Source organism: Gorilla gorilla, chromosome 5 (assembly GCF_029281585.2).
Source record: "Gorilla gorilla gorilla isolate KB3781 chromosome 5, NHGRI_mGorGor1-v2.1_pri, whole genome shotgun sequence".
In the NCBI taxonomy this organism is placed as follows: Eukaryota; Metazoa; Chordata; class Mammalia; order Primates; family Hominidae; genus Gorilla; species Gorilla gorilla.
Window position 1 is genome coordinate 49,078,641 of NC_073229.2, and position 117,306 is coordinate 49,195,946.

The window sequence follows — 117,306 nt, forward strand, 5'->3', positions numbered from 1 at the left end:
TTAAGTGAAGGACACCTAGGGCAAACGGTGGCTGAAAGTGAGGAAGATCCACATTACTGTTGCTTGTACTGTATTAGGAAAAGAAAACAATTCTTTTCTTATTTGCCAATTTAATTCTTAATTGCTAATTTATAATTATGCTTATATACATTTCAACATTTTAATAAAGTATTTTTTATGGTTAGCTATAAAATTTTTAAAAAGATTCTGTTCCTCTAGAACCACTCTTCGTACCACAGTCTCTATCAGTCTAGATTCTTCAGAGAAGCAGAACCAATAGGGTGTGTGTGTGTGTGTGTGTGTGTGTGTGTGTGTGTGTGTATTTGTATTCATATTATGATATTTATTCATGTGATTAGTAGGGTGGTAAGTATGAAAATCTGCAGGATAAGCTAGCAGGCTGAAAACGCAGAAAGAAGATGTTCTAATTCTGAGGCAGGATTTCTTCTTCTCTGGGAAACCTCAGTTTCTGCTCTCAGAGTCTTCTACTGATCGGATGAGGCCCATCCACATTATTGATGGTAATTTTCTTTTTGTAAAGTCAGCTAATTCAGCATGGGGAAGGGGGTCATGGTAGACATGGGGGAGGGCTGGTCTCTCCACCTCCTCACATTAGGCTAACAGGGACACAGACACATTCAGATGCCTTTGCAGAAAGAGACACCAGAGGCTCTTGATGTCACAAAGGGGAGGCATGAAGAAATCCTACATCTCAGTCCCTCACAAGACAGCTGCCTCGGGCTACAGAAAACAATAGTCATGAACAAATTCAAGTCAGTGGCCATAAAGCGTAACACTCTGAACTCCCCACTACACACTCAAAGTGTCCCAAAGAATCACCGTAATCCAGTCTTGTCCCCTGTACCCCATCCCCCTTCCACAGAAGGCCCTCCAGGACGCCACCTTTACAAGCTGTGAGAGACACATCACAGCCCTGGTCACTGTCACTGCTGGGGTAGAACAAAAACAGGACCTGGTCAGAGCCTGCAGGAGATGTGGGAGAGGAGGGTTTATGGCATAGGTGAGCTCCTCCACATCCGTCTCCCATAGTTACACACAGCTTGAGCATCTCCTTTTCTACCTCTGGGAAGAAATCATCCTGTGAGGGACTAGGGAAGAGACACGGCCATGAGGTCCTAGAGGAACCCCCTAGTCTTGGACCCCAGAGAAGTTTCCAGAACTGTGACTGCAGACCCAAGGCAGGAAACATGAGGAAAGCAGGTGTGAGGACTGAACCAACTGCACGGTATGTAAAGACATACTTGGTACATAGTAGATACAAAGTTAGCTTTGGTCTTTGGTGAATTCATGAATATGATTGTATTAAAATGTAATTGCATTGCATAAAAATTATAAAATGAAGAATACCAAAAAATTAGGAAAGATTTTATCTTATACAAGGAGTGTACATTTCAATTCACTAACTTATTCCAATAGAGAAAATGTTATATGCTTATCTGTTGAGCCTGTGTATGAATTTTCTGTTACTGCATAACGTATTACCACTAACTCACTGGCTCTACACAGCACCCATTTATTTCTCTACATTTCCTTAATGAGAAATCCAGGCCTGGTGTGAATGATTCTCAGTTCAGGATTTCACGAAGCTGTGTCCTCATCTTGAGGCTGGGGTCTTCCTTCAAGCTTATACAGAGCTTGGTGGCAAGAATTCAGTTTCAGGCAGTTGTGGGATTGTAGTCCTTGTTCCTGGGCAGCTGTCAGGTGGAGGTGGGGTGGAGCTGCTCTCAATTCCTGGAGCCCACCATATCCTTTGCCACATGGCCCCTCCATTTGCAAAGCTCACAGTGGAGGAAGCCCCTCACATTGAATCTCGCTCACACTGTGAATCTCTTTGCTGAAGAAGAAATAAGTTGTTTTAAGAGCTCAGCTGATTAGGACAGTCCAAGGCAGGATAATCATGGCCTTAAAGTCAACTGATTTGGGACCTTGCTTATATCTGCAGAATCCCTTCACAGCGGCACCTACAGTAGTGTTGATTGAGTAACTGGGGGAAGGTGAATCACCAGGGGTGGTTATTTGGAGGCCATCATTGAATCATCCTCCCATAGTCAGGATCTTCCTTGTCTGTTTAATTGGGTCATAGTAGGAAACTGAAGTTCAAATAAATAGATTGTTGTGAATGTTAATAAAATACATCCTATTGATACATGTAAATACTGAAATCTTAAAACCAAATAACATTGAATCGCTTTTAGTTAATTTAGAGTAAATAAAAATTAAAGTGTAGTAATTCATTCTCTCTTTTGAAGCGCTATTGTCTATTGTTGTATAATAAATAACATAAAGTTTGACAACCCAAAACAACAAATACTTATCATCTCCCACAGCTTCCAGCGGTCAGGAATCTGGGAGAGATTTCCTTGAGTGCTTCTGGCTCAGGGCCTCTCACAAGGTTTACTGGGGGACACACCTGTCAAAGAATATGGGGAGGGAGCCACAGAACCCTGGGAAAAGTGGCAGGCCCAGAGGCAAGGCTGACTCCAGTGCTGGACAAAAGGAAAGAAGGGTTGTTGGACGCATCCTAGACCACAGGCAATCTAAGGAGAGTTGAGCAAGGCCATGGAGGAGTCCTCCAGCCACAGATGGCCAACAGAGGAGTCCCCTGTTGCCCAGGAATGGTCTGTCTTAGTGTCCCTGCTGTTACGTGTGAGTGGCTGGGAACAGCCCATGGGAAGCAGAGCCTCTGCACCAATGCTGCTGAGAATGACAGAGCACGGGAGTGAGGCCTTGGGAAATTTCCTGGAAATGCGGTTCAAACCTTCCTCCTGAGGGATCTGGGCCTTTGGAAATCAAACGCTGTCAGACTGGGTTGCTGGACGATTCTGTTCACATTTACAATGGGACAAGGGAAACAAGGAGGCCCCCAAGTGAATCTCTGGGTTCCACACAAACTCCTCCTGCCCTTACTGTGTATCAGCAGCCCTGCCTCGTCCTGGGGATCAGGATCCGTCACCCCTGCCTGGAGAGGAGGGGAGTGCTCTTCTTCCCTGCTTGTCTCTAGGCCCATACTGTCCTGGGGGCAACTGTAATGTGTAGCTCAGTGGGCTCTTGTTTGTCCCCTTGTCTGAGTGCCTCCGTGTGGAAAACCAGGACCTCCTATACTACAAAGCCCAGATTTGGGAGATGAGAAGTGCGAGTTCCACAGTGGGTGAATATAAGGGATGGGACATGGAGCCACACCCTCTTCCATCCCTTGGTTTCTGGACCCAAGTTTCTTCCTACTGAGAATACAGCACCGTAGTGATGTCTCTGATTCAATAAATGCACTGTGCTCTGAAAGATGGCACCCATTCCTCAGTGTTTCCTCCAAGCTGGTTCTGAGTTGTGCCTTTTGAAGGCCTGTCCAGTGTTCTGTGTGGCCAGCAGCCCCCGCATGGTGCAGATGGTGATAGGATCAGTAGATCCCCTGGTCGTGGCCCATGCTGCACCTACTTCCATTTCCCTGTGAGGTGGGTCCCCCAGGAAGATGCTGTGCTGAAAGTAATTCCAAACCTGTGGATCAGGAATGTCAGCAGCTCCTGGATAGTGGTGCTGGATGAGAGTCTAAGAATAGGGAAAATCAAGCCTACCCATGGAGGAAGTGTCTATCCCTGTGAGGATGAACCTCTGGCCCTTCTATGATGAGGGTCAATGTGGTCAATGTGTCACTTAGTGGCACTTTGATCACCTAAAGAAATAGTGCCTGAGCAGGGCTCATCAGGGCCTATCACGGCACTCTGGTCCTGACAAGTTGGATATTCAGAGGCGGCAGCAGCTAGTTCGGCCTTGGTGGGTGGGAGTCAGTGCTGCTGGACCCATAGGTAGTCTCACCTTTTGGAGGCTACCTATGGGTCCAGCAGCACTGACTCCCACTGACCAAGGCCATTGAGTGACCTGGCGAGATGGGCACGTGAAGGGAGATATTGTGATTCCAGCATGCATGTTCCCACCCTGCAAGGCCTGAGTTGGCCCACAGTGGAGGCTGGCTAACTTCCATTTGTCTGCTTAGTGTTCAGTGCCACCTCAGGGGGCAGGTATTTTCTGGGCAGATGGGGTGTTAACTTGGGGTTTGGGCTCATTCCACATGGACCATTTCCATCTCATGATGGACACTGTTGGGCCTGTCCAATCTATAACTCCGTAGGTCACACAGAAGCCAATTCATACAACCACTTGGAATTACATGGTTCTCAGTGTCCTGTGGTCAAGAATTCTATCTGATCAGGGCTGGCAACACTAAAAGTTGCTTCGAGAAGGGGGCATATGTCTCTGCTGTGGATGACATGATCTTACTCCAGAATCCCAGGCCCTCCATTGTGACTTTCCCACTGATGCTCGGTTTACTCCATCCTGCATCTTTCCCAGCCCTGCCACCTCCAGCACCAGGGCATCTGAGGGATGGTGGCTGCCTGCACCACAGCCTGGATCTGCTGCAGAGTCCTTTCCTGTGTAGGCTCCACTTGAAGCTGGTATCCTCCTATGTCACCCAAAATGTGGCCAAAATGATATACCTAGATATGGAATATGGTGCTCTCAGAACCCAAAGAGATTCACCAGACAGTCTGCTTCTCTCTCTTTTTTTTTTTTTTCAGTGAAGATGAAAGATGCAACGAGTTGTTTTTGTTTGTTTGTTTGTTTGTTTTTACTTGGAAGAAATATCCCTGCATGCCCCTAGCCACCGGACCCATAAAATTTCACTGCAGTCACCACTCTGTAAGATTTATCCTCCTCTTTCTGGGATGCATGTGTTTTACCAAGACCTCCATCATACTTTCCACCTTCTTTCTCATCCATCCCAATCTATGATGTTGCCAATGAAATGAACAGATTTAATATTCTGTAGAATGTCCGGGATCTCTTAAGACTATGTTATAGATGACAGGAGAGTTATAATAGCTCTCAGGGAAACTGTAAATAAATGTGGTATGAATGTGAATAACTCCATATCCACTTTCTAATTGGAAAGGAATGCACTCAGCAAATCTACGGCTGCACACCATTTGCCTGCAGCCTTGTTAACCTCCACTAGCTGTGATATCCAGCCAGCATGGCAGCTGCAATCAAGACTGCTACTTGGTCAAGTCTGAAGTAATCCTGTTCATTCTTTAGGCCCCATCAGGTTTCTGCAATGACAGAATACACGGAGATAATAGGCAACTCCAGCACCAACCCACCTCCTGCAGCTCTCTAATGGTGGTGCTACCGCCACAATACCTGCAATAACCTCCAAGACCTGCCCTGGGACGTAATATCGCTTCAGTTGGGATGGGGGCAGTTTCAGAGGTTTCCCTTTAGCCTTCAGCACAATAACAGCCATTAATCCACAGGCTAGGGACGCAGTGTGGGGGTCACTCCAGCTGCCAGTGCATCAATGCCATTATGCACTCATGGAATAGGGAACTAAACAGGGCTGGGACTATGGGATTGTGAGCTATAATGTGTCCTGGCCTCTGGAAGCCCCTCTGTGATGGGACATGATGGTGCTGTAGGAATCTGGGCATCAGTGTTAGCTCACACACAAAGTCAATACTCACCCAAATTCTGCCTGTTTCCCTTTCTCAGTGTACAGTCTCTCCTGTGTAAATGGCTGTAGGTTCCTTTGCAGAAGAGCTCAGGGAATTGACCCAGCATATACTCCCAGGGTGTTCCAGGGTTCTTCCTCCTAGGGATATAGACTCCTCCTCTGTCACTGGGATCTGAATCTGAAAGTTGGGTGAGGTCTAGGCATTGAGAATGGATTATAATTTTGTCTTGGGTCAAACACCCTCAGCCTCCTGCTCCTCAATTCTTGCTTTCTTTTCATAGATATCAAGCAGTGCCCTTGCTGGCTGTCCTTCTGTTCTGAACCTGGGACACTGCCCTCTGTTAACCTTCCCCACACTCCCCGCAGGTCAAGCACAACCTTGCCTGCTCTATTGGGGTTGTCATGGTAACTGTGACCTCTGACTTTTGCAGGTCACTGCCACCACTTGATCTAGCTGAAGTAGTTCTAGCTGGAAGAATAGAGAATTAAAAGAAATCTTTGTGAAGCCACTACCCAGGTTTGTCAATTTGTAACATTTTAATATTATTGGCTATATGTAGTATACATAGAAAATAATAGAAATATATGCAGATAGCCCTGATTTTCCACAGTTCTGTTAGGTATGTGTTTCAGTCGATACTGTACTGAGTAAAGCAAGGACTGCCAGTGGGGTGTGGTGGATGTCTTGAATTCGGTGAATGCGTTTATATTTTTACAAAGTTTTTAAAATCCCTTTGTTTGACATGATTTTAGACTTCGTATAAATTGTTTTTTGTTGAACGTATCATTCTGTGGCTTGCTTTATCATTTAACACGGTCTATGAGGTGAACCCACACACCCATAGAAACAGTTCATTTGTTTTCAGTGCTGGATAGTATTCATGGGAGGAATATCCCACAATTTATCTCTTCTCCTGTCTGTGACCTTTAGCTTGTTTCTGTTACAGACACTGCCACAATGAACATCCTGGGTCATCTCTCTCTGGTCCCCTGTGTGAGTTCCCCATGATACGGATGTAGGAATGGGATTACTGTGCTTTTACCATGTGATGTTATAGGATGTCAAATTGTTCTCCGAAGAGGTTGTATCAACTCCCCCCTTTAAAATCTTCTTTGACATTTTACAGGTCAAGTTCTCTTCCTCCCCAACTGGCTGTTCCTCCTCAGTCCCCCTTCTTTGGCTCCTTTTGTTGTAGATGCTGGAGCACTCTGGGGCGTTACTACCTTCCTAATCACTCCAGTGTCCTCCATTCCCAGGATTTTAAATATCGTCTAGACACAGATGGCTCCCAAATATATATCTCTACATACTTTTATAATCAAAAAAATAATGGTACCAAAACAGGTACTCTGGTATATTGCAGATGGGCCTGCAAACTGGAAATGTTTTCAGGAAAGGCAGTATGGCTATTTCTGTCCAAATTAAAAATGCATACACCCAGCAGTTCCACTTCTAACAATGTGTCCAAAAACACACCTGCATTCTTGAAAAATGACTGTATTCAGAATTATATGTTGCAACCCTGTTTGTAAAAGCAAAAAGAAAAGAAGAAAGAAAGAAAATGACACATAAAAGAAAAAATAATCCAAATGTCTGTCACTAGGGGACTGGTTAAAAAAGCACTGCAAGCTGGGCACAGTAGCATTCACCTGTGAATACACTCTACTCCACTCTGGGTAACATAAGGAGGCCTCCCTACCTTCCTAAGAAAACCTAAACAAGCGCTGCATATCTACACGGCGGAGTCTACAAACATTTAACACAAAAGAAGAAAGACATAGGAAACTCTTGATATTCCCTCATGGGATGGTCTCCATGATACATTGTTCAGAAGAAATAAAGCAAGGTGTAGAATAACATATAGAGTCTGCTAAAATTTGTGTGAAAAGGGACAAAGGATATATATACACATTTATATTTGCTTGCATATGCATAAAATATATTTGGAAGAATAAGCAAGAAGTTGATATCCTTGGTTGCCTGTTGGGGATGAGACAGGGTAAGAGAGAGACATTTTACCTTTTGAACATTTTGAATTTTGAATTTTGAACTATATCAAGAAATAAAAGATAATTCCTAGGGAGACCAAACAAACCCCAAAAAATTCAAAATGAAAAACATTTTAAAAACTAATCAAATTTTTTAACCTTTATCGAAATAAAATTTAATTTTCTAAATATTATGTTATTCCTTTAACAAGGAGGTTTACTGCCATTTTAATTCAGTACGTTGTTTTCTTTTTAATTGCATGATCTTTCTTTACATCTGTCTTTTTTCCATTACAAGGTAAAATAACAGCATGATTAATTAAATGCAATTTGTTGGTGAAGGAAATTTTGTTCAAATCTTGGTCTAAGTGGGAAAGGGATTCTAGGGGATCCAGTGCAGCAGTTATGGGTTTCAGTGTGCTCACGACGCCCTCCAGTGTTTGTGTGGGCTCATGGATGCCATGTCTAGAAAACACCGGAATTCTCAAGCACATGTGACTGAAGCCATTTGCCAAATGTTCAAGGTCCTATTAATGGCCCATCGGAGTACTTGTCATACGAGGTCACCCTATCTTTGGATCAGAAGGTACACTCAGAGCTCCTAGGGCCACATCCCAGGCCCAACCTGCTGAGAGCAGTCGAGGAAGGTCTGGAGGTCAGTGTGGTGAGGGGTGGGAAGACTGAGGGTGTGGAGGCCAGTTGTGGAGTGGCGGGAGCCCCAGGTGCTTTATGAAGCCGAGCCTCTGGATCACCCTGTGACCCCACATTTGGTCCCTTCCTGGGTGTCTTCCATTCCCAGGACTCCCAGGAAATAAAATGCTGCAAGATTGGGGTGGGGAGCTGTCCAGGGTGGGTCAGGTGTGGTCTCACTGATCCTACACCTCTGCCTCCCAGCCCACTCCCAGCCCTCTTCTGATATTAGAAATCAACACGGATTGCCTTAGGGTGGTGGTTCTCAAAGTGTGGTCCTGGGGGAAGCAGCATTGGCATCACCTGGGAACTTAGATATTCAATCTTCAGGGCCTGGCCTGGACCTACTGTATCAGAGACTCTGCATTTAACAAGCCCCCAGCAGAATTCTGCTTTTCAAATCAGATCTCTCTCTCTCTCTCTCTCTCTCTCTCTCTGTTTCAAGTCTCAATATTGAGTAGCTGTGACTTCTGGATAGTCAGGTGTCAGACACCCTTTCTTGCCAGGATGCACCAGGCTCCTCAATCAGCTTAGTCTCATTCTTGGCCTGGCCCAGGGAAAGATGTTCACTTCCTGGATTCTGAGCCAAGCTCTCCTATCCTGGGTGCCTGTGGGGCTCCCACTTACACCACAAAACAAACCTCAAATAATATTTTTTCTTTTATGAGATTTTTGGTATTCCTTCATTAGTCAGAGCTGAAGATCTACATATATGTCTACCAAGCAAGTGTTCATGTCCCACTAGCCAGTTTGTCAGTCTTGCCAATGCACCACAACGTAGCAGCCTCTCAGTCTCTTTGTGAGGTGTTACCTGGAGTTCTTTGTCTCACCACCAAGAGAATTAAGGAGCGTGGATACAAAGGGTGAGGTTGGAGCAAAAGTTTAATAAGCAAAAGAAGAAAGCTCTCCCCTGCAGAGAGGAGGCTTGGAAGACGGCTGCCATTTTTACAGCTGAATGCAAAGGCTTTTACAAGAAACTGATGAGGGCTGGGTGTCTCATTTGCATAAGGCACGAATTTCCGGTAGCTCCACCCCATCCTCCTAGTGCCCATGCAGGCCCTTAGCTTGAGTTACTCCATATTGCTTTGTTTCCCTTACTGCCCATGTATCGGGGGACAGAATTTTCCATTGCGGGCATGTCTGGGCAAGTCTCCTGTGTAGCCTTTCTTATTTGTGCAGCTGTGGGCATGTCTTAGGCAAGCCCCCCTGTGCAAGTTCCCTTCTCTGTGCCTGCAGGCTGTTCTTTTGTTTGAAATAATTCAACTGAGGACCCACCATAACTGCCCACCTGACCGGTTTCTTCCTTTTTCCTCTCTCAAATTGTGTTTTAATTTCCTTACTGATCTCTGCCTGAGCAAGACTGGGCACGCCTTGAGGGCAAGGAGGGTTTATTTCCTCTTACCTCAGTCCCAGCTCCTCTTAAAACAATGTCCCGCGCACAGTAGGTATTTGATAAACATTTACCAAACGAAGGGATTGCCTGCAATGGCTTGGCAGACAGGAAAGCAGAATGAAAACCCACAGGCCGAAAGCGGCTGGGAAAAGATTTTCCAAATCCTAGTGCTGGGCACAGGGCCCACTAAAGTTCACTTTTGGAACCTTCCCATCTGTCTTGTTCTCCTCTCATCAGGGACATCCATGCCCTTCAAAGCCCACCTAGTCACACACTACCTTTCAGGACCACCTTCCAGATCAGCCAGGTACAAATCCCACAGACTTCCTGCCTGTGGCTCCAAATGTTCAGCAGAAATTCTGAGGCTAATTTCAGTGGAGTTAGAGGCTTATCCCTTAGGAGTGGCAATGGCTGGCTTTAAGATTCGAGAAGTAGTGTTTACATCTCAAAAGAGAAGACCGCTCCACCAGAAATGCAGAGTTTTTGTATGTGCAGGTCCAGGGTCTTCAGGAGATAAAGAATGATAGCTCCAGGAGCACTGGGACTCCCGTGCAGCCACCAGTCACCACAGCCTAGGCAGGGGTTGGGCTCTCACCTCGGCCCCTCCTCTGCACGCCCTGGATGTGGATGGTCCCCGAGTGTGAACTCGCCTGGGCTCTGACCCTGGGTGCTCTTCCCGCCGTTGTGGAGCCTCTGCGGGTGTGGTGCATGCATAGGGGGCTTCACAGGAGACCCGGAGCCCTTTAGAGTCTCAGGGCCAACATTCTTGGAGAATCCATGTCAGGCATTCAGGCTCTCAGGGACTCAGATGCCCAAACTATGAAAATGAGAGAATCTATCCCACTCTCTCAGGTGTGGTGAGATTCATATTATATGACAATAGGTTGTCTACACATTGATCACACTCTCAGTATTGCCTTTATCAGTCGGCCAACGCCTAAAACCCAAAGATGGGTCAGGCATGGTGGAGGAAGAGTTCCTTTCTTACCTTCTGAAGGTGCCATCAACAGGAATTTCTACCCTGTGGAGTCTAGAGGAGACTTTCCTTGAAGCTGAGTTGGGAATGGACATTTGGACTTTTTTTTTTTTTTTTTTTTTGAGACAGAGTTTTGCTCTTATCACCCAGGCTGGAGTGTAGTGGCACGATTTTGGCTCACTGCAAGCTCTGCGTCTCGAGTTCCAGCGATTCTCCTGCCTCAGTCTCCTGAGTAGCTGGAATTACAGGCACCCACCACCACACCCAGCTAATTTTTTGTATTTTTAGTAGAGACAGGGTTTCGCTATGTTGGCCAGGCTGGTCTCGAACTCCTGACCTCGTGATCTGCCCGCCTCAGCTTTCCAAAGTGCAGGGATTACAGGCATGAGCCAATGCGCCTGGCCAGACATTTGGACTTCTTTAAAATTTTATTTCAAATTTTTAAAACTTTCTAATAGGTATTTTATCTTCTTAGGAAGTAAAATCTCAAGTACAGAAAATATAAAGAGGTATAAAGAAGCAGAAGGATGGAAACTGCCAGTGTCTCCACTGGGAGGATCGGGATGAACCTTTGCCTGGCAGAGCCTCAGACTTCAGAGGGAAGGGGCCTGGAGCTGTGCTTTGCAGCTGCCCCTGAGTTTCCACTCCTGGTTTCTGTGCATGCGGGTGACTGTGCAGGATGACTTAGTGTCGTCATGCTTATGAGTTATTTTGAATCTTGCTTTTCAAAACTTTATTATCAATACGCAACTTTCTATCATATTACAAAATCTTCTTACACACAGCTTTCACCAGCTGTAGGCTGTTTCCAAACAGAGGACCTAGCCACTCTTCTTTTGTATGTTTTTTTCATTATTGTAATTAATATCCTTATACCTAAAGATCTTTCTATATATTGGATTTTGTTTTAAAATCACAGATTTCTCAATAAAAGTTACTGGGTCAAAAGGCATGAACTTTTTTTTTTTTTTGAGACGGAATCTCGCTTTGTCACACAGGATGGAGTGCAGTGGCGAGATCTCAGCTCACTGCAACCTCCACCTCCTGGGTTCAAGAGATTCTCCTGCCTCAACCTCCTAAGTAGCTGGGATTACAGGCACACGTCACCACACCTGGCTACTTTTTGTATTTTTAGTAGAGACAGAGTTTCACCATATTGGCCAGGCTGATCTCGAACTCCTGACCTCATGATCCACCTGCCTTGGCCTCCCAAAGTGCTGGGATTACAGGCGTGAGCCATCATGCCCGGCCGCATGAACATTTTTAAGCCTTCTCATACATATTATCAAATTACTTCTCAAAAGCAGTGTACCGGCCGGGCGCAGAGGCTCACACCTGTAATCCCAGCACTTTGGGAGGCCCAGGCAGGCGGATCACGAGGTCAGGAGATCCAGACCATTCTGGCTAACACAGTGAAACCCCATCTCTACTAAAAATACGAAAAATTAGCCAAGCATGGTGGCGGGCGCCTGTAATCCCAGCTACTCGGGAGGCTGAGGCAGGAGAATGGCGTGAACCCAGGAGGCGGAGCTTGCAGTGAGCCAAGATTGTGCCACTGCACTCCAGCCTGGGTGACAGAGCAAGACTCTGTCTCAAAAAAAAAAAAAAAGCAGTGTACCAATTATATTTACCCATTTACTCAACCCATATTTATTGAGCCCCTTCTCTGTCCTTGGATTTCTAGATGCTGGAAATCCAAGTGGTGACTAGACAAGGTCCCTGCCTCGAAGAACATGACAACCAATGAAACAAATGAAAACAATTCTAATACCGGTGATAATTGTTATGGAGAAAATATGCTTGAGCTAGAAGGTTGATGGTGGTGAGGATGGTAGGAGATATAGTCTGTTGATCAAGATGTTCCTGGGAATTTGAACACTGGACGTCTGAGCAGAGACCTGAATGGTGTGAGGGGCCTTTGGATCCCTTTGGATCCCTGGGGAGTAGGTGCACTTGGGGAGTTCCAGTGGGAGGTGCCTGAGACAGGATTGAGCAGTGTTAGTGGAGATGAGTGAGCTGGGCCGAGAGGGGTGGGATGAGGCCAGAGTGGCCAGAGGGATCCTGTGATGAGGGATGAGGGGCTGTAAAACATAGTGAGAGACTGGGGTTTCACTGGGCTAAGAAGGGAAGAGGCTGGCGTGTCTGTGGGGCGCGGTGGCGAGGATGAGCTCTAATTCCCATTTGAAATGCTCACTCTGCCTATTGTGTGGGTGATGGACAGCGGGTGTGAGAGTCAGCAGGCAGCCCAGCTGGAAGGCCTTCTGGTTTACTATCTTGGAGAGGATGGCCCTGGGGAGGAGGCAGTAGAGGAGTGAGAAGTGATTGGATTTGGGGTTAATACATTTTTAAGATGGTGTTAGCAATAACTCCATGGAGAACCACACATTTATTTGCTTACTTTAATTCTACAACAACATTCGAGGTGGCTTACTGCAACAAACCCAGTGTAATAAATACATACGAATTATTTTAAAATCAACACCAAGGAAAATATACATTTTAAAAGATTAAGGCTGCGGTAAAGCTGGAACATTACTAGGCAGGAAGGAACATCTGAAACATTTGCTGAAATGGAGTTGACCCTTTACCTAGCCATAGATTTGTTGCCTCACGATTTCATTGCATCTGAGCACCACAGAGGGGGTGGCAGTTCAGGTCACCAGTCCCTTGTTTCCTGCTTCAGGAACAGTGTCCTGTTCTACACTTACAGTCAAAGCAAATTACATCATTATAAGATGTTTAATGATGAAGTCAAAGTCCACAGAGTCAGCAAGTAAGTGTAAAAACCTCAGGAGTCCAAGGACAGTCTACATTTCTCCCCAGAAATGGCCTCCCTATGTACTGTTCAAGGGAGAGGGTCCTTTCAAGGGGCCCCAAGATGCAGGAGCAATTGGGCTGCAGCTCTAAATAAAGATGCCCTTTCTACCTGCAGGTTCCACAAAACCTCACAGGCAACTTTGGTGATCTCACCTGAGCTAGGAATTCGGTTTTTTGATGTTGGTTCTCTTTGAGCCATTGTGTGAGCTTTAAAATGTGACGTGGAGATTTTGCTATACTGGTATTTCCTTGCTGGAATTTGACATCCATGGTGGTTCTGGCTTCCCTGTCTGGTCCCAGGAGGAAATGGAGTGTCCTGCACTTTTTTTCAGCGTCGCTTTGTGTAGGAAGGATCAGGAGACTTGGAGTCAGGGGCTCCTCCAATCTCACTCTCCTCCATAAAACAGTGTCTCTTAAGCTTTCTGGGGGTGAGGGCCTTGACACCGTGCTGTTCTGATGAATATAACTGTCCCAGCTCCCGAAATAAAAGCACAGGTGCACAAAATACCGACTGTTGCAAGCAATGCCTAGGTGGGGACGTTTCCTAGGTGCCAGGTTTAGCACTTTGACTTTCTATGTACACACACAGGGGCCAGACGTTGTGGTTTATGCCTGTAATCTCAGCACTTTGGGAGGCTGAGGCATGAGAATTGCTTGAAGCCAGAAGTTCAAGACCAGCATGGGTAACAAAGCAAGACCCAGTCTCTACAAAAAAAAAAAAAAAAAAGTATATATATACACAAACACACACACACACACACATACTGGGTGTGGTGGCTCCAGTCTGTAGTCCCAGCTACTCGAGAAGCTGAGGTGGGAGGATTGCCTGAATCCAGGAGTTGGAGTCTGCAGTAAGCTGTGATCAGGACACTGCAGACTGTCAGAGTGAGACCCTGTCTCAAAAACAAACAAACAAAACAAAAATACATACACACACACAGCCAGAGCCAGCGCTGAGGGAGAGGCTGGCCTCAGGGGCGGGGTCACAGGTGTTTCTCAGGTCCTTCTCAGTGGTCTTTGTCTCTTTTTCCCGGAGGTGGAGGAGTCTGTACTCCATGAGGAGAAGTTGTCTGAACAAGGTGGGAGATACTCAGGAGCAGGGTCCAGAGAGGGAAAAGGATGAGGAAGTGGAGACAAAGCAGAGGGAGCGGGACAAGGGGAGAGCATGCAAGGAATGGGGACGGGGAGGACCTTCCAGCTGTCAGAAAGGTCACACGCAGAATTTGGCTCTTGGTTTTTGTGCTTTATCAGGATGGATATGGGGACCGAGCCGGCGTGGGAGATAAGGAGTCTACTTTGCAAAGGACATGTGTGAGTCTCCTCCTAGTTTGAACTCATGAGTAGCAGCTAACAGCCAGGACCCTTGTGTCGGGCACGTGAGGCCCCTTTGCAACCAGGGCGTTTTCTGCACCCCACCGGCCACCCCTCCTGGGACCACGCTGGTTCCCTCTGACCCTAACAGGGAGAGAAGGAAGGAGAGGTCTGGAGGGTTTGGGTCCTCCCTTGTGCTCCTTCTTCTTCTGCCATTTATTCCCTGAGTGTCCTTGCCTTTCCTCCGCTACCTGGACCCCACTACAGTAATGCACACTGGCCTGGACTCCCTTTGTAACCACCAAGTGGGTTCATCTTGCCGGCTACCTAGACAAAGCCGATTTATCAAGACAGGAGAATTGCAATAGAGAAAGAGTAATTCATGCAGAGCCAGTTGCGCAGGAGACCAGAGTTTTATTACTCAAATCAGTCTCCCCAAAAACTCTGATCAGTTTTTAAGGATAATTTGGTGGATAGGGGGGCCAGTGAATCGGGAGTGCTGACTGGTTGGCTCCGGTATGAAATCATAGTGAGTGGAGGCTGTTCTCTTAGGCTGAGTCAGTTCCTGAGTGGGGGCCACAGGACTGGTTGGCAGGTCCAGATGGGGCCCTCCAGTTGTTAAAAATACAAAAACCTGAAAAGACATCTCAAAAGGCCACTCTGAGGTTCACAATAGTGATGTTACCTTCAAGAGTAACTGGAGAAGTTGCAAATCTTATGACCTCCGGAATAATGGCTGGTAATATTCAGAATTCCAGCCCCTCTCATCCTAACTTAATGGCCGGTGGCCTTTCTTCGTTTTACAAGAACAGTTTCCCTTTAAACTATAAACTAAATTCCTTCCCAAGGCTAGTTCAGCCTACGCCTAGAAATGAAGAAGGGCAGTTTAGCGGTTGGAAGCAAGATGGGGTCAGTTAGGTCTGATGTCTTTCGCTGTCATCATTTCCTTAGTTATAATTTTGCAAAGGCGGTTTCACCTTGGCTTCAGACCCACCCATGCAGTATCACTGTGCCCTGTCCTTCCAACCACTGCCACTAGGTGGAAGCAGAGCGTGCATCGCCCAGATGGGCTAGATTCTCACAGGCTCACTGCTAGAACGAATATTCTTGAGACTTTAGATCTGAAAGTCAGCCTGATTTCTGAAAGCCTTGGACCGTTTCCAAAATCAAATCAATACTCCAGGAACAAGATCTGCCTCGACTTTGCCTCTACCCAAGGACGCTATGGCAACGCAGTTTTCAAACGTGCTTTGAGAGTAAATGGAACAGGGTCCCCTGTGTCCCCACTCATTTGCGTTTTCCTTTTTATTACAGCCAACCCCTTTTGTAAATATTGTTACACATCTCTCTATTCCACTGAAAACATCTCTTTCAAAGGCACTTTAAGAAAGATTCAATGCCATGAAAATATGAAGGATCCTCTTGAAAGAGAGTTTCTGGTGGTGGGTTTTAATGAACATTTTGGTTTTTAAAACTCTGTAACTATTTCGTTGTGGGGCTTAGCTTCATGTTTTCAAACTGAAATATTCTCTTCCTTAACTTCCACATAAATCCAAGTTTATAGTTTTTATTATTTTAAAATTTTATTTATTTTTCTGTTTTGGGGACAGGGTCTCCTCCTGTCACTCAGGCTGGAGTGCAATGGCACAATCATAGCTCACTGCAGCCTGGAACTCCTGGGCTTAAGCAATCCTCCTGCCTTCGATTCCCAAAGAGCTGGGATTATAGTCATGAACCACTGCAATCCACCCAAATCCAAGTTTACACTAAAAGATAAAATTCCAACATTGTAGGGGATTGGTCAGGTGGTGGGAATAATTATAAAGTTATAGGAAATAGACACAAACCTTCTTGGAAGGTGGAAAGTTTTGCAAAAGCCTCAGGATAGGGTTATGGCTGAAAGCAGCCTAATCCCCTTACCTTGAGTTAATAGCTTCGAGTAAGTACAAAGACATGTAAGAGAGTTTATCTAAAGAGCATGTTTACCTTTGATCATTTGTAGGACTGCTCTCTCTGGGGGACTGCGACCAGATTAATCACCCACAGGTGTGTTGACTCAAAGCCTTTGTCATTAAATCTGTGCTGAATAAAGGCCCACAGGGCCAGATAGTCAGGGCACGCAGCTGCCACAACCCTTTCTGTGAATGGCCTGGCCCTCTGGTGCACTCTTTCACTGAATATCGGCGTCTGAGTACGTTATTCATCCATCGTGCAGCCTGGGTCTGCCAGTCAGACCCTGGCACAACATTTAAGAGGAAATGAAAGTCACAAAGTTATCCCAGTCTCTGGAGTCACTGTCAAAACTTTGGTGAGGAATCTTCCAGGTTTTCCCCTACTTAAAATATATATTAATATTATGTAAGTGATATTAGTGGCATTTTCGCCCAGGCTGGAATGCAGTGGCATGATCTCGGCTCACTCTAACCTCTATCTCCCAGATTCAAGCGATTCTCCTGCCTCAGCCTCCCGAACAGCTGGAACTACAGGCACCCACCACCACGCCTGGCTAATTTTTGTATTTTCAGTAGAGACAGGGTTTCACCATGTTGGCCAGGCTGATCTTGAACTTCCGACCTCAGGTTATCTGCCTGCCATAGCCTCCCAAAGTGCTGGGATTACAGGCACAAGCCACTGTGCCCAGCCTCCTTAACCTTTTAAAAAAGGTTAAAAGTATGCTGGGCACATCTTTTCATAGCAATACTTAAAATTGCTCTTACTCTTTTTAATGACAGCATAGAATTTTATCATGTAGCTGTTCTTTGGGAGACGATTGAAATGTTCTTTATCTTCACTGTGGTAGTGGAGATGTGGGTGTGTACAACAGCTAAAATTCAACAAGTTGAACACTTTAAATAGATGCAGTTTATTGCATGCAAAGTATGTCCCAATAAGATGATTTAAAAATATTATCCTCTTTGAGATTTGTACTTTGCTTATGTGAAACAAAACAAAACAAAAACCCTGTTCTTGTGCCCAGGAGACACACCCTGACTCATCTGGAGGTAGAGGGTCATGCTGTCTGCAGCTTACCCTCACAGGCTCTGAAATAACAATAATAGCAGCATATTTACAGATTTAGAGAGAGAGAAATTTGTGGTAAAAATGTTCATAAGTAAAACTAGATAAAGGGCAAAAATAAAAGAAATAATGAAACTACATCTTTTAAATTTTATCTCTCCGGCCGGGTGCGGTGGCTCACGCCTGTAATCCCAGCACTTTGAGAGGCCGAGGCAGGCAGATCACGAGGTCAGGAGATCGAGACCATCCTGGCTAACACAGTGAAACCCCGTCTCTACTAAAAATACAAAAAATTAGTCGGGCGTGGTGGCAGGAGCCTGTAGTCCCAGCTACTCCAGAGGCTGAGGCAGCAGAATGCCCTGAACCCGGGAGGCGGAGCTTGCAGTGAGCCAAGATCGCGCCACTGCACTCCAGCCTGGGCAACAGAGCAAGACTCCGTCTCAAAAAAAAAAAAAAAAAAAAAAACTCTCCTTTACTTTTTCTCTCCCCTTTTCTTCCTATCTCTTCCCTCATTTCTTCAACACGTCCCCCCATCCTTCCCTCTTTTCTCCATTCTCTGCATTTGATCCCCGGTATATTCCAGTCTCCAGGCCAACAAACTTGTCCGCGTCCGCCGGGAGCAGGTCAGGGAAGGGACGCGAGGCGGCGCTGTCACCGCATTCTGAGCGCCGCAGCTCCCTGAGCCCCTTGTATCATTTCAGTGAAGGTCACTCCAGTCTTTGATGGAGGCCAAACTAAGGGTGTAAATTAGGATCCTCACTGAAGTGGCGGGACCCTAAGAGGCTTTTTCCTGGCCCCTTAGTTGTGGGTTTTCCTGCGGGCGGCGCAGCCGGTTTCCATCAGAACCGCCCAGAGGCGGACGCTGCCTTCCTGGGGTGACTGAGCAGCAGGAAGCGTTTTCGGATCCTGGAATACGTGGGCGGCCCGTGGGAGGGGCTGAGGCGCAGTTTCCTACTCACCCGGATCCGAATCCTCCGCGGTGCTGTTTCAAGAGAGCCGGATTCCAGATCGCGCTCCAGCCCGGACTCGGAATTCCTGCCCCGCGGGTCTGCATTTTCATAGCGGGCAGGTGTGAGTGCCCTGCAGCTGGAGACCAGAAGCCTGAAGGCAGCTCGGCCCTCCCCAGCCCACAGCGCCGTTATTCCGTTTCTATATCAGTAAACACATTTCATTTTCCGTAGACCAGGGCGGGGTGAGGGGTGATCCCAGTCCTCGCAGTGAATTCCGGGCAGCAAAATTCAAAACACATGCGGGCAAGGCCGGGCACGGTGGTTCACGCCTGTAATCCCAGCACTTTGGGAGGTCGAGGCGGGCGATCACCTGAGGTCGGGAGCTCGAGACCAACCTGACCAACATGGGGAAATCCCGTCTCTACTAAAAATATAAAATTAGACGGGCTTGGTGGTGAATGCCTGTAATCCCAGCTAGTCGGGAGGCTGAGGCAGGAGAATCGCTTAAACCTTGGAGGCGGAGGTTGCGGTGAGCCGAGATCGCGCCATTGCACTTCAGCCTGGGCAACAAGAGGGAAAACTCCGTCGCAAAAACTTTCGGGGGCGGAGCGGAGCCCCGCCCTGGGTTATGTAAGCGACCGCGCTGGGCCGTTTCTCTTTCTTTTCCGGACCCTGCAGTGGCGCCTAAAGTCTGAGAGAGGGAAGTCGCCTCTGTGCTCGTGAGTGCATGGGGTATAAGGCAAGTGCTGAGGGAGAAAACGTAGTTGATGGGGTAGAGCAGACGGGGTTGGAGGTGGGGTGGAGGGGGAGGGCTTTGGACAGAAGACCTGGGAGGCTTGGTGGGGGAGGGGCGCCCAGGCCTGGGCACTAAGAAACAACTCCCCTGGAGCTCAAGACCATCTCGGCCTCCCCTAGCCCAGGAGAGGACTGGCTTCATGACTCCCTGAAACCATTTCTAAATGCCTTAGAACAAACCTTGCATATTCATTATTGTTATTGAACTATTAAAAGTCTTTTCTGGGGGCGAGCTGAATCAGATCCTTTGCTGGAGCTGGCACACGGAGGAAGTCCTGGAGGGAGGGTAGACACCGTGGAGGGAAGGGCTTGGGACCTGTGTCAGGAGAGCTGGGTCCATCTCCCTCTCTGTCTCTCACTAGGCTTATGATCTTTAGCAGTGAAAATAATCTCTCTAAGGTGGGGAAAGGACCCCGGTCCCTGCTGTGCTCAATAAATTATGAGGATCAAAATAAATTATCAGTGAATGTGAATGGGAAAACTAAGAAATTGTTAAAATTCTCAAATACATTACATTTTCATCCACAGAAAAGTGTAGGCTAGGGATCATGGGGGAATAGTTAGTAATGACAGGGATAGTTGAACTTAAAAAAAAAAGTTTGTGAGGCTGACAAAGAAGAAACGGACACATTTCCTGATCTTGGAGGGTTCATAGGGTAGAAGATGGTAGATGACAGCTGGGTGTGGTGGCACTCGCCTGTAGTCCCAGCTACTCAAGAGGCTGTGGTGGGAGGATTGCTTGAGCCCAGGCATTCGAGGCTGCAGTGAGCTATAATCATGCCACTGCATTCCAACTGAGTGACACAGCAAGACTCCTCTCTTAAAAAAAAAAAAAATTCATGGCAGGGCACAGTGAGTACTATCAGGAAGGTTCAAACCACGGGCTAAATCAGTAGTTCTAAAACTTGACTACACATCGGAATCACCTAGGGAACTTTAAAAGATACTAAGATTTAGGTCCAACCTGGGTTTACTGATTTAACAACCTAGGTTGTGGCTGTGGCCTGGGAACATGGATATTAAAAACTCTCCAGGTGGTTCTACGCAGTGGCTAGATTTGATGACCTCTGCCTAGATGTCCCAACGACTAAGAGATGTGCATTGGGGACAAGGCAATTCTCTTAGTAGAAAGAGGCTTTCGGGACAGCATTCTTATTATTGAGAATTGAGAATTCATATGCCACACAATTTATCCTTTTAAAGTGTGCAGCTCAGTGGCTTCTGGCATAATCACAAGGTTGTGCCACCGTCACCACTGTCTACCCTGGAAGATTTTTTTTCCTTTTTTTCTTTTTTCTTTTCTTTTTATTTTAAAGGCTAGTCAAGTGAAACAGTGGGAGTGAAGAAGAAACAAAGACATCTATAACTGGTTGTGATCAATTAGTTGTAAACACTGCACTCAGACCAGCCTAATTGGGAAGATTTTAAGGATATGGTGTGGTCTGATGGGTTCCAAGGCAGAGGTTACAATAGCCTGGAAGAGGGAGACTGCTTAGGCACTGGCATCCTGGTGGGATAGGGTGAGGAGATCCCAGAGCCCACGTTTACTGCAACCCTGGGGAGATGTCACCAGAGAAATGGGGGTGGTGCCAGACAGCAGATTGTGGCAGCTGAGGTTTTCCACGGTAGAGTAGAAGCATCCATCATGTGTGACATTCAGCAGATGGGGCGCTGTGGGTGGCTTGGAGCACTCTGGTTGTAACTGAGGCAGGCACAGTGTTTAGGAAGCCTGTGCAGTAATCTAGGCTGAAGGGAGGGGAAAGCCTAGACTAAGATTGTGGCTGTGGGATTGAAATAGGGTTGGAGGAGCTGACTTTGACTCCTGGAGATGAAGAGGAAAGAGGAAATCAGAAGGGACCAAGGATGGTGAAGTTCTTAAGAGAAACTGAGGAGGAAGAGAGGATGATGTGGTGGGAGACGTGTAGAGAGTCTTTGTAGATCTGTCACATTGGAGGGGACTATAGTCCGAGGTACAGATGTCCTAAGGCAGGCTGGAAAAGGGAGTCTGGAGAGAGCTTGGTGTTGTAGTGAACCATAGGGAGCCGCCTCCTTGGCCCTGTGATCACCCAGGGACTGAATAGAGAGGCGGCCCTGGGAGACCTCAGACACTTAGAGGATATAAGGGGGTGAAAGGGGGGCCTGGCTTTGAGTCAAAGGGAGGAGAAGGAGATTATAAAGCTGAAACGTCTAAGAGAGTTTGTGGTCTGAGCGGTTCCACTGCGGCAGGTGCTTCTGAGAGGCAGAGGTGGCTGAGATCTGGAAACAGGTCTGCAAATCTGGTCACTGGTCTCATTGCCAGTAACGCTGTGCGCGGTTGAGGGAGTGTGTTGGGAGAATAGCCACGCGTTGTCTGTCCTGGAAGGAACAAGCCAGTGAGAGCCGGTTTAATGGGGCGGCCGGCGAAAGGGGCTTGGTGAGGGCCGCGCTCCTCGGGGTGGGGGTGCGGGGATGGGTGGTCGCGATGCCGGGAGGGCAGGCAGGGCCCTGGCCGTGCTTATTAAGTTGGAGCTGTACTCTCAGCTACTCGAAGCTGGTCCCTGCTTTAGGCTGCGCTCCCGCGTGCTCCCCATTTTCTGGGCCCCAGGTCCCGCCTTCTAAATCTCCCCAGGTCTCCAGCCCAATGGAATTTTCTCTTCCAAGCGTGGCCCCGCCCTCTCCGCTCGTGATTGGCCCTAAGTTCCGGGCCCCAGTTTCATTGGATGAGCGGTCGGGGGACCGGGCCAGGTGACTAAGTTTCCGCGGCGCCTTCTCCCCGGCTTCGCTCAGTTAGCCACTGCTTGAGCCGCTGAGAGGGTGGCGACGTCGGGGCCATGGGGCTGGGCCCGGTCTTCCTGCTTCTGGCTGGCATCTTCCCTTTTGCACCTCCGGGAGCTGCTGCTGGTGAGTGGCGTTCCTGGCGGTCCTCGGCGGAGCGGGAGCAGCGGGACGTTTCCGGGGGTCGGGTGGGTAGCGGCGAGCCCTGGGCGGTCAGGGCGGGGCTCCTGTGCCCTGTCGGTGGCGCAGGGAGCTGGACGCGGCCCGTTACCGCCACACTTCAGCCCTGCTTCCCCGTCACTTTTCAGTCCTCCTCGGGATCGCGCATCACCTGCGCTTTCTGGTCTCCTCCTGCACTTGCTCTCCTCGAGTCTCCTCCGCTTCCTCTCACTTTTCGGACAAACCAGTCCTTCTGAGGTCCGTGGGTTCCCGGGCTGCCTCCGGGGCTGCTCATGTGAATGGCATTCGAGTGCCCTTCCAGCGCGGCCACTGAAGCAGCCACAACCCCCGGTGCTCGGGGCGGCTCTCAGGTCCCTGAAGTCCTGTCCTCTCCCGGAGCCGACGTGTTCTCAGCTCCTGGGCCGCGGCTCCTGGAGTAGGGGCCCTCCTTTCTCGGGACCCGGAGCTGGTGCTTCCTGCTGCTGTGGGGACTGTGGGGGGTCCTGACTCTCAAGCTGAGGGGTTGGAGTCTGCAGGCTCCGGGCAGAGGATTCTTCCTGCGACTTCTCTCATCCCCAGCTCATTCTCCCCTCGCCTCTGGCTCCGAGGGTCCTCTCCTCTCTCGCATCCCACCCCTACTAATGACCAGTGATCTAAGGACACCAGATTCCCTCTCACCTCCTCCCTGCCCATTTCAGGGCCCGCTGAGTCCTTTTGCCCTCCCAGCTCCCTGCTACCCCTTCCTGTGTGCTGTTCTCTGATCCATTTCTAGGGTGTCCTCTGCCCTCATCCCCTGTCCCCGCCACCGAAGGTCCCTCCTGCACCCCTTATGGGCCTTTCCTACAAGCAGCCTTCACCCAGTGCTGCCCCTATGCCTCCCCGTTCCCAAATGTCCCTGACTCTAACTTTCTGGTGCTGCCTTTTGTCCGGGGGGGTCTTCCCTCCATCCCACTCCCCTCCAGACCCCCAAGGGGAACCCTGATGCTAATGGCAGTTGGGCCTTAGGCAGGGCGCAGGGCAGTGCAGATGCCCTCTCCCCTCCAGTGCAGGTGCCTGCTCTGGGCCCTGCCTCATTGTGGCCCCTTCCCCACTCCTTCTTCCTCAGCCTCACCCTCTTGAGGACCCCACCCTCCAGCCCACAGGTGCTGGACCATCCCTCCCTGGTCCCTCCGCCCCTCTCCACCTTGGGACCTTGTGCTGCTCCTATCTCTTGCCCAGCTGCCTGGGGCCCTCAGCACGTTCTCATCTTTCAGTGGGAAAGTGGGAGTGCTGGAGCATATGACAGTGCTGAGCATCTTTCCCAAGCCCCACCCTCCCCCAGAGCACCCTCCCCTCCTGTCCTCACCCTACCCCAAGTTCTCCCACAGTCACTCCTGCCCCATGCTCATGCCGCCCTCCAGTTCTTGCTCTGCCCATCTCCCCTCCCCAACCCAGAACCTAAAACAGGCTGTTGGGCCAACTGTTCCTTGACCTTCGTTCTTTTCTTTTGGTTCCTTGACCGCAGTGGGCTCTCACTCCCCACACCGCATATCTAAAATCTGTTTTGCCTGCTCTTGGGGTGCCACTGCTCCCCCTCCAGCACTACTCCTTTTGGCAGGTCCTTCCTCAGGCTGAGAATCTCCCCCTCTACCTTGGTTTTCTCTCTCTGGCCAGCACCCCCACCCCTTGCTTTGTTTTTAATTTTTAACTTTTGTTTGGGTACGTAGTAGATATATATGTATATATTTATGGGGTACATGGGATATTTTCACACAGGCCTACAATATGTAATAATCACATCAGGGTAAATGGGTTATATCACAACAAGCATTTATCCTTTCTTTGTGCTACAAACAATCCCATTATGCTCTTTCAGTTATTTTTAAATGTACAATAAATTATTGTTGACTTTACTCACCCTGCTGTGCTATCTACTAGATCTTATTCATTCTAATTATATTTTTGTACCCATTAACCATCCGCACTCCCCCACTCCCCACTACCCTTCTCAGCCTCTGGTAATCGTCATTCTGTTGTCTCTCCCCATGAGGTCCATTGTTTTAATTTTTGGCTGCCACAAATAAGTGAGAACATGCAAAGTTTGTCTGTCTGGGCCTGGGGCTTATTTCACTTCACATGATGACCTCCAGTTCTTTGCAAATGACACGATGGCTGAATAGTTCTCCACATACACGTGTGCACCACATTTTCTTTCTCCATTCGTCTGTTGATGGACACTTAGGTTGCTTGCAGATCTTGGCTATTTTGAATAGTGCTGCAATAAACATGGAAAAGTAGATAGCTCTTTAATATACCGATTTCCTTTCTTTGGAGTATATGCCTAACAGTGGGAGTGCTGGAGCATATGAGAGCTCTATTATATTTTTAGTTTTTGGAAGAACCTCCACATTGTTTCCCATAGTGGTTGTACTAGTTTACATTCCCACCAACAGTGTACATCCTCGCCAGCATTCCTTATTTCTACATCCTCGCCAGCATTCCTTATTGCCTGTCTTCTGGATAAAAGTCAGTTTATCTGGGGTGGGATGATATCTCGTAGGAGTTTTGATTTGCCTTCATCTGATGACGAATGATGTTGAGCACCTTTTCATATACCTGTTTGCCATTTGTATGTCTTCTTTTGAGAAATGACTATTCAGATCTTTTCTCATTTTTAAATTGGATTATTAGATTTTTTTTTCCTATAGAGTTGTTCGAGCTCCTTATATGTTTCAGTTACTGATCCTTTGTCAGATGAATAGTTTGAAAATATTTTCTCCCACTCTTGGATGGTCTCTTCATTTTGTTTATTGTTTCCTTTGCTGTGCAGAAGCCTTTTTACTTGATATGATCCCATTTATGCAATTTTACTTTGGTTACCTGTGCTTGTGGGGTATTACTTTAAAAATCTTTGCCCAGTCCAATATCCTAGAGAGTTTCCCCAATGTTTTCTTGTATGGTTTCATAGTTTGAGGTCATAGATTTACATCTTTAATCCACTTTGATTTGATTTTTGTATATGGTGAAAGACAGGGTCTAGTTTCATTCTTCTGCATAAGGATATGTAGTTTCCCCAGCACCATTTATTGAAGAGACTCTCCTTTGCCAGTGTGTGTTCTTGGTACCTTTGTTGGAAATGAGTTTACTGTAGATGTATGGAATTGTTTCTGGGTTCTCTATTCTGTTTCATTGGTCTGTGTGTCTGTTTTTATGCCAGTATCATGCTGTGTTGGTTACTGTATCTCTGTAGTATAATTTGAAGTCAGATAATGTGATTCCTCTAGTTTTGTTCATTTTGCTCAGGATAGCTTTATCTATTCTGGTTTTTTTGTGGTTCCATATGCATTTTAGGATTATTTTTATTATTTCTGTGAAGAATGTCATTAGTGTTTTGATAGGGATTGCATTGAATCTGTAGATTACTTTGGGTAGTATGGATATTTCAACAAAACTGATTCTTCCAATCCATGAACGTGGACTATCTTTTCCATTTTTTTCTGTCCTTCAATTTTTTGCATCAGTGTTTTTTGTTTTTGGTTTTTGAGATGGAGTTTCACTCTTGTTGCCCAGGCTAGAATGCAAGGGTGTGATCTTGGCTCACCGCAACCTCCGCCTCCCAGGTTCAAGCGATTCTTCTGCCTCAGCCTCCCAAGTAGCTGGGATTACAGGCATGTGCCACTGTGCCTGGCTAATTTTCTATTTTTATTAGAGACGGGGTTTCTCTATGTTGGCCAGGCTGGTCTTGAACTCCCGACCTCAGGTGATCCACCTGCCTCGGCCTCCCAAAGTGCTGGGATTACAGGCATGAGCCACCACGCCCAGCCACATCACTGTTTTATAGTTTTTATTGGAGAGATCTTTCACTTCTTCAGTTAGGTTTATTCCTCAGTATTTTATTTTATTTGTAGCTATTGTAAATGGGATTCGTTTCTTGATTTCTTTTTCAGATTATTTGCTGTTAGCACTGATTTTTGCATGTTGATTTTTGTATCCTGCAACTTTACTGAGTTTGTTCTTCAGTTCTAATGGTTTTTTGGTGGAGTCTTTAGGTTTTTCCAAATATCAGACCACATGATCTGCAAACAAGGATAATTTGACTTCTTCTTTTCCAGTTTTAATGCCCTTTCTTTCTTTCTCCTGTCTGATTGCTCTAGTTAGGATCTGCAGTACTGTGTTGCATAACTGTGGTAAAATTAGTCATCCTTGTCTTTTTCCAGATCTTAGAGAAAAGGCTTTCAGTTTTCCCCCATTCAGTATGTTACTAGCTGTGAGTTTGTCATATATGGCTTTTATTATATTGAGGTCTGTTCCTTGTATACTTAGTTTTTTGAGAGTTTTTATCATGAAGGGATGTTGATTTTATCAAATGTTTTTCAGTATCAATTGAATGATACTGGCTTTTGTCCTGTATTCTGTTGATATGACGTATTACACTGATTGATTTGTGTATGTTAAATCATCCTTGCATACCTGGAATACATTCCACTTGCTCATAAAGAATGATCTTTTTTAATGTATTGTTGAATTTCGTTTGCTAGTATTTCCTTGACGATTTTTGCATCGGTGTTCATCAGGGATATAGGCCTGTAGTTTTCTTTTTTTGATGTGTCTTTGCCTGATTTTGATATCAGGATATTCCTGGCTTTGTAAAATGAGTTTGGAAGTATTCCCTCCTCTCTATTTTTCAGAACAGTTTGAATAGGACTGACATATGTTGTTCTTTAAATGTTTAATTGTGGTAAATTATACATTACATAAATTTTACTGTTTTAACCACTTTTAAGTGTATACTCAGTGGCATTAGATACATTCACATTTTTGTGCAACCCAAAACTCTGTGCCCATTAATCGGTAACTCCCCATTCCTCCCTACCTCTGGCCCCTGGTAACCACCATTCTACTTTTTGTTTCTATGAATTTGACCACTCTAGGTACCTCATTTAAGCAGAATCATGTAATGTTTGTCTTTTTGTTTCTGGCTTATTTCACTTATAATATTTTTGAGGTTCGGTGGGCACAGTGGCTCATGCCTGGATTTCCAGCACTTTGGGAGGCTGAAGCAGGTGGATCACCTGAGTTTCGGAGTTTGAAACCAGCCTGGCCAGCCTGGCCAACATGGTGAAACCCCATCTCTACTAAAAATAATAAAAGTTAGCTGGGCGTGATGGCGGGTGCCTGTAATCCCAACTACTTGGGAGGCTGAGGCAGGAGAATCGCTTGAATCTGGGAAGTGGAGGTTGCAGTGAGCTGAGATCAGGCCACTGCACTCCAGCCTGGGCAACAAGAGTGAAATTCCATCTCCAAAAAAAAAATAAAACAATAATAATAATAATATTTTTGAGGTTCATCGAAGTTGTAGTATGGGTCAGAATTTCATTCCTTTTAAGGATGGATAATACTCATTATATGTATGTACCACATCTTGGTTATCCATCCCTCAGACAACGGACACTTGGGTTACTTCTACCTTTTGGATATTGGCAAATATTTCATTTCCTTTGGGTATATATTTATTTCCTTTGGGTATTTCTTTTGGGTATATATCCAGAAATAGAAGCAGTACACAGGGGCTTCATTTTCTCTGTCTCTTTGCCAACCTTGCTGTGTGTGTGTGTGTGTGTTTGTGTGTGTAGGTGTGTGATAACAGCCATCCTGATTGGTTTCAGGTGGCATCTCACTGTGGTTTGGATTTCCATTTTCCTAATGAGTGCTGATATTGAGCATCTTTTCATGTGTTTGTTGATCATTTGTAATTTTCTTTGAAGAATTGGCCATTTAAGTCTTTTGCCCATTTTTTCCCCCACATAGCTTCTCGTGGCTACTTTGCCCATTTTTTAGTGGGTTGACTGTTTTTGTTGTTTTTGTCAGACTTTTTTATATATTCTGGAAACTAATCTCTTATCAGATATATGACTTGCAATATTTATTTCATTTCGGGGTTGATTGCTTTTTCACTCTGATTGTGCCCTTTGATGCATAGATGTTTTGAATTTTCATCAGTCTACTTTGTCAGTTCTTTCTATTCTATCTGTGCTTTGGTGTCATATCCATGAAAGCACTGTCAAATCCTATGTCATGAACATTATCCCCAATGTTTGCTTCTAAGAAATTTTTAGGTTTTAGTTCTTGAGTGTAGAGTTTAGGTCTTTGATTCATTTTGAGTTAATTTTTGTATATAGTGCAAATTAAGAGTCCAATTTTATTTTAACACCCCCTGCCCCCAGAACTATTTGCTGAAAAGATCAACTGACTCTTTGTCACCTGCTCACCCCAGTGGACACTAGCTGTTCCATCCAATTGCTGTCCTGGGGCCTTGTCATGCCACTCTTCCACTTTGAACCCAAGCCCACACCATTGCTCCCCTCTGGGATACTGACCCCACTATAAACTTCACTGGAGCTACAACCTTCCTACCCCTTGTGCCTCATGACCACCCCCTCCCTTGTCCCCACCATGCCCATGATGAGTCTCTTCTCGAGGCAGCTCCCCTTGCCTCCATCTCACCCTCACCTATGCACCACAGCCACACTGGACATGGGTCCCTCTGAGCCTGAGTCCCTTCCCATTCCCACCATCCCCTCTGGCAAGACCTTCCTTCCACCACCTTCATGCTCCTCCCTTGCCCCTGCAGGGCAGCCTCTCCCCTTGGCCCCTATTCCCTTAGGGGGCTTGTGGCCACCCAGTCCTTGCACCTGGCCTACAAGTTTGCCATCTTCATTCCCCCTTCTTCTGTTCATCAGCCCCCTCCTCTATCCTCCCACCCTCACAGTTTTCTTTGTATATGAAATCCTCGTTCTTGTCCCTTTGCCCGTGTGCATTTCCTGCCTCCTCAGGAAGGTTGGGACAGCAGACCTGTGTGTTAAACATCAATGTGAAGTTACTTCCAGGAAGAAGTTTCACCTGTGATTTCCTCTTCCCCAGAGCCCCACAGTCTTCGTTATAACCTCACGGTGCTGTCCTGGGATGGATCTGTGCAGTCAGGGTTTCTCGCTGAGGTACATCTGGATGGTCAGCCCTTCCTGCGCTGTGACAGGCAGAAATGCAGGGCAAAGCCCCAGGGACAGTGGGCAGAAGATGTCCTGGGAAATAAGACATGGGACAGAGAGACCAGGGACTTGACAGGGAAAGGAAAGGACCTCAGGATGACCCTGGCTCATATCAAGGACCAGAAAGAAGGTGAGAGTCAGCAGGGGCAAGAGTGACTGGAGAGGCCTTTTCCAGAAAAGTTAGGGGCAGAGAGCAGGGACCTGTCTCTTCCCACTGGATCTGGCTCAGACTGGGGGCGAGGAATGGGGGTCAGTGGAACTCAGCAGGGAGGTGAGCCGGCACTCAGCCCACACAGGGAGGCATGGAGGAGGGCCAGGGAGGCGTACCCCCTGGGCTGAGTTCCTCACTTGGGTGGAAAGGTGATGGGTTCGGGAATGGAGAAGTCACTGCTGGGTGGGGGCAGGCTTGCATTCCCTCCAGGAGATTAGGGTCTGTGAGATCCATGAAGACAACAGCACCAGGAGCTCCCAGCATTTCTACTACGATGGGGAGCTCTTCCTCTCCCAAAACCTGGAGACTGAGGAATGGACAATGCCCCAGTCCTCCAGAGCTCAGACCTTGGCCATGAAAGTCAGGAATTTCTTGAAGGAAGATGCAATGAAGACCAAGACACACTATTACGCTATGCATGCAGACTGCCTGCAGGAACTACGGCAATATGTAGAATCCGGCGTAGTCCTGAGGAGAACAGGTACCGACGCTGGCCAGGGGCTCTCCTCTCCCTCCAATTCTGCTAGAGTTGCCTCACCTCCCAGATGTGTCCAGGGAAACCCTCCCTGTGCTATGGATGAAGGCATTTCCTGTTGGCATATCGTGTCCTGATTTTCCTCTTTTGTTAGAGCCACTGGATAAAGACTGGACCATCCAGTGTTGTAATCAGGGCAAGTAGAGGACCCTCCGACAGAATCCTGAGCCTGTGGTGGGTGTCAGGCAGGAGAGGAAGCCTTCAGGGCCAGGGCTGCCCCCTCTGCCTCCCAGCCTGCCCATCCTGGAGAGTTCCCTCCTGGCCCCACAACCCAGGAGTCCACCCCTGACATCCCCCTCCTCAGCATCAATGTGGGGATCCCAGAGCCTGAGGCCACAGTCCCATGGCCCATCCTCCTGCCAGCCTGGAAGAACTGGGCCCCAGAGTGAGGACAGACTTGCAGGTCAGGGGTCCCGGAGGGCTTCAGCCAGAGTGAGAACAGTGAAGAGAAACAGCCCTGTTCCTCTCCCCTCCTTAGAGGGGAGCAGGGCTTCACTGGCTCTGCCCTTTCTTCTCCAGTGCCCCCCATGGTGAATGTCACCCGCAGCGAGGCCTCAGAGGGCAACATTACCGTGACATGCAGGGCTTCTGGCTTCTATCCCTGGAATATCACACTGAGCTGGCGTCAGGATGGGGTATCTTTGAGCCACGACACCCAGCAGTGGGGGGATGTCCTGCCTGATGGGAATGGAACCTACCAGACCTGGGTGGCCACCAGGATTTGCCAAGGAGAGGAGCAGAGGTTCACCTGCTACATGGAACACAGCGGGAATCACAGCACTCACCCTGTGCCCTCTGGTGAGCCTAGGGTGACCCTGGAGAGGGTCAGGCCAGGGTAGGGACAGCAGGGACGGCTGTGGCTCTCTGCCCAGTGTATAACAAGTCCCTTTTTTTCAGGGAAAGTGCTGGTGCTTCAGAGTCATTGGCAGACATTCCATGTTTCTGCTGTTGCTGCTGCTGCTGCTGCTGCTGCTATTTTTGTTATTATTATTTTCTATGTCCGTTGTTGTAAGAAGAAAACATCAGCTGCAGAGGGTCCAGGTGAGAAAAGCGGGCGGTTTCTGGAGATGGTAAGGCCCCTGTCTGGGCAGTAGGGTCCCCTCATTGCTCCTGCAAAGATAGGCATGTTGGTGACAAGGCTTCTGTAACAGGGGATGAAAGTTGGGGAATTTGGGAAGGGAATGGGGGCAGCATCTCCATCTACACCCATAAGTGCTGCCCAAGCGAGGGTCAAACGCCCAGCTGTGGCATCCTCCTGCTGCAGGTGAGGAGTGGGCAGCAGGGAAGGCTGCGGCTCCTGCTCTGTCCCCATCCCGGTCTCTGTGTCTCTTGGACTCACTAGGGCGCATCCAGGTGGGGTGAGCTGGGAATCACGTGCTGAATGCTGAGGGCCTGGATGATCACGGCCTCAGAGGGAGCAAATAGTAAAGGCAGCTGTGATCTGGGGAGGGCCAGAAACTGGAGAGGAATCTGAGGAGAGGCGGTGCCCCTATTCCCTTCCTCTCTGCATCCCTCTCCCCTGTTTCTCCAGCCATTGGGGCGGACACCAAGAAAAAGACCTATGAGGCCCAGCCTGGGGGCCCTGCCTGTGTAGCCCTTTGGAGACCCCTTGTAACAGGGAGGGTCCTGAGCACACATGGCCATCTCTGTCCACTTTTCAGCTCCCCATGCACCTCCTCCAGGAGCTTTCTTGGGGTTGTCGTGTCCTCTGCACCATTCGAGGCCCTACTCTTTCCAGGTTCCCACGGCCTGGCCTCCCTGAGTTTCTTGCAGATGACATGGATGAGTAGATAAGCAGATGTCCCTGGGCCATTTGAGGAGTGGGGCCCAGCCCCTCATCAGGGCAGCTGTGGTCCCTGTTTTCATCCTACCTCCAAGTGTTTTCTTCTCCAGTCCCTGAGGGACACAGTCCTCAGGGCCCATGTTTTTGAGGCTTTAATCTGTGCTCTGTGGCCTCACCTTGCCCTCCCTGAGCCAATTTCCCTTTCTAAAGGTGGTCACTGCCTGGTAAGTTTGGAGTAAGGGATGGTCAGAATCATTTCCCCTACAGTCAGGTTGTTTGATGGGGGATGAAAAGAGACAGCAGGAAGTTTTGTGTTTCTGCAAAGACAGAAGCAGTTCAGGGGACAGTAAGAGGCTGGGGTGTCCAGGAGGGTGTGTCTGGCAGTAGGGTCGCTGGTTTCTCATCCTTGAATCTAATTGCACTGTCAGTCGGCCCCTCAGGCCTGAGCAGATGGGAAGGTTTGTCCCCTGCCCTGCAGCAAGAGGGCCCCGTCCAGGAGGCACCCACAACAGGGGCAGTGCAGGTCTGTGGTTGCTCCTGCTCTCACCTGTGGCGTCTCCCGTAGAGGGATTGTCAGTTCTGGTTCCCTGTGGGCAGGAATGGTTTCCTCGTAGGTCACTGGGGTTTTGGCCAGGAAAAGAGTATGAAGTTCATGTGCCAGTTTCTCAAAATTCCTGCTTTCAATGTTGATGTCCAGTAAAGATGTTCGTAATTTCAGCTTTATAATCTTAATAGGATTTCCTCTAATATTGTAAAGCATATTATATGAAACAGGAACACAAATTTCTCAAAATTCCTGCGATGTCCAATAAAGATTTTCATAATTTCAGCTCTGCAATCTTAATAGGATTTCCTAATACTGTAAAGCATATTAAATGAAACAGGAACTCAAATTTGGAGCCCCCTCTCCAGGAGGTTCTGTGTGGAGATGGTGGCTGTGGCAGTGGCAGTTCCCAGGTGCAGAGGGTGGGCAGAGGCAGCCTCAGGCTAAGGGGTCTCCCCTACTCCACATGGAGAAAATCCCTTGTAGGTTGCAAGGGCAGTGGCCAGGTGGAATCCCTGCTAGGGACAGAGCAGGAAGGCCTCGCAGCCTCACCAAGCAGCAGCCCTGGGGTGGAGCTGCGTTTCCAGGGTTAAGCGGACCAGGCAGGAGTAGTGGTTACTCAAGAGCAGGTCACAGGCTTGGGTTGTGAGGGTCAGGAGAGGCCAGGCCTCCTCGAGCAAGGTGGGGGTCCCAGGGTCAGGTCAGGTGCAGATCCTGTGGCAGCCACGTCTTTCCATGCTGGGCCTGCTGGGCCCCCCAGGCTTCCTGATGGGGTCCCCAGTTAGGAGCTGCCTGCTCAGGGCTGGGAGGGGAGGAGCACTGAGCTGCAGATAGAGGGCAGAGCCCACAGTGGGCAGGGCCTGCCCTGGTGTGCAGGTGCCTCTGCAGGAGAGGAGGGCCTGGGGACTGAGAGCAAGGGTCAGGGCCTCTCTTTGGGGAGGCCTCTCACTGTAACAGGACTGGTCAGGCCTGAGAGGAGGGCACTGGGTTCCCTCTTGGGTCTTGTCCTTTTGTCTTGGGGCCCTTTCACTCCCTGCACGATGAGTGGTGGGCACAGGACAGGGGCTGATGTTGATGGAATGATGGGAGAGAACTGACAGGGGCTGGGAAAAGCAAGGAGGGAGGAAGAAAAAAGTGGGGGCCTCATCTTCCCTCAGAGAAAGGGTGAATCTGATTTTGGAGCAACTGAAGAGAGAAAAGTCCTTAGGGAATAAACACAACACTGCACCCAGTGGAGCATTTACCCGTTTCCCTCTTCTCCAGAGCTTGTGAGCCTGCAGGTCCTGGATCAACACCCGGTTGGGACAGGAGACCACAGGGATGCCACACAGCTGGGATTTCAGCCTCTGATGTCAGCTCCTGGGTCCACTGATTCCACTGAGGGCGCCTAGACTCTACAGCCAGGCGGCTGGGATTCAACTCCCTGCCTGGATATCACCAGCACTTTCCCTCTGTTTCCTGACCTATGAAACAGAGAAAATAACATCACTTATTTATTGTTGTTGGATGCTGCAAAGTGTTAGTAGGTATGAGGTGTTTGCTGCTCTGCCACGTAGAGAGCCAGCAAAGGGATCATGACCAACTCAACATTCCACTGGAGGCTATATGATCAAACAGCAAATTGTTTATCATGAATGCAGGATGTGGGCAAACTCACGACTGCTCCTGCCAACAGAAGGTTTGCTGAGGGCATTCACTCCATGGTGCTCATTGAAGTTATCTACTGGGTCATCTAGAGCCTATTGTTTGAGGAATGCAGTCTTACAAGCCTACTCTGGACCCAGCAGCTGACTCCTTCTTCCACCCCTCTTCTTGCTATCTCCTATACCAATAAATACGAAGGGCTGTGGAAGATCAGAGCCCTTGTTCACGAGAAGCAAGAAGCCCCCTGACCCCTTGTTCCAAATATACTCTTTTGTCTTTGTCTTTATTCCCACGTTCGTCCTTTGTTCAGTCCAATACAGGGTTGTGGGGCCCTTAACAGTGCCATATTAACTGGTATCATTATTTCTGTTGTTTTTGTATTTTTTTTTTTTTTGAGACAGAGTCTCACTCTGTCACCCAGGCTGCAGTTCACTGGCGTGATCTCAGCTCACTGCAACCTCTGCCTCCCAGGTTCAAGTACTTCTCGTACCTCAGACTCCCGAATAGCTGGGATTACAGACAGACACCACCACACCAAGCTAATTTTTGTATTTTTTGTAGAGATGGGGTTTTGCCAAGTTGGCCAGCCCAGTCTCAAACTCCTGACCTCAGGGGATCTGCCTGCCTTGGCATCCCAAAGTGCTGGGATTACAAGAATGAGGCACCGTGCCTGGCCTATTTTATTATATTGTAATATATTTTATTATATTAGCCACCATGCCTGTCCTATTTTCTTATGTTTTAATATATTTTAATATATTACGTGTGCAGTAATTAGATTATCATGGGTGAACTTTATGAGTGAGTATCTTGGTGATGACTCCTCCTGACCAGCCCAGGACCAGCTTTCTTGTCACCTTGAGGTCCCCTCACCCCATCACACCGTTATGCATTACTCTGTGTCTACTATTATGTGTGCATAATTTATACCGTAAATGTTTACTGTTTAAATAGACATTTCTGGTCTGTGTTTTATTTCATGCGTCTGGGAGCGGATAAAGTGTGAGGTTCAGGGAGAAGGAGAGGTCTGTCTCAATGTCTTGACCCAGCATCAAAGCAATCTCCCCACCTTGTTCCCTTTCCCTGCTAGTTCCCAATGACTGACAGATTCACAGCAGAACAGAAAGGACTGGGAAGGGATGGAGGTGGGACATCTGGCGCCAACATTCAGGGGCTGACCCTGTGGGGGAACATCTGCCCTGAAGAGCTGGAGCCTTCATGTGATGACACAGAGATCTCTGTCACTGTATTCAGAGAAAGGATCAAGCCTCACTCCCCATGCAGGGAGGAGGTTCTGGCTGTGATCCAGCCTGTGGGAGAGGTGAGGACCTGCTCCCTCTACAGTGACAGCCAAGAACCTGCAGGTGACAGAGAAGGCTTCCCCTCAACTGTGTCCTATCAGGTTCTTCCAGGCATCAAGGAATAGACCTGGGACATTGCCTCCAGTGACATGAACACACCCAGAAGTGAGGTGGCCCTGCCAGGGGGTCCTGGTGCTGCCACTTGTTTTGGGAGCTCAGTGTCTGGAGAGGGGTGTGGAGAGTAGGCTTTCTGTAAAACAGTAATCATGACCTAGAAATTATTTTATTCTTCATTAGCTTTTTGCCATAAAATAAAACAGGTACCCAAAAAGAAAAACTGTCTGAAAATGTTGCCCTTTAATAATAATAATAAAAGATAAACACCCTTTAACCACCAGATATATAGAAGTTTGTCAGCCAGCCCAGAAACCCCATCATTTGCCCCAGCTCAGTGATAAAGGCTTCCCTTCCCCACATAAAATCACAGCCTGACCTTTATGATCATCACTTCTTTGTTCTATTTTATATTTTCATCCTCTGAAATTGCAGTTTAGTTTTACCTTGGGATATATAATTTTTGTTCTCTTTTTTCTTTTTTTTTTTTAAGACGGAGTCTCACTCTGTCATCCAGGCTGGAGTGCAGTAGCGCCATCTCGGCTCACTGCAAGCTCCGCCTCACGGGTTCATGCGATTCTCCTGCCTCAGCCTCCCGAGTAGCTGGGACTACAGGCGCCTGCCACCACACCCAGCTAATTTTTTTGTATTTTTAGTAGAGACAGGGTTTCACCGTGTTAGCCAGGACGGTCTCAATCTCCTGACCTCATGATCTGCCTGCCTCGGCCTCCCAAAGTGCTGGGATTACAGGCGGGAGCCACCGCACCTGGCCTGTTCTCTTTTTTTCTCTATGCTCCTCCTTGAAATTTTATTGTCTGGCTGAGTTTTCCATAGTTTGCATTTTGCTGGCTCCACCCCAAGGCATAGTTTAATATGGACCTGTTTTATCTGTACTTTCTATAAATTGGTAGTTGGCTACAGAGATTTGCTTATAGACTGACTTGATTTTCTTCTTGAATACTTCATTTATGGCACTCCATTGTATTCTTCCATCAGGAGGAAGAACTTAGTACTGGTTATTTACTTTTACTCTACTTTTAATTGCCATTGCTTTTCAATGGCTAAATCTGTTAATTCATTATGGGTTGCAAAAGAATTATAGTCTCAGTCTCTCATTCCTTCCCCATTCACTAGCTGAATAATTTCTAAAATAAGAGATTTACCCTTGGCTGGATGCAGTGACTTACGCCTGTAATCCCAGCACTTTGGGAGGCCGAGGCTGGTGGATCACCTGAGGTCGGGAGTTCAAGACCATCCTGACCAACATGAAGAAACTGTGTCTCTATTAAAAACACAAAATTAGCCGGGAGTGGTGGCGCATGCCTGTAATCCCAGCTACTCGGGAGGCGGAAGTAGGAGAATTGCTTGAACCCGGGAGGCGGAGGTTGCAGTGAGCCGAGATGGCGCCATTGCACTCCAGCCTGGGCATCAAGAGTGAAACTCCATCTCAAAATAAATAAATAAATAAAGTGGAGCACTTGACGGCCATGGGAGAGAATCGGCTATGACCACACACAGCAAGATGATGAGCCCAACAAAGATGATGAGCCCGACTACATGAAAACAACTTCTAATTTCATTCAATCAGAACCAACAGAACTCATCTACAGTGTTAAAAATCAAGACAGTGGCTACTCTAGGGTGGGGGAGGCTGGTTTATGAGTGAATAGGACTCAATGGTGTTTCTTGGAGGGTGAAAATGATGTTGCTTGATGAAGGTGTTGTTTATCTGAGTTTTTACTTGGGGAAAACCCACTGCCCACCTGTGATTTGTCCACCTTTCTCCATGCATGTTGTCCTTCATTCAAGTTTACATTTCTGGTGTTTTGAAACAATTCTCTCTAAGCTAATATAGAATTTCTCCTACTCCAAGTCCTTAGAAATGCTGCATTGAAAATACCAGTGAATTTTTTTTTAATTCCAGGAAATAAATGCCCGTGACTCAGATATAAAAAGGAGAATCTACAAGAGCAGTAGGCTTGGGGGCTGACACCAGAACAGCTTTGGAAAGGGCTGTCGAGCCAGGAACTAGGAATCAAAACCCAAACAAGACCACAGGAGGTAGAGGGTAGAAATTATGCCCCAGTAGTGCATGAATGAATGAATCAAGGGCAGTGACTCATGGGTTGCCTGGCCAGTCTGGAACTTGGGGAAAATAAAGTTGGAAAATTGGGGGATGGAAGAGAGAAGTGTGCATTGACCACTTTCCATGGGAAGAGCATGTGAAGACAGAGGTTGCATATGGATGCCTGCCAGAGGGTCTCCAAGGGGCTGGGGCTCCCTGTAACCAGGTGGGCGAGATGGCTTGATGGATGATGCACTCAGCCGCACAAGGCTTGCTCATGAGTCCCTGCACAAAGTGGCCGTGGTGGCTGGGATGGACACTGCATGGACAGAGCAATTGAGTCACCACTCACCAAGGCTGACCTGGCAGCTGCCACTGCTGAGGACCCAGCCTGCCAAAAGCAGCTGTTTCTTTGAACAGAGAAAAAAAACAGACAATGTTAATTAAGAGCAAGACAGTGTTATGACAGATAAATATGCCACTGCAGCTATAGTAGAGATGTAAACAATCTTGAAATTATAAAAAAAAAAAATGTCGATGGAAAAGACTTACTGCAAGTAAGAAGTTAAAACAGTTGTAAAAATTCTATCTCTGCCCAACTATATACAGATTGTTTCACAGGGAAGTCCTACTAAACCTTCAAAGAGGTTATTGGACTTATTTAAAATATTCAAGAGAATGGAGCAAAATACAGAAAGCTAGGCAACTCACTTTATCAGCTATGAATAGTGTTAATTCTAAAGCCAGTTAGGGAACAAATAATAAAGAAACAAGATAGGAAAATCACTATTAGTAATTAGATGTAAAATAGATGAGAAAAATAGTAGACTGTGTCCATCAGTGTGCTATAAACAAATTAAATATCTTGACCAAGTTATGAATCCCAAGAATAAAAGAATACTTAAATTTTAAATTTTTTAATGCATTTTAACACTTAATTCAATAATTTTAAAAGAGACAATCATATTTCACTAGATGTAGAAATCACTGTAGATGAAATCTAACACTACACCTGACCTACATTTCTTCAGTTATCTCCACTTTTAAGAATCTGTGATCAGTGCAGCACTATTCACAATAGCAAAGGTAAGGAATCAACCCAGATGCCCATCAACAGTGGAATGGATAAAGAAAACTGCGGTACAGGGCCAGGCGCGATGGCTCACGCCTGTAATCCCAGCACTTTGGGAGGGTGAGGCGGGCAGATCACGAAGTCAGGAGTTCGAGACCATCCTGGCTAACACAGTGAAACCCCATCTCTACTAAAAATACAAAAAATTAGCCGGGTGTGGTGGCGGGCACCTGTAGTCCCAGCTACTCGGGAGGCTGAGGCAGGAGAATGGCTTGAACCCAGGAGGTGGAGTTTGCAGTGAGCCGAGATCACGCCACTGCACTCCAGCCTGGGTGACAGAATGAGACTCCGTCTCAAAAAAAAAAGAAAAGAAAAGAAAACTGCAGCACATATACACCATGGTACGCTACCCAGCCAAAAAAACAAGAACGAAATCATGTCCTTCACAGCAACATGGATGGAGGTGGAGACCATTATTCTAAGCAAAGTAATGTAGGAACAGAAAGCCAAATACCACATATTCTCACCTATAAGTGTCAGCTAAACATTGAGTACACAAGGACACAAAGAAGGGAACAATAGACACTGGGGCCTCCTTGAGGGTGGAGGGTGGGAGGAGGGGGAGGATTAAAAAACTACCTATTGGGTATTGTGCTGATTACCTGAGTGACAAAATTATCTGCACACCAAACACCCATGATACACAATTTACCCATGTAACAAACCTGAATATGTATCCCTTGAACCTAAAAAATCAAAAAGAAAAAAGTTAAAAAGAATTCCTGATCAGATTGAGCCAGGACAATGGCCGGGCGTGGTGGCTCACGCCTGTAATCCCAGCACTTTGGGAGGCCGAGGCAGGTGGTCAGGGTAGGCCTCTTGGAGGAGCCATGTGAGCAGACTTGAGAAGGAGAGAAACAGCCATGCAGATATTTGAAGGAAGAACCTTCCAGTATCCCGCTCTAAGCATACCCAGGACTCTGCTCTGGGGCAGACCCTAAAGCTGCGGTGGAAATGGAGGTGGCCACACTCACAGAGACTGTGGCAGAGAGTGATGGGGATTTGGGTCTCCCCTTCCTGCTGTGGCTGTTAGAAGTGCTGGAGTTGGGGAGGGAAAGGCACTGGCATGTGGAGGAAGACTAGGAGAGGAGGGGAGGCTGAAGTGTGTCCCACTCTCACTCCACCTCTCTGTTCTCTATCTCCTGCATCCGGTGCCTCCCCGACTTCCCCAAAGTTGTGGTCCCTGACAAGGAGGACCCTGAGGGCAACCACACCTTGCCATGTAGAGCACCTGGCTTCTCACTTGCCAACATCACTCTGACCTGGCTGCAGGAAGGGGAGGAGCCAACTCTGGACTCAAGACTCAAGGGGACCAGACCCAGGAAGATGAGACATATCAGGGCTGGGCAGCTGTGGGGGGCCCTCCCAGAGAAGGCCTGAGATACACCTGCCTGCAGGTGCTCCTGGGCCTGGAGAAGCCCCTCAGTGTGACTAGGTGAGGTGTTGTCAGAGGACCAGAGGCTGAGGGTGGGGCGTCCCATCCAGATCCTGCCCCCCTCTCTGCCCCAGCACCCAAGGCCCCTTCCTCCCTCCTCTATGGAGATGCTGGGGATGTCCTCATTCTCCTTCTGAGCACTCACATCTCACCCCTCATCTGTCTCTCTAACCTCCTTCCTTCCTGCTGCAGCTTCTGCCCCAGCCCCAGGCTCTGGCCTCTCTCTCCCCAGTTCCACCCTCCAGGGGGTGATGGTTCACTTCCCTCTGAGGAGCCAGCACTAGATGAGAGGCTAGGAGAAGGAAAAGCTCATGGGCCATGGGTTGGGAGGGAGAGTGGGCACTGAAATGGAAGGGTAGGGAGACAGAAGAGGCAGGTATTTCCAAATCACCATTTTTCTGTCATGGTCCAAGGGTGCCATCCTTCTCCCAGGCCCAGGGATGTGGAAAGAGCAGCAGGAATTGGGAAATACTCCACAGGAAAGAACAATGTGCCTCCTCCCTCCACCGGCTTCTTCCTCTTGCCTATTCTGGTCAATTCTCTAAGTGAATCATGTTACCAAAATGTGAAATGTTTATTTTAGGAAAGTCTCCAAATATTAGGGAATAAAATTACTAGTGCCTAAGCCCTGCATACTGAAAAACAGAAGCTTTAAGAAATAAAGACCTGCATGGAAAATTGCTCATCAAGTCGGGGAAGTCAAAGTCTGAGCTGAATCAGCTCTTTTTTTCTTTCTCTTTTTTTTTTCTTTTGAGACGGAGTCTTGCTCTGTCGCCCAGGCTGGAGTGCAGTGGCATGATCTCAGCTCACTGCAACCTCTGCCTCCCCGACTCAAGCAATTCTCCTGTCTCAGGCTCCCAAGTAGCTGGGATTACAGGCATGCGCCACCACGCCCAGCTAATTTTTGTATTTTTCAGCAGAGACGAGGTTTCGCCATGTTGGCCAGGCTGGTCTCAAACTCCTGACCTCAGGTGATCCGCCTGCCTCAGCCTGCCAAAGTTCTGGGATTACAGGCATGAGCCACCGTGCCCAGCTGAATCAGCTCCAAAGTGGTGCTGAAGTGAGAGCCATTTATGTGCCTGTGTGAGTTCACACAGGTCTTGAGACCTCTGTGTCCTCCTTAGAAGAGTGAAGTGAGCACCCAGTGCCTAGACCTTGGTTGTGATAAGTCATTCTCTGATAAAAGGATTCAGGGCTCCATAGAAAAACAGCTGATTCTAGGGCTGGCATAGGAAAAATATAAGGTGAGCCTGGAACATCTTGTAATGCCAGAAAGTAACCGCCACCCATCTCCCAACCCTCACCACCAAAAAATAAGGGCATGTCAGAGGGACACAGGAGTCAACCTGAAAGAGCTCCCTATGGACAAAGCCGGAATAATCTGAGCAACAAAGTTACAACAGTATTGGATTGTGACCCAAAATATAAATAAATATTCATTCCACACTGATTTATTTAATCAAAAATAATTAAATAAATAAATAGGGAAGAAGGGGTAAATCTTCCTTACAGAAGAATTTCAAAACATATATTACGAGAATCTCTTTTCCAGGAGATTGGAATTTTATTTCTCTCACCTTGAATATGGGCTGGACTTGCTGACTTGCTTCCAAAGACTAGAGTATGAAAAAGGAAAAATAATAACTTTACAGTGGAGAAATGTAGCAGACACTACCTTAACTAAGCAATCAGAGTCATGTTAACATCTTGCCCCCCAGAAATGATGTGATGAGGACACTCCCCTCTATGGTATTCTTCCCTTAAACACATAACCCCAATCTAATCATAAGGAAGCATCAGGCAAACCCAAAGTGAGGGACATCCTACAAATTATCTGTCCAGTATTCTTCAAAACTTTCAAGGTCATGAAAACAGGTAAAGACTGGGAAACTCATGATCAGAAAGACTAGGGAGACCCAAAAGCTAAATGCATTAATGGGCCCTGGAAAAACTGGTGAAGTCCAAATAAAGTCTACAGTTTAGCAAATAGTATTATAGCAATGTTAATTTCTTAGTTTCTTAGTCTTGACAGAATTTTGTTAGATGTTAACATTAAGGAAAGCTGGGGTTTATGGAAACTCTGTGTTCTAGCTTTGCAACTCTTTAAATCTATTATTGTTATTGTTATTGGGTTTTTTTGTTTGTTTTGTTTTTGTTTTTTTTTTTGAGATGGAGTCTCGCTCTGTCGCCCAGGCTGGAGTGCAATGGCGCGATCTCAGCTCACTGCAACCTCCACCTCCTGGGTTCAAGCAATTGCCCTGCCTCAGCCTCCCCAGTAGCTGGGATTCCAGGCACCCATCACCACGCTCGGCTAGTTTTTGTATTTTTAGTAGAGATGGGGTTTCGCCATGTTGGCCAGGGTGGTCTCGAACTCCCGACCTCAGGTGATCTGTCCGCCTTGGCCTCCCAAAGTTAAATCTATTATTATTCAAAACAAATTTAATTAAAAGTGAAATGAGGCTAGGTACAGTAGCTCATGCCTGTAATCCCAGTCCTTTGGGAGGCCAATTTAAGCCCAGGAGTTTGAGAGAAGCCTGGGCAACATAGTGAGACCTTGTCTTATAAAAAAAATTTAATTTAAAAAATGAAATGAATAGACATATATTAAATAAATAATTAAATCGATAATTAATAACATTCAGAAACAGAAAACATCAGCCCCAAATGGGTTTACTGATAAATTCTACCAAACATTTAAGGAAAAAATTATACCAATTTTCTATAATCTCTTCCAGAAGACATACTTTCTTTTGTTGATGTTGTTATTCAGTTTTAATTTCATAATCATAAACTTAATGCTGCAATCCAGCTAGGCATGGAAGGGAACAAGAAAACCATGAAACCCAAAGGGAACTGCAGTGAGAGCACAAAGATTCTAGGATACTGCGAGCAGATGGATGGAGGGTGCTCTCCTGAGCTACAGAAGCAATGGTCTAGTGGTTAAGATAAAACACAAGTCAGGCCGGGCGCGGTGGCTCACACCTGTAATTCCAGCACTTTGGGAGGCTGACGCAGGTGGGATCACCTGAGGTCAGGAGTTCAAGACCAGCCTGACCAACACGGAGAAACCCCATCTCTACTAAAAATACAGAATTAGCCAGGTGTGGTGGTGCATGCCTGTAATCCCAGCTACTCGGGAGGCTGAGGCAGGAGAATCGCCTGAACTCAGGAAGCAGAGGTTGCAGTGAGCCGAGATGGCGCCATTGCACTCCAGCCTGGCAACAAGAGCGAAACTCAGTCTCAAAAAAAAAACACAAGTCAAACTTAGTCGAGTTGTGTACAGTCAGCGATGGTGATCTTCTTGATGGTCTTGCCATTCCCAGACCCAAAGTGCTCCATGGCCTCCACAATATTCATGCCATCTTTCACCTTGCCAAAGACCATGTGCTTGCCATCCAACCACTCAGTCTTGGCAGTGCAGATGAAAAACTGGGAATTGCCCAGGCTTGGTGGCTTATGCCGTAATCCCAGCACTTTGGGAGGCCGAGATGGACAGATCACCTGAGGTCAGGAGTTCGAGACCAGCCTGACCAATATGGTGAAACCCCGTCTCTACTAAAAATACAAATATTAGTCAGGCATGGTGGTGCATGCCTGTAATCCCAGCTACTCAGGAGGCTGAGGCAGGAGAATTGCTTGAACCTGGGAGGCGGAAGTTGCAGTGAGCCAAGATCGCGCCACTGCACTCCAGCCTGGGCGACAGAATTAAGACTCCATCTCAAAAAAACGAGAAAAAAGAAAAACTGGGAATCATTTGTGTTGGGTCCAGCATTTGCCATGGACAAGATGCCAGGACCTGTATGCTTTAGGATGAAGTTCTCGTCATCAAATTTCTCCCCATAGATGGACTTGCCACCAGTGCCATTATGGCGTGTGAAGTCACCACCCTGACACATAAACCCTGGAATAATTCTGTGAAAGGAGGAACATTTATAATCAAATCCTTTCTCTCCAGTGCTCAGAGCACGGAAGTTTTCTGCTGTCTTTGGAAACTTGTCTGCAAACAGCTTGAAGGAGACACAGCCCGAGGGCTCGCCATTGACAGCGATGTTGAAGGACACGGTGGGGTTGACCATGGCTGATAGTACGGGGCTCCTGATGGTGGCGTCTGCAAAGCCAAGACAGACACTTTCTATCTCATTTCATGAGGCCGGGATTCCATGAGGGAATACTTTCTAACTAATTCCATGAGGCCAGCATTAGCCAAATACCAAAATCAGATGAAGACTTCACAAAAAAAGAAAACCACAGACCAATATCTCTCATGAACATAGGTGCAAAAATCCTCAGCAAAATGCTAGCAAATCAAATCCACAATGTATGAGAAGAACAATACACCATGCCTAAGTGAGATTTATCCCAGGTATGCAAAGTTACTTCAACATTTGAAAATCAGTTAATGTAATCCATTAAATCAACTGGCTAAAGAAGAAAATCACATGATCATATCAATAGAGGCAGAAAAAGCAATTGACAACATCCAACACCCATTCATGATGATTAAAAAAAAAATCTCTTAGCAAGCTAGAAATAGAGAAGACCTTACTCAACTTGATAAACAACATCCACAAAACATCCACAGCTAACATCACACTTAATGGTGAGAAACTAAAAGCTTGCCTGCTAAGATCAGAACAAGGCAGGAGTGACCCTCTCAACACAGCTTTTCAACGTTGTACTGGAAGTCCTAGCTAAAGTAGTAAGACAAGAAAAGGAACTAAAAGGTATACAAATTTGGAACAAGAAATAAAACTGTCTTTGTTTACAGATGATATGATTATCTATGTAGAAAATCAAAAAGAATCCACACATAAAAAACTCCTGGAACTAACAAGCAATTAATTATAGCAAGGTTGCAGGATATAAAGTTAATATGTAAAAGCCAATCACTTTTCTATGTATCAGCAATGAGCATGTAGAATTCGCCATTTAATTTTTTTTTTTTTCAAGACGGAGTCTTGTTCTGTCGCCCAGGCTAGAGTGCAGTGGCGCGATCTCAACTCACTGCAACCTCCTCCTCCCGGGTTCAAGCAATTCTCCTGCCTCAGCCTCCTGAGTAGCTGGGATTACAGGCGTGCCCCACCATGCCCAGCTAATTTTTGTATTTTTAGTACAGACGGGGTTTTACCATGTTGGCCAGGGTGATCTCGAACTTCTGACCTCATGTTCTGCCTGCCTCAGCCTCCCAAAGTGCTGGGATTACAGGCGTGAGCCACCGTGCCTGGTCCAGAATTTGCCATTTAAAACACAATACCACTTACATTAGCACCCCCAAAAATGAAACACTTAGGTACAAATCTAAGAAAATATGTACAAGATCTATATGAACAAAACTACAAAACTGACAAAAGAAATCAAAGAACTAAACAAATGGAGAGATATTCCATGTTCATAGTCAGGAAGGCTCAATACTGTTAATATATCTGTTCTTTCCAACTTGATCTGTGGAATGAATGCAATCTCAATTAAAAAAAACTCAGTAAGTTATTTTGTCGATATTAACAAACTGATTCGAACTTTATATGGTGGGGCAAAAGACCTAGCCAGCACAATATAGGAGAAAAATAAAGTCAAAGACCACCACTACCTGACTTAGACTTTCTATAAAGCCATAGTAATCAAGACAGAGTGGTGATTAGCATAGCCATTGTGGGAAACAGTATGGAGGTTCTGCAAAAATTTTAAAAATAGAAATACCACATGATCCAGCAATCCCACTAATGGGTATATATCCAAAGGATACGAAATCAGTATGTTGAGATATTTGCACTCCCATATTCATTGCATCATTATTCTTTTTTTTTTTTTCCTTTAGAGATAGAGTCTATGTTGCCCAGGGCAACTCCTGGCCTCAAGCGATCCTGCTGTCTCAGCTTCCCAATTAGCTGGGATTATAAGCACGAGACACTGCACCTGGCTGCAGCATTATTCTCAATAGCAAAGATATAGAATCCACCTAAGTGTCCATCAATGGATGAATGGATAAAGAAAATGTGGTATATATAAAAAATGGAATATTATTCAGCCTTAAAAAACAAAATCCTGTCATTTGTGACAACATGGATGAACCTGGAAGACATTATGTTAAGTGAAATAAGCCAGGCACAGAAAGACAAATACAATCTCACTTATATGTGGAGTATAGAAAAAGTCAGACTCATAAATAGAGAGTAAACTGGTGGTTATCAGAGGCTGGGAGGTGGGGGAATTGGGGAGATGTTAGTCAAAGAACACAAGATTTCAGATAGGAAGAATAAGTCAAGAGATCTATTGTACCTTATGGTGACTAAACTTAATAACAACATATTGTGTATTTCAAAATAGTATGAGAATAGCTTTAAGCATTCTCATCACATACACAAAATATGTATGTGAGGTAATGTACATATTATTGAATTGTTTGGTTTATCCATTCCACAATGTGTGTGTATGTATGTGCATATATATATATAAACATGATGTACACCATAAATGTATAAAATTAGTCAATCGAAAAATTAATTTTAGAAAGACAGAGTGGCATTGGCAAAGAATAGACAAATTGATCCACTTGAGCAGAACAGAAAGCCAAGAAATAGTCCCACATAAATACAAGGAGCAAAGACAATACAATAAAGATAGTCTTTTCAGCAAATGATGCTGGAACAACTGGACAGCCATGTACAAGAAAAATGAGAAGAGCTCTCTTAAAAGGTTACTGTGAAAGCCACCTGTGACAGTAACAGAAAGTGCCCAGCAGGGTCTCTGACACTTAGTAATGTAATCTCTCTCACTGTAATGTAATGGCTAAACTTCAACATCCCTCAGCCCCCATCTCCATAAGACTTTCCCATAGAGGCAACAATGATTCCTGTCAGTCACCCAGTCCTGCCAATCCACTGGGTAGGATACAATATTGAAGGGCCCATCAGCACACTGGCCTTAGGGGGCTCTGCAGCCCCTTGACCTTGTGGATGATGCTGGCCTTAATCTTCTCTTGTCCGTGGCTAAAGACAGGCCCCTTCTGCGGAGGCCAGGCCAGAATAGTCAGGAATAACAAAAACAACAATAAATAAATAAACACAGTAACATAATCTATGTGTCTTAGTCCGTTTCCTGCTGCTATAACAGAATACTACAGACTGGGTAATTTATTTTGTTGTTTTTTCAGACAGGGTCTCTCTCTGTCGCTCAGACTGGAGTGCAGCGGCACGATCTCGACTCACTGCAACCTCCACCTCCCAGACTCAAGTGATCCTCCCACCTCAGCCTCCTAAATAACTGGGACCACAGGCCCGCACGACCACACCAGCTAATTTTTGTGTTTTTTTGTAGAGATGGGTTTTGCCATGTTGCCCAGTCTGGTCTCAAACTCCTGGGCTCAAGCCTTCCAACCACCTTGGCCTCCCAAAGTGCTGGGATTACAGGCTTGAGCCACCACACCCAGCACAGACTGGGTAATTTATAAAGAAAATAAATGTATTTCCCACAGAGCTGGAGGCTGAGAAGTCCAAGAGCATGACACTGGCATCTTATGAGGGCCTGGCTGCAGTATCATCCCATGGTGAGAGGTGGAAGGGCAAAGAGGCTGAACTGATTTCTATCATGCCATACAATGGCATTAATCTATTCAATCTAATCAACCCTGAAAGGTCCCACATCGGCTGGGCACGGTGGCTCATGCCTGTAATCCCAGCACTTTGGGAGGCCAAGGCAGGTGGATCACCTGAGGTCAGGAGTTCGAGACCAGCCTGACCAATATGATGAAACCCCGTCTCTATTAAAAATACAAAAATTAGCTAAGCGTGTTGGCATGTGCCTGTAATTCCAGCTACTCAGGAGGCTGAGACAGGAGAATCACTTGAACATGGGAGGCGGAGGTTGCAGTGAGCTGAGATTGTGCCATTGCACTCCAGCCTGGGCAACAAGAGCGAAACTCCATCTCAAAAAAAGAAAAAAAAAAGTCTTGCATCTTAATACCATTAGGATAGCAATTAAATGTCAACATGAGTTTTGTTGGGGACATTCAACCTTAGCACTAGGTATTCTGGTTTATGTATTTTTTTAGCTTAATTCCTTCATTTCTACAATTATGAGATCCATGATTATCCACTATATTTGGTTTTCTTTCTTTTTGTTTTTTTGTTTTTTGTTTTTTGTTTTTTGAGACAGAGTCTCGCTCTGTCGCCAGGCTGGAGTGCAGTGGCATGATCTCAGCTCACTGCAACCTCTGGCTCCCGGGTTGAAGTGATTCTCCTGCCTCAGCCTCCCGAGTGGCTGGGACTACAGGCATGCACCACCATGCCCGGCTAATTTTTGTATTTTTAGTAGAGATGGGGTTTCACCATGTTGGCCAGGATGGTCTCGATCTCTTGACCTCATGATCCGCCCGCCTCGGCCTCCCAAAGTGCTGAGATTACAGGTGTGAGCCACTGCGCCTGGCCTCATCCACTATATTTGAACCGACCCAAAGGCCAGTGCTTGCTTAATTAAGTTCCCACAGGTGAACAAAGCCAAAATTCAGATTCTATTTTATTTATGGTTTAGAATTACCTACTGTGAAAAAAAAAAACTAGCTACTATAAATTATTGGGGGTTAGTCCATTTAGTCCATTTTGGAGTTCATAACCTAAAGCAGAAACTCACATGGTTGAAATGTCACTTTCCCAAAGGATTGTTATTAGTGTATCATTTAGATTGTCTTGCAAAAGTCTCATTTGTTGTTTTTTCTAAATGGCTGCTAATCTTTTAAATTAACAGATAGAGGGCCAGGCACGGTGGTTCACACCTGTAATCCCAGCACTCTGGGAGGCTGAGGCAGTCGGATCACTTGAGGCCAGGTGTTCAAGACGAGCCTGGCCAACATGGTGAAACCCTGTCTGTACTAAAAATACAAAAATTAGCTCGGCATAGTGGCACACGTCTGTAATCCCAGCTTCTTGGGAGGCTGAGGCATAAGAGGCATAAGAATTGCTTGAACCCGGCAAGCAGAGGTTCCAGCAAGCAGAGATTTTGCCATTGCACTCCAGCCTGGGTGACAGAGCATTGCTCTGTCCACCTCCCAAAAATGTAGTTAATTTTTTTCTTTTCTTTTTTTTCTTTTTTTTCTTTCTTTCTTTCTTTTTTTTTTTTTTTTGAGAGACGGAGTCTTGCTCTGTTGCCCAGGCTGGAGTGCAGTGGCACAATCTCAGCTCACTGCAACCTCCGCCTCCCAGGTTCAAGCAATTCTCCTGCCTCAGCCTCGCAAGTAGCTGGGATTACAGGTGGCTACCACCACGCTTAGCTAATTTTTTGTATTTTTAGTAGAGACGGGGTTTCATCATGTTCGCCAGGCTAGTCTTGAACTCCTGACCTTAAGTGATCCCCCTGCCTCGGCCTCCCAAAGTGCCGGGATTACAAGCGTGAGCCACTGCGCCCGGCCAACTTTCAATGTTAATTAGTTGTGGATTGTTTAACCATATACTGCATAGTTTCACTTATCTATAATAACAGTAGTTTGGGGCTCTTATATTCTAATAATTAAGACTTTAGCTGTGTACACATTGCAATTAAAGTATGAGCCATGCATAACCTTATCACCAAGATACAAGAGGGAAAGCCCTTCTCCCCTAAAACTTTTACAAAAGTTCTGGGTTCTTTTTCCACTTAAGTGGGAAAAAGTCAGCTAATGAGGAACGTAAAGTCTTTGGCCTCATCTAAAGGTGCTTTGGCCCGCAAGTGTGAGAAGCACTGACCGCTGGGAAGGCCTCACTGCCTGGTTCCTGGACTCTTACACCATGGCAGAGGCCATCTTCCCTCCCAATGCAGAGTGATATCCAGATAGCGAGCTGGCTAGCAGCTGTCCACTCTCCAGCAATCCTGCCTTCTGGGGCATGGTTTTCTAAGGACCTTCCTGTTCCTAGATGATCAAAATTGGGACCAGCCACTCCCTTCTGAGCCACTCCTGCCTCTGGGCCTGTGGCTATGTCACAGTCCAGTCACAACAGGACATCCCTTCAGAACACCCTGCAGGAAGCTGACATCTCTATGCAGACTCACACATGCACGGTGTGTGCACAGGCCTTTGGTTCTAGTTCAGGAGGTGTTGGGGGAGGCTCACTAGTCCAACAGAACTTGAGGCCAGTTGTACCAGTGTCATATCCCAGGAGCCAAGGTTACAAGGGATACAAAGTGCCCAGACCTACCAGAGAAGGCAAACCCCTACAGCATGCAGGGTTAGACAGGGGCAAGAAACAAGGTCATTCTGGGCCAGCAAGAAGAGGGAAAGGGAAATGACAGGCATACCTCGGAGATACTGAAGATTTGTTTCCAGACCATAGCAACAAAGTGAGTCACACAAACTTTTTAGTTCCCTATTGTGCATAAAAGTTATGTTTGTACTGTATTATAGTCTGTTAAGTGTACAGTAGCATTGTGTACAAAAAACTGTGTATATACTTAATGGAGTCTCGCTCTGTCACCCAGGCTGGAGTGCAGTGCCACGATTTTGGCTCACTGCAACCTCCACCTCCTGAGTTCAAGCCATTCTCCTGCTGAGGCTCCCAAGTACCTGGGACTACAGGTGCCCATCACCATGCCCAGCTAATTTTTGTATTTTTAGTAGAGATGAGGTTTCACCATGTTGGCCAGGCTAATCTTGAACTCCTGACCTCAAGTGATCCACCCGCCTCGGCCTCCCAAAGTGCTGGGATTACAGGCATGAGCCACTGTATCTGGCCATATACTTTAATTTTAAAATACTTAATTGCTAAACAAATGCTAACAATCATATGAGGCTTCAGCTAATCCTGATCTTTTTGCTGGGGGAGGGTCTTGCCTCCATGGATCAGGGGCATGGCTGCTGAAGGCTGCTTTGACAACTTCTTAAAATAAGACAATGATGTTTGCCATTTGCCGCATGGATTATTCCTTTCAATATTGTTGTGCCTCAGGGAATAGGGAGGCCTGGAAAGCAGAGTCGGGAGAATGGCCAGTTGGTGAAGCAGTCACAACACACACATTTTTCCATTAAGTTTGCTGTCTTACAGGAGCATCGCTCATGGTGTCCCAAAACAATCACTATAGTTAGCTTCAGTAACTGATTACAGGTCACTGTAACAAGTATAATAACGAAAATGCTTGAAACATTTTGAGAATTCCACAGTGTGACATGGAGACATGATGTCTGCCTGCTGTTGGAAAAATAGCACCAATAGACCTGTTTGATGTGCTTGACACAGGGTTGCCACAAGCCTCCAATCTCTAAATAAAAAACAGCATCTGCAAAGGGCAATAAAGGGAAGCACAATAAAAGGTACATCTGCAAAGGGGAATCAGCACTTAAGCAAGGTCAGGATGAGCTTTCAGGTCAGGTGGACCTAGACGTGAACCCTCCAGGCCCTACCAACAACCAGCTGTGGACCTTCGAGCACATCCAGCCTAGAGCTGCCCCCAACAGACACTTCCCCAGTGAATGCTGAATGAAACCATCTGAGCCAGTTTCCTCAGGTGCAAACCAGTGAGGTAATTCCTACCTTGCAGAGTGAAGTGAGAAAAGACTGTGTTAAGAAAAAGGTGTGCCGGGTGCGGTGGCTCACACCTGTAATCCCAGCACTTTGGGAGGCCAAGACGGGCGGATCACGAGGTCAGGAGATCGAGACCACCCTGGCTAACACGGTGAAACCCCATCTCCACTAAAAATACAAAAAATTAGCTGGGCGTGGTGGCGGGCACCTGTAGTCCCAGCTACTCGGGAGGCTGAGGCAGGAGAATGGCGTGAACCCGGGAGGCAGAGCTTGCAGTGAGCCCAGATTGCGCCACTGCAGTCCAGCCTGGGCGACAGAGCGAGACTCCGTCTCAAAAAAAAAAAAAAAAAAAAAAGACACATGACCTGTGGTAGCCTTTCCTTTCTGTCTGGCAGCAGCCACTGGGTAAACCAAGATGGTGCACACAAGTACATCCAGAAGCTATGGAAGAAGCAGTCTGATGTCATGAGCTTTCTTCTGAGGGTCCGCTACTGGCAGTACCCCCAGCTCTCTGCTCTCCACAGGGATCCCCGCGCCACCCAGCCCAATAAAGCACGCTACTGGGCTACAGCCAAGCAAGGTTATGTTATATATAAGCGCCATGGTGGCTGAAAATCTAGTTCCTAAGAAGGCAACTTAACAGCAAGCCTGTCTATCATGGTGTTAACCAGCTAGTTTGCTTAAAGCCTTCAGTCTGTTACAGAAGAGCAAGCTGGATGCCACTGTGGGGCTCTGAGTCCTGAATTCTCACTGGGCTGGTTAAAGATTCCACATACAAAGTTTTTGAGGCTATCCTAGTTGATCCATTCCATAACACTATCAGAAGGAAACCTGACACCCAGTGGTCCACAAGCATAGGGAGATGCGTAGGCTATCTGCAGGCCAAGAGAGCCACGGCCTTGGAAAGGGCTGTTAAGTTCTACCACACTATTGGTGGTTCTCGCCATGCAGCTTGAAGAAGGTGCAATACTCTCCAGCTCCACAGCTACTGCTAATATGTTTGTAAAATTCATACCTAATAAACACTAGATCAAAAAAAAAAAAATCACAGACCTGTGGTAGGCTGGGCACCAGTGCTCTAAAGCAAGTTCTGCCTAAACTGGCAGGGACATTTTTCACATCAGGAACAGGAGTTGTTCCTGGACTCTGTCTGGGGCCAGGCTGGGAGAGACGTGGGGCAGAGTGGGGCAGGGGCAGGGGCAGGGCTGGGGGCTGGGGCCTGGGCAGGGCCAGGCACTCAAGTGAGGCCAAGTCCTGGAGGGAACCAGTTCCTGGTGGCCGTTGGACAGCTCACACAGCTCCCTGCCAGGTCACCCGCCATGGTCCTCCCTCTGCCCTGGCTCTCTCGGTACCATTTCTTTCGCCTCCTTCTGCCCTCCTGGTCCTTGGCACCCCAGGGCTCCCATGGGTGCTGCTCCCAAAACCCCAAGGCAAGCATGGAAGAGCAGACCAGCTCCAGAGGAAATGGGAAGATGACGTCCCCTCCCAGGGTAAGTGGCACCACAGGTAGGAACAGAGGGTGTGAGAATTTACACTGGGGTGTGGGAAAAAAAAACCCTCAATCCCACCCTGCACCACCCCACACCATGCCTACCCCTGCAGCTCTTTTCTTAGTTCAGCTACCAACTCCTCTCCCCACCTCCCCCAGCCCAGACCTCAGGGTTCCCTTCCCTCACCCCACCCCCACCCACAACAGCACAGTCCACAAAGTCCTTGAACAGGATCTATTCCCCCTCACCTAGCAGTTAATTATTTCTTAGCAGGGAGGAGCGGCTGATCCTCTTTCCAGTGACCCCATATCCTTGTTCAAGGAAGCCAGTTACAGCCCCTGGGCCAGGGAACTCTATTTGCTCCCCCAACTACCACCCAGAGGCCTATGCCCAAGACAGGAAGCTACCTGGCCTTCTCAGTACAGGTGTCCTTAAACGACCGGTTCAAAAACGAATAGGGAAGGTGGAATTTCTCACTTCCAGCCACAGCCTGGGACAAAGCTTCCCAGGGCCTCGGCCCCCTGCCCTGGCTGATGCTCCCTCCCCTAATTCCCTTACCAGGGCCCTGGGACCCACCGCACAGCTGAGCTGGCCCGAGCTGAAGAGTTGTTGGAGCAGCAGCTGGAGCTGTACCAGGCCCTCCTTGAAGGGCAGGAGGGAGCCTGGGAGGCCCAAGCCCTGGTGCTCAAGATCCAGAAGCTGAAGGAACAGATGAGGAGGCACCGAGAGAGCCTTGGAGGAGGCGCCTAAGTTTCCCCCAGTGCCCACAGCACCCTCTGGCACTGAAAATACATGCACCACCCACCAGGAGCCTTGGGATCATAAACACCCCAGCGTCTTCCCAGGCCAGAGAAAGTGGAAGAGACCACAAAGCGCAGGCAATTGGCAGGCAGTGGGGGAGCCAGGGCTCTGCAGTCTTAGTCCCATTCCCCTTTGATCTCACAGCAGGCAGGGCACCCAGGCCTTATAGGAATTCACCCTGGACCATGCCCTAAAATAACCTCACCCCAAATACAATAAAGGGACGAAGCACTTATAGATACCACAGACACATGTGTTTCATTTTTAGTTTTGTTAAAAAAAAATTCTGACAAATCAGAAATGGGGGTTCAGGAGTGGTGGTGATGCAAAAGATGGAAGCCATGGGGTGGGGGCTGTCAGGGGTGGGGGCAGTAGTGTCTCCTTCACCCCCACCCTGGTGTCCTCTCCTGAAGGACAGACGGTCACATTCCAAAATGGGCGAGTCTTCTACCGTGTCTGTTCAACTGAGAAGAAAACGTAGCATGGTCAGAATAAGGCATGAAAAGGGGAAAGTGAGGCAGGAACACACGGCACACATGCAGACACTGGTGTACTGCCTGGGTTCAGAGGACGGACGTGGGGGTGAGGGAAGGGATGTAATATGATGAGAGAAGACAGAAACCCCACATAAAGGTCAGAAAAACATCCCAACACAGCATCAAAGACCAGTGAGCATGAACCAGTCAAGTGTCCATTATGCATCAGATGCCCATGACCTATGTGATGGGATTTAGGACAAACACACTAAGGAACAGGGAGGACCTAAAGGGTTTCATGAGGTCAGTACTCACTGTAGGAGGAGATGTCTATCTCATCAGGCAGCTCACTAATATTGACCTCAAAGCGATCCTGCACATCATTGAGGATCTTGGCATCATTCTCATCGGACACAAATGTGATAGCCAAGCCCTTGGTGCCAAACCGGCCTGCTCTGGCCACCTGGAGGGAGACAGAGGGTAGCACTGGAAGACCGAAGAGGAAAGAGACCCAGAGGCAGGAATGATGATGTACAAACAGAAAACAAGGGAATGGGAGAGTGGGATTTTTTTCAGCCTGTGAGGTTTACCCGATGCAGGTAGGTGTCAGAATCCTCAGGCATGTCATAATTAAAAGCAATGTTCACCCGCTCGATGTCCATGCCTCGGCCAAATAGGTTGGTAGCCACAAGAATTCGTCGTTGAAAATCTTTAAACTGCTGATACCGAGAAAGCCTTTGTGAGAAAGGAAATTTAAAACATGTTGAGATTCCCTTCTCTCAACCGTCTTTTTCTCCCAAGGACACAAAATATCTTTCCCATCTTCAGCTCACCTCTCCTCCTGGGGCATCCCCCGGTGGATGGCAATGGCTGGGAAGTTCTGCTCCACTAGTAGCTGGGCCAAGGCAATGCACCGCTGCACAGACTTCACAAAGATCACCACCTGTTGTGGGGTGGGGTGGGGGTCGCAAATTGGGGAAATAGGGGTCCATGGTGTGTGAGAGACATTATGTGGGAGAGGGGAGTTTCTAGTAATTACGTTCTCAGGAATTCCTCTTCATCTCTCTTATCCCCCCACTATATATTTAGAGCAGAAAAGGAAATATAACTTTATTTCAGCACTGATTTTTCCCTAAGAAAGCTGGCCTCTGAGGTAGCACAGAGTTCAGAAATCAAAATTGCCAGACATGGTAGGAGATGAGGATGAGATCACCTCATGAAAAAGTGATAAAAAACTAGAATTAAGATCTGGAGGGGTAACTGATATTCCTGCTCACCAAAACATTAAACCTAAGGGAGCTATCCTAATTCTAGAAAGTAGTTTTAAATGCAAATTAGACCACTCACAAGTATATTAATTAAACACTTTTTTGAGATGGGGTCTCACTCTGTCCCCCAGACTGGAGTGCAGTGGTGCAATCGCAAGTCACTGCAGCCTCCACCCTCCTGGGCTCAAGAGATCCTTCCACCTCAGCATCCCAAGCAGCTGGGACCACAGGTGCACACCACCACGCCCAGTTACTTTTTTTATTTTTATTTTTTATTTTTACTATTTGTAGAGACGGGCGTCTCCCTATGTTACCCAGGCTGGTCTTGAAGTCCTGGGCTCAAGCGATGCTCCTGCCTCAGCCTCCCAAAGTACTGGGATTACGGGCATGAGCCACTGCCCTGTACCCAGTCAGAAATGCTTCTCTTGAATAAGCAGTTATTAGAGGAATTAAACATTTAAGAACCCTAACATGCCCCCAAAAATTGTTTCAAGACTTTTAACAACTTCCTAAAACCCTTCAAGGACTTTTGGAGACAAGATCTCACTCTACTGCCCAAGCCGGAGCACAGTAGTGCAATCATAGTTCACTGCAGCCTCAATCTCCTGGGCTCAAGCTATCCTCTCACCTCAGCCACCAGAGTATCTGGGACTACAGGCATACACCACCACACCTGGCTAATTTTTTCTTCTTTGGTAGTGATGAAGTTTTGCCATGTTGCCCAGACTGGTCTCAAACTCCTGGACTCAAGTGATCCACCTCCCTCAGCCTCCCCAAGTGCTCGGATTACACACATAAGCCACCGTGCCTGGCCAAGGATCTTAATTTTTGAAGTTTATTTTCCTTGAGGTTATTGAGGACATACCCGTGCCAGCCATAGAATAGAAAAGCAGCTCCCACCTTACTCATGCTCAGCCCCTAAGATATTTATACCCTCATTATTCTCTCCCACATCACACATGTGATTTCCTCAATAAAAGTGTACTTAATATCCAGGTTTCTGCTACAGCTGGAGTGCTCCAATGCTCATCCCCCTACTGGACGTCTAACTGACCTGGTTGAACTCAAGGACATCCAGAAGGTCAAAGAGCTTCCGGTTCTTCTCGTTGTCCTTCAGTTTCACGTAGTACTGCTGCAACCCATGCAGCGTCAACTTCGTCTCATCATCCACGAAGATCTCCATTGGCTGGGGGGGAGGAAGGGGGTGGGGAACGGGAGGAGGGCAGAGTGGGGGGGTTAAACCTGGGGGGGTGGAGGAAGTTGATCTCCAATACACCCCATGGGGGGATGGGGAGGAAAGAGAAGATTGAAAACCCCACCCCACTCCCAAAAATACCCACATTTTACTGTGGTCTCTCTCACATTACATCTAATTTCCTTCCTATCAGATGAGTTTTAAGACTGCCCAACTAAAAACTATCATGGGAAAGAAACTGCAAATGAAGTCAAGGAGCAGTGAAACCACCCAATGGCACAGATGCCATTACCTCAAATAGAGGTGGGAGAGGAAAGAAAATGGGAGATGATTCTCAAAGGGAGAGCAAGGACCAAACATCTGGGAAATGATGGGAGGCAGTGACTCAAGGTCAGAATAACTCCATCAGAGTTGCTTGTAAGAACATGGGGTGGGGGGAGGACAACTGCTCCATTTGATTCTCCTACTTCAACTAAGAGAATCTCATGTGCATTAGGAAAGTGGATGTCTTTTAAGATCAGAATGCTGCAATGGACAGTCAAAATGCCACTTTAGGAGAAAAAAAAATTACTCAAGATGAGTTACTTGCCGTCAGACCACAAGAGGATAGTTTTAGATGAGACTGGTCTCTTGACTAAGAATTAAACCATCTACAGGTTTACAGGGAAGGTATCAGTAGGTGGTGTTAAAATACCAAATTCAGAGCAGCAGATACGCTTTTAAGGGACAGGATCTCACCATGTTGCCCAGGCTGGAGTGCAGTGGCTATTCACTGGCACAATCATAGCACACTATAGCCTCAAATTCCTGGGCTCAAGTGATCCTCCTGCTTCAGTCTCCTGAATAGCTGGGACTACAGGCACACACCATTATACCTCACTGCATGCATCTTTAAAATTAAAAAACCCCCTGAAGGGGAGGAAAGTAACAAAGACAGAAATTACCACAACTCCAAAGCCCAACTTTCCTAACACTTTTTATACTATCCTGGGGGAAGATAGTTAATATGAAGACCCAGAGGACAAAATAGGAAAGGATGCGTGTGTCATGGGAAAAAAACCAGAAGCCCAATCCCAGAAGGCAGGTTTTGTTTTTTGTTTTGTTTTGATACAGGGTCTCACTCTATCACCCAGGCTGGAGTACAGTGGCACAATTACAGCTTACTGCCGCCTCCACGTCCTGGGCTCAAGCAAACCCTCCTGCCTCAGCCTCCCAAGTAGCTGGGACTACAGGCATGCGCCACCACGCCCGGTTTTTCTGGTAGAGACAAAGTCTCACTACACTGCCCCAGCTAGTCTCAAATTCCTGGGCTCAAGCAATCCTCCCACCTTGGCCTCCCAAAGTGCTGGGATTAGAGGTGAGCCACCAGGCCCAGCCAAGGCAGGCTTTCTAAAGAGAAGTTCCATGGCCTCCTTCAAATCTCACTCTAGCCCCAAATACAGCTAAAGAGTGATCATCCCACGGGAAGGAACACTGCAGGGAGGGGAAGAACACACTCCACTGCTTATGCAATTGGCCCCACCTAGCCCCAAACCCTAACAACCACCCGATTACATCCACTTTACCTTTCCTATGTCCCTCTCCTCTGAGTATTAAAAAAAAACAAAAAAATTTTTTTAAGAAAAAAAATCTACCACCCCATTCAGGACACCCCTCCCCAACACACATTGGGGGAAACGGGGCACGGCACGCGTTGGGTTCAGGAAAAAAACCGGGAACGGAAAAAGAGGCTGGTTTGGTCCTCAGCTTCCTGGTCAGGTTTCCCCGCGGCCTCCGCTGCCGCCATCCACCGCTGGGTGCCGTCTGCATTCCCTCGCCGCGCCACGGTGCTTCTCTGTTGCCGGCTCACATCAACCGAGGTTCCAGATGGGTGCAAGGAGATGTGGGTGGGAAGGAGTAGGGTATCGGGGATTGAGGTGCCAAAGGCCCCCACCCCTGGAGGTGGGGAAGGGGAGGATTCATTTGTGCTGATGCTCTTCTTTTGGACATGCCCTGCCATCTGTCTGTCCCTCTCTTGCTCTCCTGCCACCGGGAAGTAGGAGTTTTGGTGAGCAGAAGGCTCCAGCTGTATGCTCGATGCCACCTTGAGGGTGCGTGGCTGTAGGGGGCATGTAAGAGACGATGGATGGGTGGGTGGTAGGGCAGAAAAATCCTGCCCTCCCCCGAAGGGAGAAGAGGTTCAAAAATGTTGTGATTTATGAAAAAGTCGAACACTACCCGCTCTCACATTAACCCGACCAAGTCTTCCGGAGTTTCCCTGGCACCCGCGCAGGCCCTAACACTAGCTGTCTCTGCTTCTGTATGTCTCTTCAAGGAGTCATTACTCCCAGTTGGGCACAAGCCGCCTTCTTGGCACTTGAATGACAAGGGAGTCTGAGGAAGAGGGCGAGGAAGGGGAGGAGGCAGCGGGCGGGGAGTGGAGGGAGAGAAGGTAGAAGGGTATTTACATCTTGCATGAACTTGCGGCAGACTGGACGGATCTCTTTGCTCAAGGTAGCACTGAACATCATGACCTGCTTCTCGTGGGGGGTCATGCGAAAAATTTCCTGGACATCCCGACGCATGTCTACAAGAACAAGGAAAAAAATTGTAGGAGAAAATAAGCAGGTATGATAAACAAAGATTAGAGGTAGACTTCCCAGTGAGGTGAAGATTGCTGGAAATAGTAACAACACAATGGAAAGAGCAATGGACTTGGAATCAAGAACTGGGATCAAATTCCAGCTGTTTGTTTTAACCAAGCAAGAAATAAGGTAAAACCCCAAAGTTCCCAACTATGAAATGGGGATAAAGCCCAGTGCAGAGGCTCTCAAGGCCTTCAAAACATGCTTTACGGGACCTTCTCCCAACCCTTTCCTGCCCAAGCCCCAGTCAGCCTTCAGCAGACTACAAATATCAAGCACATATTATATTCCAGATATCAGCGTCCATCTATGACTCTCTGGATTACTTTTCTATCAAGTCAGGCAAATATGACATCCCTACCTGGAGCCCACCTTTATAGCTCACCATATAGAATTGCCAAAGATCATTTGTAATGACTTATGGGGCCTATGTCCAACCCCACTCTTTCACCAAGATTCAATTCTTACAGAAAAATCTTCCATTAACCCCACCTGGCACACTAGAATACCACATCACACAAACTGCTACAAACACTCTCTACATTAATCCCAGACCTGAGTCTAGACACTTATTCAGCTATAAATTCTGACTGTAAATGCTGTGCTGGAGATGCCAGAAGGGTACTGTCTTCTCTTTCAGTTTAGAATCTCCCCTATGACTCCCAGTATATGAATCTATAATGAAAACAGTGGTGGTGGTGATGACTTATGCCTAAAATTATCAAAGTCCCCTATTCTCAAAGGTTAAAAACAAAAATCATAGAAAGATGATAGATGACACCCTTTACTGTGCTTAAAAGCATAATAAAGACCGACCAGGGAACCCAGAGCCATCAGTCATGGGTGATAGATAAAGAGTCGTCCTTGCACTGAGGTGCTCCTGTTTCAAATAAACATCATTTGGCTCCAAAGAACAACTCCCCAGCATTAGCCAAGCCCCAGCACTGCCACTCACCGAGCTGTTCAAGCATCTTATCACATTCATCCAAAATAAAGTGTTTAATGTGTTTGAGGTTGAGGCTCTTATTTCGAGCCAGGGCTAGGATACGGCCTGGAGTCCCCACGACGATATGCGGGCAGTTCTTCTTCAGCACCTCTTCATCCTTCTTGATAGACAGACCACCAAAAAAAACAGCAACCTGCCGAGCCAGAAGCAAAGAGTCTCAAAACAGAGGAAGGAAAGAGTCCAGTCCCCCCAGGGTTCCCACTCTGTTTGAGCTAAACCAATTTTTAGCATGTTTCCAAACTAAAACTAACTTTAGAGGTCACCTAATTTAAAAATTTTATGTCCCCCCACCAAACACTGAGGGTGATTGCCTAAAGTTACATGGCTAGTCGGAGCAGTCAGGACAATAATTCAGTTCTACTGACTTAATCTAACCAACTTCCTTCATTTATGAGGCCAGGCTTCATTTAAAAAATAAAGGAGCCAGGTGTGGTGGCACACGCCTATAATTCCAGCTACTCGGGAGGCTGAGGCACGAGAACCTGGGAGGCAGAGGTTGTGGTGAGCCAAGATCCCACCGTTGTACTCCAGCCTGGGCAACAAGAGTGATACTCCATCTCAAAAAATAAATAAATAAATAAAAATAAAATAAAGCCAGGCCCAGTGGCTCACACCTGTAATCCCAGCAGTTTGGGAGGTCAAGGCAAGTGGATCACTTGAAGCCAGGAGTTCAAGACCAGCCTGGCCAACATGGTGAAACCCCATCTCTACTAAAATACAAAATTTACAAATTTACTACTAAAATACAAAAAATACAAAAATTAGCCGGGAGGCTGAGGCAGGAGAATCGCTTGAACCCGGGAGGTGGAGATTGCAGTGAGGCGAGATTGAGCCACTGTACTCCAGCCTGGATGACAGAGCGAGACTCCATCTCAAAAAATAAAAAATAAATAAATAAAGGACGGCAAGAAATCACCAGATTAGTGTAAAGTACCACAAAAAAACACATGAAACATTAAGTTTTCCTAAATAAACCCAGAATCTCAAACTCTTTCACACAAACCCCATGAAATTACTGCTTCGGGCTAAATATTATCATTTCATGTTAAAACCATTAGGTGAATAGTTGTTTGGGGATCTGGGCCTTGGTACAGTATCAAATAACACCAGAAACTACTTTCTGGTTTCAAGGGGGAAAAGAACGACTGTGGAATCAGACTGTCACGACGCTAATCCTATGGTAAATCTAAAATCATTAATGAGGCCAGGTGCAGTGGCTCACACCTGTAATCCCAGCACTTTGGGAGGCCGAGGTGGGTGGATCACTTGAGGTCAGGAGTTCGAGACCAGCCTGGCCAACATGGCGAAACCCTGTCACTACTAAAAAAAACAAAAATTAGCCAGGCATGATGGCATACTGCAGTCCCAGCTACTTGGGGGGTTGAGGCGGGAGAATCGCTTGAACGTGGGAGGCGCAGGTTGCAGTGAGCTGAGATCGCGCCACTACACTCACAGCCTGAGGGACACAGCAAGACTCCATCTCAAAACAAATAAATAAAAATAAAATAAAATAACTAACATAAGTCGACCAGATTTGTGGCATAACAGGAGATACAGCATCACCTATGAAGGATTCTTGCCAAAAAATCTTAACTTCAATCAGATTTTTTCTTTTTTTTGAGATGGGAGTTTCACTCTGTCACCCAGGCTGGAGTGTAATGGCACAATCTCAGCTCACTACAACCTCTGCTTCCTGGGTTCAAGCGATTCTCCTGCCTCAGCCTCCCAAGCAGGTGGGACTATAGGTGTGTGCCACCAAGCACGCTAATTTTTGCATTTTTAGTAGAGAGAGGGTTTCATCGTGTTGGCCACATTGGTCTTGAACTCCTGCCCTCAAATGATCCACACGCCTTGGCCTCCCAAACTGCTGAGATTACAGGTGTAAGCCATTGTGCACTTGGCCGGAATCCTCAATATTCACACACCACTGGAGCTGTTTTAAAGTTTCCGGCTTTCTCTGCCACATACCCCAAAATTATTCAACTGATATGATTCAAAGTCAGTATAAAGTAGTAAGAAAAGGGTGGTCTTGTGTTAAGCATCATCCATAGCCCAATTACGAATCCTCCTGTTACACAGGAACTCAACACTCTGTTACACCACAGCAAACTAAAGCTTCTCCAAAATTAAAGAGACTATTGGCCTACAAGTTTCTTATCCCTCCAACTTGCCACACCCTCAATCTCAGGTCTCTTTACCTTGGCTTACCTTGACATTGGGCATGTATTTAGAGAAGCGCTCATATTCCTTGCTGATCTGAAAAGCCAACTCCCGAGTGTGACACATCACCAGCACAGACACCTTAGGCAGGAAGTAGACGGAGACATATGGTAAATGTAGCCCTTCATTATCCCCTCTAGGGAAGTGACTGTCACAAAAACACACCTGGGCCGATAATAAATGACTTCAATTCTGTGATCTAAATCATGAACCCCACGCTTGCGACAGAACATCCCCCACAGCTGTCAGGATGTCAAGGGTAACAGAGGTCATGTGCTCATGGCTCTGCAAGCATCATGTAGCTAGGACAAAAACACCCTTCCCTTATAGTCCTAACCAAAATCCCCTCCCCAGCACTCTCCCCAAATATACCTGCCCAGTAACTGGCTCCAGCTGTTGCAGTGTGGCCAAGACAAACACTGCTGTCTTTCCCATGCCCGACTTGGCCTGGCACAGGACATCCATTCCCAGAATGGCCTGAGGGATGCACTCATGCTGGACTAAAAGTGGGGGGGGGGGGGAGGAAGATAAATTAGACTTCAGTCTCCAGATAACTCTACCTTTTTCACCATGCCAAGCCCATTTCTTACCACTCAATTCTCAAAGTCTAGTATTTACCTGGTTCTTGCCAACTTCCAGACCCATTTTACCTCTCTCTGCTCAATTACATTCACCTCAAAATCAGACTCTCCTAATTCCTCCTAGCTTTAGCCTCCTCCAGATCTAGGCCTTCCCAGTCCTAGTAACAAACCCCTTGCATCTATCAACCACTCACCTTCAATGATCCTGGCTCTGTCCTTATTTTTCTTAATCTATAACAATTCATGACATTTGAATACCTGCCACAGACCACTTCTCCTACTTAGGTTGCTATACTTCGGGTCACATAACTACAACCCTGGACAAAATGAAGGACTTGGTACCTGACCCAGAAGCCAGTCATCTCTAAACCAGTCATAGAGGTTTCCAGAGACCACAGTTGGCCTGGCCCAACAGAGGGAGACTACAGGTCCAAGCAGGACCTTTCTGGAAATTTAAAATTAGAAGTCAAGTGACAAAATTAAAAATAAGCAGACAAGAAAAGCCAGTCACAAGAATGAATGGCAGACCTGGAAGTCACTTTTGAATCATTAGCACTTTGGTGCTGTCATGAAAGAAAGAATAAGCCTGTATAAGCCTCCTCTATCCAAAATCGTTTTTGATACTTATCCCCTGATTTTTTCTTCCTCACTGTTGCCCCGGCTGGTGTACAGTGGTGCAATCATGGCTCACTGAAGCCTCAACCTTCACCTGCTTAATTTCTGAACGTTTTGTAGAGACAGGAGTCTCCCTATGTTGCCCAGGCTTCTCTCGCACTTTTGAGCTCAAGTGACCACCCTCCTGCCTTGGCCTCCCAAAGTGCTGGGATTACAGGCGTGAGCCACTGCACCTGGCCCTGCTCTAGCCTTAAGTATAAACCCTTACCACCACCTGAACAACGACAAACACATCTTTGTATTGTACCCTTAAAGAGCCCAATGAGCACTACATGCCCAAGAGAAAATTTACCTTCTGACGGATGCTCAAAGCCACAGTCGACAATGGCCCGGAGCAACTCTGGCTTGAGCAGGAAGTCACGAAAGCCAGAGCTGTGGATGGAGACATAGGAGCCCTTGACATCCTTCTTGGCAGGGGCCTCAGCCCCATCTCCCCCAGCTGCTGTCTCCACCTCATCATCTTCATAGTCCAAGAGCTCATTGTCCACATCGTTCTCTGCCATAACTGGGCCGGCAGGGGAAGAAGGGAAGGGGGATCTGGATGGGTTCTCGCAAAATAGGTGAAAACAAGGGGTGAAGAGTAGGGGATTGAGGAACAGCAAAGGAAAACAAAGATACTATTTCTAACAGAAGAGCTGGGGGGGGGGGAAGCAAGACTTAATCACGAGCACAGCCTTCACCACCTCTTTTCCATCCCCAGTTCCCACTTTCCCTAAACTAGGAAACTTTTACCTGGAAAGAAAAACAGATACAAAACATAAAAACGAAAAGCAAATATAACAGAACAGAAAAAGCAGTACCAGGGAAAGTGGTTAGGACAGAGGTTCCCAACAAGATTAGCAATCACAGTAGCGGAAACCAGAAAAGTTGGAAGGGGAAGACCAACTTATAAATTCTTGATCTGAAAGTAACAGTGAGGAAACAGAATAGATAATAAAAGGTAAAATATGACTAATAACTTAGTAAAGTGGAAAATGGAGATGACAAGTAGAGTCCTGAAAAGTCCTCAAAGGAAGACTCCGCTTTCCCTATTATAATCCCACCGTTATGGATGCCTAACTCAGCAGCCATCAGTCAAGGGTGATAGATGAGGGTCATCACTGCGCAAAGCGCTCACCTTTCGAAAAGAAAACATCATATGGCCGCCGTCCACCTCCCATAGCTCTCAGCCTCCCACTTCTCAGTATCCTCCCTTCCGCTGTTTAAGAAAGCCTTGTGTAATTAGCATGGGGGGGAGGGGCGGTGCAAGACAAATGGCTCGGCCACAAAAAAAAAAAATTCATGTCTCCACCCTACAATAAGAAAGCTAACAGTTGACAGAGAAAGGCAATCCCCGCCCAGGCTTTAACAGGATCTTTACCAAGTGGTCTCACATCACTGTTACGCTACGAAGGTGAGACTCCTTTTGGAGAAACATACAATGACACCAATCGTATCGTAAACACTTGGAAGGCACTCCAAATTAAGTCGGGCAAGTCAAGGTGAGAAAAATCCCACTGGGCCCAGAAACCAGCTCCTCCTCCCAGTCCCACCGAGGGCCGAGAAAGAGCTCAAGAAAGGACAAGGAAGGTGAGAAGAGCCCCGCCCTCCGCAAATACCAAGACCAAGGGACGCCGAACGCCGCCTCTCATTGATGCTGAGGCCTCCAATATGAGAAGAATCCATTGGAAGAAGGGAGCAAAACGAACACAATAGCGCCGAGGACACCATCTTGGATTGGGTCCCCCCTTAGCTTCCCTTCCTTCCCCCAGGAGCTCTTTGCTCTCGAAAGGGATGCAAGCTACGGAAACAGCGAACCAACTAGGCCCCAGCGACCAGACCATCGCCTGTGAAAAAGGTATCAGGAACCCATGTGACGGGATGGGTGCGGAGAAGCGCAGATGGAAACGGATTGTAGCGAAGGCCAAAGCTTACCTAAACAGGGAGAGCGCGTATGGCGGCAGCAACAGCGACGAAGGAGGGAAATCTGCCTTCACTTCCGGTTGCAGGCTTCCCTCTACTCCAGCCTCCCGCCTTCTTGGCTGCAAGAGCGCAGGCGCAAGGGACCGGAAACAGGGCCTTCCGCGGTTATACAGATCCGTGCGCTCCAGGCTTGCCTTTGGAAAATGCCTGTCTGAAATTTGTTTTAAAACCGTTTCTAACTTCACTGCTACCGCCAGTAACAAAAGATATAAAGGAAACTAACGTCTCCCCCCCATTGTTATCTTTATTCTCTTATCCTACTCCTCTCCATGCCCCTCATCTCTTCGTTTAGGTTTTTGCCACGCAGGTCTTCTCTGTAGGCACCCCTCCATGGATGCGCGAGGAACGAGTGTGGCGAAGGCTGCGAGTTCCCACGGGGTCCTTGGCCCGGTAGTGAAGGTGACCTGAGGACTGCTGGGCATGCACTAGGAAACGGCGGGCCCTAGCTGAGGGGAGGGAGGAGGGAAGTCTCAGGGAACTGGATTGCTCGGGGGTGTTTCCCGACTCTTTCCCAGTCGTGGGGCTGGTGGGCGGTATTTTCCCAAAAGGATGCTGTCCGAGGTAGCTGATGCCCTAGGGCCAGTGAGTCAGGAAGGTGTTCTGAATCCGAGCGGGAAGACGGGGTCTGGATTCGGCCCCAAGTGTTAATAGTAGGGCTTGAGGGTTATACTACATTCCATTAATACTGTTTTTGTTTTTGTTTTGAGACAGAGTCTCGCCCTGTCGCCCAGGCGGGAGTGCAATGTCCTGATCTCGGCTCACTGCAACCGCTGCTTCCCGGATTCAAGCGATTCTCCTGCCTCAGCCTCCCAAGTAGCTAGGATTACAGGCGCCCGCCACCACGCCAGCAAATTTTTGTTTTTTTAGTAGAGACGGGGCTTCACCCATGTATGACCTCAGGTGATCCACCCACTTCGGCCTCCCAGAGTGCTGGGATTACAGGCGTGAGCCACCGCGCCCGGCCCATTAATACTGTTAATTCGAGCAGAATGTTCTTGGCCCCGCCCCAACAGCCCCATTGTTCAACCTGGATTTTTTTCCTGAATGAAACATTTGCTATCCCCGTCTTTGAGATGGGGAGCTACAAAAGTAAGACCTGATGTCCTGCTGTGTAATAAAACAACAAACGTTTGGCCCTCTCCCTGTTAACATACTTAATCATTTAATACTAAGGAGTAGGTACCGTTATTCTCATCTTATTGACAGAAGCGAAGCAAAGCAACATATCTCAAGCAGTACGGCTGGTGAGGTTACAGCCAGGATGCAAACATCTCTCATTCTCTATTGTATTCTGCCTCCCTGCTCAAAGAATCTGGTTAGTAAATACACTGCAGGTTACCTTATTGGTTCAAATTCTTGGTGAAGTAAGCTTGTCTTCAGTGACAAATGAAGTAACTAATTCAAGAATGGTGTCATAGAAGGTATTTTCCCAAGTATCATTTAATTTATTCAAAAGTATTTATCAACTGCCTCCCTTGTGCCACATGTTGTCCTAGGATCTGGGGACACAACGGTGAACAGCCCTGTTCTCACAGTGTTTACATTACAGGGAAGAAAACACATAAACACAAATATAATGTCAAGTATCGATAAGTGGTCAGGGTGCAGTGGCTCAGGCCTGTAACCCAACCCTTGAGGAAGCCGAGCCCGAAGGATTGCTTGAGCCCAGGAGTTTCGGACCAGCCTGGGCAAGTGAGATCCCATCTCTACAAAAAATTTTAAAATTAGCAAGGCATAGTGGCACTCGCCTGTAATCCCAGCTACTCAGGAGGCTGAAGTGGGAGGATCATTTGAGTCCAGGGGGTCAAGGCTGCGGTGAGCTGGAACTCCAGCCTGGGCAACACAGCAGGACCTTGTCTCAAAAAACCAGTAGCAGTAAGTGCTATGAAGAAAATGCAAGGTAAAGGGGCAAAGAGCACTTGCTCCTACACTCCAGCTTTTCTCTATAGTTGCGATCTATAGTCCTCAGATTCCCAAATGAGGAACCATGTTTCTCACTTTAGAGAAATAATAAAGTACTACTTGTTCTTGTTTCTCCAAGAAGTTTCAAAGGATAGCCATTTGGGCTGTTTAGGGAATATGTAAACAAAAAACAAGAAAGTGACTGAAGGCCAGGCACAGTGGCTCACACCTCTAATCTCAGCACTTTGGGAGGCCAAGGCAGGTGGATCACTTGAGGTCAGGAGTTTGAGACCAGCCTAACCAACATGGCGAAACCCCATCTCTACTAAAAATACAAAAAATAGCCAGGCGTGGTGGCACACACCCATAATTCCAGCAACTTGGGAGGCTGAGGCAGGAGAATCGCTTGAACCCGGGAGGCAGAGGTTGCAGTGAGCTGAGATCACGCCATTGTATTCCAGCCTGGGCAACAAGAGCAAAACTCCATCTCAAAAAAAAAAAAACAAAGTGACTGAAAATGAGAAATGATGAGGCAAAAGGAGGCTGCTTCAACTCACCAATTTATTTGCCGATAATTATTTTATTGATACTTTTTTGATTGTTACAATGGGAAAGTAAGGTGTCAAGGATATAGAAAGGAAGGGCATGCATATGAGGGAACACAGTATCATTTTAGATCTTAGAAAGCAATGAGCATCTGATAAGTCTTTGGGGAAATAGGAAAGGAGGAAAATCTAATAAAGACGAAGATCAGCAAAAGAAAAACAGAGGCTACAAAATGCAGTTATCTACCTGGAATTATAAGAGAGGGGCTAAATGTAGTCATCTCCTCTTTTTGGAGATCAGAAGGTCTCTGGGAAAAGAGAAGAACCAATTATTCAGAAAATAACTAGGGTCACAGAATGAACAAGTGGAATTAGAGAGCCAGTGATGGAAGTGAGGAAACAGCTGTGTAGGTTTTGACCGGTGAGCAGGTGGTGGTAATAGTATCACAGGGTTGCTACTTACTGAATCACTGCTACAACATGCAAGGAACTGTGCTAGACTTTACAGAATGATTCCTAATCATTGAAGCAACCCTCACAAGGTAGGCATTATTATCATCCCAGTTTCACAGAGGAGGACATCGAGGCTACCAAGTTAAGTAGCTTGTCCTGGTTTCACAGCCAGCAAGTGACAGGGTCAAGAGAGGGACCCACATCTGCCAGACGCTGAAGTCAGGATGTTTTCCACATTCCTACTTCCCCATATTACAAATTTCACAGAGGGTTTAGGTGAGAATGACTTGGAAGTTTACAAAGTCCCAGTGAGGGTTAAAGAACAACAAGGAGATTCAGATGTGAGCAGGATATTTATAAATGTCACAGGAAAATTATTGGATCCTGCCTCCCAGGATTTCTAGGGGATGGAAAGAAGACAGGGATTATGGTGGGAGGTGATTTTGATTGGAGGATTTCTTTGAGGGAGGGAACTGGCAGAAGGAGTCAGGCCCTACGGTGGCCCTAGGCAGAAATCCGGTAGTTGGGGTGGACCTGGGGCCTGACGTCGCAGACCATGCCAAGAAGCTGGGCCAGGACACGCTCTCGGTTTCTCTGCTGGGAGCTCTGCATGCCCTGCACCTGGCGCCTTGTAGCCTGCTCCACCTCAGCAGACAGGTTCCCCTGGGAGCCCATGGCCTGGGGGGTAGGGAGAGGGGTGGAAGAGAGAAAGGGAAAAGCAGAAACAGACAAGGGTCCAGGCATATGAGGGGAAAGATCCTGAAACAAAGCCTAGAAGAAAGGCCCTCTCAGAAACCACCCCCATCCCACAGAAATATCCCAACACCAAAGAGATCAACACAGTCCCCTTTCCCCTTAGACCTAACATGCAACTTCATCCTAAAACAGACCGTAATATCCCCACCACCTCACCATCCATGACCATAAAACTCTACCCTCCACCACAAATGTTAATCATACTCCACATAGATGTTATACTTTACACAGACTGTGGCATTCCGCCCACAAGCTCTATGTGGCCTTCAAAACTCCCAGACTCTCCTACATATCATCACAAAGTTTCACCAATGTTGTGGTCCCTGCCAGGGTCCCCTCAGCCTCAGCCCTCTGCCACCATATTTTCTTGTTGAGTCACCCTTACACACCTCACTAGATGCACCCACCAACTTGCAGTGGGGTCTCATCCCGACTCTGCCTCAACTCACCGCCTGCTGCTTGCTCTGGAATTCGTGCTCTCGCTCTCTGCGGTATTGCTCCACCTCCATCTGTGCCTCCTCCTTTGCCTGCTTCAGTCGCCGGGCCTTCCCTGGAGGCAGAAGAAAGGACAGTGGGTGGGGATGGACCCACACACACACAATGTAATAGCAGGAGTCAGTCCCTTCCAGAAAGTTATACAGCCATCTCTCAGCCAACCAGGTGCCAGATTCTAATATCCATCCATTTCCTCCCTCCTAACCAGCCTCCAGACCCTAGCTGTCTTCCCGCCAGCCTTGGGTTTTCCCAAAATGTTTGCTGTCCCCCACCCCCAATTTTCTTTCCAAACTCCTAAGGGAGGAAAGAGGAGACTCACTCTTTCTGGCATCTGCCACCTTCTCAGCTGCCCGCTTCTCAGCTTGCAGAAGCTGCTGGATACCCTGGGACTGACTGGCCATTTCTGTTGTTATGGCCGATGCTGTTTTGAATGCTGTCAAAGTACCAGATGGCTCCCACCCCCCACCGCTTACTTCTCCTCCTCCAGCTCGTTGCTGCAGTCCTCCACTACCCCTGGGTCTTAGTGCTCCCCTTCTCACTCAGCCTCCTGCACCAAGTGTCTCTCCCAATCTCATCCTCCTATTGATGACTGGTCCTCCTCTCCAGCACTTCTTGCTCAGGCAGTACCCAAAGGGGCCGCCTGGGGGCAGCAGAGACCAGGCCCAAAGCTGCGGGCTTACAACAGGTTAGCCATCCCAGTCGGAAAGATCTAGGGATGAGGCAGGGGCGGAGACGGGGGAGTACTGAGGTGAGAGAAGGAGAACTTGACTGGTGGTAACAGAGGAAGCATAAAGGGTTGTGAATGCGGTGAAAAGGTAAGGATGTCATCATGCAACCTGTGTTGGGAAAAGAGCATTCTGGGCTTAATTCTAAACTAACTCTCTACCTTTCTCTCTCTCCACCATCCCGCCCCCTCCCCTGCCTCCCGTTGTTAACATCTCCATCTTTTTCTACATATTTCTCAAGTCCAAATTTTTGCATCTCACTTGCCCCATCCTACGATAGTCTTCTTCCGTCTTTTGTCTGTATTTTTTCTTTTTTTTGATCTGCCCCTGTTGTTGGCCCACTGTGGTTTTTGTTTTTGTTTTCCATGTTTAATGTGATTTTTATCCTGTCTTTATCTCCCCTGTTTTCTCTGTCTTCTCATCTTTTCGTCCATCACTGAACCATCTCCTCTCTCTGCCAAGTTAGAGGAGGCGGGAAAAAACCTCCAAGTAACTCTCTTTTCTCCCTCCCCTCCCCTCGCCTCCTTTTCCTCGCCTCTAGTCCAGTCTTCTGGTTTCAGACGGCCCCTTTAACTTAAGTTCCCTAGTTTCCCCCGGGAGATCTGGCCAAGAACTACCCGGTCGGGGCGGAACGACATCCGGTAACGCCCCTCACAGTTCACTTCCGCCCTCCACCTGCGTCTCTGCTTGCGCCATTTCCTCCAGCCTGGAGTGTCTCCGCCCTTCCCGCCTCCCGTCTCCGAGCTTCTTAAACACAGGCCTTGGGCCTACAGCTCTGGGGGTACTTGGGGGGGCGGGGGCAGGTCTGATGAGTAACCCCTCCCCCCAGGTTCCAGAGGAAGAAGCCTCCACATCTGTCTGCCGGGTACATGATATTCAATTTCTAGATCATTATTGGAGATTATCTGTGACTTTTTAAAACTCAGATTTCTGCTGATAAAAATTTTCCCCATCCGGCCCTGTTGGGTTTTTTTAAAGTTCTTTGTTAAAAATTAAAAATTTACCTGGGCTCCTGAGCCTTAAACCAATTATTTACCCTTTTCTCGAATTTTACATTAAAAAAATTAAACCTCTGATCCTATCACCCCCCTCAAAAAAATTTTTTTTTTCAAATCTATCATCTGATAAAGGATCAGGGTTAGGTTAGGCCTCATCTCTTGCTGAAGATATTGAAAAAAAACGGAACCAAAGGGAGAAACAACAGGGGATGTCAGAGATGGAGGGAGAAGGACCAGCCAAGGCTGAAGTCCTGACTGCTGCCTTTTTTCCTTCCCCAGCCCAAGAGTTCCATGGCCTCCACTTCCCGCCGCCAACGCCGAGAACGTCGCTTTCGTCGTTACTTGTCTGCAGGACGGCTGGTCCGGGCCCAGGCCCTCCTCCAGCGACACCCAGGCCTCGATGTAGATGCTGGGCAGCCCCCACCACTGCACCGGGCCTGTGCCCGCCACGATGCCCCTGCCCTGTGCCTGCTGCTTCGGCTCGGGGCTGACCCTGCCCACCAGGACCGCCATGGGGACACGGCACTGCATGCTGCTGCCCGCCAGGGCCCAGATGGTGAGTCTGCTCAGTGGGGAACAAGGTCATAAGCAGCTGACCAGACCTGAAATGAAAGCCAACCAATAGTTGAGAAATAGGCTAGTTATTTGGTCATCAGGACCTAGGGAAGGAGTTAACCAAGTTGGCATGTGGCTGTCATTTGTGCCTTTACATTACTGAGCTACCATTGTCTGAAGAACCCAACATTCCCCAAAGAGCAACTGGTCTTCAAATTTCACATCTGTTTAGATTAGTAGCTACTTTGTTTCTTGACAGATTGTTTGCTGGTAGCCAAAAAGTAGCATAGAAGGTAGGCTCTGGAGTTAGATCGCCTGGATTCAAACCCCAGCTCCAAATCCCAGCTCCACACTTCATAGTTACGTATTCTTGGACAGGTTACTTGAGGCTTAGTTTGCCCATGTGTAAAAATTAAAATAATAACAACCTTTGCTATGTGCCAGACATTTCTCATAAAGTAACACATTTAATCCTCACAACAATCTTAGGAGGTGAGTACTGATATTATCCCCCATTTCCCAGCTGAGGAAACAGGGCATAGAGAAGTCATTTGCCAGAGTTACAGTTATTCACTGGTAGAGCAGAGATTATAACCCAGATGGACTAGATAGAGTGTCCATGCTTTTAACAGCTACATTGTCCTGTGTTATACATTATAGCATTGTACATTGATTGTGCCCATGTTCAGAGTACCCATGTTGTGCCATATATGTTTTGAGAATCAACTGACATAGTACATAATTAGAGTACCTGGCACACACGATAAGCACTTGGTATATGCTGGCGATTGTTGTTCCTGTTTCTCTGTTTTTTGTTTTTGTTTTTGTTTTTGTTTTTTATGAAGTTTCACTCTTCTTGCCCAGGCTGGAATGCAATGGTGCGATCCTGGCTCACTGCAACCTCCACCTCCCAGGTTCAAGTGATTCTCATGCCTCAGCCTCCCAAGTAGCTAGGATTACAGGCGCATGCCACCACGCCCAGCTAATTTTTATATTTTTAGAAGAGATGGGTTTTCGCCATGTTGGACAAGCTGATCTCGAATGCCTGACCTCAGGTGATCCACCAACCTCAGCCTCTCAAAGTGCTGGGATTACAGATGTGAGCCACCACACCTGGCCTTGTTCCTGTTTTTGTTATCAACAGGTCCATACTCCCTTAACCACAATTCTAAACTCAAAAACACTCTGAGAACCAACATTTTTCATCAGGCTGCCACCAAAATTCATTTGGTGACAGAAACCTAATCTGAACTAAAGTAAGATTATTATTTATTTTTATCCTACTGATGTCAATATTCATACATTTCCCTGCAGAAACACTCATGTGTTTGGTTCTTGGGGCTGCCTAGGCCCTCCTGGGCTACCTAATATAGAGTGAGTGTACTTTTAGGTCAGCCCTATCAAGTCCCAAAAACATTTGAATTCTGCAAAACCTTTGGCACTGAAGGATTCAAATGGGGAACCTGGTGATATTATAATAGTGGTGGAGGCCAGGTGCGGTGGGTCATGCCTGTAATCCCAGCACTTTGGGAGGCCGAGGCAGTCAGATCACGAGGTCAGGAGTTCGAGACCAGCCTGACCAACATAGTGAAACCCCATCTGTACTAAAAATACAAAAATTAGCCAGGCATGGTGGCACACACCTGTAGTCTCAGCTACTTGGGAGGCTGAGGCAGGAGAATCACTTGAACCCGGAAGACAGAGGTTGTGGTGAGCCGAGATTGCACTACTGCATTCCAACCTGGGCAACACAACAAGACTCCGTCTCAAAAAAAAAAAAAAAAGAGTGGTGGAAGCAGCTCTTTATAGTTAGAGCCCTGCTTACTAGAATAAAAGCTGAAACCTTCTTTCCCCATCTAGAGATTTCCTTCTGGAGTAAGAACATTACAGGAAAACCTCTAGATCCAGATGAACAACCCTAACATCCCCCAGCTCAAGTATAGACAGAAGGCCCCTCCCCCAAATGGTCAAAAAACCCCCTATTTAAAAATTTCCTTTAACGTACCTGAGATAGGCTAGCATATTCAGATTTGTTTCTTGTTGTTTTTACTTAAAACAGAGTAGGTTTACTGAGTGCAGGCATCTAAGTTGACAGCTCATATTGTAAGAGGCAGGACCCTGGAAGGCAAAAGAGCAGATTACCCCGAAGCAGACCTGCGTCCAGACCCCAGCTCTGCCATCAACAGGGACATGCAGCTTACCTCTGTGAGCCCAATTTGCCTCGCAAAAATGGGAGTTTTGTTTTTTGTTTTGTTTTGTTTTTTTGAGATGGAGTTTCCCTGTTGTTGCCCAGGCTAGAGTGCAATGGCACGATTTCAGCCCACCTCAACCTCTGCCTCCTGGGTTCAAGAGATTCTCCTGCCTCAGCCTCCCAAGTAGCTGGGATTACAGGCATGCACCATCACGCCCGGCTAATTTTGTATTTTTGGTAGAGACAGTTTCTCCGTGTTGGTCAGGCTGGTCTCAAACTCCCGACCTCAGGTGACCTGCCAGCCTAGCCTCCCAAAGTGCTGGGATTATAGGCGTGAGCCACCGCGCTCAGCCAAAATGCCCCTGATAGTGTGGTAGGGATTTCCTTTATTGTTTGTTTGCTTGTTTGTTTTGAGACAGGGTCTCATTCTGTCTCCCAGCCTGGAGTGCAGTGGTGCAATCATGGCTCACTGCAGCCTCTACCTCGTGGGCTCAAGCAGTCCTCCCACCTCAGCCTCCCTAGTAGCTGGGACTACAAGCACACACCACCATGCCCAGCTAATTGTTTGTATTTTTGGTAGAGACTGTTTTGCTATGTTATCCAGGCTGTTCTCCATCTCCTGAGTTCAAACAGTCTGCCCACCTCGGCTTCCCAAAGTGCCAGGACTAGAGGCGTGAGCCACCACACCCAACTCCATTGTATTGAATTTTAAGAAGCTGGTGAGACTGATATTATCCCATTTACAGATGAGGAAAGCAGGGCCCAAAAGGTTCGGGAACTTGTCTGAAATCTCACAGCTCTCAGGTCATTGTCTTCCAAAGGGGGACCCAAGCTCAGTGCCTTCACTCCCAGACCCTGGTGTCCTCTCTGGCCTTATTTACTCCTGGTCCTCTGCCAGCCCTGCCACCAGATGGCCTTCTAACTCCTTGGTTGAAAGGCCCATCTCATTCAGCTTCCAGCTTCCTTTTTCTTTTCCTTTTGAGACGGAGTCTTGCTTTGTCGCCCAGGCTGGAGTGCAGTGGCATGATCTTGGCTCACTACAACCTCTGCTTCCTGGGTTCAAGCGATTCTCCTGCTTCAGCCTCCCAAGTAGCTGAGATTACAGGCACACACCACCATGCCCAGCTAATTTTTTTATTTTTATTTATTAATTTTTAAATTTTTATTTGTTTATTTATTTTTGAGACGGAGTCTCCCTCTGTTCCCCAGGCTGGAGTGCAGTGGCAGTATCTTGACTCACTGCAACCTCCGCCTCCTGGGTTCAAGTGACTCTCCTTCCTCAGCCTCCTGAGTAGCTGGGACTACAGGAGCCTGCCACCATGCCCGGCTAACTTTTGTATTTTTAATAGAGATGGGGTTTCACCATGTTGGCCAGGCTAGTCTCGAACTCCTGACCTTAGACGATCCACCTGCCTCGGCCTCCCAAAGTGCTGGGATTACAGGCATGACCCACCATGCCCGACCTAATTTTTGTGTTTTTAGTAGAGATGGGGTTTCAACATGTTGGCCAGGCTGGTCTCGAACTCCTGACCTCAAGTGATCCGCCCACCTCAGCCTCCCAAAATGTTGGGATTATAGGCATGAGCCACCGTGCCCATCCCACAGAATGTTTTTTGGTTTTGTTTTTGTTTTCTGTTTTGTTTTGGTTTGTTTGAAAAGGAGTCTCATTCTGTCGCCCAGGCTGGAGTGCAGTGGCACAATCTCGGCTCACTGCAACCTCCACCTCCCAGGTTCAAGAGATTCTCCTGCCTCAGCCTCCCAAGTAGCTGGGACTATAGGCGTAGGGACTGTAGGCGTATGCCACCACGCCTGGCTAATTTTTTGTATTTTTAGTAGACACGGGGTTTCACCATGTTAGCCAGGATGGTCTCGATCTCTTGACCTTGTGATCTGCTCACCTCAGCCTCCCAAAGTGTTGGGATTACAGGCGTGAGCCACAGCGCCTGGCCAAAATGTTTTTATGTTTATTTTTCTTAGTATGAAACTCCAGCATATTAAAGAGCATTGAGAACGGTTGATCTGGTAAATCGCTATAAAGGCGGCATTTCTTTTTTTTTTTTTTTTTTTTTTTTGGCGAAGTGGGGGATGGAGTCTCATTCTGTCGCCCAAGCTGGAGTGCAGTAGTGTGATCTCGGCTCACTGCAAGCTCCGCTTCCCGGGTTCAAGCCATTCTCCTGCCTCAGCCTCCCAAGTAGCTGGGATTACAGGCGCCCGCCACCACACCCGGCTAATTTTTTGTATTTTTAGTAGAGACGGGGTTTCACTGTGTTGGCCAGGCCGGTCTCGAACTCCTGACCTCATGATCCCCCCGCCTCGGCCTCCCAAAATGCTGGGATTAGAGGCGTGAGCCACCGCGCCAGGCCTAAAGGGGGCATTTCTAATACTGGAGAAAGGTGAACTTTTTTTTTTTTTTTTCCGAGACAGAGTCTCCCTGTGTCACCCAGGCTGGAGTGCAATGGCGCAATCTCAGCTTGCTACAACCTCCGCCTCCCGGGTTCAAGCAATTCTCCTGCCTCAGCCTCCTGAGTAGCTGGGCACCTGCCATCATGCCCAGCTAATTTTTGTATTTTTGTAGAGATGGGGGTTTCACCGTGTTGGCCAGGCTGGTCTTAAACTCCTGTCCTGACCTGAGGTGATCCACCCACCTCAGCTTCCCAAAGTGCTGGGATTACAGGCATGAGCCACTGTGCCCGACCAGGTGAACTATTTTATAAATAATATTGGAACATTTGGCTCATCTAGGGAAAAACAAGAGTCCCACCTCACACCTAATCAAAAAGTAAATTCCAGCAGATTAAATACCTGAATATGACAGGAAGGTACACACCAAATTCATGGGACAGATGGCCTGGGGAGGAATGAAACTTGGAAGGCAGTATCACGGTAAACTACCTTTATCTGTGATGATTTTATTTCCTTAAAATAAATTATACTACAAACATGACAGTACATTAACAAACCCTGTGGTAGGAATGGGGTTGTGTATTGTATTATACTTTGTATTTTTGAGAGTTTTTTAATTTCTTTTTTGTTGTTGTTGAGACAGAGTCTCACTCTGTCACCCAGGCTGGAGTCCAGTCGCGCAATCTTGGCTCACTGCAACCTCTGCCTCCCGGGTTCAAGCAGTTCTCTGCCTCAGCCTCCCAAGTAGCTGAGATTACAGGCATCCGCCACCACATCAGGCTAATTTTTGTATTTTTAGTGGAGACGGGGTTTCACCATCTTGGCCAGACTGGTCTTGAACTCCTGACCTCATGATCCACCCACCTTGGGCTCCCAGAGTGCTGGGATTACAGGCATGAGCCACCGCGCCTGGCCGAGTTTTTTAATTTCTAAAAATAAAAATGAGTATACGTCTAAAGTAGTAGAAGAAAATGCAGAGAATGTTTTATAATCTTAAAATAGAGCCTTCCTAAGAGTGAAATGAAATAAAAAGTCAGGAAATAATATATTGATATAGATTTAACTACATGAAAATTTTAGGCCGGGTGTGGTAGCTCACACCTGTAATCCCACACTTTGGGATGCCAAGGTAGGCAGATCACTTGAGCCAGGAGTTCAAGACCAGCCTGAACAACACAGTGAGACCTGGTCTGTACAAAAAATACAAAATTAGCCAGGCGTGGTGGTACGTGGCTGTAGTCCTGTAGTCCCAGTTACTCAGGAGGCTGAGGTGGGAGGATCGCTTGAGCCCAGGTGGGGCAGAGTTTGCAGTGAGCAAGATCATGCCACTGCACTGCAGCCTGGGCAACAGGGCGAGACCTTGTCTCAAAAAGAAAAAAAAGTTTTTTTAAAGATAGATAGAAGAAAATGTTTGCAATATGTGTAACACATACAGTATATAGAACCCTCATATCAATATATATAATTTCCAAAGAAAAAGTGGATAAAGAATATGAGCAATTCATTCACAACAAATACGAATAGCCAAAAGACATGAAAAAAAAAAAACATTGTTAATAAAATAATTTTTTAATCTATCCAACTGGCAAAATTAAAAGGGTTGATGATATTCAATTTTGGTAAAGGAAGACATAGGCACACTTGTATATTGGCACAAACTTATTGAGAGCAGTTTGGCCAAATTGCGCATGTCCTTTGACACAGAAATTCCACTTATGAAAATCTACCCCCACAGAAAGACTGTAAGATACTCATGAGGCTGAACATTTTTTGAAACAAAGTCTATCGATATTGGGGTAAGGAGATTTGTTTTGTACACACAGTGGAACACTAATTATAAAGTCATCAAAAAGTATGAGGTAGACTGTATATATTCCTGTGGAAAAATATAAATGAGATGTTAAATGAAAGAAGCAAGTTGCCAAGCAATATTTGTAGTATGGTTACATATCTCCAAATAAATGTGTCATATGTATGCTTTTAGGTACACCAAGGTGGGACTGGAAGGGATCACAGTACACTGTCAATAGTTATCAAATTTGTTCGTCCTTCTTTAAAAAGAAAATTTCAACTTAATTATATCCCTTTCACATTAAAATGTCAAATAAAATTGGGGGAAAAGCCACCTACAGCCCCACCACCCACCCATAGGCTAGAATTTTTACATATTTTTTGCCAGTCTATTTTTTTTCTTTTTTTTTTTTTTTGAGATGGAGTCTCCCTCTGTTGCCCAGGCTGGAGTGCAGTGGCATGATCTCAGCTCACTGCAACCTCCGCCTTCCAGGTTCAAGTGATTCTCCTGACTCACCCTCCCGAGTAGCTGGGATTACAGGCACATGCTACCACGCCTGGCTAATTTTTGTATTTTTAGTAGAGACAGGGTTTCACCATGTTGGCCAGGCTGGTCTCGAACTCCTGACCTCAGGTGATCCACCCGCCTCAGCCTCGCAAAGTGCTGGGATTACAGGCCATGAGCCACCACGCCCGGCCTCTTTTTTTCCAACCATAGGATTTGGTCTCTTGTTTTAGACAGTTATTATCTGATCCTCTCTCTCTCTCTTTTTTTTTTTTTTTTTTTTTTTTGAGACAGAGTCTCGCCCTGTCACCCAGGCTGGAATGCAGAGGCGCGATCTCGGCTCACTGCAACCTCCGCCTCCCAGGTTCAAGCAGTTCTCTGCCTCAGCCTCCCAAGTAGCTGGGATTACAGGCGCCAGCCACCACGCCTGGCTAATTTTATATATAATATAAAATATAATTATATATATATTTTGTTTGTTTGTTTGTTTGTTTTAGTAAAGACAGGTTTTCACCATCTTGGCCAGGCTGGTATTGAACTCCTGACCTTGTGATCCACCCCCCCCGCCCCCCCCCCAGCCTTCCAAAGTGCTGGGATTACAGGCGTGAGCCACCATGCCTGGCCACATCTGATCCTCTCTACAGTTTTGTAGCCAGCTTTTTTCAAACACATGCCTCAGTTGTAGTGGCTGTTTAATATTATGTTTTTATAGTTGGAGGCCCTACTCCTTAAAACCTATGAATGTAAACCTCCCATGCAAGCCTGAGCACTCACCATGCTCACCCCTGCAGTGAGCTCAGGTGGGGAACATGCGAATGAGAGACAGGACCAGGTACTTTCTGGGTGGGACAAGTTGAGAGGGTCTGTGACAGGTCACAGCAGCACTAGGGAGAAGTGCCCCCCCCCCACCAACCCTGATGTGATTTGGGTAGGGATGGTGGGCCTTCGCCAGCCACACCTGGGCCATTCTGTCTTCTTGCCTTCCTGGCCTTGCCTTCCCCTATTCCAGCTTTCTGCCAGGTAAACAGTACTTTCCAGCACTACCAAATAAAGATTTAAGGACTGCTAGCCCATTTCCTCTTACCCCGGGGAAAGAAAGTAGGTCCACAGGAAGGAAGGCTGCTTCCCTCCCCTTCTTCTATCCCCCAAGTGAAAGAGGTGGTTGGCGGCCACAGCAGGTGGGCCTGGCCAGGGTGCCTGGGTTGGCAGTGAAGGAAGTAGCATGGCACTCAGCTAACCTTGGGCCAGATGCAGCAAGGTTGGGACTGAAGAAAAGGGGAGTTCAGGAACGTCGGTTCCTCTCCTGTTTTCTCTCAGCCCATGGGTGAGACCCTCTGTCACACTCCACTCCCTTTCCCCTGCCCTAGGTCAGCAGTCATTTGGAAAGAGCTTGCTCTGCCGCCGGCCATAGTTGTTGCCGGTTCACCTCCCCACCCCTCTCCCATCATCCCCTGGTAAGGCTGGCTGAGAGAAATTCCCCTGAAAACATTTATTTTACTCAGTTTATTGATAAGTGATAATAAAAGATAAGTATTACATATTTGTGTATTTATTAATGGCCCAGAGTAGAGCGTTCAGATATTTTCCCAGTCTGACATATGGTTTCAGGTGAGAAAATAAGGGATTTATATAGTGACAATATTTTTAAGTGAAAAGTGGAATACATAGTCAAAGAATTTGGGCACTGCCTTGGTGGCTGGAGGCAGGTCAGAAAATGTCAGTTGGCATGGTAGAACTTCTAGGACGCTGAAATAGTTTGTGGAGACACAAATAAGAATTTTTTTTTTTTTTTTTTTTTGAGACGGAGTCTTGCTCTGTCGCCTAGGCTGGAGTGCAGTGGCGCGATCTCGGCTTACTTACAAGCTCCACCTCCCGGGTTCACATCATTGTCCTGCCTCAGCCTGCCGAGTAGCTGGGACTGCAGGCGCCCGCCACCACGCCTGGCTAATTTTTTGTATTTTTTAGTAGAGATGGGATTTCACCGTGTTAGCCAGGATGGTCTTGATCTCCTGACCTCGTGATCCGCCCGCCTCGGACTCCCAAAGTGCTGGGATTACAGACGTGTGCCACCGCGCCTGGCCGAGAATATTTTAAACTACCACACTTACCATGCATGTGGTAAACTATCAGTCTGTATTTATCAGTGATGGTTATTTCCTAATACCCAGGAGGCATCCATGTGAGCCACCCTTCCATTGCTTTAAGACCAAGGGAGTGAGTGACCAGCAGGATTCAAGATGGCAGCTCTGCCGAGGAGTGGGAGTCCCAGCTAACTTCTGCTCCCTGCTCTCCCACCAACAGCCTACACCGATTTCTTCCTCCCGCTGCTAAGCCGCTGTCCCTCCGCCATGGGAATAAAGAATAAGGATGGGGAGACCCCTGGCCAAATTTTGGGCTGGGGACCCCCCTGGGATTCTGCTGAAGAGGAGGAAGAAGATGATGCCTCCAAGGAGCAGGAATGGAGACAGAAGCTCCAGGGTGAGCTGGAGGACGAGTGGCAGGAAGTCATGGGGAGGTATGAAGGTGAGAAGTCCACTGCTATCCACAGCTGCCCTTCCCCACTGGCTGCTTTCCATCTGCATGAATGCGTCACACTAGGCTCCTCTGCCCCCTCTGTGCTTCCCTGCTTCTTGGGGCCCATCACCTTCTCACAGCCTCTCTCCAACTACCCCCATCCCACCCTCCCAAACAGGTGATGCCTCCCATGAAACCCAGGAACCTGAGTCCTTCTCAGCCTGGTCAGATCGCCTGGCCCGGGAACATGCCCAGAAGTGCCAGCAGCAGCAGCGAGAAGCAGAGGGATCCTGTCGACCCCCACGGGCTGAGGGCTCCAGCCAGAGCTGGCGACAGCAGGAGGAGGAGCAGCGGCTCTTCAGGGAGCGAGCCCGGGCCAAGGAGGAAGAGCTGCGTGAGAGCCGAGCCAGGAGGGCGCAGGAGGCTCTAGGGGACCGAGAACCCAAGCCAACCAGGGCCGGGCCCAGGGAAGAGCACCCCAGAGGAGCGGGGAGGGGCAGCCTCTGGCGATTTGGTGATGTGCCCTGGCCCTGCCCTGGGGGAGGGGACCCAGAGGCCATGGCTGCAGCCCTGGTGGCCAGGGGCCCCCCTTTGGAGGAACAGGGGGCTCTGAGGAGGTACTTGAGGGTCCAGCAGGTCCGCTGGCACCCTGACCGCTTCCTGCAACGATTCCGAAGCCAGATTGAGACCTGGGAGCTGGGCCGTGTGATGGGAGCAGTGACAGCCCTTTCTCAGGCCCTGAATCGCCATGCAGAGGCCCTCAAGTGACCCTAGGGAAGAAGCAAGAAACTTCGGGGCTGCAGCCTCAGGATGAGGCAGAAGGAAGGGTAAGGGAAAGGATGGGGACCACAAGGAAGAGCCAGGTGCTGCTCAGCAGAGGATATGGGTGGGAGCGAAAGTTGTAACAAGTGGGGGTGGGGGGTGCGGGCCGCCACCACTGCTCCTTGACTCTGCCGTTTCCTAATAAGACCTGGTTCCACATCTCACTCCCAGTGTCTCCTCTGTCTTTTTCCATTGCTGTGGTTTTCATCACCCATGACATCTCCTTTCCCGCCCCGCCTGCTGAAACCCACAGCTCCCACACACCTGCAACACACACGCACACGCTAACACGGGCTCTGAGCTGGAGGCAAGAAGCCTCTGCATGCCCCCTCAGTTCAGCCCTAAGAAGGCCCAGTTTGCCATCCAGTCTCACTCCACTCCCTACACTGGGGTCTTGTCCACCCTGCAATCTGCGGCTGGAGAAATAGATGCGAACAGAGGCAAAAAGGGGAACAAAACCAGTTTCCCTCCCCTCCCTGGCTCCCCAAGCTGAACCACATCCTCCTCCCCACTTAACACCCCCTTCCCCCAACACAGGGCTTTCCCTTTGCTGAGTCACTGAATGAGCGAGTTGGGGGTAGCCGGCGCTGGGGGGCCATGAGGAGGCTGGGGGAGGATGGGGAATACAAGCAGAATGGCTGGAGGAAGAGCCCTGTGGGGGAGTGGAATTTCAGTTGCTAAAATTAGGAGCAGGGGAAGGAGGTGGAAAGAGCAAAATTATGTAACATGGGTTGTCTGTTCTTGGGCAACTGGAGCTCCACACCCAAAGCCAGCCAGGCTGCTGGCTCCATCCGTCTCTGCCCTCTAGCTTGTCAGTTGTATCTCTCTTCCTCCAGGGCCCCAATCCTCATCTCCGCCATTCAGCTGCTGCCCCATCCTAAACCTGAGTTCATCTCTGGGCAGCCCAGGCATGGCCTTCCCTATAAACATTTCCTTTTCCAAGAACCAGTAGTTGAAGTCCTGAGAGGTGGAGGGAGAGTCTGGGATTCCCACGGAGGAGAGAGGGGGGCTCCCTGGAAACTAAGATAGGTAGACCCCACTACCATCGCCCAGGACACAACTGGGAACTTGGCAAAAAGAAAGGACAGGGCTGCAAGGAGAGTACAGACATGTGCTAGTGAGTGCACTGTCTGCATAGTTACACCAGAGCATCTTATCAATCAGAAACTTATCTTTCAGGTTTTGAGCCCAGTTCTCTACAGGAGAATCCCAGGAGTGGAAGTGGAAGGCAGTAGAAGACAGGGAGGGCACGCCTCTGGGAACACGGGAACATGGGTGGGCATGAGATCCTTGAATAAGACAGCCTGAAGTTCGGAAGAGACCAAGGCCTCTGAAGGACCAGGCAGATGTTCAGGGTGCAGGAGGGGGAAGGGCTGGTGAGAAAGATCCTGTGAGAGGAAGCTGCTGTGATTCAGAGAAGAGACTTCAAGCTGTGTGTGACCCTGGCGTCCGGTTCCTCTCACAGGCTGGAGCTTTTCGGAAGTGGCATGCAAAGAGTCCAGGTTTGGCCTTGGGGGGAGTTGGGGTTAGGATCCCTAAGCTGGAGGTTGAGAAGTAAATTACAGAAAACTCTGGTGACCAAATTTGCTCCTCCACCCAGGAGATTTCTCACTGGTTTTTAAGCACATCATTTCCCCTTCTGCAAGAGTTACATAAAACCAAAGCAAAATAAGCCCTGAAACCTGGGCCCACCGGACCACAGTCTTTTCAACGTCCCTTCCTGGTGTCTGGCCCCCAGCCCTGGTGGGGGTTCCCCTGAGATAAGGGCTGTTCACTTTCTCTGACCACATGGTTTCCGCTTCTGTGTCTCTTGTTTCCTAGGCTGATAAAAATACTGAGCCCTAGAGGCCCTGGCTTCCTCTGACCCCTTGGGGCAGGCAGCAGGCATCCTGTCCAGCATGGTGGGGGTAGGGACAGGGGCCAGGGATTCCCAAGGGGTGACTCAGTGCCTGCCATGAAACAGTGGGTAGGTGGAAGTGTATCTCTGCTCTCTAGAGCTGGCACCAGGAGTTGAGTCTCAGTGGAGGATGCATTGGGATTCAATTGGAGGAACAGGCCTGGAAAAGAATAATGAGATTGAAGAAGGTCAGTTTGAGTACTCAGGTTGGGGCAGGTTTGGGTTAAGTTAGGAAAAGGATCTGGGAGGGACTCTGTTCAGTGTAGGTCAACTGAGCATTATGTAGCCCAAAGATAAATTTAAACCCTGCTTCAAGCTTACAATCTAGTGGGGAGGCAGACCCATACCTAATTAACTGATTCAAGGCATGATGAGTAAACTTTAAGATGTTTACAGAAAGAGGGGAGATTAAGTCCATTTGAAAGCATCCAGGGAGCCTCTGAGGAGACAGCATTTGAACTTGCTCTAATGAATGGGTTCACTAGGTGGAGGTGGATGGAAAGGTTCCGTAGGCGAATAACACGTCTTGAGCGAGCCTGACAAGTCAGAAAATGCAGTATGTTCTGGGAAAGGAGCGTCCTGAGGTAGAAGAAGCACAGGTGTGAGGGAACATGTGCTGAAGAAAGGACCACAGAAAGTCAAGGTCAGAGATTGGACTGCATCCTGTGGGCAGTGGTCCAGGTGACGATGAAAAAGAGGGAGAACAGGTGAGTGCTGCAGGAGTACAGACAAGGAGTAAGAAAACGGCCATCATCTTGTGAATTAATACCTACTGTGTGTTAACCAGCCCTTTTCCTAACACCACAAATCCTCTCAACGTCTGTCCAAAAGGTGGGTGGTGGTGGCCAGGCACCTCACTCCTGTAATCACAACACTTTGGGAGGCCAAGGTGGGAGCACTTTGGGAGGATCACTTGAGGCCAGGAGTTCGAGACCAGCCTGGCCAACATGGTGAAACCCCGTCTCTACTAAAAATATAAAAACTAGCTGGGTGTGGTGGTGGGCACCTGTAATCCCAGCTACTCAGGTGTCTGAGACACAAGAATCACTTGAACCCGGGAGGCAGAGGTTGCAGTGAGCTGAGATCATGCCTCTGCTCTCCAGTCTGGGTGACAGAGCAAGACTGTATCCAAAAAAAAAAAAAAAATTATTAAGCACCTATTAGGAGCAGGGCACTGCTTGACAATAGGTATAAATAATAAAGTCACTGCCTTCATAGAACTTGCAGTCTAATGAGACAATATACAAATAATAACTATACATTATAGTTATAATGTATAGGTATGCCTGCTTAGGGTAATAAAGTGCTCAATGAAGGTTTGAGGTACCAGCATGACTCTCAGGTGGAGATTTCCAGAAAGCAGGTCTGGAGCTCAAGAGAAGTTGGGTCTGGAGGAACAGATTTGGGCATCATTCCCTTCCCAGTAAAGGTTGAACCTTTGAGTGGACAGGATCTTCAAGGGAGGGGGCGGAGTGACCAGAAGAGCCCTGAGCATGATCAAAGGAAGAGAACCAATAAAGGAGAGGTTGGGGAGCAGTCAGAGAAGTAGGGCGCGGGGGGCGGGGGATGCCAAGCAGAGACAGGGCAGCCATGTTTGAGGCTTCAAAGAGGTCTAGTAAATGAGGGTTGAAAAGATTGTTGGGTTCAGGAACTAGACGATTACAAATTTTGAGAAAACCGTTTCCATTTAATAGAGGGGCAGAAATCACTTTACATAGGTTGAGGAATGAGTGGGAGGTGAGGAAAAGGAGGTGGTGGGCATGAGGTCAGAATGGTGAACACAGAATAACTGAGAATCATCTCTTAGTTCTACCCACAGATTTTACAGTTGAGGGAAATTTTACCAGTTCCTGAAAAAGTGGTTCGTTAAGGGGGCTAGTCTTTTGAGACATCACACGAAAAGGGAAGGTGAGAGATAGACTGGACATTTGAGGGAGAAATATTTCAAGGAAGGATCTTTTTTGTTGTTTATTTTCAAGAAATAAAATTGAAGGTAAAATGAAGATGCTTAAAGAGACAAAGATAGGCCAGGCGCAGTGGCTCACACCTGTAATCCCAGCACTGTGGGAGGCCAAGGTGGGCAGATCACTTGAGGCCAGGGGTTCAAGACTAGTATGGCCAACATGGCAAAACCGCATCTCTACAAAAGATACAAAAATTAGCCAGGCGTGGTGGCACATGCCTGTGGTCCCAGCTATTCACTGAGGTGGGAGAATCGCTTGAACTCAGGAGGCAGAGGTTGCAGTGAGCCGAGATCACACCACTGCACTCCAGCCTGGGTGACAGAGCGAGACTCAGTCTCAAAAAAAAAAAAAAAAAAGCCCAGGTGCAGTGGCTCACCCTTGTAATCCCAGCGCTTTGGGAGGCTGAGGTGGGCAGACCATAGATATCAGGAGTTCAAAACCAACCTAGCCAACACGGTGAAATGCTGTCTCTACTAAAAATACAAAAATTAGCTGGGCGTGGTGGCACACGCCTGTAACCCCAGCTACTCAGGAGGCTGAGGCAGGAGAATCACTTGAACCCGAGAGGTAGAGGTTGCAGTGAGCCGAGATCGCGCCACTGCACTCCAGCCTGGGCAAAAGAGCAAGCCTATCCCAAAAACAAACAAGAAAGGGAGAGATAGTGAAAACATAAGCAAGAAGTGGGGAGAGAATATAGTAAAGATAGAGAAAGTAGGATAGAGTACAGATAAAAGGATCAGCCTTGGAAACAAGAAAAAGTACTGTGAGTCAGTATGTAAGGAAAGATTAAATATAACAAAATTAAGGAAAAAGAGGGAAGTGAGATCCACACTTGATGGCCTTAAGCTCAATGAAATATTAATAGATGAGAGTGAAGGACATCAGAGGCACGGAGATTTAGAACATCACGCACAGGAGTATAATGGGGAGTCAACAAAGAATGAGTAAAAGTTGTGTCCAAGAACACTGATGACTCTCTGAGATTAGCTGGCCAGGATTAGTTATAGGCCTCTTATGGTGACTCAGCTGTCTACTGCAGTGCTTGGCAGCCTAAGACAAAGCCCCAAGAATGAGACCACTTAGTTTACCCAAGTCAATTTTTGAGACAGAGTTTCACTCTTGTTGCCCAGGCTGGAGTGCAATGGCTCAATCTTGGTTCCCTGCAACCTCTGCCTCCCGGGTTCAAGCGATTCTCCTCCCTCAGCCTCCAGAGTAGCTGGGATTACAGTTGCCCACCATCACGCCCAGCTAATTTTTGTATTTTTAGTGGAGATGGGGCTTCACCACATTGGCTGGGCTGGTCTCGAACTCCTGACCTCAGGTGATCCGCCCACCTTGGCCTCCCAAAGTGCTGGGATTACAGGTGTGAGCTACGGTGCCCGGCGGTAAGAGATTCTAAAATGCAGACAACGTGGAGTTGAAATTGTTGACCATGCAGTACATGTTAAATCAACAAGCAAAACCAGGAAAGCAGAAGCAGCCAGAAGTCTTGGTAAGAATAAAGAACTGATTCAAGGGGAGGCAGAGAGTGGGAGATGTGAAAAGTGAGTGGTTGTGTTGAGAAGGGTAATTCAGAGATCAAGATCTTGAAGGCATAATTCTTCCAAGTGATGCTGGGGTTTGAGGTACAACCTTACTCCTGGGTGGCTAAAATGGAGGAGGGAAGAAGAGGCTGTAAAACCAGTAACTTGAGAAACTTGGAGAATTGAGAGGCCAGACTGTAAGACTCATCTGATCTGTGTGGCTTCTTTTTTTATTTTTATTTTTTTCCTCTGAGACGGAGTCTCGCTCTGTCACCCAGGCTGGAGTGCAGTGGCGTGATCTGGGCTCACTGCAAGATCCGCCTCCCGGGTTAATGCCATTCTCTCGCCCCAGCCTCCCGAGTAGCTGGGACTACAGGCGCCCGCCACCACGCCCAGCTAATTTTGTTTTTGTATTTTTAGTAGAGACGGGGTTTCACCTTGTTAGCCAGGATGGTCTCGATCTCCTGACCTCATGATCCACCCGCCTCAGCCTCCCAAAGTGCTGGGATTACAAGTGTGAGCCACTGCACCCAGCCGATCTTCGTGGCTTTTAAAGTCACTAAAGATGGTGGTAGGAGGCCGGGTGCAGTGGGTCATGCCTGTAATCCCAGCACTTTGGGAGGCTGAGGCGGGTGGATTGCTTGAGCTCAGGAGTTCAAGACCAGCCTAGGCAACATAGCAAAACCCTATCTCTGAAAAAAAAAAAAAATACAAAAATTAGCCGGGCATGGTGGTGTGCGCCTGTAGTCCTAGCTACTCAGGAGGCTGACGTGGGAGGATCACTTGAGCCCAGGAGGTCGAGGCTGCAGTGAGCCAAGATCATGCCACTGCACTCCAGCCTGGGTGACAGAGCAATACCTTGTCTCAAAAAACAAACAAACAAGGATGGTGGTAGGGATAAGATGTGGAGAAAGACTGAGCTAGTTATACAAGTTGTTAAGAGCATAATAAAGATTTCGATGGATAAGATTGTGCTGTGAAGACAGGAAGAGCATGGCAAATGCAAAAGGCACGTGCTTTGGGAGATGAGGAGGAGTTTATCAGTGGTCTGGGGGAGAGAAAATAATGACCCCTCTCTTCTGCCTTCATTCCTCTAGTGATGGAGGTCGAAGAAAGAGCAACCTTCACCACAGAGAGGAGTAGCATCATTAGGGGAAAGCCAGGTTTTAGAATGCCCAGAGGAAAATGCTTTCAAACATAGAAGACAGGATTTGAAAATGTGAAGAGTTCCACCAAATATTGTGAAATGGATTGGTAGAAGGGTCCTTGTGGGGTAGGGAATTGAATCCAGGGAGGTTAAATCCCAGTGGGAATTCAGAAGACTAAGTCTGGAGAGTTTAGCTTCTAGGAGCAGGAGGTTGTTGCCTCTGGAATTCAGAATGGAAGATGCACTGCATCCATTGTGAGGGGAAACAAATGCCTCAAAGGGGTCTTATAGGGATGCGCAAGATAAGTTCCATGGCTTTAAACACCATCTTCATGCTGACCATGCCCAGGTTTCTTTCTCTAGCTTGGACCTTGCCCCTGAAATCCAGATGTGTATCTGCCCAGTGACATCTCTACTTGCATGTCTAATAGACTTAGACTTACCACACCCAAAATAGAATTTTTTAGTTTTTCCATCCATCAGAATCCTGCTTCTCTCCCAGTATCTACATCTCCCACCCATCAATCCATCATCTAGTCCTGTTGTTTCTACCCTTGGAATGTATAATATATCCCAAATTTGTCTACTTCTCTCCATCTCCATGGCTGCCACTATTTTCTCTTCACCATCAATGCCACTGCCACCTGTCTCCTACCAGCCAGCCTAAACACAGGAGCCACGGTGATCTTTTAAAAACAAGTCCAGGCCGGGCGCGTTGGCTATGCCTATAATCCCAGCACTTTGGGAGGCTGAGGTGGGTGGATCACGAGGTCAGGAGTTCAAGACCAGCCTGCCCAACATGATGAAACCCCATCTCTACTAAAAATACCAAAATTAGCCAGGCACGGTGGCGCTCGCCTGTAATCCCAGCTACTCGGGGGGCCGAGGCAAGAGAATCGCTTGAACCTGGGAGGTGGAAGTTGCAGTGAGCCAAGATCATGCCGTAGCACTCCAACCTGGGCAACAGAGCGAGACTCCATCTCAAAAAAAAAAAAAAGTCCAGGCGAGGCTCAGTGGCTCATGCCTGTAATCCCAACACTTTGCGAGGCTAAGGTGCAAGGATTGCCTGAGGCCAAGAGTTCAAGGCTGCAGTGAGCTATGATGGTGCCATTGCATTCCAACCTGGGCAAAAAAGTGAGACTCCATCTCTTAGAAAAAAAAAACCAGGCCGGGTGCAGTGGCACATGTCTGTAATTCCAGCACTTTGGGAGGCTGAGGCAGGCAGATCACTTGAGGTCAGGAGTTCAAGACCAGCCTGGCCAACATGGTGTACTTTCTGTACTAAAAGTACAAAAATTAGCCAGGCATGGTGACATGCACCTATAATCCCAGCTACTTGGGAGACTGACATAGGTGGATCGCTTAAACCTGGGAGGCAGAGGTTGCAGTGAGCCGAGATTGTGCCACTGCACTCCAGCCTGGGTGACAGAGCGAGATTCTGTCTTAAAAGAAAAAAAAAAAAGGCTGGGTGCGGTGTCTCACACCTGTAATCCCAGCACTTTGGAAGGCCGACGCAAGTGGATCACCTGAGGTCAGGAGTTCGAGACCAGCCTGGCCAAGATGGTGTACTTTCTCTACTAAAAGTACAAAAATTAGCCAGGCATGGTGGCGTGCACCTATAATCCCAGCTACTCAGGAGGCTAAGACAGGAGAATCGTTTGAACCCGGGCAGCGGAGGTTGCAGTGAGCTGAGATTACGCCATTGCACTCCAGCCTGGGCAACAGAGTGAGACTCCGTCTCCAAAAAAAAGAAAGAAAAAAATCCAGGGCCAGTGTGGTGACTCATGCCTGTAATCCCAAAACTTTGGGAGGCTGGCCCAGCATGGTGGCTCACACCTGTAATCCCAAAACTTTGGGAGGCTGAGGCAGGCGGATCACCTGAGGTCAGGAGTTTGAGATCAGCCTGACTAACATGGTGAAACCCCATCTCTACTAAATACAAAAAATTAGCCGGGAATGGTGGCATGCACCTGTAATCCCAGCTACTTGGGAGGCTGAAGCAGGAGAATCGTTTGAACCCAGGAGGCAGAGGTTGCAGTGAGCTGAGATCAGTCATTGCACTCCAGCCTGGGCAACAAGAGTGAAACCGCCTCTCAAACAAACAAACAAAAACTTTGGGAGGCCAAGATGGGCAGATCACTTGAAACCAGGAGTTCGAGACCAGCCTGAGCAGCATAGACCCTGTCTCAACAAAAATTTTAAAATATTTTTTAAAATTAGCCAGGCACAGTGGCACACACACCTGTAGTCCTAGATACTTGAGAAGCTGAGGTGGAAGGATGACTTGAGCCCATGGTTTTGAGGTTGCAGTGGGCTATGATGGTGCCACTGCACTCCAGCCTAGGCCACAGAGCAAGACACCATGTCAAAAGAAAAAAAAATCCAATCACCTCTGCTCACCTCCCTCCTCTCTCTCTCTCTCTCTCTCTCCCTCCCCCTCTCTCCCCTGCAACACACACACACACACACACACACACACACACACACACACACACACACACACACACTCTGACGACCTTTAAAGGCTTCCTGTGGCTGGATGAAATCTAGAGGCTTTACCCTTCTTGCATGGCCCTGCATGACCTGGCCCCTGCCCTCCTCTCTGACCTCATCTCCCACCCCCCTCCCAGCCTCTCTCTCTGCTCCAGCCACACTGGCCTTCTGTTTGTCTTCAACACCCCCAGCTTGGTTCTGCCTTCCAGCCTTTGCAGTAGCTGCTCCCTTTACCTGAAATGCTTTGCTCCCAAACTTTTACCTGGTCACTATTTTTTGTCATTTGGGTCTCAGCTCCAGTGCCACCCAAACACTCAAAGAGGATTTTGCTGACTACTGTATTTAAAAGTAGCTCCCTGCCACTCTTACAACATCAGCCTGTCTTATTTTCTCATAGTACCAATTTCTTCTTCAGTTTCTTTCTTTTCCGTCTGGCCTCACTGGAATACAAGCTCCACAGGTGCTGGTACCTTCTCTGATCCCTTTGCCTCCATGTCCCTCCTGCCTTAGAACAATGCCCAGCATGTGGTAGGCACGCAGATACTCACTAAATGGAGGAATGGATGAATAATTCATAAAGCAGGATAAAGTTCAACTTTAGGCTTGTGGCTCAGATTGGACTTAATTTAGAGTCAGATTTAAGTTTAGTGTTAGGAGTGGTGGTAAACTGGTTTCAAGATTAGCCCTAGAAACAGGGTTGGGTTGGGGTAGAGGATAAGTTTTATTTAGGGGGTTATTAATTGGGATGTGTTTAGATTTGAGGTTAGGGTTACAGTTGGGGTTGAGTTTGAGTTGTGATTTGGGTTGAGGTTAAATTTGGGTTAGGGTTGATGTTGGTATTAAATCCCAATTCAGGTTTTGAGGCTAAGTTCAAGTTTGAAGCTAATGTCATTTCAGTCTCATTTGGAGGCTTCAGAGATTTCACTAGTTTCTCCACAAAGACCACTATAAAGACTGTATTTCCCTGAGTCTGGGGCACAAGACTCCAGTCATCAGCTCTCCCACCCAGGGAAAGTCCCAAACCAACTGCTGGCCTGCCCAAGAAAGAAACCAAATTCATACAACCTCCGAAACTGAGATTGAAACCAAGATTGGCCCATCTCAAGGAGCATCCTTCACATATCTCACATGCACGTGACACTGAGCCTCAGCCCAGTCTTACCCTTCCTTCCTCTGTGTCTCTCATGTCTCCCCATCACCCTTCTTGCCTTCCCTTTTTTGTCTTTCAATGTCCCATTCTTCCTGTTTAATTTAAATTTCTCTGTGTCTCACTGTTAATTGCAATACCTTTTTTCATTTGTTTGTTTTGTCTTGTTTTGTTTTTTGGTTTGTTTGTTTGAAATGGAGTCTCACTTTGTTGCCCAGGCTGGAGGGCAGTGGCACGATCTCGGCTCACTGCAACCTCCACCTCCTGGGTTCAAGCAGTTCTCCTGCCTCAGCTTCCCTAGTAGCTAGGATTACAGGCGCGTGCCACCATGCTCGGCTAATTTTTTGTATTTTTAGCAGTGATGGAGTTTCACCGTATTAGCCAGGATTGTCTCTATCTCCTGACCTTGTGATCTGCTCGCCTCAGCCTCCCAAAGTGCTGGGATGACAGGCATGTGCCACTGCTCCCGGCCTTGTAATAACATTTTATATTTTAATATAGCTCAGCTGGGGTCTCAGTCCATCAGCTCATACCATTAGAGAAGCAGAAAGAGACAACAGGAAGCAAAAAGGACCCTGAGACAAAGGGCAACACAGAGAAAAAGAAAGGAGCAGGGGCTAAAAGGGAAACCAACACTGACACAAGAGATAATAAGGTTAAAAGAATGAGAAGAAGGTTGGGCGCAGTGGCTCACACCCATAATCCCAGCACTTTGGGAGGCCAAGGCTGGTGGATCACCTGTGGTCAGGAATTCAAGACCAACCTGGCCAACATGGTAAGACCCCGTCTCTACTAAAAATACAAACAAAAATTTGGCGGGCTTGGTGGCGTGTGCCTGTAATCCCAGCTACTCGGGAGGCTGAGGCAGGAGAATAGCTTGAACCTGGGAGGCAGAGGTTGCAGTGAGCCAAGATCGTGCCACTGCACTCCAGCCTGGGCGACAGTGAGAACCTGTCTCAAAAAAAAAAAAAAAAAAAAAAGGAAAAGAAATTTTCTGACCTATCTCATCTGATAGTAGGTTATAAGACCCTCATTCCAGAAGAGGTTCTGCCCTATACCTGGGAGGAAGGAATGCTGTACAGGGAGACCAAGAAGAATATGGCCAGGCCTTGCTGGGATCCCCCCAGTCCCAGTCTATGACCATTAGATGATACTCCTTTTGTTCAATTACATTTCTGCACAGCTGTTCATTCTTCATCAAATCTAAGCATAAAAATAGTTTTCCCCTGGGTCCTTGGGTCTTCATTTCTGAAGGCTCCCATGTCACCTAAAACTTTGATTAAATAAATGTATTACGCTTTTCTCTTGTTAATCTGTCTTTTGTTATAGGAGTATTGGCCATAACCCTTATGATGGGTCAGGAAGGGATCACCCCTTTCTGCCCCTACAGAAATAATAGCTAAGACTAGTAAAGCATAAAAGGCAAAGGGGCAGGTCCTCGAGTAGAGAAGGAGAACAGGAGAAATAGCTCATACACACCCAGCATGTTACTTACATGTCCCTCCATGTTACACCAAGACCCCTCAGGGACCTTGTGCCTGGGGAGAGAAGTGGTCTGCCCCATGCAACAGTGGGCTTTACCCCGGGTCACCACCAGCCCCAGCTCCAACCCCTCTAACACGCTCCAAGTAAAATCACATCAGTAGCAGTAATAATATTTGAGGTGACAAGTTGGTATTATCTCAAACTTAGGAAAAGTGAATAAAGTCATCTTTAGAAACTGCTTTTTTTAAACCTTGTAACTTGCAAGCTAAGTGAAAATGGGCTCATGTATGAGAATGTTCGTGTTAGACATTTTTTGTGTTAGACAAAAACTAGAAACAAACTAAATCCCCATCAACAGAATATATTAGAATATATTGATACAATAGAATATTACATCACAATTTTTTTAAAAAACATTACTGATACATACAACCACGTGTATGAATCTCACAAACATAATGCTGACTGAAAGAAGTCAAACAGAAATGAGTGCATTCTGTGTGATTTCATTTATATGATGCCCCAAACCAGGAGGAAATAATCTATGGTGATAAAAGTGAGAGAGTGGTTGGTTATCTTTGGAGGGTATCAGCAGGGAGGGGGCATGAGGGAACCTGCTGGGGACCTGAAAATACGTGGAGCTGGATGGTGGCTACATACAGATGGAAAAATTCATCAGCTGTACACTTAAGAGGTGTCCACCTCATACCTAAGTTACATATCAATAAAAAGGAAAAAAATTCTGGAAACTTTTTTTTTTTTTTGAGACAGAGTCTTGCTCTGTCCCCCAGGCTGGAATACAGTGGTGCGATCTTGACTCACTGCAGCCTCCGCCTCCCAGGTTCAAATAATTCTCCAGCCTCAGCCTCCCAAGTAGCTGGGACTAGAGATGCGCACCAGCACGCCTGGCTATATAGAGATGGGGTTTCACCATGTTGGCCAGCTGGTCTCAAACTCCTGACCTCAAGTAATCTGCCCACCTCAGACTCCCAACGTGCCAGGATTACAGGTGTGAGCCACTGCACCGGGCCAGGAACAGTTTTAAAATAATGTATTGGCTCTGCAAATGCAGCTTCAGAACAAGTCCCTTAGCTGTCCCCACCCCACCCTAAGTCACTACCCTTAAGCCTCACCCATGTGGAATTCTGAAACTTCCTTTGCAGAAAACTTTGGAAGGTGTCTGCCACATTGATCCTGGAATGTGTGTTTATTTGGGGTTATATAAATCTGTTCTGTGGAAGCCACCTGAAGTCAGGAAGAGATGGAGGGCATCCTTCAGGAGTGAGATGAGACCTCATCATACTTGACTGTCCAGCATCATCTCTGAGTAAGGGGACCAAAAAATTTATCTTCCAAACTAGGACACTTTCAAGAGTGGAAGGGGGATCCATTAATATTTTCACCTGGACAAGAGGCAAACATCAGAATATCCCCGATGAAGGGGATATATAATGGACCTTCTTGATGTGAAACCTGCCAGATGGGCTGGAAAGTCCGTATACTGGGACAAGTATGATTTGAGTTGTTTGGGACAAGGACAGGGGTACAAGAGAAGGAAATGGGCAAAGAGAGAAGCCTGTACTCAGCCAAGGGTGCAGAGATGTTATATATGATTGCTCTTCAGGGAACCGGGCCTCCAGCTCACACCCCAGCTGCTCAACCGCCTCCTCTCTGAATTGACTGTCCCTTCTTTGGAACTCTAGGCCTGACCCCACTCCCTGGCCCTCCCAGCCCACGATTCCCCTGACCCAACTCCCTTTCCCAGAACTCAGTCGCCTGAACCCCCAGCCTGTGGTTCTCTCCTAGGCCTCAGCCTTTCCTGCCTTTGACTGAAACAGCAGTATCTTCTAAGCCCTGGGGGCTTCCCCGGGCCCCAGCCCCGACCTAGAACCCGCCCGCCGCCTGCCACGCTGCCACTGCCGCTTCCTCTATAAAGGGACCTGAGCGTCCGGGCCCAGGGGCTCCGCACAGCAGGTGAGGCTCTCCTGCCCCATCTCCTTGGGCTGCCCGTGCTTCGTGCTTTGGACTACCGCCCCGCAGTGTCCTGCCCTCTGCCTGGGCCTCGGTCCCTCCTGCACCTGCTGCCTGGATCCCCGGCCTGCCTGGGCCTGGGCCTTGGTGGGTTTGGTTTTGGTTTCCTTCTCTGTCTCTGACTCTGCATCTGTCAGTCTCATTGTCTCTGTCACACATTCTCTGTTTCTGCCATGATTCCTCTCTGTTCCCTTCCTGTCTCTCTCTGTCTCCCTCTGCTCACCTTGGGGTTTCTCTGACTGCATCTTGTCCCCTTCTCTGTCGATCTCTCTCTCGGGGGTCGGGGGGTGCTGTCTCCCAGGGCGGGAGGTCTGTCTTCTGCCGCGTGCCCCGCCCCGCTCACTGTCTCTCTCTCTCTTTCTCTGCAGGTTCTCCCCATGACACCACCTGAACGTCTCTTCCTCCCAAGGGTGCGTGGCACCACCCTACACCTCCTCCTTCTGGGGCTGCTGCTGGTTCTGCAGCCTGGGGCCCAGGTGAGGCAGCAGGAGAATGGGGGCTGCTAGGGTGGCTCAGCCAAACCTTGAGCCCTAGAGCCCCCCTCAACTCTGTTCTCCCCTAGGGGCTCCCTGGTGTTGGCCTCACACCTTCAGCTGCCCAGACTGCCCATCAGCACCCCAAGATGCATCTTGCCCACAGCACCCTCAAACCTGCTGCTCACCTCATTGGTAAACATCCACCTGACCTCCCAGACATGTCCCCACCAGCTCTCCTCCTACCCCGCCTCAGGAACCCAAGCATCCACCCCTCTCCCCCAACTTCCCCCACGCTAAAAAAAACAGAGGGAGCCCACTCCTATGCCTCCCCCTGCCATCCCCCAGGAACTCAGTTGTTCAGTGCCCACTTCCTCAGGGATTGAGACCTCTGATCCAGACCCCTGATCTCCCACCCCCATCCCCTATGGCTCTTCCTAGGAGACCCCAGCAAGCAGAACTCACTGCTCTGGAGAGCAAACACGGACCGTGCCTTCCTCCAGGATGGTTTCTCCTTGAGCAACAATTCTCTCCTGGTCCCCACCAGTGGCATCTACTTCGTCTACTCCCAGGTGGTCTTCTCTGGGAAAGCCTACTCTCCCAAGGCCACCTCCTCCCCACTCTACCTGGCCCATGAGGTCCAGCTCTTCTCCTCCCAGTACCCCTTCCATGTGCCTCTCCTCAGCTCCCAGAAGATGGTGTATCCAGGGCTGCAGGAACCCTGGCTGCACTCGATGTACCATGGGGCTGCGTTCCAGCTCACCCAGGGAGACCAGCTATCCACCCACACAGATGGCATCCCCCACCTAGTCCTCAGCCCTAGTACTGTCTTCTTTGGAGCCTTCGCTCTGTAGAACTTGGAAAAATCCAGAAAGAAAAAATAATTGATTTCAAGACCTTCTCCCCATTCTGCCTCCATTCTGACCATTTCAGGGGTCACCACCACCTCTCCTTTGGCCATTCCAACAGCTCAAGTCTTCCCTGATCAAGTCACCGGAGCTTTCAAAGAAGGAATTCTAGGCATCCCAGGGGACCACACCTCCCTGAACCATCCCTGATGTCTGTCTGGCTGAGGATTTCAAGCCTGCCTAGGAATTCCCAGCCCAAAGCTGTTGGTCTGTCCCACCAGCTAGGTGGGGCCTAGATCCACACACGGAGGAAGAGCAGGCACATGGAGGAGCTTGGGGGATGACTAGAGGCAGGGAGGGGACTATTTATGAAGGCAAAAAAATTAAATTATTTATTTATGGAGGATGGAGAGAGGGGAATAATAGAAGAACATCCAAGGAGAAACAGAGACAGGCCCAAGAGATGAAGAGTGAGAGGGCATGCGCATAAGGCTGACCAAGAGAGAAAGAAGTAGGCATGAGGGATCACAGGGCCCCAGAAGGCAGGGAAAGGCTCTGAAAGCCAGCTGCCGACCAGAGCCCCACACGGAGGCATCTGCACCCTCGATGAAGCCCAATAAATCTCTTTTCTCTGAAATGCTGTCTGCTTGTGTGTGTGTGTCTGGGAGTGAGAACTTCCCAGTCTATCTAAGGAATGGAGGGAGGGACAGAGGGCTCAAAGGGAGCAAGAGCTGTGGGGAGAACAAAAGGATAAGGGCTCAGAGAGCTTCAGGGATATGTGATGGACTCACCAGGTGAGGCCGCCAGACTGCTGCAGGGGAAGCAAAGGAGAAGCTGAGAAGACGAAGGAAAAGTCAGGGTCTGGAGGGGCGGGGGTCAGGGAGCTCCTGGGAGATATGGCCACATGTAGCAGCTCTGAGGAATGGGTTAAAGGAGACCTCTGGGGAGATGTGACCACAGCAATGGGTAGGAGAATGTCCAGGGCTATGGAAGTCGAGTATGGGGACCCTCCCTTAACGAAGACAGGGCCATGTAGAGGGCCCCAGGGAGTGAAAGAGCCTCCAGGACCTCCAGGTATGGAATACAGGGGACGTTTAAGAAGACATGGCCACACACTGGGGCCCTGAGAAGTGAGAGCTTCATGAAAAATATCAGGGACCCCAGAGTTCCTTGGAAGCCAAGACTGAAACCAGCATTATGAGTCTCTGGGTCAGAATGAAAGAAGAAGGCCTGCCCCAGTGGGGTCTGTGAATTCCCGGGGGTGATTTCACTCCCCGGGGCTGTCCCAGGCTTGTCCCTGCTACCCCCACCCAGCCTTTCCTGAGGCCTCAAGCCTGCCACCAAGCCCCCAGCTCCTTCTCCCCGCAGGGACCCAAACACAGGCCTCAGGACTCAACACAGCTTTTCCCTCCAACCCCGTTTTCTCTCCCTCAAGGACTCAGCTTTCTGAAGCCCCTCCCAGTTCTAGTTCTATCTTTTTCCTGCATCCTGTCTGGAAGTTAGAAGGAAACAGACCACAGACCTGGTCCCCAAAAGAAATGGAGGCAATAGGTTTTGAGGGGCATGGGGACGGGGTTCAGCCTCCAGGGTCCTACACACAAATCAGTCAGTGGCCCAGAAGACCCCCCTCGGAATCGGAGCAGGGAGGATGGGGAGTGTGAGGGGTATCCTTGATGCTTGTGTGTCCCCAACTTTCCAAATCCCCGCCCCCGCGATGGAGAAGAAACCGAGACAGAAGGTGCAGGGCCCACTACCGCTTCCTCCAGATGAGCTCATGGGTTTCTCCACCAAGGAAGTTTTCCGCTGGTTGAATGATTCTTTCCCCGCCCTCCTCTCGCCCCAGGGACATATAAAGGCAGTTGTTTGCACACCCAGCCAGCAGACGCTCCCTCAGCAAGGACAGCAGAGGACCAGCTAAGAGGGAGAGAAGCAACTACAGACCCCCCTGAAAACAACCCTCAGACGCCACATCCCCTGACAAGCTGCCAGGCAGGTTCTCTTCCTCTCACATACTGACCCACGGCTCCACCCTCTCTCCCTTGGAAAGGACACCATGAGCACTGAAAGCATGATCCGGGACGTGGAGCTGGCCGAGGAGGCGCTCCCCAAGAAGACAGGGGGGCCCCAGGGCTCCAGGCGGTGCTTGTTCCTCAGCCTCTTCTCCTTCCTGATCGTGGCAGGCGCCACCACGCTCTTCTGCCTGCTGCACTTTGGAGTGATCGGCCCCCAGAGGGAAGAGGTGAGTGCCTGGCCAGCCTTCATCCACTCTCCCACCCAAGGGGAAATGGAGACGCAAGAGAGGGAGAGAGATGGGATGGGTGAAAGATGTGCACTGATAGGGAGGGATGGAGAGAAAAAAACGTGGAGAAAGATGGGGATGCAGAAAGAGATGTGGCAAGAGATGGGGAAGAGAGAGAGAGAAAGATGGAGAGACAGGATGTCTGGCACATGGAAGGTGCTCACTAAGTGTGTATGGAGTGAATGAATGAATGAATGAATGAACAAGCAGATATATAAATAAGATATGGAGACAGATGTGGGGTGTGAGAAGAGAGATGGGGGAAGAAACAAGTGATATTAATAAAGATGGTGAGACAGAAAGAGAGTGGGAAATATGACAGCTAAGGAGAGAGATGGGGGAGATAAGGAGAGAAGAAGATAGGGTGTCTGGCACACAGAAGACACTCAGGGAAAGAGTTGTTGAATGCCTGGAAGGTGAATACACAGATGAATGGAGAGAGAAAACCGGACACCTCAGGGCTGAGAGCGCAGGCCAGACAGGCAGCCAGCTGTTCCTCCTTTAAGGGTGACTCCCTCGATGTTAACCATTCTCCTTCTCCCCAACAGTTCCCCAGGGACCTCTCTCTAATCAGCCCTCTGGCCCAGGCAGTCAGTAAGTGTCTCCAAACCTCTTTCCTAATTCTGGGTTTGGGTTTGGGGGTAGGGTTAGTACCGGTATGGAAGCAGTGGGGGAAATTTAAAGTTTTGGTCTTGGGGGAGGATGGATGGAGGTGAAAGTAGGGGGGTATTTTCTAGGAAGTTTAAGGGTCTCAGCTTTTTCTTTTCTCTCTCCTCTTCAGGATCATCTTCTCGAACCCCGAGTGACAAGCCTGTAGCCCATGTTGTAGGTAAGAGCTCTGAGGATGTGTCTTGGAACTTGGAGGGCTAGGATTTGGGGGTTGAAGCCCGGCTGATGGTAGGCAGAACTTGGAGACAATGTGAGAAGGACTCGCTGAGCTCAAGGGAAGGGTGGAGGAACAGCACAGGCCTTAGGGGGATACTCAGAACGTCATGGCCAGGTGGGATGTGGGATGACAGACAGAGAGGACAGGAACCGGATGTGGGGTGGGCAGAGCTCGAGGGCCAGGATGTGGAGAGTGAACCGACATGGCCACACTGACTCTCCTCTCCCTCTCTCCCTCCCTCCAGCAAACCCTCAAGCTGAGGGGCAGCTCCAGTGGCTGAACCGCCGGGCCAATGCCCTCCTGGCCAATGGCGTGGAGCTGAGAGATAACCAGCTGGTGGTGCCATCAGAGGGCCTGTACCTCATCTACTCCCAGGTCCTCTTCAAGGGCCAAGGCTGCCCCTCCACCCATGTGCTCCTCACCCACACCATCAGCCGCATCGCCGTCTCCTACCAGACCAAGGTCAACCTCCTCTCTGCCATCAAGAGCCCCTGCCAGAGGGAGACCCCAGAGGGGGCTGAGGCCAAGCCCTGGTATGAGCCCATCTATCTGGGAGGGGTCTTCCAGCTGGAGAAGGGTGACCGACTCAGCGCTGAGATCAATCGGCCCGACTATCTCGACTTTGCCGAGTCTGGGCAGGTCTACTTTGGGATCATTGCCCTGTGAGGAGGACGAACATCCAACCTTCCCAAACGCCTCCCCTGCCCCAATCCCTTTATTACCCCCTCCTTCAGACACCCTCAACCTCTTCTGGCTCAAAAAGAGAATTGGGGGCTTAGGGTCGGAACCCAAGCTTAGAACTTTAAGCAACACCACCACCACTTCGAAACCTGGGATTCAGGAATGTGTGGCCTGCACAGTGAAGTGCTGGCAACCACTAAGAATTCAAACTGGGGCCTCCAGAACTCACTGGGGCCTACAGCTTTGATCCCTGACATCTGGAATCTGGAGACCAGGGAGCCTTTGGTTCTGGCCAGAATGCTGCAGGACTTGAGAAGACCTCACCTAGAAATTGACACAAGTGGACCTTAGGCCGTCCTCTCTCCAGATGTTTCCAGACTTCCTTGAGACACGGAGCCCAGCCCTCCCCATGGAGCCAGCTCCCTCTATTTATGTTTGCACTTGTGATTATTTATTATTTATTTATTATTTATTTATTTACAGATGAATGTATTTATTTGGGAGGTCGGGGTATCCTGGGGGACCCAATGTAGGAGCTGCCTTGGCTCAGACATGTTTTCTGTGAAAACGGAGCTGAACAATAGGCTGTTCCCATGTAGCCCCCTGGCCTCTGTGCCTTCTTTTGATTATGTTTTTTAAAATATTTATCTGATTAAGTTGTCTAAACAATGCTGATTTGGTGACCAACTGTCACTCATTGCTGAGCCTCTGCTCCCCAGGGGAGTTGTGTCTGTAATCGCCCTACTATTCAGTGGCGAGAAATAAAGTTTGCTTAGAAAAGAAACATGGTCTCCTTCTTGGAATTAATTCTGCATCTGCCTCTTCTTGTGGGTGGGAAGAAGCTCCCTAAGTCCTCTCTCCACAGGCTTTAAGATCCCTCGGACCCAGTCTCATCCTTAGACTCCTAGGGCCCTGGAGACCCTACATAAACAAAGCCCAACAGAATATTCCCCATCCCCCAGGAAACAAGAGCCTGAACCTAATTACCTCTCCCTCAGGGCATGGGAATTTCCAACTCTGGGAATTCCAATCCTTGCTGGGAAAATCCTGCAGCTCAGGTGAGATTTCCGGCTGTTGCAGCTGGCCAGCAGTCCGGAGAGAGCTGGGGAGGAGCCGCATTCTCAGGTACCTGAATCACACAGCCAAGGGACTTCCAGAGATTCGGGTGTCTAGGCTTCAAATCACCCTGTCCTAACTCTGCAACCTGAACCAGCCACTTAACCTATCTATCCAATGGGGATAGGAATGTCCACCACACATAGAGCATGTGAGAGAAGGCCTGACCTCCATCAGAGGACCTCACTCAGCCCTTGGCACAGTGGGCACTTAGTGAATTCTGGCTTCCTTCAACCAGTTTCCAGCTGTTCTATCCCCTTCCATTCTCTCAGTGGGTGAAATCGAAGAGACTGAGGACAATAAAGAACAAGGAACCGAACTGCCGGACGTGGTGGCATGCACCTGTAATCCTACCACTTTGCAAGGCCAAGGTGAGAGGATCGCTTGAACCCAGGAGTTCCAGAGCAACCTGGGCAACATAGTGAGATCCTGTCTCTATTTTTTAAAAAAGAATGAAACATAGGAATAAGATGTGGGTGAAGGACTCACATGCCGGCTTGGTCCCACTGGTCTTTGTGGTGAAGGAGGGGAGAGGTGAGAGGTGGGTAATCTGGAAAGAGAAAAGCACCCCCTCCCTGGATGAAGGCTCTTCTGGAGAGAGTCAAAGACAAATAAGGGTGGGGCACAGTGGCTCATGCCTGTTATCCCAACACTTTGGGAGGCTGAGGTGGGAGGACCACTTGAGCCCACTAGTTCAAGACCAGCCTGTGCAACATAGCAAGACCTTGTTTCTACAAAAAAAATTAAAGATTAGTCAGGTGTAGTGGTGCATGCCTGTAATCCTAGCTCCTCAGGAGGCTGAGGCAGGAGGATCACTCAAGCCCAGGAGTTTGAGGTTACAGTAAGCTATGATCATGCCACTGTACCCCCGTCTGGGTGACAGAACGAGACCCTGTCTCAAAAAATAATAATTCCAAAAACAAATATGGAGACGGAAATTGAGCCCCCCAAGACTGGGAGCCCCCACTGAGCTCGGAAATTAGGCTTTACCTCCAGCCCTGGGGTGCCAGGCAGGAGAAAACCGTGTGGTAGGCTGAGGGGGTAGGGTGACCCATTGGGGTGACCTAGATAGGGCCTTGGGTCACCCTCTGCCTCCTCCAGCCTGTGGCTGAAAGTCAGTCATGAAGTAATGGGGGACACTGTTACTCATCCCAGAAGCACCCACACTTACTCACTTTTGGGAAGGGGGACCTAAAGTGTGAAAAAAAGGTGAGGATTTTCCGTCTCACCCTAAATGGGACACCCTAAGTGGGGCATCGGTTTTTCCTCCTCCCCAGAACTTCCTGGTGTTTTCAGGCACCACAGGCTCCTTCCTGCCATCCCCATCTCTCTCTAATATTCTCCCCTTCTTTCTCCTTCAGCCTCCTCCCTTCAGATCCCATGAGCCTTGAATTAAGCTCCTTGGAGGAGAAGAGTTGACTGTCGGGTAGGAGACAGAGAGGCCTTCAGGCAGCTCTAGGGGGAGAAGTGCGGGGCCCCTCCAGGCTTCATTCCTCTGTCATGATAGGGGCTTACTCTGCTGCTGGGCCTTTCTGAGTGGTGCTTGCTGGGCTCTGTAATGACCCCTCTCACTGTTGGGGGGTACCCAAGAGAAAAGAGTGTGGTGCAGAGTCTGGTTGGGACCATGTGGCCCTGAAAATCAGGATGCCTAGAGAAGCTTCGGAGTTTGAGAAGTCCCCCTTCCTCCCACCCTCCAACTGGACTAATGGTGGGGCCTGGCCATTCAGAGGCAGGGAGGGGTGGGACAGGCAGACCATCATCCCTAGGAGCAAAGGCCATACCACTGTGTTGTGATGAATTGTTTCAAGCAACCAGAAGAGTACTGAGAATATTTAACCCACACCCGTGCACCCACCCTGAATTAAGACTGTGTCGCAATTCAGCATCTTTATCGGCAGCACTGAAGCTTTCCATTCTTTATTTTCATCAGGCTCAAAATCAATTTCCAAACAGTCTCCTACATTTTTCCCACTGCCATGGGGTCCTGGGCGTCCGGGCCCCCAATATTCACGTACTCGCACCACGCACTCATATTCCCTCACCCCACCATCACGGCCCCAAAGAAGGTCTTCCCTCTCGCGAAGTCCACCATATCGGGGTGACTGATGTTGACGTACACCCTCTCGCCCCTCCGGAGCTGCACCAGGCCGCCGAACCCCACGCTCGTGTACCAGAGAGGCCCGTACCCTTGTCTCCTGGCCGGGTCCAGCACTGGAGTCACCGTCTCGGCGCCCTCGAGCAGCAGCTCGGGAGTGCCCGGCCCGTAGGCGCCCCCCGCCCGGTACAGAGAGCTGCGCAGCGTGACCGAGCGGCCCTGGGGGTCCCCGCCGCCAGGGGGCGCCCGGCCCCGGTAGCCGACGAGACAGTAGAGGTAATAGAGGCCGTCCTGCGGGAGCGCCAGCCCCTCGGCGTCCGAGAACTGCGTCCCGCTCGTCAGAAACGCCTGTTCCTTCGTCGTCTCCCAGCCTAGCCCCTGCCCCTTCAGCGGAGCGCCTGCGGAGACACGGGCCGACGCGCTCTTGGGAATGCGATCCTAAAGGCTTGGAACTTCTGGGGAAGTGGCGGCTTTTAGCCCCTGCGGGAGCCGAGCCGGGCCGTGGGGAGGAGGGATGGTGCTATTTCTGGGATGAGTGCGAGTTGGGGGCCGAGGGAACACGGATGTGGGGTGCAGAACGCTGTAGTGGGGACCTCCAGGCCGGCTTTTGCTTGCACCGGAGGGAAGAAGAAACTACACTGCGGGGACGAGCGTAAGAGTGGGCACGAGCGACAAAAGGTCGTGAAGCGGGTGGGAAACCGAGCACTGGAATCATGGAGCCGAAGGACTCTGGGCGAGCAGAACTGGAACCTTCGGATTATTTATACTTATTCAGGTCTTGGAGGTCCTTACCTATGAGGTGGGCAGCTGGGAGCCCGGGGCTGAGATCTGTTTCTGGCTCCTCCTCTGGCAGCTTCTGAAACCCTGGAAGGGGCAAAGAGTCCACGATTGGGGCCAGGGCAGCCACCCATGCAGGCTACCCTTGAGAGAACAGGGCGCAGGGATGGGGAGCCTGGATTCCTAGAGGAAGAGGTATCTGGGGACGCAGCAGGGAGCTGGGAGCCCCTGAGGGGCTGAAGCGGGGAAGGAGAGACAGTCTGCTCTTACCCAGTCCTTGCTGGGCCTGTGCCCCGGGGTCAGCCGTCTCCGTTACCTGGTTGGGTGGGGTCACAGTGCCCAGAGTTCAGATTCAGCTCATGTCACCCCTACCCCTCTGAAAGTGGACCCAAGCTGCAGGCCTGGGGTTTCTCCTACCAGCACCATCCCCAACACACACCTCCCTAGAAGGGAGAACAAGCAAGGCATAGGTACTTGGGCGGAGAAACAGATGTACCTCGGGAAGAGGAGAGGAGACACAAGGGGCTTATGTCGAGACACAAGCACAACATCACAGGAACATGGAAAGAGAGTCAGCAAAGAGACAAGACATCCCCACCAGGGACAGCCGAGCCAGCTGAGCCAGAGGGGGCAAAAGACCACAGGCACAACCAGAGGGAGCCAAGCATCCGCAAGATACAGCTCTCCACCAGGGCCTGTTGCAGCCACTCACCAGTCCTCCCTGATCCTGGGGCACTAAGGCCAGCACAGCCAGGACAGTGATAGGCACCGCCAGCAACAAGGTCACCAGAGAAGTGGCTCCTGCCACAGCTAGCAGGAGGGAACCCCTCCCCTGGAGCCTCCCACCCCTGCCCTCCAGCCCCAGTGCCCCCATTGAGACTGAACCAGAGCCAGAGCAGGGGGCTTTCATACCTCAGGGACGGGCCCACCCCCTCCCTGTAGACCTGCACACCTGGCTGGGACTTTCCGCACACCCCTGCTCCCCTCACCCAGCTTCCTGTTTACCCAGAGCTGGGGTGGGGCAGCTGGATGCCTGGGTTCTCTGAACTGGGGAAGAAGTTGAGGTAGGGAGACAGGCTCTCAGGGTGGAACCAAAGGGGTCTTTAGACATCTTCTGGCTCAGCAGGGAGGGAAACTGAGGCCCAGGGAGGGAAGGTAGCTTGCAGGAAGCCAGTCAGCAGAGCTGAAATGAGAACACAGATCTCCAGGTTTCCAGTGTGGTTTGCATTCTTCTATACCCTCAAGGTAGGTGCTGGAGGAAGAGCTGATCCCGTCTCTGAGGTCAAGGGCCGGACTAGGACAAGGACTGGAATCTTGAGGGATGGATGTCTGGGTTCCCTGAGAAGAACTGATTCCCATACTGGGCTGACCTCCTCCCATTCCCTTGCTCATCTCCAGCCCCCTGTGCTGAGTGAGAAAGGGAGAGGTAAGCTTTAGCCTCACCACTGACTACTGACTCACTAAGGAGGGATGGAAATGGAGCTTTACCTCCCTTGCTACAAAAAGTAAAGACAGATGGACGAGGCATACTCCCACCCTCAGAGAGCTTCGAAGTCTACAATGAGCCCTATCCATTAGTAGGTGCTTACTAAATGTTTATACATAAATGAATAAAAGGACAAATAAATGCAGGAATAACCAAAACAAAGCAGCAAGGACCACATGAATGGTAGATGTAGGCAGCATGAGTGGTTAAGAGTCAAGGGAGTAGCCAGGGTAGTGGCTTACACCTGTAATCCCAGCACTTTGGGAGGCTGAGGCAGGTGGATCACTTGAGGTCAGGAGTTCGAGACCAGCCTGGCCAACATGGTGAAACCCTGTCTCTACTAAAGATACAAAAAGTTAGCCGGGCGTGGTGGCACGCGCCTGTAATTCCAGCTACACAGGAGGCTGAGGCAGGAGAATCACTTAAACCTGGGAGGCAGAGGTTGCAGTGAGCCAAGATTGCACCATTGCACTCCAGCCTGGGCAACAGGCTGAGACTCTCTCTCAAAAAAAAAAAAAAAAAAAAGAGTCAAGGGAAGAAAGACCAGGTCCAAGGAAGCTGGAAGTGGCTCCAATCATCTCCCCTTCTTGGTAACATCTCTATGTGTTTCCGTAATACTAATAATAATATAGCTGACCCACAAAATGCACTTAATGTGTATGCCACTGATTTACACACTTTAATAATTTTTTTTTTTGAGACAGGGTCTCGCTATGTCACCCAGACTGGAATGCAATGGCAGGATCATGGCTCACTGCAGCCTTGACCTCCCAGGCTCTATGGATTCACCTACCTCAGCCTCCTGAATAGCTGGGACTATAGGCACATGCCACCACGCCCAGCTAATTTTTGCATTTTTTGTAGAGATGGATTTTTGCCACATTGCCCAGGCTGGGCTCAAACTCCTGGACTCACGTGATCTGCCCGTGTTGGCCTCCTAAAGTGCTGGGATTACAAGCATGAGCCATCATGCCCAGCCAATAATTATAATCCTGACAAAAACCCTAAGAGGAAACTGAGGTACAGAGAGGTTAAGAAACTTATGGAGCTCACAGAGTCAGTGGCAGAACCAGAATTTGAACCCAGGCATCTGGCTCCAGAGCCTTGATGACAAGACAGTTTAAAAACTGAATACTGGGGCCGGGCGCAGTGGCTCTTGCCTATAATACCAGCACTTTGGGAGGCCAAGGAAGGTGGATCACCTGAGGTAAGGAGCTCAAGACCAGCCTGGTCAACATGGTGAAACCCCATCTCTACTAAAAATATAAAAATTAGTGGGGCGTGGTGGCAGGCACCTTTAATTCCAGCTACTTGGGAGGATGAGGCAGGAGAATCACTTGAACCCAGGAGGCGGAAGTTGCAGTGAGCCGAAATCATACCATTGCACTCCAGCCTGGGTGACAAGAACAAGACTCTGTCTTAAAAACAAAAACAAACAAACAAAACAGTATTAGGCCAGGCAAGGTGGCTCACACCTATAATCCCAGCACTTTAGGAGACCAAGGCAGGTGGATCACTTGAGGTCAAGAATTTGAGACCAGCCTGGCCAACATGGTGAAACCCCTTCTCCATTAAAAATACAAAAATTAGCTGGATATGGTGGCACAAACCTGTAGTCCCAGCTACTTGGGAGGCTGAGACAGGAGAATCGCTTGTACCCAGAAGGCAGAGGTTGCAGTGAGCCAAGATCACACCACTGGACTCCAGCCTGGGCAACAGAGCAAGACTCCGTCTCAAAAAAAAAAAGAGTACTGACTTGAGATTTGTATGTAAAATTTGCCTTCCTCAGGCCAGAAAAGAAATGGGGAAATAAATACTGAACTCCAGTCAATGTTAAGCTTCTGAAGGGTTTAGATGTAAAATGTACTGATATTTGTAATTTTAAAAGATATTTAAAAGTGAGACGGATTGATAAATATGTGATAAAGCAAATAAAAAATGTTAATAGAGCCAGGTGCAGTGGCCCACTCCTGTAATTCCAGCACTTTGGAAGGCTAAGGTGGAAAGATTGCTTGAGACCAGGAGTTCAAGACCAGCCTGGGCAACATAGTACGACCCCATTTCTACAAAGCCTCATGTGGTAGCTGGTGTCTGTAGTCCTAGCTACTCAGAAGGCTAAGGTGGGAGGACCTCTGAGCCCAGGAATTCAAGGCTGCAGTGAGCTATGATTTCACCACTGCACTTCAGGCTGAGTGACAGAGTGAGACCCCATCTCAAAAACAAAACAAAACAAAAAATGTTAATAGTAGCATCTAGGTGGTAAGAATATGTTCACTGTACAATTATTCTCATTTCACCCTATGTTTGTACTTTTTAATAATAAAATGTAAAAAAAAAAACAAAACAAACAAACAAAAAACCCTGAATATTATTCAGCATAGGGAACATGGAGGATGGGGAGAAGGGTGGGGGAGGAAGTAGAAGGTTCTTGAATTTGGAAGGGGAAACACAAATTAATATGGACCCACCCAGGCACCACATCTCCTCCTCACCCCTTGCCTTACAGGCGCTCCCCAGTCTTCACCCTTCTCAAGGAGTGGGTGTGCAATCCTCCAGCACCCATCTCCTTCTCCATCACAGTGCCACTAAGAAGCCTTCACCCAGGTCTCTCCAGAGAGCCTCAGGCCACTGCCTTTACTTAGTTCTGTGTTCAATGGCAGAATGCTGCCTCCTACAGGAAGTCCACCTGTATTGCCCACACCTCCTTTCCTGTCACCAACTTGTCACCAACTTTCTGTCCTTGATCTATCCACAGGGCTCATGTAGATCTAGTATGGCTGCCTTTAACTCTCATGTTTGTTAATCAGACAGCCAAGCAGCCTGCTGCATAGAGCTGCAGAACACCAAGTGGGTCACCAGAATACCAAATATGCCAGAGCTCCCAGTCTGAACTGGAGCAGGGTACATGTGTCCACAGACATATGCCAAGATCAAGAGGTCTCAGCAGATGCAGTGTAAGAGGTAATTTAGAAGAGTTAATCAAGGAAGACACCTGAAGGTGGTGGGTGTTTGCTGACTAGTGGCAGGATCAGTGAAATGACTGGAGCTGAGGCAGATTATGGCCCTAGCTACAGGCCCAGAAGTTTGAAAAGAAAGATGTAACCCTAACCCTGGAGCCGAACTTCCTCTCCTAACAATGCTGGGGAGGAACCCAGGCTGGGGGAGAAGTTAAAGCCAGAGGAGGGGCAGGAATGTCTGAGGTGGCAACACTTCTCTTCAGCCAGACAGCACTGGCCAGTTTGGAGTCTGTCCATCCTGCAGGCCACAAGCTCTGGGTAAGCTGGGAATGGGCAGGGACCTTGGTGGAAGGATGGTCACACCCCAGAGTGGGGTGAAGCTAAGATGAGGGGAGGGAGAGTATGGGTTTGAGTTTCCCTGGGCCGTCGAGGAATCCTCTGAGTCTCTGCTCCCCAAAGAAATTAAAGACAATTCATTTCTGTGCCCACGGCCCTTATGGCCTCCACCTGCACTTCTGCTCCTCACCCCCCAGAATTCCTCTTAAACCCAGAAGGGTCCCAGTTTCCAGACCCTAGTCAGTATATCTGGCTCTGGGGTGAAGAGAACGGCCCCCTCTTCACCCTCAAACAGGAACCAGTGGTTGGAGGGGAGGAAGTGCCTGAGGGGAAGTTATGGGGCCCCAGATACTCCTCCATGCCCCACTTCAGCCCTAGCAGCATCTGCCTGTGGGAAGCAGCTCTCCACACCAGCCAAGGGGGCCCCCACACTCCCGCGCTGCTCTGCGGCTCAGGGAGCAGCCCACCTGCTGGGTGTGCTGATATCACCCTCCCTACTTCCCCCCAGTGCCCACACCCACCCAGGCCCAGGCTCCTTCCCCTCCATCATCCCCTTACCAGCACCTAGAACCATCCAGGGCTGGAAAGTCCCCTCCAAACCACCTGGTCAGCCCAGGGCAGAGGAAAGGGCTGGGCTCTGGAGTTGGGCAGAGCTTAAACCCCAGCTCCACCTTTCTGGGATGGGTGACCTAGTAAAGTCCAGGCTTGAATCTCGGGTCTTTACTTGGGCAATGGGCACCATGATACCCTATGTTCTGGGGATTAGCAGTGAGGAATGGAAAGTGCCCAGCTCAGGGTTGGCACATAAGGGAGGCTCCCCAGCCTGGGAACGATTATAACAGAGGGCCCCTCACTTCACAGATGAGGAACTTGAGGCAAGTCACCAGCCCCTGATCATTTCGCCTAAAAGAGCAAGGACTAGAGTTCCTGACCTCCAGGCCAGTCCCTGATCCCTGACCTAATGTTATTGCGGAATGATGGTAAGTAAAGTGTCTCTTGCATCTGCATAGAGAGGGTCCTGGGAGCTTAGGAAGTGATGGGGAACAGTGATGTATGCAGCTCATGACTAGGTGGACAGGCCTCTGGGGACAGCTGGTACAGGAGGGAAAGGGACCTCACGGGAGGCCCAGAAACCTGGTAAGAGGTGAGGTATTAAGGTCTGGGACGGAGAAGCTCTGAGGTTATATTTTTCTGCCTCTAAAACTGTTGGAGAGGGAATCTGAGAAAGCTGCAACCAACCAGGAGGCTGGGGTACGCTGGAGAAGGAATGGGCTTTCTAACCTTGAGCCCTCTTCCCTGAAGATATATACATCTACGGGGGCCTGGGGCTGGGCGGGCTCCTGCTTCTGGCAGTGGTCCTTCTGTCCGCCTGCCTGTGTTGGCTGCATCGAAGAGGTGAGCGCTGCACTCCCTCCCTCCCCCTGCAGCAGTGCCCCCTGTGCCCCCACCCCCACACGCTTTCCCACTGCTTTCCCAGAACACTGCCTGGCCCTGGAGCCACTGGGAAGCCAACAGGGGAGTCCACGCCTGCTGGTGGGGGGAGCCCGGGAGGGCCCGGGAGAAGCACAAAGGGTGGGCTGTGCTGAGCTTCTTCTTTTCTTCCAGTAAAGAGGCTGGAGAGGAGCTGGGTGAGTCTGGGGACAGGGAAGGGGGAGGGCAAGAGAGATCCTGAGTGGGTGAGTGGGGAGAAGCATGGCTGAGCGCTGAGAGGAGGGTTGGGGACGGGAGACAAGGAGAGAGAAAGTAGGAGCATGAGAGAGGCAGAGAAAATCGAGGCAAAAGAGAAAGAGAAAATGAGACAGAAACCAAGAGAAAAAGTGAGACAGAGGATAGGAGAGACAGGGAGAAAATGAGAGTGAGAGAGACACAAAGAGAAGAGCAATGAAAGAGAGAGAGAGAGAGAGAGAGAGCCTCCAGAACCAGGCACAGTGGCTCACGTCTGTCATTCCAGCTATTGCAAGGCTGAGGCGGGAAGATAGCTTGAGCTCAGGGGTTGAAGACAATCCTGGACAACATAGTGGGACTCTGTCTCCAAAGAAAAAGAGAGAGGGAGAGAGAGAGAGAGAGAGGGAGAGAAGTAAGAAAGGCTGGAGGTGGGAGCAGAACTCACAGGGAAGGATCTGACGGCATCGCCTCCCATCAGCACCTTCTGTCCTGGTCCCAGGCCCAGGGCTCCTCAGAGCAGGAACTCCACTATGCATCTCTGCAGAGGCTGCCAGTGCCCAGCAGTGAGGGACCTGACCTCAGGGGCAGAGACAAGAGAGGCACCAAGGAGGATCCAAGAGTTGACTATGCCTGCATTGCTGAGAACAAACCCACCTGAGCACCCCAGACACCTTCCTCAACCCAGGCGGGTGGACAGGGTCCCCCTGTGGTCCAGCCAGTAAAAACCATGGTCCCCCCACTTCTGTGTCTCAGTCCTCTCAGTCCATCTCGAGCCTCCGTTCAAAATGATCATGAAACTTATGTGGCTTTTTGACCTTTGAATAGGGAATTTTTTTAATTTTTTAAAAATTAAAATAAAAAAAAAAACACGTGGCTCACCCTTCCACCCACTCTGGGGTCAAATAGTAATTTATTGGGTGAATGACAGTGTTCAGGGACCCAAGCTCCCCTAACAGCCAGAAGAGGGTATGTGTGGGCCTGGCAGGAAAGGGCAGTTGCCAAGGAGGAGTCATATCTGATCCTTCCCATTTCTCAGGACAATCAGGCTCAGCCTCCTGGGACTTGGGGAAGCAGGTGTGCTGAGCTCCCACATGGTGGTGGGAGGGGCGCTGGGACCACAGCCGGCAGCTGCCTTCTTGGACCTTTCCAGGTCAGACCTGGTGGAAGGGAAAGTTCAGAGTTGGGGGAATCCGGAGAGAGTAGATTTGGCATCTGGAGAATGGAGAAGAAAACACTTGAGACTCATGAGGAGTTAGTGGTGGGGCAGATTTATTGGGGTCTTTTGAAGAGGACTAGGGACCTCTGGGCTCTGGAATCACTCCTCGGGGCCCATCTGAGGAGTGGCAGTGTGTTCCCATGTGACAGTGGCCTGGTCAGAGAGAGGACAGGAGCTGCTCAGTGTTGCAGTCCTGAGGCTCTCCTCTTCCTGGTCTCTGTCCTCCCTCCTCCCACTCTCTTACTGCCCCTCCCATCCCGTCCACTATTGCCCCTGGCTCCATTACTCACATTTGCCCTGGTAATAGAAGGTGCTGCCCATGGCCACAGAGAGAAAGCTGACAGCATAGAATCCAGCCCGAAGGAGGAGGACTGTACCAGCCCCTAGCTGAGGATGTTCTGCATGGGGCAATGGAGACAGGGGTTGAGGAAGAAGTGCACACAGGCTCACGGAGGGAAGGGGCCTCAGAGGAGCATCCCTGCCTCCCAAGGACATTGCCTCTTGGGGCCTCCAGCCAGGAGGAGACACCACCTCCCAGCATCTCACCTTTCTCCACCACCAGCCGAGTCCCATTCCCTGTCCCGACACCAAGGCCCAGCACCTCCACTCTGCACACGTAGATGCTGGCGTCATGGCCTCGCACGTCCCGGATGTGCAGCTCAGCCTGGTGGTCATGGAGGAAACGGGAAGAAGCAAGTGGGGCCAGGCGGCCCCTGAACTCTGGGGTTCCATTCCTCACCTCCTTCCCTGGAACCACCTCATCTCGGAACCACGTGACAGAGCCAATGGCCAGTCTCCCTTGGCTGGCATTGAAGGAGCAGGGCAGGAAAGCAGATGATCCTTCCAGGGTACGAATCTCAGGGGGCTGGGACACCCAGAGAGCACAGGATCCTGGGGGCAGAAGGAAGACCCAGAGAAACACCTCCCCAGTTATTCCAAAGAGAAAAGACAACAGAGCTTGGAGTAGAACATCCCAGCTTTCTCCAGGCATAGGGTGCATGGGAATAGATTCTTTGGGTGCCTCGTTAAACCCTTCCCTCTTAACCAATCTGATTTCTTAACATTGCTTATTAAATCATTTTTTGGCTGGGTGCAGTGGCTCACGCCTGTAATCCCAGCACTTTGGGAGGCCGAGGTGGGCGGATCACCAGGTCAGGAGATCGAGACCATCCTGGCTAACATGGTGAAACCCCGTCTCTACTAAAAAAATACAAAAATTAGCTGGGCATGGTGGTGTGCACCTGTAATCCCAGCTACTCGGGAGGCTGAGGCAGGAGAATCGCTTGAACCCGGGAGGCAGAGGTTGCAGTGAGCCGAGATTGCGCCATTGCACTCCAGCCTGGGTGACAAAGCAAGACTCCATCTCAAAAAATAAAAAATAAAAATCATGTTTCAAATTCTTCCTATACCAACTCTCACTCTCACCCTCTGCCATCATTCTCCAGCCAGTTCAGTAGTAACTTGTCTAGCTGAAATGTAAACCATCATGGTGAAATTAAGCTCATTAATGAATGCAGCTGCCTAGTTAACTAATATCACTCATTATATTATCCAGGTATTATTTTAGTACAAATGGCATTGTACAGTAAGCCATCCTTCCTCTTTTTCTTTTTTTGAGATGGAGTCTTGCTCTGTTGCCCAGGCTGGAGTGCAGTGGTGCAATCTTGGCTCACTGCAAACTCCGTCCCCTGGGTTCAAGCGATCCTGGTGCCTCAGCCTCCCAAGTAGCTGGGACTACAGGCACCCACCACCACGACTGGCTAATTTTTGTATTTTCAGTCGAGACAGGGTTTCACCATCTGGTCTCAAACTCCTGACCTCAAGTGATCCACCCACCTCGGACCAGGCTGGTCTCAAACTCCTGATCTCAAGTGATCCACCTGCCTCGGCCTCCCAAAGTGCACCCAGCCACTCTTGGTTTTTCGTTAAAGAAAGTAACTAATTAAATCTCCAGGTGAAGACGTGGCCTCAATTGGTTGAGATTCCTATTTAACCCGTCCATGTTGATGAATTAAACCAGATATTAAAATCCCTGATTAAATTATCTACTTAGGGAAATTTACAAGTCATTCTATTTCAGTGGTTCTCAAACTTGAGTGTGTATGGAAATTACCTGGAGCATCTGCTAGAACAGATTCCTGGGCCTACCCCCCGAGGTTTTGACTCAGTAGGTCTGGAGTGGGGCCTAAGAATTTGTTCTAGGTTCCCAGAAATCCACATTTTGAGAACTCCTGCATTTAGTTAATAATATGCCTGATAGTTAAGGTCTCTCAGTTCATTAAAAACAGTTTCGGCCGGGTGCAGTGGCTCACGCCTATAATCCCAACACTTTGGGAGGCCAAGGCGAGTGGATCACCTGAGGTCAGGAGTTTGAGACCAGCCTGGCCAACATGGTGAAACCTCGTCTCTACTAAAAATACACAAGTTAGCCAGCAGTAATGGCACGCACCTGTAATCCCAGCTACTTGGGAGGCTGAGACAGGAGAATCATTTGTACCCAGGAGGTGGAGGCTGCAGTGAGCTGAGATACTGCCACTGTACTCTAGACTGGACAACAGAATGAAACTGTCTCAAAAAAAAAGTTTCACCACCAGGCGGGCGCAGTGGCTCATGCTTATAATTCCAGTAATTTGGGAGACCGAGGCAGGCAGATCACTTGAGATCAGGAGTTTGAGACCAACCTGGCCAACATAGCAAAACCCCATCTCTACTAAAAATACAAAAATGGCTGGGCGCAGTGGCTCAGGCCTGTAATCCCCACACTTTAGGAGGCCGAGGCAGGCAGATCACCTGAGGTCAGGAGTTCGAGACCAGCCCGGCCAACATGGTAAAACCCTGTCTCTACTAAAAGTACAAAAATTAGTTGGGTGTGGTGGTGCGTGCTTGTAATCCCAGCTATCCAGGAGGCTGAGGCAGGAGAATTGCTTGAATCTAGGAGGCAGAGGTTGCAGTGAGCCAAGATCATGCCACTGCACTCCAGCCTAGGTGACAGAGCAAGACTCCGTCTCAAAAAAAAAAAAAAAAATTAGGTGTGGTCGTGCGTGCGTGTAGTCCCAGCTACTCAGGAGGCTGAGGCAGGAGAATCGCCTGAACATGGGAGGCAGAGGTTGCAGTGAGCCAAAATCGCACCACTGCACTCCAGCCGGGCGACAGAGCGAGACTCAGTCTCAAAAAAAAAAAAAAAAAGACAGTTTCACCAAGAAATTTATCATAGATTTACTTGGATCTCTCAAACTAAAAAGCCTCACAGTGGGTGACACAGAGAGACTATGAATTGGGGGAGTCCACTGAGTGTCACCTTTGGAGCAGTCCCACTCCTCCCTCAGAGCCGAGTGTTTCAGCCCCCACAAAGTCTGTTCCCTATAGCATCTAGTCCAGCCTCCTGGATCTCCCTCCTCCCACCCACACTCCTTGGGGTCCTGAGCGCACGCCCTGTCACCTGGATGGACCATGATCAAGATGAGCAACAGCATCCAGGCCATGTCGGAAGATGTCCCAGTTGGCGAAGGGGATCTGAGCAGTGAGGTCTGGGTGGAGGAGGAAGGACTCACTACTTGTAGCCAGGCCTTTGGTCACCAGATGGGGATGGGGAGCTTCCTATGACACACGGGACTCACACATCACTTGCCAAGGACCACAACTGCCAGGGACCTCGAGCATCAAATGCTTGCCTCCCTGAGGAGAGAGGACAGATGCTGCTGGTGGAGATGTCAGGGTCTCTAGGAGGCCAAGGGGCCAGCTTGTGGCAGGCTAGCTAAGCGTGTGAGGGGGAGGGTGGGGCTTAGACGGCTGCTAACCCAAGGGTGAGTGGGCGGTTGGGCGGGTGAGACCAGGATGTGGGTTCCCCCACCTTCTGAGGTTCAAGGAGACCAGCTTTTACCCAGAACAAGCCTCCAGGAGCCCTCCTTGGCCCAGAAGCTAACCTACTTACCCTCCCCGCTGCTCACCAGTACCCAGACCCATCCCACCCATTCCCTTCCTGGAATCTGGCCTCACTGCACCCCAGGGCTACTCCAAGATTTCTATGAGGGATTAGGAGAAGCAAGCTGATTGGTGAAGCTATATTTAATTTGCATAGCAATCACCGTGTGTGTGTGTGTGTGTGTGTGTGTGTGTGTGTGTGTGTGTTTGGTTGGGTTTTTTTGTTTTTTGTTTTTTTTTTTGAGCTGGAGTCTCACTCTGT

The 117,306-nt window shown here is 48.5% G+C and overlaps 11 protein-coding genes, 1 long non-coding RNA gene, 2 other non-coding genes and 1 pseudogene across 24 annotated transcripts; 8 read left to right on the forward strand and 7 right to left on the reverse strand.

Moving 5' to 3' along the window:
- The first annotated feature begins 19,484 nt into the window (after positions 1-19,484).
- On the forward strand, positions 19,485-35,073 carry LOC101144699 (MHC class I polypeptide-related sequence A). 2 transcript variants are annotated; one of them, XM_031011845.3, is made up of 6 exons: positions 19,491-22,343; positions 29,277-29,531; positions 29,806-30,093; positions 30,667-30,945; positions 31,045-31,188; positions 33,738-35,073. In XM_031011845.3, exons 1-6 carry the CDS (start codon positions 22,274-22,276, stop codon positions 33,863-33,865), a joined length of 1,164 nt encoding a protein of 387 aa, XP_030867705.2. In that variant the 5' UTR covers positions 19,491-22,273; the 3' UTR covers positions 33,866-35,073. The 2 variants fall into 2 exon arrangements, with proteins under 2 accessions (XP_055245956.1, XP_030867705.2); XM_055389981.2 differs by lacking the exon at positions 29,806-30,093 and having other exon boundaries at positions 19,485-22,343.
- An 8,356-nt stretch (positions 35,074-43,429) lies between these two features.
- Positions 43,430-44,241, reverse strand: LOC101147117 (peptidyl-prolyl cis-trans isomerase A-like). The gene is made up of 2 exons (XM_031012509.1): positions 44,012-44,241; positions 43,430-43,589 (listed from the first exon to the last, which is right to left on the reverse strand). Exons 1-2 carry the CDS (start codon positions 44,239-44,241, stop codon positions 43,430-43,432), a joined length of 390 nt encoding a protein of 129 aa, XP_030868369.1.
- A 7,767-nt stretch (positions 44,242-52,008) lies between these two features.
- Positions 52,009-52,643, forward strand: LOC101144338 (large ribosomal subunit protein eL15-like; annotated as a pseudogene).
- A 271-nt stretch (positions 52,644-52,914) lies between these two features.
- Positions 52,915-54,180, forward strand: MCCD1 (mitochondrial coiled-coil domain 1). Its single transcript, XM_004043646.5, has 2 exons — positions 52,915-53,138; positions 53,700-54,180. Exons 1-2 carry the CDS (start codon positions 52,968-52,970, stop codon positions 53,886-53,888), a joined length of 360 nt encoding a protein of 119 aa, XP_004043694.3. The 5' UTR covers positions 52,915-52,967; the 3' UTR covers positions 53,889-54,180.
- Positions 54,172-66,025, reverse strand: DDX39B (DExD-box helicase 39B). 2 transcript variants are annotated; one of them, XM_004043635.4, is made up of 11 exons: positions 65,899-66,025; positions 64,277-64,489; positions 63,101-63,228; positions 62,717-62,809; positions 60,458-60,641; positions 59,326-59,444; positions 56,738-56,869; positions 55,249-55,358; positions 55,006-55,150; positions 54,731-54,878; positions 54,172-54,403 (listed from the first exon to the last, which is right to left on the reverse strand). In XM_004043635.4, exons 2-11 carry the CDS (start codon positions 64,485-64,487, stop codon positions 54,387-54,389), a joined length of 1,287 nt encoding a protein of 428 aa, XP_004043683.1. In that variant the 5' UTR covers positions 64,488-64,489; positions 65,899-66,025; the 3' UTR covers positions 54,172-54,386. The 2 variants fall into 2 exon arrangements, with proteins under 2 accessions (XP_004043683.1, XP_018884803.1); XM_019029258.3 differs by having other exon boundaries at positions 65,583-65,904.
- LOC115935145 (small nucleolar RNA SNORD83) lies at positions 60,331-60,407 on the reverse strand. Its single transcript, XR_004070845.1, has one exon. It is a non-coding gene; the product is annotated as a small nucleolar RNA SNORD83 (small nucleolar RNA).
- LOC115935144 (small nucleolar RNA SNORD83) lies at positions 65,050-65,127 on the reverse strand. The gene has a single exon (XR_004070844.1). It is a non-coding gene; the product is annotated as a small nucleolar RNA SNORD83 (small nucleolar RNA).
- A 97-nt stretch (positions 66,026-66,122) lies between the features above and the next one.
- On the forward strand, positions 66,123-67,085 carry LOC129534131 (uncharacterized). The gene is made up of 2 exons (XR_008680578.2): positions 66,123-66,345; positions 66,658-67,085. It is a non-coding gene; the product is annotated as an uncharacterized lncRNA (long non-coding RNA).
- Positions 67,086-68,395: 1,310 nt separating this feature from the next.
- On the reverse strand, positions 68,396-70,802 carry ATP6V1G2 (ATPase H+ transporting V1 subunit G2). The gene is made up of 3 exons (XM_004043641.5): positions 70,417-70,802; positions 70,052-70,152; positions 68,396-69,524 (listed from the first exon to the last, which is right to left on the reverse strand). Exons 1-3 carry the CDS (start codon positions 70,496-70,498, stop codon positions 69,351-69,353), a joined length of 357 nt encoding a protein of 118 aa, XP_004043689.1. The 5' UTR covers positions 70,499-70,802; the 3' UTR covers positions 68,396-69,350.
- Positions 70,791-82,765, forward strand: NFKBIL1 (NFKB inhibitor like 1). 3 transcript variants are annotated; one of them, XM_004043639.5, is made up of 4 exons: positions 70,791-70,912; positions 72,100-72,376; positions 81,567-81,788; positions 81,958-82,765. In XM_004043639.5, the coding sequence occupies exons 2-4, from the start codon at positions 72,112-72,114 to the stop codon at positions 82,545-82,547; spliced, it is 1,077 nt and encodes a 358-aa protein (XP_004043687.1). In that variant the 5' UTR covers positions 70,791-70,912; positions 72,100-72,111; the 3' UTR covers positions 82,548-82,765. The 3 variants fall into 3 exon arrangements, with proteins under 3 accessions (XP_004043687.1, XP_004043686.1, XP_004043685.1); XM_004043638.4 differs by lacking the exon at positions 70,791-70,912 and adding an exon at positions 71,507-71,687 and having other exon boundaries at positions 81,567-81,743; XM_004043637.5 differs by lacking the exon at positions 70,791-70,912 and adding an exon at positions 71,514-71,687.
- A 115-nt stretch (positions 82,766-82,880) lies between these two features.
- LTA (lymphotoxin alpha) lies at positions 82,881-98,246 on the forward strand. Of its 3 annotated transcripts, none has more exons than XM_063707100.1 (6): positions 82,881-85,205; positions 95,421-95,584; positions 96,064-96,375; positions 96,657-96,764; positions 96,851-96,956; positions 97,203-98,246. In XM_063707100.1, exons 4-6 carry the CDS (start codon positions 96,666-96,668, stop codon positions 97,613-97,615), a joined length of 618 nt encoding a protein of 205 aa, XP_063563170.1. In that variant the 5' UTR covers positions 82,881-85,205; positions 95,421-95,584; positions 96,064-96,375; positions 96,657-96,665; the 3' UTR covers positions 97,616-98,246. The 3 variants fall into 3 exon arrangements, with proteins under 3 accessions (XP_063563170.1, XP_063563171.1, XP_063563172.1); XM_063707101.1 differs by having other exon boundaries at positions 96,064-96,231; positions 97,203-98,242; XM_063707102.1 differs by lacking the exons at positions 82,881-85,205; positions 95,421-95,584; positions 96,064-96,375 and having other exon boundaries at positions 96,584-96,764; positions 97,203-98,218.
- A 1,240-nt stretch (positions 98,247-99,486) lies between these two features.
- Positions 99,487-102,259, forward strand: TNF (tumor necrosis factor). The gene is made up of 4 exons (XM_055389986.1): positions 99,487-99,848; positions 100,457-100,502; positions 100,690-100,737; positions 101,039-102,259. Exons 1-4 carry the CDS (start codon positions 99,663-99,665, stop codon positions 101,458-101,460), a joined length of 702 nt encoding a protein of 233 aa, XP_055245961.1. The 5' UTR covers positions 99,487-99,662; the 3' UTR covers positions 101,461-102,259.
- A 2,219-nt stretch (positions 102,260-104,478) lies between these two features.
- LTB (lymphotoxin beta) lies at positions 104,479-106,516 on the reverse strand. 2 transcript variants are annotated; one of them, XM_055389987.2, is made up of 4 exons: positions 106,176-106,516; positions 105,734-105,779; positions 105,479-105,550; positions 104,479-105,084 (listed from the first exon to the last, which is right to left on the reverse strand). In XM_055389987.2, the coding sequence occupies exons 1-4, from the start codon at positions 106,371-106,373 to the stop codon at positions 104,630-104,632; spliced, it is 771 nt and encodes a 256-aa protein (XP_055245962.1). In that variant the 5' UTR covers positions 106,374-106,516; the 3' UTR covers positions 104,479-104,629. The 2 variants fall into 2 exon arrangements, with proteins under 2 accessions (XP_055245962.1, XP_063563174.1); XM_063707104.1 differs by lacking the exon at positions 105,734-105,779 and having other exon boundaries at positions 105,002-105,084; positions 106,176-106,353.
- A 3,617-nt stretch (positions 106,517-110,133) lies between these two features.
- On the forward strand, positions 110,134-112,817 carry LST1 (leukocyte specific transcript 1). The gene is made up of 5 exons (XM_055390043.2): positions 110,134-110,224; positions 111,104-111,222; positions 111,545-111,637; positions 111,848-111,870; positions 112,407-112,817. Exons 2-5 carry the CDS (start codon positions 111,204-111,206, stop codon positions 112,563-112,565), a joined length of 294 nt encoding a protein of 97 aa, XP_055246018.1. The 5' UTR covers positions 110,134-110,224; positions 111,104-111,203; the 3' UTR covers positions 112,566-112,817.
- Positions 112,753-116,890, reverse strand: NCR3 (natural cytotoxicity triggering receptor 3). Of its 4 annotated transcripts, XM_055390041.2 has the most exons (5): positions 116,563-116,820; positions 113,863-114,014; positions 113,670-113,787; positions 113,414-113,521; positions 112,784-113,064 (listed from the first exon to the last, which is right to left on the reverse strand). In XM_055390041.2, exons 1-5 carry the CDS (start codon positions 116,603-116,605, stop codon positions 112,955-112,957), a joined length of 531 nt encoding a protein of 176 aa, XP_055246016.1. In that variant the 5' UTR covers positions 116,606-116,820; the 3' UTR covers positions 112,784-112,954. The 4 variants fall into 4 exon arrangements, with proteins under 4 accessions (XP_055246015.1, XP_055246014.1, XP_055246016.1 ...); XM_055390040.2 differs by having other exon boundaries at positions 112,753-113,119; positions 113,670-114,014; positions 116,563-116,890; XM_055390039.2 differs by having other exon boundaries at positions 112,783-113,064; positions 113,670-114,014; positions 116,563-116,890.
- Between the last annotated feature and the right edge of the window lie 416 nt (positions 116,891-117,306).

Excerpts from the sequence above, each read along its gene's own strand:
- DDX39B (XM_019029258.3), bottom strand. The coding sequence starts at position 65,694 with ATGGTGTCCTCGGCGCTATTGTGTTCGTTTTGCTCCCTTCTTCCAATG. Across the intron at positions 55,359-56,737 it reads ATGTCCTTGAGTTCAACCAG|GTGGTGATCTTTGTGAAGTC; the intron begins GTCAGTTAGACG and ends ACCCCACAACAG. Across the intron at positions 55,151-55,248 it reads GGGATGCCCCAGGAGGAGAG|GCTTTCTCGGTATCAGCAGT; the intron begins GTGAGCTGAAGA and ends TTTCTCACAAAG.
- LTB (XM_055389987.2), bottom strand. The coding sequence starts at position 106,373 with ATGAAAGCCCCCTGCTCTGGCTCTGGTTCAGTCTCAATGGGGGCACTG. Across the intron at positions 105,551-105,733 it reads ACAGGCCCAGCAAGGACTGG|GGTTTCAGAAGCTGCCAGAG; the intron begins GTAAGAGCAGAC and ends TGCCCCTTCCAG. Across the intron at positions 105,085-105,478 it reads CCCAGCTGCCCACCTCATAG|GCGCTCCGCTGAAGGGGCAG; the intron begins GTAAGGACCTCC and ends GTGTCTCCGCAG.
- LOC101144699 (XM_031011845.3), top strand. The coding sequence starts at position 22,274 with ATGGGGCTGGGCCCGGTCTTCCTGCTTCTGGCTGGCATCTTCCCTTTT. Across the intron at positions 29,532-29,805 it reads TATCAAGGACCAGAAAGAAG|GCTTGCATTCCCTCCAGGAG; the intron begins GTGAGAGTCAGC and ends GGGTGGGGGCAG. Across the intron at positions 30,094-30,666 it reads CGTAGTCCTGAGGAGAACAG|TGCCCCCCATGGTGAATGTC; the intron begins GTACCGACGCTG and ends TTTCTTCTCCAG.
- TNF (XM_055389986.1), top strand. The coding sequence starts at position 99,663 with ATGAGCACTGAAAGCATGATCCGGGACGTGGAGCTGGCCGAGGAGGCG. Across the intron at positions 99,849-100,456 it reads TCGGCCCCCAGAGGGAAGAG|TTCCCCAGGGACCTCTCTCT; the intron begins GTGAGTGCCTGG and ends TCTCCCCAACAG. Across the intron at positions 100,738-101,038 it reads GCCTGTAGCCCATGTTGTAG|CAAACCCTCAAGCTGAGGGG; the intron begins GTAAGAGCTCTG and ends CCCTCCCTCCAG.
- ATP6V1G2 (XM_004043641.5), bottom strand. The coding sequence starts at position 70,498 with ATGGCCAGTCAGTCCCAGGGTATCCAGCAGCTTCTGCAAGCTGAGAAG. Across the intron at positions 70,153-70,416 it reads GGTGGCAGATGCCAGAAAGA|GGAAGGCCCGGCGACTGAAG; the intron begins GTGAGTCTCCTC and ends TTCTGCCTCCAG. Across the intron at positions 69,525-70,051 it reads TCCAGAGCAAGCAGCAGGCG|GCCATGGGCTCCCAGGGGAA; the intron begins GTGAGTTGAGGC and ends CCTACCCCCCAG.
- NFKBIL1 (XM_004043637.5), top strand. The coding sequence starts at position 71,631 with ATGAGTAACCCCTCCCCCCAGGTTCCAGAGGAAGAAGCCTCCACATCT. Across the intron at positions 72,377-81,566 it reads TGCCCGCCAGGGCCCAGATG|CCTACACCGATTTCTTCCTC; the intron begins GTGAGTCTGCTC and ends TCCCACCAACAG. Across the intron at positions 81,789-81,957 it reads AGTCATGGGGAGGTATGAAG|GTGATGCCTCCCATGAAACC; the intron begins GTGAGAAGTCCA and ends CCTCCCAAACAG.
- LOC101147117 (XM_031012509.1), bottom strand. The coding sequence starts at position 44,241 with ATGGTCAACCCCACCGTGTCCTTCAACATCGCTGTCAATGGCGAGCCC. Across the intron at positions 43,590-44,011 it reads AATGGCACTGGTGGCAAGTC|CATCTGCACTGCCAAGACTG; the intron begins CATCTATGGGGA and ends TTCCCAGTTTTT.
- MCCD1 (XM_004043646.5), top strand. The coding sequence starts at position 52,968 with ATGGTCCTCCCTCTGCCCTGGCTCTCTCGGTACCATTTCTTTCGCCTC. Across the intron at positions 53,139-53,699 it reads AGATGACGTCCCCTCCCAGG|GGCCCTGGGACCCACCGCAC; the intron begins GTAAGTGGCACC and ends TTCCCTTACCAG.
- NCR3 (XM_055390039.2), bottom strand. The coding sequence starts at position 116,605 with ATGGCCTGGATGCTGTTGCTCATCTTGATCATGGTCCATCCAG. Across the intron at positions 114,015-116,562 it reads CTTGATCATGGTCCATCCAG|GATCCTGTGCTCTCTGGGTG; the intron begins GTGACAGGGCGT and ends TTCTGCCCCCAG. Across the intron at positions 113,065-113,413 it reads CTTCTATTACCAGGGCAAAT|GTCTGACCTGGAAAGGTCCA; the intron begins GTGAGTAATGGA and ends CCCTTCCACCAG.
- LST1 (XM_055390043.2), top strand. Across the intron at positions 111,638-111,847 it reads GTGTTGGCTGCATCGAAGAG|TAAAGAGGCTGGAGAGGAGC; the intron begins GTGAGCGCTGCA and ends CTTTTCTTCCAG. Across the intron at positions 111,871-112,406 it reads AGAGGCTGGAGAGGAGCTGG|GCCCAGGGCTCCTCAGAGCA; the intron begins GTGAGTCTGGGG and ends TCCTGGTCCCAG.
- LTA (XM_063707100.1), top strand. The coding sequence starts at position 96,666 with ATGACACCACCTGAACGTCTCTTCCTCCCAAGGGTGCGTGGCACCACC. Across the intron at positions 96,765-96,850 it reads TTCTGCAGCCTGGGGCCCAG|GGGCTCCCTGGTGTTGGCCT; the intron begins GTGAGGCAGCAG and ends GTTCTCCCCTAG. Across the intron at positions 96,957-97,202 it reads ACCTGCTGCTCACCTCATTG|GAGACCCCAGCAAGCAGAAC; the intron begins GTAAACATCCAC and ends GGCTCTTCCTAG.